The 114770-nt window shown below is 37.9% G+C and overlaps 4 protein-coding genes across 7 annotated transcripts in view; 1 reads left to right on the top strand and 3 right to left on the bottom strand.

Annotated features, from left to right (window-relative positions):
* The first annotated feature begins 1796 nt into the window (after positions 1-1796).
* On the top strand, positions 1797-31094 carry LOC109038852 (sodium/potassium/calcium exchanger 4). Of its 2 annotated transcripts, none has more exons than XM_019054072.2 (11): positions 1797-1958; positions 5745-5914; positions 14822-15028; positions 15681-15868; positions 18608-18755; positions 21834-21956; positions 22775-22834; positions 23915-24127; positions 26327-26428; positions 27625-27845; positions 29800-31094. In XM_019054072.2, the coding sequence occupies exons 2-11, from the start codon at positions 5758-5760 to the stop codon at positions 29896-29898; spliced, it is 1518 nt and encodes a 505-aa protein (XP_018909617.1). In that variant the 5' UTR covers positions 1797-1958; positions 5745-5757; the 3' UTR covers positions 29899-31094. The 2 variants fall into 2 exon arrangements, with proteins under 2 accessions (XP_018909617.1, XP_018909616.1); XM_019054071.2 differs by having other exon boundaries at positions 1799-1958; positions 21852-21956.
* A 7373-nt stretch (positions 31095-38467) lies between these two features.
* Positions 38468-50929, bottom strand: LOC109038850 (solute carrier family 35 member E2A). Its single transcript, XM_019054070.2, has 8 exons — positions 50279-50929; positions 49389-49524; positions 48468-48583; positions 47494-47626; positions 46671-46724; positions 44985-45191; positions 43484-43649; positions 38468-42474 (listed from the first exon to the last, which is right to left on the bottom strand). Exons 1-8 carry the CDS (start codon positions 50562-50564, stop codon positions 42421-42423), a joined length of 1152 nt encoding a protein of 383 aa, XP_018909615.1. The 5' UTR covers positions 50565-50929; the 3' UTR covers positions 38468-42420.
* Positions 50930-52318: 1389 nt separating this feature from the next.
* Positions 52319-105517, bottom strand: LOC109038843 (uncharacterized). Of its 3 annotated transcripts, none has more exons than XM_072301702.1 (20): positions 105325-105517; positions 86625-86801; positions 85253-85378; positions 84559-84759; positions 82956-83210; positions 81949-82335; positions 79194-79560; positions 68796-69054; positions 67642-68210; positions 66419-67088; positions 65405-65704; positions 64153-64395; positions 63673-63754; positions 62386-62584; positions 61224-61361; positions 60343-60613; positions 59185-59411; positions 58668-58891; positions 57277-57622; positions 52319-56593 (listed from the first exon to the last, which is right to left on the bottom strand). In XM_072301702.1, the coding sequence occupies exons 2-20, from the start codon at positions 86781-86783 to the stop codon at positions 56061-56063; spliced, it is 5556 nt and encodes a 1851-aa protein (XP_072157803.1). In that variant the 5' UTR covers positions 86784-86801; positions 105325-105517; the 3' UTR covers positions 52319-56060. The 3 variants fall into 3 exon arrangements, with proteins under 3 accessions (XP_072157803.1, XP_072157787.1, XP_072157794.1); XM_072301686.1 differs by lacking the exon at positions 105325-105517 and adding an exon at positions 97728-98029; XM_072301693.1 differs by lacking the exon at positions 105325-105517 and adding an exon at positions 97728-98026 and having other exon boundaries at positions 79194-79557.
* Positions 105518-110571: 5054 nt separating this feature from the next.
* LOC109038875 (sorbitol dehydrogenase) overlaps positions 110572-114770 on the bottom strand; it is a 29928-nt gene continuing 25729 nt past the window's right edge. Inside the window, exon 8 of the mRNA XM_019054111.2 lies at positions 110572-112449. Coding sequence (XP_018909656.1) covers positions 112257-112449 — 193 coding nt within the window. The 3' untranslated portion in view covers positions 110572-112256. The remainder of the gene's footprint in view (positions 112450-114770) is intronic.

The raw sequence follows: 114770 nt of genomic DNA, 5'->3' as shown, positions 1-114770 counted from the left end.
GTTTTTAAATTTGGGAACATTTTAATTGGCGATTTTCTGTGGACCTCGACCTCTCAACTCTTATAAGAGTCCCGGTCTCCCTAAATTCTTGATGGGGCGCAAGGAAGCGGCCTGCCGCACAGTGGATCGAGTTATTGGGAGAGGTCGGAAAAAATTTGGAAATTTTTATTGCTTATAACTCCTTTTATATAACACTTTGAGGTTCTAAAAATGGTCCCATTGGTTTCCTTGTGAAAATTTCTTCTAGAGGCAGCTTTTAAATTTAAAACGTGACGAATTAAACATCAAAATTTGCAGTTTTAGTCAAAAGTTCCATGTCCAACCTCTCTAATTGACACAATCCATTGTGTGCCGGTTGCAGCGTCTTTCCGTTCATTTTGCTAGCGCCTCTCTTTACCTCTTGAAATGTATGCAGTAATAAATTCTCATTTTTAGATTTATCTTCTTTGTATGAATTGAAGACCTTGCCTCTAAATTATCAATGTTAAAGACGAAAACCAACACGCATATGACTTTTCACGGTACTTCCCTGCTGATAAGGACACCCAATCAAAGTAATTTTTTATACTGCCCACGCATCCGAATGGACTTATTTTCATCTCGAGCTCGGCACGTAAACACGATTCCGAAAAACATGTGCTACCTGCCGAAGTTCACGGAAGCTCGATGTGTCATCCAGTTCAAAGAAAATTGAATTAGATTTACGTTGAGCGAGGGTCATGAGGTCGATCGCCCTCGTGACGTCATTTTGACGTCATCGTTCATTGTAGGGTGTTGCTGGTCGGACTCGCCTAATAGATTACGTTATACGTTGCTAAGCGATAGTTCCAATCTTAACGCACTTACGCACGATCTCGTCGTGCTTATGTCAGGGTGGTGGAATGCGTTCGAATTTCTTTGAAATCATAATTTATCGTGTTTAATGAGTAATTAATTATCGTAATTAATGTATGATTTTTTAATAAAAAAATCGAAATAAACTAACACATCGCCGCTCCTCTGACGTTAGGGCGTATCTCGATTTCCATATGACCCCTGTTTCTCATATAAATCCATGCTTTCTAGAGCTCATGCGGAAATCGCGATACACTCATACGTCAAAGGAGCGACAACATTTGACGCCACGCCAAATGCTGACGCCAAAAAAAAAAAAAAAAAATACGTATCGCTCTGTATGCCCCCTCTTCCTCAAAATTTTCTATGAATGGAGTTATGAGCTTTTAAAGTGTCAACATTTTTTCTAACCTCTCCCATTGGCTCGATCCACTGTGCGCCGCCCTTCATCCCTTCATCACCCTGTAGCGCACCCGTAACGCCAGCTCAGAGCCTCTCTCCCCTAGACTGTCATGTATTCTGCCATGCTAAGGGAGAATGCCGTAAGAACCTTCAGGCGTTGCCAAATCTCCTTTGATGAAGCTCGGATTTCCTGGTAAACTTCTGAGTATTTTCCTTCCAATTTTTTAGATAATTTTGCTCGCACTTCCACCGAAAAGTGCTGCAAATTCCAAGGGAAAATATTCATAACTTTCATAGAAAATGAACATTTTATTGAGGGAAATTTGGCAACTCTCGAATGTTCATACGGCGTTTTTCCTTGGCTCGGCAGTATTTATCAACGGTCCCGTGTGAGACGGCAACGTATGAGGGTTTCGAAGCAGGTTCTTCTCACGTAGAGAGAGCATGAGAGGTATGAGACGCACTTCACGCTTCACGCAAGGCGCACAGCAGGGCAACAAGCGATTCACGAGCCGGCGAGCGGTGAACTTTGGATCCCCAGGTCTACCGCGATGATGATAACGGAGGAAAATTATCATCAAAATAAATATTGTGACCGAGCGATTTGCTCATTTACCAAGTGGTTCCCGTAGTCTCCGTGCGCGCGACCACCCAAGTTACTGTTCCGGCTTCCGTGCTTTTTCGTTTCCTTCCTTTATTTATTTTCCTCAACAATTTTTAAAGTAAGTAGATCACGTTACTTACGTCAAGTAAGTTGGTATATTTCGTAATAGTCAAAGATTTATCAAAGGCTGGGATTTGCTGCGGGGTGTTTGACACTCAGGTGGCTCTGGACATTCGTTTTAGTTCATTGAGTATTTACTATCATATTGTACCTACAGTGCATGTTGTACAGTCCATGTTCACGTTGAAACTAGGAAAAAAGTCGTTCGCAAGTAGGATTTGGGACTCATCGATGTCCTTCTTAGATCATTCCGGTATAAACGAATTAATTTAAACTTATTTACTTTCCTCAAAGTTTGCATGATGTCCAGTATCAAATTTGAAACATTTAATCCCCTAAAATGTCATGCCTAAATTCTAATTAGTTTTTTTGTATCAAAAATGTTAATCTGGTTACATTCTCCAGTAAGTTACAAAAAAGATATCAATAATTGGAACGCAAATGTGATTGACTCAAAATCGACCCACCTTTTAAAAGTCAATGGCAATATTAAGAGTTATCTGCGTGTAAATTTACAGCTGGAACACATTTAAACCATACATTTTGATTTTTAAAATAAGTTTTAAATTTACACTAAATCTCACCAAAATGCTTGGCATATCCATAAAAATTCGCATTTGAGAGGTGAAAAGAACGAGAGGGGAAAAAAGCAAGTAAAATTATCGACGCTAAATCCTTGATTATTACGGAATTTTTACTAAAACAATCAATTTCTATTGAGCATCACTCTTAGTAGGCGGGAACCAAGTGAACTTGTCAAAAACTCAAGTTCAATATAATTTTCAGCCGCCCTAAAAGTAAATTTTCTCTTGCCAAGCCTTGCTTGAAAATATAATGCTAAGGAAATAGCCATTATAACATTTATATGTATATCCAAGTTTCCATGCCGAAGCAAAATGCATAGAACACGTGAAAGCTACACGGAATTCAAGGCGGAAGAAGTTCATCATCGTTTTTCTATTTACCTACATACTCAATCTTAACACTCTGCTATCTTGGATTAGTTGAATTACTGTGGCGTTATCGTAATCCCTTAACATGGATTTGAATACGATTGGCAGGAATGTAGACTCGTATTTAGGGATGATTGAAAGATTTGTGAGACTCGACGTTTCAAATTTCCATTTTGTTTACTTTAACTTAGTATTATTTGTACTTATCTATCTATCTCTGTACATATTCGGAATTGTTTAAGTTATTTTACATAAAGCTTAGCTTGAATTCGTGGAATATTCTTAGTGAAAAATATACTCAGTCGAACCTCGATAACCCGAGACTGAACGGCAGTGATGAAAAATTCAAATTACTGAGGCTAATTTGGAGTGGACACCGGTTCTATGAAAATGTCTGTACAAGAAAAATTAAGCCTCCCAAAAATTAGTTACTTTACTTTGCTGTGACTCTTTCTTTCAATAATACATTCTCTATCTCACGTCCTTGGCCGACACTGCTGGACCCAAACAATGAGACACTCTTCAACCTCGTCAAATTCATACTTCCGTTCTCTTTTCCGGCTAGGTGCTCCGTCACTTTTTGAAAGTTCAAGGCAAGGAACTTCTCTTTAAAAGCGCGCTTAGAGGAATACCGAATATCGAAGTCTTTCGCAACAGTGGCGAGGCGTACATTATACCTCCCAAATGGAAGCTATCGCAAAGATTCGATTATTAAGGTGTTGCTGCGGATACCCTGCTTATCAACCCTTTTCTATTTAGGTTTAAATGGCAGATTAATCGATTTATCGCAAAGCACGCCTCTGTTTCGCAACTTGGTCCCTCGTTTTCGCATCTCCTGATGATGTCACTGTATTCCTCTGCAATAAGCACTTTTTGGGCCACACTTAGAAAATTACATTTACGCATTTTGTCGCATCTATCCATCTGTCACTAAAAAATAGGAACTGATTACTAAGCGTCTTTCAAGATATAAAGTTTTGCGGATTCTCTCATGTTACTAAGGTAACTCTATGAGGCGTGGGAATTCTTCAAGTTTTAGAATTAATTCGCTGATTTTATCGAGTTGATTAATTAAAATGAGCCGGAAATTTCTCCAAGTTAAAGGAACAATTTTTTCGGATTATAGGATTTTCGGCCTTCAGCGGAAGGAAATGACCATATACTTCAAGTTATTGAGGCTTTAATTACAGTTATTGAGCTATCGAGGTTCTACTGTATACCCGAAAAAATGTAAAAACCAGCAATCTAGGACCCATAGGCAAAAATAAGAGCACGAGAATGGCACCTGGTCATGCGAAGAAAAACTAAAAATAAATAAATAAATGAACGTAACAACCAACGTCAATTATTTTAATATTGGCCTAAAATAAAAAATTATCGGAGTCAAATGGAAGGATATAGAAATTTTAGAACGTTTCCATTTCTTCTTCACGCAGATATACAATTTGTTATCACTTTTACCGAGACACAAAGGTTAGAGGTCGGTCTATGTAAGACCACATTTTTCAAGACGCTTTGATTGTGGGCGCTTGAATTTTTTTACTACGTTTTTTCAGCGTTTCCTTAATTATATCTTTCCTAAAATTTAAAAAAAAAAAGGAAAAAAGCTCGCGGGTTTGTGATTAGTTTAAACCAGTTTCTTCTGGAACGAGGGGGAGGTTTCGCAATATTTTAAGACGTAATACTTGTTATCGGTACTTTTTTCTTGCTTTTACTCTTGACGTAATTCTACCTGAACGTTTGTTTTTCATATCATAACAAACAGAGCTTTAGGGAAATCCCAATTGAATTGTAAAGACCATGCAAACAAATAATAGAAACTAATATGGTAATAATTTTATCATTTTAAAGAAGATATGAAAATCTAATAATCTTCCTATGAAAGATTTCCATGCAAGAGTATTAATTAGAAAAGTCACAGAATGAGGGCACGTGGAATGAGCCTCCACTCTCAAAATCTCTGCTCAGGCGACCCCTTTCAGGTCCAATATTGACCCATCCCTTCCCCGCATAGTTGTTGCTAATTCATTACTTTTGCGGGAAATAAAATATTAAAAAGACTTGTTTGAGTATATTGTAAAGTGAGGAATCAACATACATCACAAGTTTTTACCCGAAAGCGCGATTGGGATTGAGTAAGAGTGATTCCATGCCTCAAGCATTTTTGCAGTTTTTTTCACAAATCCATCGTTGTAAGAGTGAAAATTTGGTTTATTAGCCAAACCTGGAAAATCATTAAAATTTTTATAATATAGGCAGATCCAGTGGGAGTCGGAGGGGGACTGCCTTCTTCTCAAAGAAAATGCGAGTGACTTCCTTAATATGTCCTCTACATTCATCTTTGATATAGTTTTTTAACCAACTTGTCAATAAGGATAGCTCAAAATTGCTCTCGAGAAGACTCAGGCTTTTAAAATTTTCCCAGTGAGTCCCTAAGATCCTCTTTTGAAGCCAAAACAGTTTTGGAACTGGTGAGTCTCCCAGACCCAATTCGATAAAGTGTCTTTCTGTGCTCTGTCGGACCCCCCTGATGAGGTACCTTTCTGTACCCCCCATCCCCCCCATAAAAAGTTCCTAGTTCCACGCAAGTGTGTCATTTTAAAATGAACTCCCTGACATTTTTGCAAACATTACTTTGTGGGAGAAAATATCTTTGCTATCAGTGAGGCACCCTAACGCGCAAAGTACCCCACAATGTTGGACCACGAAGCGGTCAGGTTGCGTATCCCCCTGGCTGGACTATAAAAACAGATCCATGAATCGAGTATGTTTATTTCACCACTTTTTTGTTTTCCCCTTAAGCTTAATCCTTTTTTTTCTTTTCTGCGCAGACGGCACAGTGCAATGATAAAATGTTGTTCAACAAGACGCTCTGTGTTGCGTCCGTTTGCTGCCATTCTGGTCATTCCAGCAGTTTATATTCTCTGCAGAAGTGCTTTTTCCTTCGTGACTTCGCGACATCAGCTACAGACATCACATGAATCGGTCGTCTACATCAGAGGTCAGTAAATTGTTTATTTTCCGAAATTCCACAATACCATATAGAAGTGGGCTTTCTCACAACGAAGGAAATCCCCTTCACTGAGGCTTCAACTTTGAAAACTTTTTCTATGAGCTTGATGCGAGTTCGTTTCAGAGAAAACCGGGGATCGTACTTCTCGCAAAATTTTACGTAGGCTTCAGTGTTTAAATCCCAAATGTTAATGACCCAAGCATCTTCAAGGGTAGCCTACAAAATTTCTGATCAAATTCAACAAACATCCCTTACAAAATTTCTCCGTTCCAAAAGCTCCCTCTCAAGGGATCTTAACTCGTGAAGATCGGTGCCGAAGGAATATGAGAGTTCAATTTTTTTTTCTATAAAGAATTATGAATTTAATTTTTTTATTTTTTACATTTATTTTCAAGATATGGTGGAAAATTTCAAACATTTTACAGTCCATTGGTAGCTAGGGAATAGCGAAGAACTAAGCGACGAACTATTTTTATTTAGAGGAAAATTGACGTTATGAAAAGTGATCGTTCGTGGAATGATGAGACTGGAAAACTCAAAATTGAGCTTCACACAGCTGGACGGCTAATAAAAAAAAGTTGACGTAAAAGTTACCTGAACCGAAAAATGTTTATGTTCAATGTAGTCCTAACTTATTTTTTCCATGTAGATGGTCGTAAAGTAATGTCTCTCGTCAAATGTGAGTTGATATCTCACGGAAGCATATGAGTCGATTCACTCTGTTTACATTTGATCATATTCTTAAACTTTGAGCTGAGAGGCTGAGCGCACTGCATTCAAGAAATTATCTAACATTTTACATCATGAATACCTAATAAAAAGAAACCTACAGACCCATTTTGTCAGCTGTTGTCAGAGCATTGACTGTTCTCACAGCCCAATATCGTCATCTTATTTTGTGTCGTAGATAATAATTTGATCGTGCGATCGGATTTGATAACCGTGCTTTGGCGATTTTCATTCATAAAATGTTGCGCTCCTCGATAAAGCGAGCATAGCGTCAGAGCAGCCTCCAAATTAAATGATAACACTCCGGTGTCATAGTATATTTTTTAATCTTCAATGTGTTCATCGCCTTTCCGACCAGGTCGCATACAGAAAACATTCTAGTCACCGCAATGATGTAATATATGAGTCATCAAAAGTTTCGTGTGTGACGGGTGCAAAGCTAGATCACTTGTGCCTCACAAACTTATACAGATCACCCATAACTTCAAGAATCGTAGAGATCTACCGTTACATATTGATGTTCCCAAATCGAATAAGATCAATTCTCACAAAAACTGTTCTTTTCCTATGCATTAACCAGCACGATTTGTTTGTTCGTAACCGATGGAAGATCCCCCAATGATTAGGAGTTCAAGTGTTAGGTAAGCTACTTAAGGTGGGGGGGGGGGGGGGGTCGGTGTTTGAACTTGCGTTACCGAATCTCATACAAGAGGGGAGGAAGTTAAGCTCAGTCAGTCACGCAAGCCTTCCACTCTGAGAAAAAATAATATGTTTCGATTAAAATAATTTTTTCAGCTATTTTCAAACTATCCTCATCATTTTAGGAAGAAAATGAGAGGGGGGGGTGAGGTTGAGCTAGTCTTAAGTCATTTTTTCAACTCTCACAGACTATGATGACATTGAATTGTATCATCTGAAATTTCACATCACCTAATTTTATTTTTGTATCTCAGAGAATTTAAAGTGAATCGCCTCAATTATATCCAACTCTCACCTGAATTTTTCCGTGCGTTTTGGAGAAATAATGGGTGTTGGGGGGGGGGGGGGGGGTCTTCCGATTGTTGCGCATTTTAGTATGGGGGCCCGAGGCTGCGTCAAGTCGCGGTATATTAAGAGGTCACAAATGCGTTATGTACTGCAAGCAAGCACCCTGAAGCATTTTCCTTTTGTGAGGATACGTGAGAATTATTTTCCTTCTCCAAAAAAAAAAATCTCTTAGCTCCGCTTATGTGAGCAACGTGAATTAATTCTCACGGCCACTAAACGCCTCGGAAAATTTTAAAGAAGGGAATCACCCTCGTGGTTTATTTTCGAAGGCTTCGAGCTTTCTTATCGGGAAAGTTCAGCAAAGTTTATCAGGCTCAGGCGTCCTCCCGCTGAGCAGTGACGTCTTCAGCGTAATTGAATATCAAAAATAGCGCATTTATTTTATGTTCATACGAATCCAGTGCGGGCGGGTCAGGTGATCACGCGCCGGCTACCGGTAAACCTACGCAATTGCAAATAAACGAGAAAGTGTTCGCGAAGTTTTTCACCACCCAAATCACCCTAATTAAAAACCTATCTCAATTGCTTATCGAGAGATTAGACTCGGCTTAAAGCGCTGAGATTGCGCTGCGTAACGAGGAAAGTTTGGATGAGATTGACCTCATGTTCGTGAAAGAGCTGTGTTTACGTGCGGACGTCATTCTGCCGCTATAACCTTGATAGTTGAACGATTTGTGGCCTTATTTCGATGAGGGTTACTGCCCAGTATTTCCGATCGATGAGATCCGATTCTAGTGGTTTTTCAAGCCTGATATCGATCAAAAGGTCTCTACTTCCGGAGATAAGGATGACCTGACTGATGGTACGCACCTGACCTGTGCCTTTTTTAATTTTCAAGATAATTCACTGCGTCATTGATGACGAAATTAGCATTGATTTTGTTGAGGTGCTGATATTTTCGGAGCATTAAGGAAAAGAACCTAAATTAAAGTTCAGAATTGGCATCTGAATAAGACAAGCACATGATTTAAAACTTTATTTCCCAATAATATAACTAATTTAAAACAAAATAAAATTAAAAACGAATTTTAAAGTAAGCCAGATGCTCTAACATGTAGGTAATGCATGAGCGTTAAGCAGGTAACGGTGTTTTAAGAATTTTTTTTCCGTACAGTGATCAAAGCCAAACAGGAACCAACTTTATTGAAGCGATATTACTCTTGATTTAGGAAGTAATGTTATTTTAGAAGGGCAATATCTTAAAATTACAAGCGATCAAAACATTTGTTGAAAATTGAAAATTTTACGATTAACATTGGTAAGAGTTTATTTGATCAGTGCAATGGGTGACGCTGGAATTGAGTTGAGGTGTTTGAATGACAAGCAAAACATTCTCAGCTAATATCGCTAGCACCAAACGAATTGCATTGCAACGCCCGGATGCAACTATTCGAGCTCCACGGATGTCCGTGTTACATACGCACGGATATGAAGGCGTTTTGATTCTTCAGGCACTCACCCGTCACCACTCAACACTACGCCTGCGGCACGGCAGCAGGTTCTTCTGCGAGGATTCAAAATGGCAGAGTGGCATCATAGACAACACAAAAATACATTCTACATACTGCATAGGCATCTACTACGCACGATTATTTGCACAAATACGTAGAATTTGAGCATTTTTTTCGTTTCGCAGTTTTGATACAGCTATGTGCTGAGCAAGATTCGTTAATTCGTGCCTAAGAAATATATTCGTGGTATGAACGAAGTATTGAAGACGATCTGTCATTTTCGATCATCGTGATATACAGTCCTCTGCGACGCCATGCTGCGGGTAAAACGGGTGAGTGCCATGAAAGTCAAAACGCCTTAATTTTCGTGCGTATGCAAGGGACATCCGTAGAGCCCGAATAGTTGCATCTAGGAGTTGTAATGGAATTCAGTGGAAGTTGGTGCATGCGTTGGCATACTTTTCACGTTCAACGCGAAAAAAGAGACAAAATAGGTACAGTTTCATGTGTGGGCAAGCTAATATAATCGATCGATCTTGCGATTGATCTTGCAAATTGAGGTCATGTACTTTACGTGTGAGGAGGCGCCAGGTTGCGGCAGGAGTAAAGCTAATATTGAATTCATCAATACTACCCACAGATACGAGATCCAGTAGTACGTGCCGAAAACTTACACAGCCGAAAACTTACGTGATTTCCGAATCAACGTCATTAGCCTTTACAGTAGATAAGAATACTCTGTAACATCTCATCGAACACATGTGCAATACCGGCCGTGGTGAATCAATAATATCACTGTTTGTTGATTTTTGATAAATCATTCCGACCTAGAGGCAGTGCAACATGAGCAAAATCTAATTTAAAATCCTAGTTAGAGATAAGCGTATTGATTTTAGCGTATTCTTAAAATAACTGATTGTTGTGAATAAACACTTTTGCAACTGGTTGAACAATCGAGAAACGCATTTGTTTTGTGATACAATGTTTTGCACCTGCGTTTAAATTGCCATGCCGTTATACGTAAGAACATATGTGAATATTTATAAAAAAAATTTTCAGATACACGTTTAAACATCTTAACGTGCGGAGTAATATCTCATTTTTAGAGGGTAAATTTCGGGGTACTTTAGTAATATTTAAACAATTTCACGGATAACACACGTAGTCGATGTCTCAGAAATTACGTACGTCATGTGATGAAAGACACAGCTAGTGATGATTCGATTCGATTGTGTTTTGCAAAAAAGAACTGATTGAATTTCAGTATTGAGGCTACCAGTGTGCAAATTCTTAAGAATTTGCAAAGGAGGCGCAAGGGCAAAGGCGGCAAAGGAGGGTAACGGTAAGGGCCGTTTTTGGGCCCACTCTATAAATTTTCTCCAACTCTAGTATTTTTTATTCTTTAAAAGTTTAGAGTTCACGGAATGCAGCATGATTTGGACATTTTCGGTCTCTTTCTGAATCTAATACTAAGGCTGGTATTAGATTATAGTATTAGACATCGGTCTGAGGGCCGATTTTGGCGAAAAGTGCGGATCTTTCGGCACTCGACTGCAAACTCGCAACACCTGTATTTTTCGCCAAAACCGATCTTCAGATCCATATCAAAGCCGGTAAGACTTGGACAGAGACCAAAAAGGACAACATCATGATGCATTCCCTAAAATAAAGGTCTTCAATGTGCAAACAATTGTAGGGTTGAGGAAATTCAGAGTGGAGCCAAACATGGCCCTTTTCGATACCCTCTCTTAATCGAAAATAAATATTTGCGATGCACGTGACAATTTTCTCATTCAATGAATAATTTTCTAGGGTAATTGGATATTGTTTACCGTTCCATGTTCTGTCAACAAGATGGAAAAAAATGTTTAATTACAGCAGCATTACCATTGTTGCTTATTACTATCAGTACTGCAATATTATCAGTTAATTTTTGCAAGATTCAATCCAATTGTTGTTAAGTTGCAGCATAACATTTACAACAAAATATCTCTCATGGAGCGGACGTTCAAATTATTAATGTGATGCCCTTTGGATGATTTTTAAGAATGAGCTCTTATCGGAACGTAAGGTTTAAAGGTCACGCGGCACGATTGGTCACGAGAACAGAACGCGTGTCACTTCCGGAAATCCGGACAAACAAATGCGTTATTAAACAGATCTTTCACGAATCTGACTTCACGAATAATTAGACCGACGTTTGAATTACGTAAAAGAGCCAAAAATAGCGCGAAGGAATATCTTGATGTAACGCCCCCGACATAGCTGCGATTCTATGGTAGCGCGCAAGACATATTCTAATAGAGATGCACGCTATGCAATGGAAGACCATTTGGACTACATTTTGCAATTAGGAACTATAAATTCTAGCCCGGTTTAAAAACTACGTATGTGCCATTAGTTTCTCTATGCACACAAGTGTTTTTTCATATGAACCAGAATGTATAGTTCCAAATTGCAAAATGCAGTCCATTTAACCTCATAGCGCATTCCCCTCGCGCATGGCTGAAGTCGAGATGGTTTTGGTGAAATTCTTTTGTATTGCCGTTGGTATGCAATTAAAAAAAATCGCATCAAACGCTTTCCAGGATCAACTGAATGATGTGCGCTATTTTACTCTCGTGATAGATGTACCTGAAACCTTTTCTTAGAGTTTCAAAGTATCCATATGCATAGGAAGCCAAGTGTCTACTGCAGGGGGTTCAACTGACTCCAGGTTATTCTTCAAAACTCTAAATGAAGACAATTCCCTATCGCCAAGTATCCTGGTAAAAGTGAAGCATAATGACCTCGTCATTGAGACATCACAATGATTTATGGAACAAATCTCTAAAATTTCACTCTGATATCAATCTGACCTTTTTTTGACACCATTCTGACCATTCAGACATCATTGTGATGACACTGTGATGGCAGAGTGTTCAACGGATATCACTGTGACGTCACACTGTTTTTTGAAACACATTGTGAATGTCATTATGACATCAGAGTGATGTCACAATGCCCCACTTTTCCTCGGGATACCCGACTTGCTTCTGGGAAGGCTCGACTTCCAAACTTTTCCTGGCGGAGGTCTCCTAGCTCATGGTTGCCTTCTGGCTTTTTCGATTCGGCCACGAAAAGACGCACGACTCACGATGAGCAGGAACGACAATGACAGAGTCGGTGGCATGTGGATCCGTTGGCGGAGGAGGCTGTGCTGCTCAGCTTCAATTGTTTGATTGCTCTCCTGATCAATCTAGACGTGACGACAATGTTAAAAGCCCAGCTTCCTCCGCCTCCAAAACATAGGCTCTAGCTCCGTGCCACTTCCAGCCGTGCCCATCCCACAATCGTCTCCGATAAAACACTCGAAAAAGTCCCAACTTCTTAGCCGTGCACTCCGATGTTCGGAGCTGTCCGTAAAAATGACGTCAGGGGAAGTCAGTGGACCCTCTATGGACACTGGACACTCTGTGAACACTTTGAAACTTCAATTTAAACAACAAAGTTTCCGATCAACATACCATGGAAATAAAATTTTCCAATCATTCAGCTGTTCCTAGAGAACGTCTGACGCGATTTTTAGAATTTGAGTTGAATTCATGCACGGTGATCCAGGGTTAAACGACCAGACTGCAGACGCGCGTTCTATGGGTCAAAATCAGACTTTTTTGTTGAATCAATTTTTTTCCAATAGAGCCCCCAATCGGAGCTATACGCCCCCCCCTCCCGCCCAAAATTTCAGAAAAATTCGTTTTTCCTGAATTTTGGTAACGGTTGTGAATCAAATTTCATGTAAATTTGTATTCCTCTGTACTTTTATGGCCTGAATTCATAAATGATCTAAAAAAAAAAAAATCGAAAACTCAATTTAAAGAAAGGGTTTGAGGGTGTTTCGGGTCCTCCAGTCTGGCCATCTAACCGTGAATCACCCTGTAAAATGAACGCCTACACAATAGAATTTGGACAAAAAAACCTCAAAATCGCATCAGAGGTTCTCTAGGATCAGCTAAATGATGAGAAGATTTTACATTCATGATTGGTCAACTTGAGACCCCCTATTTTTTGCCTGAAATTTCGAAGTGATCATAAGGGTCCACTAATATATTACGATTTTTTACAACCGTCTCTCGAGATTATTCTCATCAAACTTATAAGACTTGAGAACCTCATCCATTTCTGAAGTCCTCATATAGAGACATCGTTTAATCTTGTTAAAATTCCTGTCATGGTCGTGTGCACATCCAACCTTGAAATATTTTCGAACCGTAATATCTACATTACCACTCATCTAAAAAAAAAAGGAGATGACTTCAAAAGTTGACAGCAAAAATGGTGACTCGAGAGTATTTACGTTCTCTATTTACTTCTTGGTTCTCCGTCCAAGTCCAGTTGCACTTTCACTAATTTTTGAAGACCACTCTTAAAGATAAATTTTAGTACCCACTTCAGGTTTGTAGAGTCACTTACTGCGTGCATATGTACATATCGAATAAACGTTATCATTTCCCCCTTCTTTTTCGCTTTCCTGCTTTGTTCCTCATCACTCTCACCTCGTGCTACAAAGAGGTCTCTTACTTACTCACAAAATTGAATGAAGGGATTATAAAAGATTATGGATCCTTGTAACAAATTTTATGATTAAAAAACATGTATTTCAAAAGAAACAAATGTACTATTTCAAGCAAGTATCATGGCCGGATTTACCTACTTGCCGCCGATGGGCCGCCTGCATTTTGCCGCCCTCTTCTCATTCATTTTGAAACATCAATAAACACCATCAAGTGAACGTGCCGGAGGGAGAAGGGTGTATAAGACGCGTTCACTCGTGTTGGACACATTTTTTGCGTAAGCCCTGTCAACACTACCAGCAAAAGTTCAGTTCCGTAAACCTATCTCTGTGGGGACAAAGCCTTTCTTTTGTAAGAAATTAACTAAAAAATTAAGAAAGAACAAACATAAATGTGGTTTAATAATTTTAACTTCCGCCACCGTGCCGCGCTGACCACACTGTATTTGGCGCAATGCGTGAAGTATTCATGTAGTCTTGTAGGCACTGTGCGTTTCACGCCGCGCCGACCGCTGTTGACCGTACTTTGTTTGACGCAATGGGTGAAGTATTCATGCAGTCTCGTAGGCCCTAATATGTGTTACATGCCGACCGCCGCGTCGAGGGCTTCTCCTTTTCATCTCAAGTCCTCGTCATCATTTCTTTTTGCACCGCGCCGCTCCAGGCCAAATTACGTGTTTGGTTTCTCTCTCAAATCAACTAATTAAAGGTGCGCAGTCTTTTGTATCACCGAAATACGACAATATTAGAAATTAATGAACTCTCAGGAAATGAGAGATTTTGTCACCATTTCTTGTTCGTAATTTTTTTCTGAATCCGATTTTTTTGTACCTGCATTTAAAAAAATTGCAAAATTTGCCGCCCCTTAATTTTGCCGCCATGGGCCACGGCCCATGTGGCCACCCCCTTAATCCGGCCCTGGCAAGTATGTAACAAAGTTTCAGAAATACTTGATACCAAAATGTATCCCTCTTCAGTGAAATCTCATGGTAAAAGGTAAACTGTGTTCATAATCAGTGGCTTCGTTGTGTGTAACATTTTATTTGAGAACTTATATGTGTCACCTTAAATGAGCGCGGCTATATAACCTTATTTTTAATTTCGATTTCATTTCAGATGGACAACGACACTTATTGGGGATGGATTACGGCGGGATTGCAAACTGCTCGCCGGCGAAATCGCACCACTTCCCTGAGCTGACACTGCCCGGCGGTGTGATAGTCAATATCCTCGTGGCGGCCCTCGTCACTGGCTACCTTTTTGTAGCACTAGCCTCTATCTGTGATCATTATTTCTTACACAGCATCAAACTTATTTGTAAAAGTAAGTCCAACATTTTAATAACAATCAGTCGCTAAATCATGAACGAATTTTGACTTGCGAATACATTTTTCCAAAAGCAAATGACGCGTAAAATACGATGCGCACATTAAAAACGTGAAAAAACTACTCAGAAACCAAGAAATACGCAGTTGGAAAAGCGCAACTTTTCCGCTTTAAAACCCCCCGGCTAAGCCGAGTGATTTGGCATCAATCAGAAGCGAGCATTGGTTTCTAAGACTTCCTTTAATTTTTTTTTTACTCCTCGTAAATAAAAACAGAGGGAAAGGCGAAACTATCCCTTAAGGGTCAAAGAATCGAATCTTATGCATGTTATCTGTTGTTAAAAAGCAACGATTTCAATTTTAAATACGTTTTATTTGGACAAAAATTAGTGGAAAATGAGAGGAGATATGGCGAATTGACTGCGACAGTACTTCACTGCCATCATTTTCCCGTCATTCCGACGCGTTCAAAATTTCTTCGAGCTTTGGACTTTTTAAAAGCCGGCTTGTCCGGGATTTTGACTCCAAAAATACTCAATAAATCACCACTCAATCTAATCTGTTGGTACTCTCAGAATATCAAATAAAAAACACAAGGTTTTGTGACCCATGTGACATGATGTAATTTGGAGACTTTTTGGTATTTTCAGAATTAGACTTAAGCACGGACGTTGCCGGCGCGACGCTGATGTCGATGGCAACTTCGTCACCGGAGTTGTTCATAAATTTGATCGGCACTTTCCTCACCAAAGGAGACATTGGGGTGAGCACGGTGGTGGGTAGCGGCGTCTGGAACATGCTCGCTGTCCCTTGCTTTTGCAGCCTCTTCACCAGTGCGGTAAGATTTTTTTAACGAATGGGTTCCATTTCAGGATTCAACTTAGATGCTGTTTTGGGCGGCATGGAGTTCTCGGATGCCGCACAGTGGATCCAGTGGCGTGGCGTGAATGATCGATTATCGCGATATCTCGCCATTTGAAGCTATGGTAAAGAATTGATTAATGAGGTGTTCGCTGCGAACACCCTAATGATCGATCTTTTTTCATATGTTTGAGGGGCGTATCGATCGATATATCGCAAAGCACGCCACGCCAGTGAGTGGATCGAGTCAATCAGAGAGGTCGGACATGAATTTTTAATTAAAACTGCAAATTTTGATGTTTAATTCGTCACATTTTAAATTTTAAGGGGGGTTCCTAAAAGAAAATTTCTACCACTTTCAAAACCTCAAAGTTTTGTATAAACGGAGTTGTAGGCGTTTAAAGTTTCCAAATTTTGTCCGACCTCTCCCATTGACTCGATCCACCGTGTGCCGCGGGAATTTGGGATTTGAGAATATTGCCCTATGTGATATGCGTGAGAACACGACGCTGCTTTCTCGAACATGGACTTTTAACTTCGAAAAAGAGCGCTCAAAGTTGAGGAGGAGCCCCTGTGATGGACGGGGTCCCATATACGTTATACGGGATCCCACTAGAAACTAAGTAGCTCTATTTTTGTACCATAGAACCATCGCCAAATCCCACGACACAACTGCTAATAATTGTATATTGACGGCGAAAGCAGGAAACCAAAGTATTTCCAATAATGGACCACTAGACAAGGTACGAATTTCAGCATTCTGATACATGTTTCTTTATCAAAATTGCACGTAGAACACGATACGCATAACGAAAATTACCAAAGTCAACTCCTGACGAAGATATTTAATGATTTTTGATGCGTGAATTCAAACCACCCGCTCATGAAAACTCAATGTTCTACGTGATTCACATCGCGCGCTAAATGTTTATCATGACAGTCTCTGCGATGTAAAAATCCTCAACTTCAATCTTGACTATTTGGCTCAGCTATAGCAAATTACTAATAGTTTGAACAACACATGGTGGAAAATGAACATTGCTCGATTGAGAAGCTTGCTAAAACCGTTGTAGTGCGCAATTTGACTAACGTAGAGCTTTGAGTTTCTTGTGAGCGGGCAGTTCAAATTCCTCGTGACCAATGTGAAATAAAAACGTTAATATCTTCGTTAGGAGTTGGTTTTAGTAATTTTCGTTGTGTAAATCGTGTTCTACGTGAAATTCTGATTAAGAAACATGTATCAGATTGCTTAAATTCGTACCTTGTCTAGTGGTCCATTGCCACGTCGCAAACTTCCTATCGTTCTTTATTTTTCTTTGGAAAACTATTCATTGGAATTTCTTGAAAATGTCCTTCATTTTCCTTCTCGCTCAGAATGATATTCTGTAAAGATTTCAAGCCATGTTGTCGGCTGGTGCCTTTTCGAAAAAATAAAATAGGAGCGAAAATTGTAAGACACTTTGATGGAGATACGTGGTTTCACACTTCAGTTACCGACATCATTCAAATTTCATTTCATATATGTATACTTATGCAGCACTGAATCAAAGCCTGGTCAAATTGCAATGGTGAACGAATTAAAAAAAAGTTCTCAGTCCCCCCCCCCCCCTCAATCAGAATTATGCTCAAACTAAAATCCAACGACTCCTGCAAAAGAGCCTCCCAAAAATGTACAGCAACTACTTTGAAACATCGGGTTCAAGCTGCGTGTCAACAAATGCACCAACAACAATATGAAATTCAACAAATTGATGGCTTTTTGTTTATCAAGTCCCCTTATGCAGATAGACTTATTTTCCTTAGATGCGTTCAGCTGTTCCCTGGTAAAAATTGGCGATAAGAGCTGCGTTTCAAAATACCATAGGAATTCTTATAGCCGGCTAAAGAAGGCTACAGAAAATCATATAGCTGGCTGTAATGCGGAGAAAATCGTACGGCCGGGCTATACGAAGCGATAAAAAATTATGCAGCCGGGCCGGGTTCCTATCGCCGGGCTTTACACTTTCTCGCCTGGCTGTTGCTTCTTCGCCATCGATTATAAAAGGCTATAAGAAATTGTGTAGAAATTCGTGTGCTTTGGAAATCATTAAGTTTGATACGGAACCACCTTAATACTTACAAAACGCGCATTATATTTTCCTTTAATACATATTTTTTTCCATCAACTAAAATGAGAATAATCCATACAGGATGTGCAAACATTTCAAAATCATGAGTTGAACAACGCTGACTCCGCCAGATTAAATATTAGAGCCTAACACAAAGCGGAGCGGCGACGCACTGGCGCCTACAAACCTAACAGGAATACTTCACGCATTGCGCAACGCGTGAAGTATCCCTGTTAGGTTTGTAGGCGCTAATGCGCATTCCGCGCTGGCTGCCCGCCTGCCGCGCCGCAGCATGCCACGGCGCTTGAAGCAACTATTTCACGCCAGAGGTATTGCACAGTATCATACGAAACTGAAGGCGCTCTAATATATTAGTAATGGCAGGCATCCATCAAAAGTACGGAGCTTTCCTCGCAAAATAAATCAAGATACTACGGCCCAAAAAGAGAGCAGTATTCCAAAAACTCACTAAGGCCTAGCATCCGTAATTAGTGACGTTTAGCATACACTTTATCGTCTGGCTGTTACTTAATCGCCATCGGCTATAAAAGGCTATAAGAAATTGTCCTCCACTGTAAATTTAATAACACATTTCTTATGTTTTGCAGCCAGTGAAAGTAGACTACTGGCCACTGACGCGGGATTCTTTGGTCTATGGTGTGTCTGTGTTGCTTTTGGCCTACGCAGTCCGGGACGGAAGGGTGAACCAAAACGAGGCTACCGTCATGGTTGTCCTCTATCTTTCCTATATTGTAGGTGAGTACCTCTCCAGCTCTTGTGTCTCATCGGTGTCTTACTAAATTGCTTACGGAGCCATAGCAATGGTCATTCATTCAAAATCATGGATACAACGCCAGCTGCAACCATGGGTGGCATTTTAGAGGGAGAAGGGCTTGACCCTTCCCCTGAACTCCTTTTGGGCCTGGGTTTTTAGCTTCTATACCTCTCAGATAATAAGTCCGTTTTGCTTGAGGACGTCGAATTTGGACAACTCGATTTTGAATCTAATGCATGATGTTTTTCCAAAAGAATAACGAGATGATATCTTGATATCTTATTTCGTTGGATTCAACATATGATTAAAACTTAATGAGACCAGACACACAAAGTCTCTAAATTACTCTAAAGTTTCATAAAGCTTCTACTTCAAATTGAGAGGAGTGACCTATAATTAATCTCATTTTATTTATTTTTTTAACTGCGTTCATTTTTATTTTTATAAGCGTTTCATTGTATACGTTTATTTAAGAGAGAGAGAGCAGAATTTTAACCGTCAAGTTTTCCAAAAAACAAAAAACAGAACTAATTGAACTAAAATATTTATATTTATCTAAAATTTTCTGTGGTCTTTTTGTTGATCTTTTGGTATCATACGACGTGAGAAATATCACGTTCACTTTGTGCATGTCAATAAAATCTTACTCATTATTTAGTAAAAGTGTTACACTGCCTGTTTAAAAATTCATCGAAAAGGAACATCTCCGATGAATTTCATTGTAATCGGCAGAAAAAAATTATCCTCGCGCGAGCTGATAACTGACTCATGAGCATTGAAAAAATTAAGTCACATTTTTGCTTCAGTGCATCTCAATAGTCTCAATATTTCTTCTCAATTGCTTCTTTTTCCCCCTTCCTCATTACTCGTGTTACATTTCAGCGGATTAAAAATTCAATGGATGGCGTACTGTTAATATTCACCTTGTCTCAATCAGATCAGCCTCGGACACAGAAATCTTTCCATCCGTTATTGTTTACTCGATTGAAGAGGAGACTTTCGTTATTATTTTCCGGATCATGATCTGAACGAATGTATCCATATAGTCGTTCAGTTCGTCTGAAAAGATTTGCAAGCAAAACTAATTTCAAGGCATGATACTGTGACATGACAGTGTATCGGCGTCTCGTCATTTATCATGCCCTATTTATTATAGAGTCTGAACGTCGCTCAAAACAAGCTCTCTATTCGCGTCACAGACCCTTCACCTGAATTTGCTCGATTTTTTTAGTCTCGGGAAGAGAGAGGCATACTTAATTGGCGTCGATTAAGTTTGCAATTACACAGACCAGTTGACTATATTCTGCGTTCCAAATACCCTCTCGTTTTTCCCTTTAAAGAAAGGGGAAAACAAAATTGTCTTTTGTTTTCCTCCATCTCTCCCTCTCTTATTATTTTTCTTTCTTTTCTTTTACTTCCTTTTTTCTCGTTCCTTTCTCTTCATTTCTTCATTGTCTTCTTCTTCCTGCTTTATTCCTTCTTTCTCCTTTCCTCATCTTTCTCTTTTCTTCTCCTGTTGTTCTTCGTCTTCTTTCTCCTTTTTTCTTTCTCTTGTCTCCTTTTTCTTCATCTTTCTCTTTTCCTCTACCTCGTCTCCTTTCATTCTTCTTCATCTCCTTTTTTTCATCTGCATCCTCACCTTTATCTTTTCATATTGTCCTTCTAGCATATGAAATAAAAAAGAGCAGTTGGGTCGAAAACGGCGAAAAGGGCGTACTAATATTAATGCCCGTTTAATGATGATAATAATAAACGTGAAAAAAAAAGAAAAAAGAAAAAAAGCTTTAACCCAAATTCTAACTCAATGTTGATACGACATAAAAGCACACCAATGAAAAATTTGGAGAAGTTACGCGATCTGAAACACTATTCGTGGCTACAACAAATTCGCCGATACAGACCGCGTGGATACTATATTGAGGATGATACCACTATTCGACCACGTGGGAGCTCGTCTTGCCTACGCTAAAAATTGAAGGCGAACCAATTTACCGTTAAAGTAACCTCTTACAGTTCTATAAAAAGCTTTTTATTGAGTGTGTCTCGAGTGCACGTGCCATTTCATGATTTTACTACTATTCGACCACGTGGGAGCTAAAAATCGAAGTCAAGTTGACATGGCATCAGTGTAGTCTCTTCCTGCTCGATGAAAAGCTATATTTTTCTAGTTTTTCCCATGTAAGCGTACCATTTTACGGTGATACCACTAATCCACTCTTTTCTTACTCCTTTCCTCTTTTTTTTCTTCCTCTTTCTTTTATCTTCATATTTTTCTTCTCTTCATCTTCTTCATCTTCATTCTCTTTCTTTCTTGTTGTTCTCATCCTTCATCATCTTCTTCTCTCACTCCCCCTCTCCCCCTCCCGTTTTCTTTCCTCCCCCTCACTTCCTCTTTTAAAAAAAATAAATTAATAAAAATTGAGAAATAAACTAGGAATGAATCACTGCGAACAAGTGCATTGTGACCGTGATATACTGTCAGTTTTGAAAAGAGTTCATGTCATATATGTCAAAAAAAATGATTTTTTTACGGGAATTTACCCCAAATATAGGTGGGTTAACCCAAAAACTCTTGAAGTTGGTTTTCCTAAAAAAAAATCTTTTTTCTAATAGGAAATAAAATTTTGCGTCAGTTTGTTTGCTTTTCTTGAAAATTTAAAAAAAAATCTGACAATGGCCTTTTTTCGGAAATGATCCAATTCAACTTCTCAAAACAAACAGTTAATTTTCACCATGTTGCATTTTCTCGTATTTTTCATTGCTTTCTCTTACTCTCATGAAGAAAACAAGTTCATGTTGAAAACCGAAATCTTTCAGTTTAGATAACCGAGATTTTCGGTGAGGAAAAACCGAAATTCGGTTCTGCTTATACCAAAATTCAATCCCTAAGACCGACAACTTCAATCACCTGAACGAGAAAAGCTTGGTGCTCAATATGAATCAAACATTTTTCCTAGGTGACATCCCTTCTTTCTCATGCTTCTTACTAACCAACAGCTTTTGGAGTGCTTTCATGGCCGATCTTTCTAACAGAGCAGGTTTGCGATCTCTGATTTTAGCAATGCTCTCTATTTCAGTGATGCACTACAATAAAAGGATTCGCTATGCCATTGAATCGTTTTGCCGGCGACTAGCAGGTCGTGATGCTGAAGAAACAACATGGCTGCTCATGCCCTGTCCTGGTAAGAATAATTACATTTTTCTGATACATTTTGAGAAATGAGGAAACGTGTCTACTCGGCGTGTTGGCGACGCATTCAAAGATTTAAATACAAGATGGATCAAAAAAAGTATCGAATTTTTCACACATAGCCAGAAACTGATGCGAGGCTTGTGGTAGTGCCTGTCCTAATGAATGAATACATTAAATTACCAGGGTCTTATCAAAATAAGTATACCAATATTTTTCGGGCTCAGGATTTTTGAGTGGGAGAGTAGAGATACGGAGATATTTTTGGTATGCATAGTAAGTTAAGAACGTACTTGATAATTTTCCCACCAAAATTTCAATAGAACAAACTGAGTTTTGCGAAGATGAACAAAATTCTTCATCCTCCTAGAAAAAATGAAATAAAATAAAATTCACGACGGAATTAATGCGAATTTTACTCTGAAGTTAGATCGTAATTTTTCAGGTCAATTGGTTGCAGTCTAACTGAGCTCATCTGCAATGTCTTTGACCCTCCAAATTATCTTCAGGACCAAAAATCCGAGATTTTTTTCACTCCATCATTTTTTTTTTCTAGCTCTGTGCTACTTGCTACCACTAAGAAGTTAAACATAATTCCTCTTCTATCCAATCCGTCTCTCTTGTGCCTAGTCACGGAAAATAACTAATATCACCCGGCCATAAGTGACAAAGTCGGTACTCATATTCTTTCTTCAAACTTAAGGGCATGATGTTCTGTAACATATGTATGTAAACAAGAAATACCTGACCTACTCGATTTTCTTCAAGCAGTTTCATAATAACTTATACCAACATTTTCCTCTTTTTCAGCAAAATATACAAACAACTTCAACAACGGGGAAGATTTCCTCGATTTGGAAGAAGATGAAGGTATGAATACGCTCACTTAACTTCTATTAATTTGTTTTAATCGTGGCACTCTTCCATTTTAAAAAGTGATGTTATTCATGTCATTTTACCTAAACAATTCCGAATCTTTTGGTTGACTTGGCCTTCGCCAACGTTCTTTAGTAGTTCGATGCAGAACACCAACATCAAGGAACTTACAACTTACAAGGAGGGTGAACGGGGGTAAAAAAATCCGCAAAAATGACTTACGTAATAGTTCAAAGGCCTCTGTAAGACAATGTGTGGGACATTTTTACATTATAGTTAATCTGAAGTTCGCCTTCAATTCTGGCGCATAGGCAACAAAAGGGAGCAAGAATAGTTATCTATTCGAAAAAACACTCATGGTGCGTGGCAAAATTCGTCTAAATGTTTATTGTAACCGTAATATATCCTTTTCAATGAGTCGTTAGATAATTGATTTTCTTGATTATGAACAAAATTATAATGAATCGACACGATAAACTCAACATGGAGTTTGAACCTGAGGTTGAGTTCTATTGTTATGATTGGTAACATTGACAATCGATATGCCGGATATCGCACGACTTAGTCCCTGAATAAATCTATTGTTGCTCATCTTTCATTATGTGTGGGTTTACATATTCCTTTTTATGTTTAAGAAAAATAAACAAAAATAGCCCGAATAATTCAACTAAAAAAAATAGAGGAAAATGAGCAACCAAGGCTAAGGGACGTTTCGGGGTGGTTTTAACCCCCTCCTCAATCAACAAAAAATCAAGGAACCTCCTACAATTAGACCCTCATTCGTGATAACAAAAAAAGAAGAGAAGCTGTCACAGAGGCATAGAATAAATTTATGACAGAGGTCCGTACCTAGGTGCTAAGATCGACGACACTCCCAGATATATTTGCTGTTGTTGAATACATCTGTATTTTTCGTTTCCTTATCAAGGATGGTGTAGAAACCACCCCGAAATGTTCTGTTTGTTTATTCTTACCCTTGGTTGCCCATTTTCTTGTGGTTTTTCTTGTGTTTTTTCTTGTGTGGCCATTCTCTTGTGTCTATTTTTCTCACCCCTTACCTCTTTTTTTGCGCAGGATTAGGGAGACTCTATAAATGGCCAAGTGACTACTCGCTTTGCGAGAACATCGGTTGGCTCTTCACATGGCCCATCCGATTCTTGCTCCACTACACTGTTCCTTCGTGCCACAAACCCGGCACCCACAACCTCTTCGCGCTTACTTTTCTCATGTGCGTTGTTTGGATCGGTATTTGTTCCTACACTATCGCTTGGATGATAACTATCATTGGTGAGTCCATTGCCGGAACAATTTTCATATTGAATATATGTTTTGTCTTACTAGTATCTTTTCGATTGAACCTCATTTTGCAATTCAGAACTACAATCCCTGGCTCACCCGTAAAAACACTTGTGTGTATAGGAAAACCAATAGTATACATTGTTTCTGCATTGACCCAGAAATTGTAGTTCCCAATTGGACGTATTTCTATCAAACGGAACTAAGCGCCATAGGGAGAGGAAGGTAGAGGGGGGGGGGGGGTTGGATTGGCGGCGGAAACGGGCGTCCTGCTCGTTCCGTCCTATACTCGCAATGCTTTTCCATGCGTTAGTCCGTTGACAGAACGCGCTATCCGGGATTCTAAATTCCTCAAAAGGAACTTAAATTGGCGCTTAGTTCCGTTTGACAGAAATACGTCCAATTACAGAATATGGTCCCGTCGGTTTTCTTCTTTTAGGTTTTTCTTTGTACACGGAATAAAAAAAACATAGATTTCACTTTATTTTTTAATGTTCTCATGAAAAACCATCGAGTGGAAAACTATTTTTATCCAGTGATATTGAGTTAAAAATTGAGCTCTCAAGAAGAGTAAGGAAATGATTCGAGATGAAGAAAACGTGGATGAACCTTAGGGTTTCTGGATTCTTGGACCATTGGTTTCAGGCCTCATCTGATAGTGGAGAGGATGAGGTATCCTCGAGAGAAAAGCGGCGTCGATGATCGATGATTGAGCGAGAGCTGTCGGGGATATTCCCCCCAGCAGGTCTCATGTCTCAATTGAGCAACTCGGGTGAAACGGATCGAAATTCCTCGGCTGAAATTGAGTAAAGGTATCTAATTGAGGCGAATTGGGTTGAATAATCGAGGGTGAGAGGTCAAATGGTCTGGACAGAGGCAGGAGCTCTCCTCGCTTGGGCTCCGCTCTTAAAAACGGCCGCGGTCCACAGTGGATCAAGTCAATGGGAAAGGTCGGACAAAATGTGTAACCTTTAGAAAGCTTATAACTCCGTTCATACAAAACTTTGAGGTTTTAAAAGTGGTTCCATTGGTTCTCTCGTGAAATTCTCGTTCAGGAGCATCCCTTAACATTTAAAATGTGACGAATTAAGCATCAAAATTTGCAGTTTTAGTTAAAAATTTCATGTCCGACCTTCCTGATTGACTAGATCCATTGTGCGGCCGGGCGGGTTTTATTAGCACATGGCGCGCGTCGCGCTCCTTTCGTGGCTCCACTCTCGGCTCCGGTCGTCGCTAATTTATGTTTTCTCCCGCCGGAATCGAATTTAAATGCCTAAGAAACGTGGCCACTTGCCTCATTCCCATGTCCACCTCTCCGGGATCAACTGATTGTCAGCTTCGGCTCCCTCGCAGATGTAGTCATCGAAGAAGGAGAGGAAAAAGAGAAGAGCGAGAAAACACGCGAAAAAGGAGGAAAAGAAAAGTAAAAAGAGGATGAGGAGAAAGAGGAAAAGGAAAGAAATATAGCGGTGAAGAAAGACACAGAGAAGAAGGAGAGAAATGAGGGAGAGTGAAAGAAGGGAGGACACTTAGAAGGTGACGATTAAGATGAAGAAGGATGAGGGAGAGTAGCGCCAACCAAAAATTAAAGGAGGGTCAACTAAACTGCCGTGCTAAGGAAAAATGCCGTATGAGCATTCGAGAGTTGCCAAATTTCTCGAGATAAAATGTTTATTTTTGAGGAAACTTATGAATATTTTTTTCTATAATTTTTTCAAGAACTTTAGGTAAAATTCCGAACAAAATTATCTGAAAAATTGGAGGAAAAATATTTACAAATTTTTCCGAAAATTCGTGATATAATAACGGAAATTTGGCAACGCCTGAAGGCTCATACGGCGTTTTTCCTTAGCACGGCAGTAAAGCTCTGGTAAATTTTAAGATTGTTTTAGCTGTAATTCTACTGGAGAATCGCGGTTTTATGCTCAGGAAGGAACAAATCCATGCTGAGGTCATTTCCAGAACCGTGGGGGGGGGGGGGGGGCGCACGCCCCTCCTCCCTTGAGTATCCACCTTTGGTTAAAACGATTATTTTCTCACAAAAACATACTTTTGTCTCGGAGGGATAGAAATTATGACACTTTGGATTGGAGATGATTGCTCACTGTTCTCAATCTATTTGATTTAGGTACGGTCTCGCAAATATTTTTCGGCATTTTTTTTAACTTACGACGAATTCTTTGTTTGCAGGAAACGAGCTGTCCATACCTGACTCGGTGATGGGTTTATCGTTCATCGCAGCCGGTATGAGCATACCGGAAACTGTGTCTTGCGTCATCGTCAGTAAGAAAGGTCAGTTCAAGACAATTTAATCTGGTTCTGAGGACAGACGCCCACGCTTCGTCTTCCCGGCACCTATTTCGTTGCCATTCACTATACTCCCTCGTTGAGGAAAAACGTTGTACGAACATTTGAATGTTGCTAAATTTCCCTGACAAAATTTTTTTCCAGACTATTGTTTGGACTATTTTTCCATGAATTTTTCGGAATATTTTGTTCGCAATTCAATCCAATATTCCTGAAAATTTCGAGGAGAAATATGCTCACGTTTTCACTAAAATAAATATTTTACTGGAGGGAATTTTGCAACTCTCGATTGCTCTTACGACGCTTTTTTTTAGCACGACACTGCACTCTGATGAAGAACGTTGTCGTATAAACATTTGGATATTGCTATACATTTCTTCAGACAGAATAAGGATTTTCTGAAAAACTTGTGAAATTGGTTTCATAAAACGTTTACAGAATTTAATTCTCAGCTTATCGTTAGTCTGGTGTACCGTACTGAGAAATTTGAGAAAGAATTTTCATAATCCCATCTTCCATGGGAAAAAACTCAAATATGAATATTGTTGATAGTTGCGGAGCGTTCTGCGAGTATAGTTCTCGGCAAGATGCCCGAAATTTCAAATAAAACCGGAGTTTTGGCGGTTGGAATTTTTTATCAGAGGCTGCTTTCATGGCTTTTGGATAAATTGTATTGCTATAGTAACTCTCGCCAAAATTAAGAAAAAACAACGATTCCTCAGAATTTCAAAATTCTGAATTTCGATGAGAAAGCTTCTGTAGCTCTGACGAGGGACACTTTGGCCAAAATTCTTTAAACGAGGAAAAATTAATATGTTGACCCACACTGCCGAGCTAATGTGAAACGCCGTATAAGCCTTCAGACGTTGCCACATTTCCCTCGATAAAACCGGATTTACTGAGAAAACACTGAATATTTCTCTTCCAATATTTCAGAAAATTTTGTTCGCACTTTAATCTATAATATCTGAAAATTTCAAAGATAGGTATACATAACACTCTTCAAAAGTAAATATTTCATCGGGGGAGATTTTGCAACGTCGAAAGTCTTATACGGCGTTTTCCCTTAGGACGGCAGCATAATATAGAAGACGTTCCCACAGAGTTCATGAAAATGCACTCGAATCCCTGGGTATACCAAAAAGGTATAACTCTTCATGAGCAATCTTTCTTCTTCACAGGAAATGGAACCATGGCCCTGAGCAATTCCTTCGGGTCAAGTACGTTCGATATATTACTCTGTCTGGGACTGCCATGGTTGATCAAAGCAGTCTATTTCTCGTCCAGTGGCGTTATCACGATTCACTCAAAGGGGCTTCAGTACAGCATTTTTCTTCTCCTTGCACTCCTCGTACTTGTGTACGCCATGTTCGCTGCCAACCGCTTCACAATGGACAAAAAGGTAACAAGCAACTTTTAACTTCATCCATTAGCATGAAAATGTTTTCTCTTCCTGCCTATTGTCTTACCTATACCGGATGATCCAAAAGTCCCGCACCACCATTGGAACCCCAAAGGTGCTTACAACGTTTCAGGATGGTTATTTCATAATTTTTGGGGCTTCCAAAAGTCGGTTCGTTTGATCTAAAAGCACTGGAGAAATGTCAAGTCTGCGCTCGATTTGTTCAAAAGTTACAGGGGCAATGCCTGGTGCAGGACTTTTAGACCAAAAGTCACAACTGCGAAGTTCTCGATTATTTTCACACTTCTGCAGAGTGTTCGCCTAAAAATTTTCGAAATATCCTTCATTTTATCTATTCAATTACTGTCATTGACAACAGTTCACTGAAAGTAAAATCACCTTGTATGGAGGGTTAAGACACACGAACACGATCTCTTAAAAAAGAATGTTAGTGGTCACAAAATTCCTGATTGTGTATGATCCCCCGGGAGTCTGGTAACCAGTAATACACATTTCTATCTGTTTTAATTGTGCAAATGGTCGCGTTTATCTACCGCGTTTAGTCGATATGGAACCCTCTCCAATCACTGCACGCAATTATCGACACGTCCAAGCCGCTCACGTTGCCTATTGAAGATATTGAAGGGGAACTGGTCAGCCTGGATGCAACACAAGGTTGGTAGCGTACATTTAATCCGCTAATGCTACGTCTATGGTGAATGAACATGGCATATTACTGTAAACAAACAATTCCTGTTTCCAAGCCATTTCACGTTGCCCAATGAAAGTAATGAATGGACGGACGTATCCGAATCGGAACATCCTATTGCTCTCTCATTATTTTGCGTTTACTTAAAACAGTTCGCCTTCAATATCCTCATCGGGCAACATGAGCAGCGTGAAAGCAATATTGCGTACAAATATTGTTTCTCGCTCATTCATGATACTTGGAAGTAGCATTAGTGGATCAACATCACACTGTCAACCTGTGTTGCCTTCATTCTCACCAGTTCGCCCGCAATATCTTCAATGAATGAAGGCTCTAATGGCGAGAGTTCAACAAACTACATTTCTCTTAAATCTACTTATGTAAATATTGAAAAATGTTAGGCTGGCATGAGCAGGGCCGGATTTAGGGGGTGGACATATGGGTCGCGGCCCATGGCGGCAAATTTTGAAATTTTTTTAAATGTAAGTTTGAAAAAAAATCGGATTCAGGAAAAAAATTACAAACGAGAAAAGGCGACAAAATCTCTCATTTCCTGAGAGTATGTCGTCTTTCGGTGATACAAGATACAGCACTTTTAATTAGTCGAGTTAAGAGAGAAACCTAACATGCAATTTGGCCTGGAGCGACGCGGCGCAGAGAGCAATGATGACGAGGACTTAAGATGAAAAGGAGAAGCCCTCGGTGCGGCGGCGGTCGGCATGTAACACATATTAGCGCCTACACGACTGCATGAATACTTCACGCATTGCGTCAAATACGGTGCGGTCGCATAGCGCCTACAAGACTGTAGGAATACTTCAAGCATTGCGTCAAACACAGTCCGGTCAGCGCGGCACGGCGGCGGAAGTTAAAATTATGAAACCACATTTATGTTTGTTCTTCCATAATTTTTTCGCTCAGTTCTTATAAATGGAAGGCCTTGACCGCACAGAGATAGGTCTACGGAACTTAAGTTTCGCGCAAAGTTCCTAGAACTTTTGCTAGTAGTGTTGACAGGACTTTCGCAAAAAATGTGTCCGACTCGAGTTAACGCGTCTTATGCACGTTTCCCTCTTCAGCACGTCCACTTCATAGTTTTTATTGATGTTTCAAAACAAATAAGAGGGGGTGGCAAGTAGGTAAATCCGGCCCTGGGTATGAACTGCTGCAATTTAGACCTGTTTTTTAATGCCATTTAAAAACAATGCTTACCCAAAAAAAATTAATGATCTTAATTGTTTTCAGATTGGATGGACATGTTTGGTACTATACATCGTAAGCATTACGCTGTCAATTTTGATTGAGTTGAATGTATTTTTCATCGGAAATTTGCCCTCATGTTGAGTTCGAAGTTGTCACAGCTTCAAGGGAATTTTAAGCAGCACTAGTGCAAAGCACATCGGTTCGCACGCAGTTTGGACTGTGTCCGTGAAAGTAAAATTAAGTATATGCATTATTTATAACCAATTGCTCGTGAAAATTGGTGCGCATGTCCGTTACCAAGCATAGGTAATTATGCCTTTAGCATCAGGCAAATTTAGAAAGAGGTTTGCGTGTATGATCACCAAACTTGCTCTCCTCGCCAAACAATGAGGAGAAAACATCAAGAAAATTATTCTTAAACCTGTTTGTTCGCAATCACTTTTAGGTTGAATCATTGTTTACTTAAATGAGGTGATTAAAAATAGGCGAATCACCTACCGCCCTCTGAAAGATGCAAAGTTAAGAGATACAAAAGAAGAGGAAATAATGAGAGCGAATACTTTAGGGTGCTGACAGAATTTTTCTGACCTAATTTGGCTGGCGCGACATAAATGGCTTTGCTTTGGAAATAACTAATACCCCTGTAATCTTCACGAGGGTGAATAACTGAAGACCTATTATGCAATGGATATTCATGTAGGTAATAGTGTTTAAATATGAAGAGGAAAGAAATTAAAATGTTCAAGACTGTAGTTATTGTTTTCCGAAAGAATAAAAATGCTTCTCCTAATTTATTATAACTCCAACATTATATATGTAGATTTATAAAATTTACCTACTGTACAAACAAGTTTGATTTATTTTTATTTTAATATGTTAATAAATAGTAGAATATATGAAATTCTACTTCTCTAGATATTAACATTTTTTTTAGCTCTACTCATAAATGCTTACGGATTGGTATAGTTTAGTTTATTAGCTACCTACTCCTAAGCATAAAATGATAGCTGCGCACATTGATTGGTATCTGATCATCAAAATGTATTTAAATTTGATTGCATAATAATTGGAGTCAGATATATACGTGTACTAACGTATAATGTGATACTTCGTGACTTATTTATTATTAGTTTGTTTCTGTCTATTATTCATGCCATAATTTTTAAGGGGAAAATATTAAGACTGAGATGCATCGAACTTTACAGAGTTTTCTGTAATCTAACCAGTAACGGCTTCTTAACTAATTGTATATGTGTAAGTAAGTACTTACTTTTCTTATGATTTGTATTATATGCCTTGTCCATTTTTGTTGATAATAAACGTTTCTTGTTAATATTCATGGACTAGAATGCTATTCAAATCATTAAAACTTCTGCATAGTTCTCAATACCGCCGTGCTGATGGAAACGCCGTATGAACCTTCAGGCGTTACCAAATCTCTTCAGGTAAAATACTTATTTTCAAAAAAATGAGTGAATCTTTTTACTCCAAATTTTCGAACACTTTTGAACGCAATTTGATCTATATTATATTTAAATTTCAATTCGGCAACTCTCGAATGTTGCAAAAAATTAAAAATATTTTGCCGTTATCTATCATAAAACAAGGGAAAACCCCGGGATTGAACTTATGCGTCTAGATGCTTTGCCATAGATAATAATTTCAATAATGGATCACACCATTCATTGAGTAATTTACTGAAATTTACTACGTCAATAGACCAGAATAATTGTTGCGCTCGACATAATTCGATTGAAAACTAAGAACGAACCCGTTTTCCCTTTTATACTTCAATCAAATCGATGGCGATCGGTTCTCGTTTTTATTTTGCGTTCGATTCATGTCGATCGAATACATACCCTCTCGTTACTTGCAGACTACCTTCTATACTCTTTTTTTTCAACTGAGCAATTCGCCTTCTGCTGCGTCTGCAGCAATTGATGTTGCGAATATGTTGTGCGTGCTGCTTTTAGCTCATTACATACTTGACTCTCTGAAGGCATTTTAAATACGCAAGTAGCGCCGTCCGTCGAAGAACGAACGAAGTAAGCAGGCCCGCCACATCCCATCTCGGGCCCTGGCAACGGCCCTGGTCCCAGTTTTAAGGTCCGGGCCCCAAGCACGGAGGGGGGGGGGGGGGTCCGAGGGGCATCCCCCAAGAAATTTTAGAATTTATACGACTAATCGGACGCATTTTGAAGCTTCCATAAAGAATTTTTCCATGAATTTCTGCGGAATAATATTGTTTTTATTTTTTTTTATACTTTCAGCACAAAATACTTGCGAATTGTTGCATTCAAAACATCTGGCAAATTTTTATTTTTTTTTGGGGGGGGGGGAGGGAGTGGCATATGATACTATTTTCAGTTCTATGAGGGCCAGGCCCCCTGGACCCCCCCTTCGTTTGTCTATGGCAAGGGAGTTGAGTCATGAGCCATTGAAGTCGAGGATGCCCAGACTGGAGACTCTTAGCATCTGACGACGGAAGAAAATGAAACGCAGTTACTAAAAATATCCCTCTGTACTGAAAATCTTGAAAATAGATAGAAATTTTCCAGGAAGTATACTTCTTTGAAAATTTAAGAAGAGTTCTACAGTGCCCCAGCGTGTTTCTGAAAATCTATTCACCTTTTGCGAAATTTTTAGGGTAAATTTTTCACGTGTTCTTACGAAACAAGGGTTGCATGTGAATTCGTAGTGGTTTTTCACGGGGAACACGGGCCCCGGTACCAGGGACCCAGTATCCCCCTCTTGTGGCGGGCGCGCCTTCATGCACGCTGGGCTTGTCTATTTCCTTTGACATGTTTGCAGTGGTGAATGCGCTTAAGTGCGCTTCAGCTAGAATTGTATTTAGCAAATGGGTTAGGGTGTGCCTTATTTTTGAGTTTTGCGAAAATCAAGTTGGTCAACCCCCAAAAAGTTTCTATGTAGTCTCTAAATGAACCCCCTAAAAGGAAAAAATTTTAAAAAAATTTTAACCCGTGCCTCAAAGGGCCTAAAGGGCCTAAACCCAAAATTCAAAAATTTTGGCAAGCGACACATCAATTCTGAAGGAAAATGGCAAGTTACGGTCCATTTAGGGCAGAAATTTCGTCCGTTTTGCCGTATCTTGAAGCGCAAGGTCACAAACGGCCCAATGACGACGTGAGGCTATGGGCTGGCGGGGCGCGCCGCGGCCGGCCCGCCGCTGAGCGTGCGCGCGCGGCAGGGTTGCGTATCGCCGCTTTACAACGGCGTAGAGGAACGAACGGTGGGGTGGGAGGGGGATATCCAGTGGAAAAGCATCCACATTTTCTATCCATATTGAAAATGCATTATACTTTTTCAATATAGATGAGGAAATATGAGCCATACAAGGAAGTGATGAAAAGAGTGACAAATACATATATAGTTTGTACGGTTAGGAGTGTAAGTGGGGAAAATTTGCCATAACTACAGAACAGCCCTGAAAATCTCCGGGAAATAAAAGCTGCTATTGATGAGAGGTTTGCATGAGAGGTTTAATTAAGGACTAATTAAAAAGATAGGTGCGATGTTGTCGAATCGTAAGCCCTTTACGCGATCAAAAGCGATTAGTGTAAATTTAATTGGAAAAGTTTAAGAAAAATTTGATGAAAGAAAATTGCCCCAAATTCGGGAAGTGCTTAAAGTGTTTTTCTATTATGTGAAGTTTTCGCACATTAATGTCAATGGCGGTGCGTCAAAAACCTCTGATCTTGTAATTCCAATATGGAATGAAAAATGTAGAATCCCTGTGATACATAGTGTCCATGTTTTTAAAAATGTTTACATTTTTATGAGGAGTGGAGGCGCGTATCAAAAAATGCTAGCCGTCGATCGCTGGTTCAAGAGAATTTGGAGACTGATTTTACGGCAAAAATCGACGTGTTATTCGACATTGCTTTATGCAATACTCTAGATATCATGGAAAATGAAGAGGATAAAGCATGTTTAATTCTTCAACGAAAACCTGGATGAGAATGCATAATATCCACAGTGAAGGATACTATCCTTGCAGCAGAGGTGAGGAGAGCAGACAAGAAGAAAGCTCGCGCCCAGGAGAGAGTTTCTCGACAGGAAAAATTCACGCTCGCTAATGAGTCCCGCCAAACGGAAGAAAATAGGTTTTTTCATTTCATATGAAATTACTGAAGGTTTGATACATCAATAAGACTTTGTTTACCCTACTTTTCATTGGTGTATTTGACGCGGCATCAATTAGAAAGTTTTATTCAATCGGTTCAATCTGGCTTCGCCAACTTACAGCTGATGTTGATTGCCTGGCCTCACCCACGGGGCTAAATGACACATTAGCCTCATTTACTCAAATCTTCCCCAGTAGCCGAGTGGTCAAGGGCATTGCCCACGGTTATAAAGAGTGGGGTTCAAACCCCAAATTAAGTCATATTTTTTCGAGCAGAAACTAGTCGCAGGGCCGGCCCCAAACCCGGGTAGGTGAAATTGCTTCACCTAAACCTCGGAGGGTCAGGCCCAAGCTGAAGGTAGGGTCCAGCCCTACCTGCATATCGACGCCGAGCGTAAAAAATCCGTGCCCTCGCATGGATTCGAACCCGCATAGCAGAGATGGTATACCAGCGCGGTACCACCAGGCTACGAGGCCTCGATGAAGAGGACGGCGAATTTACGCCTCTTGAGTGCAATTCCCCCTCTCGGCATATCAATGACACCTGATCATACGGGCGTCAGTCCTCAACTGGCGTTCAGCGAGAAATGACGTTATTCGCTACTCCTGCGCATGCGCGCGCATGCGCAGTAACTAAAACCTCAAAACCCAGTCGGTGGCAGCGTTCGCAACTAGCTCATGGAGGTCTCGTGCCTGTAATCTGTAGGGACGTGAGCTACCTCTCACTGGTCACTGCCCTACCTCTAGTTAGGGCCCCATCCTAAACTCGTTTTTTCCGTGTAATATTACATTTTTGATTATAGCAAGTAACTGTGGCGGGGGGGGGGGGGGGGTTCAGTACCAGAAAATGTAAGTGGGTAAGCCATATTGAACCTCTCGAATTAAACTTTCTAATTGATGTCACGTTAAATGCACTAATGAAAAGGTGGGTGGATGAAACATAGACACTATGTATCACAGGGATTCTACATTTTTCATTCCATATTGGAATTACTGCCATTGACATTCATGTGCGAACACTTCACATAATAGAAAAACACTTTAAGCACTTCCCGAATTTGGGGCAATTTTCTTTCATCAAATTTTTCTTAAACTTTTCCAATTAAATTTACACTAATCGCTTTTGATCGCGTAAAGGGCTTACGATTCGACAACATCGCACCTATCTTTTTAATTAGTCCTTAATTAAACCTCTCATGCAAACCTCTCATCAATAGCAGCTTTTATTTCCCGGAGATGTTCAGGGCTGTTCTGTAGTTATGGCAAATTTTCCCCACTTACACTCCTAACCGTACAAACTATATATGTATTTGTCACTCTTTTCATCACTTCCTTGTATGGCTCATATTTCCTCATCTATATTGAAAAAGTATAATGCATTTTCAATATGGATAGAAAATGTGGATGCTTTTCCACTGGATATCCCCCTCCCACCCCACCGTTCGTTCCTCTACGCCGTTGTAAAGCGGCGATACGCAACCCTGCCGCGCGCGCACGCTCAGCGGCGGGCCGGCCGCGGCGCGCCCCGCCAGCCCATAGCCTCACGTCGTCATTGGGCCGTTTGTGACCTTGCGCTTCAAGATACGGCAAAACGGACGAAATTTCTGCCCTAAATGGACCGTAACTTGCCATTTTCCTTCAGAATTGATGTGTCGCTTGCCAAAATTTTTGAATTTTGGGTTTAGGCCCTTTAGGCCCTTTGAGGCACGGGTTAAAATTTTTTTAAAATTTTTTCCTTTTAGGGGGTTCATTTAGAGACTACATAGAAACTTTTTGGGGGTTGACCAACTTGATTTTCGCAAAACTCAAAAATAAGGCACACCCTAAAATGGGTGGTTTTTATAGGAGGACTATAATTAAACAAGTGGTTAGAAATGGAAACAAAATAATATGAACTATGCAAAACGATTATTCCGATAACGGAACTTGGCTGTTTTGAAAACGCCTTCAAATGCGGCGTGATACCTCACGCATTCCGGAGAGTTCAAATAGTTGTATCATTACGCCGTAAGAATGTGAGGAAGATTTAAATGGAAATAGCCTCCATGCACGCTGAGCTTGCTGATTTCCTTTGACATTTTTGCAGTGGTGAATGCAAAGCTAAAGTGCGCTTCAGCTAGAATTGTATTTACAAATGGGTGGTTTTTCTACGATGATTAAAAATAAAGAAGTGGTTAGAAATGGAAACAAAATAATATGAACTATGCAAAACGATAATCCGGGTATCGGAACTTGGCTGTTTTGAAAACGCCTTCAAATGCGACGTGCTACCTCACGCATTCCGGAGAGTTCAAACAGTTGTATCATTGCGTCGTAAGAATGTGACGGAAGATTTAAATGGAGATAGCCTCCATGCATGCTGGGCTTGTCGATTTCCTCTGAAATTTTTGCAGTGGTGAATGCATAGCTGAAGTGCGCTTCAGCTAGAATTGTATTTACAAAAATGTGTGGTTTTTCTACGATGATTAAAAATAAAGAAGTGGTTAGAAATGGAAACAAAATAATATGAACTACGCAAAACAATTATTCCTCACGCATTCCGGAGAGTTCCTTCAAATAGTTGTATCATTGCGCCTTAGAAATGCAACGGCAGATTACAATTGAAATTGCCTTCATGCACGCTGGCCTTTTCGATTTCCGTTAACATTTTTGCAGTCGTGAATGCGCTTAAGTGCGTTTCAGCTAGAATTGCATTTACAAATGGGTGGTTTAGAAAAACCACCCATAAAGACAATAAAGACATAATCAGATAATGTCAACAAAGTGTCAGTTTCAAATAGAATATTCAAACCCGTTTAGGCTTATTAACCTAAATTTCTTGTCAACTAGTTGGACTATTATGACAATTAAAAAAATTAGACCTATTATTACATGCAATCCGTGGAATCCAGTTAAAATAACGTCAGGCGTCGTAGAAACGGGGATTGAAATAATCGAGTGGTACGGAATATAAGAAAAGAATATGAACTATGCAAAACGATAATCCGGGTATCGGAACTAAGCTGTTTTGAAAACGCCTTCATATGTGGCGTGATACCTCACGCATTCCGGAGAGTTCAAATAGTTGTATCATTGCGCCGTATGAATGTGACGGAAGATTTAAATGGAAATAGCCTTCATGCAGGCTCGCCACATCCCATCTCGGGCCCTGGTACCAGTTTTAAGGTCCGGGCCCCAAGCACGGAGGGGGGGGGGGGATCCGAGGGGCATCCCCCAAGAAATTTTAGAATTTATACGACTAATCGGACGCATTTTGAAGCTTCCATAAAGAATTTTTCCATGAATTTCTGCGGAATAATATTGTTTTTATTTTTTTTTTATACTTTCAGCACAAAATACTTGCGAATTGTTGCATTCAAAACATCTGGCAAATTTTTATTTTTTTTGGGGGGGGGGAGGGGGTGGCATATGATACTATTTTCAGTTCTATGAGGGCCAGGCCCCCTGGACCCCCCCTTCGTTTGTCTATGGCAAGGGAGTTGAGTCATGAGCCATTGAAGTCGAGGATGCCCAGACTGGAGACTCTTAGCATCTGACGACGGAAGAAAATGAAACGCAGTTACTAAAAATATCCCTCTGTACTGAAAATCTTGAAAATAGATAGAAATTTTCCAAGAAGTATACTTCTTTGGAAATTTAAGAAGAATTCTACAGTGCCCCAGCGTGTTTCTGCAAATCCATTCACCTTTTGCGAAATTTTTAGGGTAAATTTTTCACTTGTTCTTACAAAACAAGGTTTGCATGTGAATTTGTAGTGGTTATTCAAGGGTAACACGGGCCCCCTCCGGGGCCCGGGCCCCGGTACCAGGGACCCAGTATCCCCCCCCCCCCTTGTGGCGGGCCTGGAAGTAAGGATTCAGCGATTCATTCAATCTCACTTCTACTTTTCTCCAACCGGGTGCTCTACTTTCGCACATTAAACGCCTTCACAGAGTCAGGTATGTAATGAGCTGAGATCGGCACGTACAACATATTCGTAACAATTGTTGCGGATGCAGCTGAAGGCGAATTGAAAACAACCGTAGAATACACGTTGAAAAACATGTTAGCTCTTAAATGAATATTGTTATCAATAGAGAGTTTTATTTTATGATCTTTTTATGGGGGATTTGCGAAAAACTTTTCAACATAAAATGAAACATGAACTAAGTTTAAATGTAAAATAAAATATACCGTGCTACAAATTTTCAGTCTTGGCAGAATTTTACTCAGGATCCAATCAACTCTGTAGTTCATTTTAAAAAGAAAACCGAGAGCTATAAATTCAGTATCCATAATATAAAGGAAAGTCTTGTTGGTAGGGGGGGGGGGGGGGGGTGATGGTATTTTTTCGTAGTTCGCTTGAGATATTGATGAAAAAACGTCATCCCTCCCTCCCCTCCCCCCCATACCAACAAGACTTTCCTTTGTGTAGTATACTGAATTTTTAACTCTCCTGTGTAGGTCCCAGTACTGTCAGCAAACAGGCAACATATTGAATCAGCCAATTATTTCATCTCTATTCAACTTAATGCTGATCAAAGCTACAGGGAGATAATCTTGAAAAGATAGTAAAAATATGAAGAATATCTTGAAGCAATTTTATTGCTGCTTTATTAGAAAAAAAATCACAAAGGTTTGAGGGTGGTAATGATAAAAATTAAGAAAAGACAAAATTACGCATGTAAAAAGAGGTATTTTTCAATCGAAAAAAGGCTACTTCACAAGAGTAAATGATTCTAGAAAATAATTTTCAAATTTTTTGTCAGATCAGCTGTTTGCCCTGTCGACCACACTTAACATACCACCTAGACTATTCTTGAACACTGATTCTGATGAAACACAAGTAATTAGTAAAACGACTTGTGCTTCCAGTTTTTTGCTTTATTTTCCTTCATTATGAGTGTCACTTAGTTTTCTACAGTTTTCAGAAAGTCTAAGAATTTTATTTCATTAGTCTTAAAATGCTAAGTAAAGATCAGAAATACAAAAACTCTCATCGAAAGTAGGGGAATCAAAGGCCAAAAAAGTCAGGTCAATGCTTCAGCAACAGCATGAAACAAGAATAGGCATGCTTTCATGCAATGACACTTAATTGGGAAAGACCTTAGTTTGATTATTATTCATTAAGTAATCTGACATGAAATCAGAGGAATCAAAAATTGAAATTTTAAACCAATTTTGACTTAAATTTTGGAATGTCATAGCTTCCATCGTAATGGTCCTTCTGATGAGCAGCATCATACTTGAATCATCTTTTTTCTTTCTTTCTTTTAAATCCGAGTACCTCATTGTAAGGCCATGAAAATACGTACAAAAATTTTCTAAGGAATAAAAACAGTAATAATAGATCATTAATACAGAAAAAGTAAGACAATGCAGTTAATTTGAATGAACAATTCAGGAAAAAAGGTTTTAAAATCAGATTGTGATCGAAATTACCAATGGCGAAAGCCTCCCACAAGGAAAAACGTTGCGAGAGGATACCTTTAATTTCTTCTTGTATCTACCCAAAAAGAAAACGCTGGTAGAGGCAACAATTGTCAAAAGCTTCAAAATAGATTTGGCATTATTTATGATACATCAAATGCGTGAAAATGTTTAATAGTTCGTTGTCTTCCATCTTTTTTTAAATGTCTATCCTGGAGGTTAAAATTTCTAAATTAGGATTTCGAGGTAAAGTAAATGTAACATTAACGTTGGGCTCTAGGTTCTTCAACAGCAATCTTCAAAAACCTAGATGTTTCTAATCAATGGCTTTTTGCCTTTTCACTGTTCACAGAAGAATATTTATCATTTCATTTATAAACTTTTATAACAGATCATCAAACAAGGATCCAATTAACTGAAGTATACTGAATCAAAGTTCTACTAAGAGAGTATACTCAAATGCTGTTAATATTACAATGAGGTTGAAATGAATTTCATTTAAAAGTACAAACAAAAATCGACTTGAATAATGAATGCAAGGATCGGACAGAATGCAGAGGTGGAATGAGCCGTCATAAAAAAATGTTCTTCCAACATTGAAGTCTGATTCACTGTGCATAAAGTTAACAGAGGAAAGTAGCGAATGGAACCGCTGAGGGATTGCACAAAAACAAATAGAATCTTAGCTCCTCTCCCACTTGGCCGATTTAAAAAAATGAAGCAAGTAAATGTGAGATTCAAGGTAGAGAAGCTAAGAGGAATGAATACTGTGATATGAAGATCTAATGGAAAAAATTTGAAAAGTCACTAGGAGAAGGAGACTTTTCAGTATTAAATATTCTCTTTTATGGGAGGGGGGGGGGGGGGGGGGCAGCCGACTACTTTATTTCACCTGAAGAGCATTCAAAAGGATTGCTATTTTGAGGGTGATTTAAAAATCTCAATCAAACAGCACCTGCATTAATGAAAAAGATGTAACAGAGCACAAAATAAGAAGAGAAAACAACCATGCACCTTGGTCTTCCCGGAAAAATTTCACTTCACTATCACCAAGAAATTAAGACAAAAAATTGATCCTTAGACCCATTTGTTCTTTTCCCTCATACTAGCACTGCCCTTACGATACAATAAGCTAATTAGATGCTTAGATAATTAGACAAGTTATATATTTACAGTGATGTATCAATAAATGGTAAAATCTGAAAAAAAATTTCTAGAAACTGGATTTTTAATTTTAGCAATCAAGATCTTATTCTTGCTGAGAACCTGATTTCATCAGATATCATTGACAAAAGGCTTCCATTAGCATTAATTTGAATGCAAATGGATATGAAAGGGTTTTAAAAGAAGGCAGTGACCAGTGCTGATTTGGCAAAGATTTTGTGCGTAATGCGTCAGATATGACATGGCTAGATACAATGAAATTTCTGATGTTGAGACAAAAGGTTCACAATGGTGCAAAATAGATATAAATTTCAGTCCACAAAATTCAAATGCGTGGAGCACCTTATCAAGAAAAATCAATATAAATTAGATACAACGGTTCTGATGATTTCAAACTCAATTTTGATTTTATAGAATGTTTGCATTTATAACTGCATTACGCGGTGCAAGTTTTAAAGTCGCCAGCGTATCACATAATTTCTCTGTAGAGATATGGGTCATTCATGGGTGCACACAGAAGACAGCTGAGCTGCACTTTTGAGGCTTTTATGGTCATTGCATCAACTAATTGACAAAGATTTCATATTCTGATTGCGCTCATTATTCAGAAACGGTTGAGTTTTCTGGAGCTAATTAAAATGCTAATGTTCAAGTCTAACAATCAATAAGGGATAGCTACTTTCCATTTTGCAAGAAAATACACATCTTTTGCAACATAATTATGCTTAATATGGAATAGGTCTTCAGACAAGGTCCGAATTGAAGCACTGTGTAACATGTTCTCCTTCAAAATTACAGAGCACGTTGAACGAAATTGCACAGCATGAGTGCTAGTAATCAATTCCTAAAAAAGATTTCAGTGTTCACAGTACCCACTTAACATTGGTTCGATTGAAAAAGTAAAAATGACATCATTTTTAAAATCTAACTTCCAAGTAATCTAGGTTAAAAATACGGGTAGACATCTTGTCCACCAAACTCCTATAACGTGCACTGTTTTCTACATAAGACTTTGAAGAGAAAACATGCAACTTTCTTTTTAATTCAAACTGTGTCTGAAGACCCATTATTATTCATCACTCAAAGGCAACGAGATATTAATGTATAGGAACGATTAAGTAAGTTTTTTAACCCTCTAAAATGATACCTCTATGGTCCTGAATCTTACATCATTTACAAGGATTTAGAAAAAAGAAAAAAAAATTGAGATGAAATGTGCAAACTTCAGAGAAGATTACATTTAAATGCATAGTTAGAGAAATTCATGCATCATGGTTGACTCAAAAAGAAAAACTCTAAAAAGAGAATTTTCAAAATACATGTAAAGTTAGCTCTCCCTAGCTACCAAAGATACCAAATTTTAAGATGCTCCTTTCAACTTCTGACTTAGAGATGGTGAAACACCAAATTATCTACCATAATTGTTCTAAATCAGTTAGATAGTCTCACAAAATTACTACTTAACATTAACTTTTTAATTAGTGATGAGGAGTACCAGAATCTTGGCACTCACCCCATTTTTTGTTCAAGTTTCAGGTGGTTCCCTTCAATTAAATTTAGTCAAGTAAAAAGATGAAGAGATGTCAAGAAGCATCTACAAATTTCAAAAAAAGGATTTCTTAGAGACAAAATTACATAATAAAATCAAAATAAACGTGCTTGAAGAGGAAATAAAAAAAGAAAACAATTAAAATATTGGACAGAGATAAATTGCAAAGTTTCAACTTAATTTGACAGATCAATCAACCAGCAATTAATCGATTGGACATTGGATCACATTAAAAACAGGGGGAAAGAAATTCAAGGACCTTAAAAAAGAGGTTATATCACAAGGAATATTTCAACTAGAAAAAATAAATAAATTACAATTAACAGGTAGAAATTAGAGATGATACAAACTCCAAGTTGATGGATTTCTACACCGGAGAACAGGAGATGAAGGTTTTTTAAATTGTCCTCACTTTATGAGAAAGATCAGGTGGAAAAAGAGGTGAATTCTCCTGAGAACAAAAAATAAAAGATGAGTAAATTATTTCAATAATACAAATGAATCCGACATTCTCAGAAAGACTTCAGCGCTAGAAATGAGAATTCAAAAAACAGTGGAAATTGCTCTACTCAACTTGCTCTAAATCTTGGAGGTCTTGCAATTTAAATTCGGATTGTGGTTGATTCAGAAATTTTCCTACGATTTCAACGGAGAGAGAAGAAAAAGAAGAATTTTATGAAAAAAAACGAAATACAATGAATACCTTCTTACTCATAATTAAATTACTGATAATCATTTACAAAAGCAAAAACTTCCTGAAATCTCAAAAACAGAGACATGTTCTGCCTGAAAGAAAAAATATTTACCTCCTCATTATTGAAAATTTAAGAGGGCTGCAAGAGGGATTCAAATCCGATCAAATCAAGATAAGGGAGTATTACTTGCGTGGCACTTTGGCGCTCAAGTCTTTTTGAGAATGACTGGTCTTTCCAGATGTTTTTGGAAACCGTAAAAATCCGTTTCTTTGGTTGTAATTTTGCAGTAAATTGCATCTGTGTCTAGGCAATATTGAGCCACCAAAAACTCAATTTTCGATTTTTTGCCACTTGGGACTTTTAATGAATGACCCATTCAATTTAAGAATGTCCTTCAAATAATTGTTTGGGAATATTTTCGAGAAAGAGGATCATTTACACTGGAAGCTGGTTCTAGGATGATTTTCTGTCCAAAGGCAACCATAAAAATAGGACGAAGCAGTGAAAAAATGTGACTAAGCCTGGAACAAATAAAGGATAACATGCACTGGCAATCAGTTGTACTGAGTATGGACTGCAGCTTGAAATGCGTCTACCATGATAATTTTGATGTTACAAGTGAGTTTTATTTATCCGCTCTTTATCCTTTGGCTATTTTGCTCTTTATCTGTACCTCAGCCTCCTCTGTACAGCAATGGGACTCTTGATAAAAGATTTAAAGAAGTAAAAACAGTTTGATAGAAATCTACTAATGAGGAAACTTACCGCAGCTAAAAGCCTATATTTCTTGTCTAATTCTTGTGCTTTATTGTAAAGCATAACTCCTATTATCACAATAGCTGTTCCTAGACCACTAAGTAAAGTAATACTGTTTCCAAAAAGTATTACAGACAGCCAAATTAGGAAAGCTCTTTTAACTGTATTAATGACACTGGAACAAACAGAAAAAAAAAACGTGTGTAAAAGATTAGCAACTAAATTTTACACTCAGAGGGAAGTGTTAGAATAATCCAACTTCTACAGATACGATGTGATAAGCTCGCTTTAAAACCTGGGTTTAGTAAACTCAAGCTGTGAACAAAGGAATTTATCTTGCTCCTTAAAAATAAGGAAGCAAAATTTTATTGGATTCAGGATTGGTTTAACAAAAAAAAATTACCAACTTGACTGGGCATCACAGCTACTGACGATTAGTGAAGCGCTAAAAACAAACTTGTCAATACATGCAAGACAGAGATTAATGCAGGGCAGCTAGAGTCCATCATCCTCCCAAAGTCCTTCAAAGAGTTGACACTCCCTCAGTTCATGCATCATCCCCTGTCGCTATCTTTAACTGAGCGTTCCGTTCATCTCTTTCTAGGAGAAATCCAAACCAGCATCCTCTTCTATAGTCCCTCATCTGGCATCCTGTGACTAGACTAGCTGATCAGTCAATATGTCAAAAATGCCAAAAATGGGACCCGTTTGAGATAATATTTTTGGTTGGCTCATATAACGTAGCCAGGCGGAAGAAACTGCGTTTGTTGATTAGCTAAAATCACCTTCAGGCATTGCCTTGCTATGTCAACTCGACTGTCGGCTTTGGATTGGTTGAATACAGATTGGCTCTTAGGAAATGCTTTTTTGGAACTTTTCAATGAACTTCTTTTTTTCACAAATTTTTACATGAGATGAAAATATACTTTAGCCAGACAAATATTCCTAACCACAGCTTCATCATCATATATACAGCAAAGACATGTTGTAGACCACACTTGCATATGCTAAATTAGGTAGATCATTAGTGAAACTGAAAGACAATTAGAAAATCGTTTTAAGTTGACTCTATTGTCAGGGGTAAAGTAGAGTACCTATATAGCGAGAGTATGGACAGATCGCTTCATGGAGGGCTTAGGGCCCAAAAGTGCAGCCACCCTTCTAACCAACTTCTAACGCACAAAATTTCACTGCCAGTCTGCACATTCCAATTCTAACCAAGATGGCTAAGAATGTACATAAATGAGCGTTCTTCCGCAAAAATGAGTAAATTTATGCAACAAGTAAGTCAAATACGTGCTTTATAAACGATGGTTCGTAACAATTGTATTAGTAAAGCGCTCTGGATAATTGAGATTCATAGGTTGGCTGCATTTCTGGGCCCTAACTTTATTCGCGGAGACATCAATGAAGGCCTGATGGATTTTCGGAGTTTCACATCTGTCTATACTCTCGCTATACAGGTACTCTAGGGTAAAGTTGAGTGATTACTACTGACAAATTAACTCACCTATGTGTAACAGGACTAACATAGTCCATCAAAACATAGGCAGTGATGGACTGGAAATGGAAAAAAGCACCATTCAGTAGGAAGAAACAAAACAGCGTAAATGGATGCTTTGATTCTCGAATTTCAGAGTAGTCTAATAGAAACAAGGTTGCAGGAATTTGTACAATGATTGATGCTATGCTTGTGTAGAACTGCAATTCAGCTGGTCTGGAAACATTGAAAAAACAAAACACACTTTTAATATTCTAAAACTTGATAGAATAAGGTGTGATGCACCTGAGGAAAAGGAAACTCAAGGTGAAAAAATAAAAATTGAGATAACTATACTTCTCCATCAAGGGATACATTCTGAATCATTTGCTCCCCCCCCCCCCCCCCAAAAAAAAAGTAAATAAATAAAAAATTGACTTCTCTAGAGCATTTCATAGTTTGAGTGTGCTATTTCAGATTCAACCAGGTTGACAAGGTACGCACTCAGTTTCCTCATCTTGAGATGAAAGATGTCTCATCTTACGTTATTCTCAACCCTACTCTGCCCTGCCACCCTTCCTAATTTAGCCTACTTAGATCCTTACTCCTTCTAATGTGAATAAAAAATGGTCATATTAAATGCTCAGGAATACACAAATACAAGGGGTTCGCTGGCCCAAGAGTATTCCAAAAAGGCAGAGAAAGGCAATGCAGAGCAATTTTTGTACCTCTACTGCACAGAAATTTATGTTAATGTTATATTACAAATAGCTAGGTTTCTATCCGAGCGAATTGCCTAATCTGTTGGCTTTGGGCCTACAAAACTTTATGTTAACCTAAATTAAAGTCTCATCAAAATGTGCTAGAGCCACTAATCCCCCAGTGGTTTTGCAGGGTTTTTTGGGCAGGAGAATCACCAAAATGAAATGTGGAGTTCAACTGGAGTAATGAAAATTTGATGAAGTCTGCATTTCAAAAATTGTAGTTTTGATAAAGAAAAAAAAAACTATTAGAGTTTAAAGCTTTAAATTTTCAGGTTAAAATTCATTTTTACACATGTTTTGGCACAAAAATGAACTAAACTACTCTTAACATATTTTACAGGATTTTAAGGAGTGTTTTGATTGAAAAATTAATTTCCAAATTTCCAATCCAACTTAGGAAAAATCAGTAACCTGAAAAATCCGTCTATTTGCACGTAAGCCACTTTTTCTGTACACAGACATATCTACAGTGAAACTCCCAAAACATGCACCTCAGTTTACAACATCAAAGACTTCCTATCATTCTTCATTTTCTAAATAGAGAACTACTCAATGTCAAAACTTAAAAACTTCAGTGACTTTTCTTCTCTTTTGCAAGGAGAATTCAGAGAGAAGTTCAAGATATGGTGTTAATATGTTCTCTTTTGAAAAAATAAAATAGGAACAGAGATTTTCAAACACTGCAAACAAGGTACGTAGATAGGAAGTTTCACTGACAATATACCTTCGGAACAGGATACTCTGCATTAATCACTATCATATTTTCCTTGAAAAATATAGAATACCTATAAAGCGATTGAGGAAATGTCTTAAACTGTCTATAAAATAGATGGACAAATTTAATCCTCTTGGAAGCAGTAAGGATTATAATAAGGACTTGTTTTGTGAAACAATCTAGAAATTACAAGATACAGTAAGAAATATTTTAAGGTGACCATTAAAAGTAACTTACGTGTACTTGAAATTTTCACCACTGATCAACATTTTAGAATAAACATTCTGTAAACTGAAAAAAAGGTAAGTTAGAAACAAGATTAGAGAGAGAGATAAAAATTAGTCAGACAAGTTCAGAACTAATTCATGGCTCAAAAGCGACTACAGGATAAGAGAGAATGCTCAAAGAGACCATGAGGTGTGTTTAGTGAAACCATATACAAACATTAGTTCAAGAAAGCTTGTTGAATTTAAACCATTGATTTCATTTATTTAAATTCTTTCATAGAAGATATCATTAATAACAGACTACTTGAGTGCCAGAAAGGTGATTTTGAGTTAAAATTAAGTATGTGAAAACTGTGGCAGAAATGACATTAATGCTATCTTTTAGCTGTTAGATGCATTTCTCTTGTGTTAATGGCTTCTTTTGCAGCATGTTGTTTATGGTGTTTAAGAAGAAATGGCATGTCTGACTCAAATTCCGATTTTTTGACACTTAGACTGTTACTGATAATATATCTTCAATTACTGAAATCTTAATTTCTTGTATGATCGTTAAAATTTTCAATTTTTTTACGCTAGGAATATAAAAACTTGTTTCTGTTCTACATGAGCCTTATGCCTACTAAATCTCTTTTACAAATTTGTTGAAGTGCTGCTGCTTCTTCTCTTTTTTTTCTCTTTTTCTTAAGTAGTACTTTTTTTCCTCTCAGTATTTACTAAGATCTCCATACTTAATGTTTTCAATGGGTAATAAAAATGTCTACCTACTGTTAAATAACTATTCTATTTTTGCACTGAAAGACCTGCAAAAATTAAAAATTAAAAAAAAAACTTACCATTCTGTTAAATTTGTGGCCAATGCAGCAAAAAAACCTATCATATTAAAACTTAATTCATTCATGGAACACAAAGCTAGTCCTGTCATGACAGGAATAAGAGAGAGATTAACATACAGCCCGGTGTATTCACCTGAAAAGAGATGATAAAGGGAACAAATTAGGTGAAATAGAAAACAAGTTAAGCTGTAGGATATTATAAGAGATGTCTAACTGTTAAGAATTGGATTTGTCCTCTTCCCACCACAAATACAGGGAATTGTGATGGATGAAATCTACATACCTATTTTTTTTATTAAAATCAAGCCATCCTTAGTAGGAATGACACTTAGTCCTCATAATGCTGCTTTGATGGTACAAGTTCCTGCATTATTTTTAGCAAATTAACCTTCAAGCACCCATGCTAATTATTTTCAAAGAAAAATGAGTAAAAATACAAAATATTTGTTGAGAAAAATTTGAGGAGTGCTTCTAAATAGTTCAACAGCAAATTAGACACTGAGTTACATGATTCATACAACACTGTAAAGTTAGTGTCTTTCTACAGAAAATGGCTTGATTAGGATCCTAAAACGAAAAAAATCCACAAAATTCCAAGAAATATCATTTTTGCTTTTCTTCAATGAAACCAGATTCTGAACGGCAGTATACGTATGGCTGAATAAAATTCTTCATTTCATTTTCTAGATGTATGTAAAACTTGAGATCACTTGAAGAACTTGCCAGCTTAAAAATAAGTTAGAATTAATACATGTGCTTGATTTCACCTTTTTGATTGTTTTTCTAAATTTTTGTGCTGAAAGGACTTAGAAGTTTTTCCTCAGAATACAGCAGAAACTTGGGAGAAAAAGCCTTGCTTGTACCCTTGCTGTCTTTAAGGATTTATTAGAGACCAGATTTGTTAAATGACAAGTTGTCAATAAAGCAGATGATTGTGTGAAAACTGCAGTAATATTTTCAAAAACTCAACGTACCTAAAAGTAATCTTGAGATAACAACGGTAAAGAGAGGAGCAGAACTTTTAACGGTCTCTGTGAAGCTCACAGCAACATAGTTGAGTGAGACTAAACCCAAAATCACCGTCATAAACCTGAAATACAGAAAAATATCAGAGGTAATTAGGTGAAAGGATTCAAAAACAATTCTCCACGAAAGTAAACTCTACTTATGATTTTCAGAGATAAGGGCTGTCATAGATAAGGTGAGTAAGTCATTAGTTAACTGTAATGGCACAGCAATGTGATAATAAACCGAACACCAAAATGATAGAAGTTATTTGATTCAATAAATACGGCTGCAAATTACTTGCTGATGTTACAAATTTCATTGCCCGAGAGGAAAAAACAAAAGTAATATTTTTATATATTTTGATTTACGTTATATTACAATAATGGCTTTGTTTGGTCACATTGAACAAAGATTGTTACAAGGTACCTACATAGGAAACACCGTGATATATGTGCGGCAAAACCTTGCCCTGTTGTGTGAACAGAGGCTGTTAAAATGAGACAGACTCTGTGGATGCAGGAAAAATAGGAGAGAGCTCTCAGTTTTTTATCTTTGGCGGTAGATGAATACCATTTCTCAATGATAAATATTTTTATCTGTTTCAGTCTTTCAGGAGACTAATCATGAATTTGGATCAAAACTAGGGCTGAATTTGAAAAACTGAACTTGAGAGCAGGATTAGAACTTTTCTGTATCCCTGCTAAAATTTGCTGACGTTAATAATATTAAGGTCCTCGACCCAAAGAACAGCAATGCTCATATGAACCTTAATGCTACTAAATGTTGACTTAAGGAGTTATTGCAGACACAGTTCTGCTCATTGTCCATGTAAAAGTTTTTTTTCTCTGATGAATTTAAAATAAAAAGGAACAAGTAGTTTTTCTCACCTGGTGCATCCAACCAAAACCATATGCTTGTAAAATCCTGGGGGTCGGAGCAAGCGTTTCATTGGTTTATACATTCCACAAGGAAAGTACATTTGTACAAACCCAAGCAGAGTGGTCATCAGCATCTGACAAGTTCCTACAGCAAAATGACAAACAAATGGGTTTAGACGACTATGAAAATTTAATTTTTTATTTTTTTGGGGGGTAATTATTTCCCAACTTCAGTACTATCACACTAAGAGTTGAGTGATGCTTAATTGATTAAAAAAACTTGCAAAAGGTAAATAGCAATGCATACTTGAGATAAATAAATCCAAACTGCACATTGAGGAGCTAAAAGACAGTTTGCCTTGGAGATAAAACTGCATTCTAAAGGATACGTTATTTTGTACCCAATGAGATTGGAGGAAGGGTTCAAAATTTAACTGAAACTTCCCTGACATTAACTATAAGATCTGCTTCATTTCCGCATTGGATCCCTATTCCTTCCTTTGGACATTGTGTACAAGAGGACAAATGGCCTGATCGAGGATCCTGGAGTAGCTAGCAGTGAAACAAGTGTTAGTGAGGGATATGAATCTGGCAAAAGTTCCCTACTCCGGTGGATGATAAGTATACTTCTGGCAAGTCCTTCACTTTAGACTGTATATAAGGCAACCTTGCAAATGCCAATTAAATATTTACCTTATATTAAATTACAATGGCTGTAAAGGAGAAATAATTTACCTGACACTCAAGACACGCTGAACGCAGCTTGGATATAAACTTTGTGATCCTTACTGACTAAAAGATAATAGACAAATCATGACGGACGGTCAAGTATAAGAAATTTTTCTTAGATACTCTATTGCTGAAAAAAGGACTTGTGATAACTGTGAAGCGTAACTAACCTAGAATGATGGGTTCACCCCGCAGATAGTGAAGAATGTATTTGTTGAGAAAAAGAGTGCATCCACTGAACACATACCAAAGCACTAGAAAAAAAAGGGCTCGAACATTGAGTAGCCCTTCTTTAGTATCATTTCTGTGCGCTGTTCGAGGCACAGGATCATTGATGGAGATCAAGTTCTTCTTGTAAGACGTATCATCAACTGCTGAAGACACATCATAACTTTTGTATCCATGATGATTAGCCGACAAAGATTCGTTCGGCTCATGGTACATGGTAGCATTCATACCTTCAAGAATTTACTTTTCGTGGTAAGAGAATCGGAAAAATACTCTCCATTGCTTAGAATTTGCAAGAAAAAACAAGGATCATGGTGTAACCCTAGTTAGTTGAATGTAAACAATAACCACTGTTCCTACTTGCTCGAGGCTGAAAGAGGCACTAAATGGAGACTAACACATTTAAAATGCTACCTAAAACAGAGAGGGGAAGCTTTTAAGCTAATGTGATAAAAACACAAGTGCCAACGAGGCATGAAAACACGGAATTATTGATACGCGATTACCCGAAATGTGTTTTGATAACAACGAAACGAGACCGAAAACACGGCTGATTTTTGCATTGTTTTCGCACAATTGCCTTTTTCGGATATTGGCAATCGAATCGAACATCGATATCTCGAATCTGATGCTACTGACCTCTGTCTGAAATTTACGTAAGTTTTCTCCAATAGTATCAGTAGGGAGCGCACCATGAAGGTACGTAATCATTAAAACGCCTTCGAACAGTCAAGTATGCAAATTTCATTGCTTACATGACATGATTACGGTGGCGGGGGAAAGGGACTTTGGATTACATATTGAAGTGCATTCCAATGTAGCTAGGATAGCGCAACTTGCATTCTTAGCAAGAAAATTACTGAAATTAAGCAAAAAATTAAATTAGAGGTACCTATGCTTTGGACATGGTTTGAGTGAAAATGAAATTAAACCAATCAGTTCAAATATGAAAAATTATTGTTTTCAACAAAATTAAAAATATGACCTTCCCAACTTTTTCCTTTCCTGAGAGCATTTTAACGGTGTAAGTCTGCAATCACATAACTCGGTTTGCAACGTAGCAGACTTCCTGTCATACTTTATTTCTTAGACGGAGAACTACTCAACAGCAATTCCTTAAAACTGCCATGATTTTTCTCCTCTGTGCAAAGAAAATTCTGCATAAACTTCAAGGAATGATGTCAATTTGTTCTCCTTTCAAAAAAATAACAGAGGCGGAGATTTTCAGACACCGCAAACGAGATATGTGATTGCGGACTTACGATGTCGATTTTGATTTTTTCATCTAACAGCAAATCCCTGCAGAAATTTAACTTTCAGGCGACAAACCTCGTATAAAAAGAGGTGGCAGGAAATAGTTCAAGGTGGCCACGGCAAAATACATTTACAGTTTTAGAGTAATTGATCTGTTGGACAAATACTTTTATACCCTTAGAAAGCTGAAAATCCAAGCTTTTAGAGGTATATTTGGGACTGCATTAATTTCGGTCTGACGCCCTGTTGATTCAAAGATCTCACAGGCCATCATCATAGAAAAACTCAAAAACAAATTAAATAATTCATTATTTTGTCTTCCTGACATGCCTAATTTGCTGACAGAAGCCCCAAGTAAATGAAGGAGGTAGAATTTTTGTGATTCTCAGAAAAATGAAATTCACTTTTAAAACTAAGGTACACTGAGTCTTGGGGCTTTCAAAAGTTAAAATTATTGAGTGTGCACAACTATGAATAGTTTCTGAGGTCACTTTTTGGTAAAGTTTATATGGAAACAAGTTTCTCTCAAAGTCACCAATATCTCATCTTTTCCTCAAAAATGAGTCCTACCTCATTCATTCACTGAGGGCTTTCATTTTTTTTGGAGGGTAGATGTCTCTGTCGACAAACAGTTATAATGACTGATAATAGTGGCTAAAACAGAGCCATTAGCCTAATAAGGTTTATCAATGAAGCTTAGTATGGATGATCACAATACAAACAACAAATATTTTAGTAGGTTTTAAATTTTATTATTTTTTTCAGATTTTTGATATTTTTTATAATTCAAAACATTTTTTCTTTACAAAAAATAAACAACTGCATTAAAAATTTAACAGAAAAATTACAAATATTTATAAGATTTTACACTGTACATCTTAAAAAAGGCATATCAAGATTCATTGGCTATGAATGATTATATTTGCCGGTAAAAGCATCTCATATTCAAAGTTACTGGGACCAGCAGTTACTCTTTTTGATCTGGTTTATTTCACTGTACAAACAAAAAAATGATTACAGAATCATGCCTTAAAAATAAATTCTCTTGATCATCTAAAATAATTCTATTATTTAATACAAGGATCAATATTTCAAGAGAAAACAAACGAGTTCTATACACTAACATAACAACCCCCCTCCCCAAAAGAAAATTACATTCTCCCTTCTGATTACCTAGAATTTGTCTTGCAATGAAACATGAAATAGATGATGGGAATAAATCAATTCATTGAAGTACAAGAGAGACGATTGGTAAAATTTTACCAGCTATGACACAATTTCAAAATAAAATAATAAATGAGTCAATTTTTCATTTTACATATCTCTCTTAAACCACTGAAAAATATTCAAAATAATAAATAAAATAAAAAAGAGTGATTTGGGAGACAAAATACTATACATAACTAGAGAAATTCACAAAAATATATCACATTGACATTTTATCATGTAAAAATTAAATCACAATTATTATTTCTCCATAAATAGTGATTAGAATCAGCAAGGAAAAACACAAAGAAAGCATAACTTCTTTTGAAATCATTTTAACTAATTCCTAGACCAAAAAGCACACTTTGCAGTAAAAAAAGGAAAAGAAAAAATAAATGAAAGAGAGGGGGGAAAGGAAAAGAAAAACATGTACGACTCAGCAACAGGATAATAATCAATTCTGGGAGGATGATGTTCAAATATTCAGTGCTTGAGGTCTTTACACAATACTGAAGAATGATCCACTTCAAACAATGATTGGAGAAGGTGATGGTTTTCTTCAAACTTCAGTGAATTAGTGCCTAAAGCCTAGATAAGGCCTAAAAATTGTTACATGATTCTTAAAACTGACAGATAATACGATTGCATGGACCTACAAATTTAGGGTCATGTCTATTTTTTGAGATAATTAGGCAGTCCTTTCTAATTTTTTGAATTGAGTTTGGGAAAAATATCAAATAAATTCGATCAAGTCAGGATTTTCCAGAGACTTTGAACTCTCTGCTATAAAAAGGACTTTTTTTAGAGAAAATCATATTTTCCAGAAATTTTTTGGGCGATAGGATAGTTCTGATGTTTATTCCAAACTGATCTCTTGAAAATACACCAGGGTTCTTTTTTTTTTTAGTTCAGAGACAATTTTGACCCAAAATTTGCAGGCTTGTCATTTCAGCATCAGTACATACAATCTAAATCTCTGAAATTGAGACATTTGAGCAAAAATTTACAACCAATGGGATGAGCCTAAGCAAGACAAAAGAACACACTAGTTAAAGGAGCTGCAAGAGTGGATTATATCAATGGCCAAAGTGCGAAACACATAACTCCGTTTGCAATGTTCCGGACTTCAAGTCATACTTTATCTTCTCTTTGGAAAAAAAGTCAACGTAATATCTTGAAAACTTCCTTGGTTTTTAGTCTCTGTTAGCAGAATATTCTGAATGAATTTAAACTATAAAATTGGCTTGCTCCTCTTTGAAAAAATAACATTGGAGCACAGATTTCTGAACATCACAATAGTTTTGCACTTGGACTATCGACATCACTGTCAGACACAATTATGTTATAAATAGAATAAAAACTTAAAAAAAGAAGGAAAAGACAGCTGTAAAACAAAATTGTTTAGGTTAAACATATGTTTTTTTCCCCTTTTTCTTAAATTTTTCTTTCCATCAAACTGATGGAACTCTAGAGTTACGTAATTTTCTCTAACTTCATTTTCTTCACTTTCATACAATTTAAACAAAAAAAAAATAAGTTTAAAAAACGTAACAGATTCGAGAATGGAGCCAACCAGTTTCAGGTGTCACTCCTAAAACTTGAAAAGATTTGATAAAATTGATGTACTGCGCATTTGAGATATTTCAAATGATAAAAACTGAGAAGAATACGCTGTATTTTTAGGATGTCAATTCCTTTCATTTTTATCGTATTAGATACTCTTTCTGAAATCTCCATACATCTGTCAACAGCACCTCCGGGCGCTCAACTTTTTTAAGAATCATTAAAATTGCATAAATGCATTGATTGCTTTGCATTTGATTGAGCAATAAAGTTTTAAAAGAGAACGTTCTGGGCTTTCAGTAAAGAATATAAAATTTAGGAAGAGCGAGGTGAGCTCTTCTTCCAAGCAATCTTTTTTCAGGGTCTCAAAAGCTCAGAATGTACACAAATCTGGACTGAAGACAAACCACAGTATTAATGTTATCGAGCAAGACTTTTTTAGTTCTTCAACTAACTTTGGATTTGACGTCTGACAAACATGAAATTGATAATGAGAAAATATTAAGTTACATTACAGTGTACGTGGTGAGTAAATTGTAGGGATCTTGTACTGCAGTCAGAAATGTATAACAAAATTTGCAGCAGTAACATTACACAATGGATGTCATTGTAAGATAAGAGTGTACTAGCTTCAGTAATATATCCCTCAAAATCTGTTTTACTACTCTACTTTCAAACAACTAAGTTATCAACAAATAAAATTTATGAGATATAAAGTTTTCTTTGCTAAAATTTAGGAGATTTTTATTTTAATCGTACATGCAAATTGAAGATCTTTTGTGGGAGGAAACAAACATTTTTTAGTGAGGTGCAATTAAAAAAAGCTTAACTTTGCAAGTTTTATGGGCTTTACTTCACACCCCACATTTTATGCATTCAAATCCACATTTTCAAAATGTTGGGACCTGTCAATTTCAGGAGAGAATGTATATTACTAAAGTTCCTTCTCTTGAACTTTTTCTTATTTTTCCCCCACCTCTTTCCTGTCAAGAAAAATATATTTTAATGTGAAAAACGAAGCTAATAATTGAGAAAAAATAAGTACACTCACATCTTACAGTGAGTTAATATGCTAGCTCAGTTGACTTTTCAATAGTTTCTTCCTTCGAGTAATGCTCATCAACAAGTAAAATGCAGCAGTATTGAATTGAAAGAAAGTCGATTTTAACTTTGTTTCAGCGTGAAAAATTAAAAATGTTTGTTTTGAATTTTTTAAAACTCATTTAAAAATATTGCATAAGACTAGAGGAAAATTTCATTTTGATTCAACCAGACTAAAATTTTCCACCAAGATGACATCAGAAAATGATGTAGAAATATGCTGGAAATAATCGTTTGACAGAGGCTTGTATCATTATTTGATGTGAAATTCTACCTGGCAGGAGTGCAAAATGTCACTTTGAGTAAATTCTGTCTCAGTGTGGTTTCTAAAATCTTTTTTTTCCTCACATCAAACTATTGACAAGCCAAATGAGCATTGCTATATTAACGCAAAACAAAAAAAAAAAGTTCTTTTCCACTCAATGAGAGTCAAGGGAGTGACCTCTGTTTGAGTCTTTGGCCGTCCAACCTGTGCCTGTGACATTAAATCTTGACACACATGGGTTTAAACCGCCGAGTTTCAAGTTAGCTGGTAAAAATAAATAGTGTTTTTATCACTTGAGATCTTGTGAATTTTAAGGTCCCTTTGCGCTTGTTGAATTACATGATTGAACACAAACCAGAGAGCTCAGTGCCTTTGGTTATCGGAGGGTACTCTGTTAACTTCCTGCCGACTAAGCGCGGCTTCAATTTAACTACAGGTTCAGTTGGTTCGAGGCCAGGTGGGAACGGTTCGTTAGGGTCAATGGTTACACCTGATGCTGGCTCGCCTATTGGTTCAGACTCTTCGGCCATCGGCTCCGGTTCAACTGGTTCCTCTGGGATTGCAGGGGAAAGGACTGGTTTGGAGATGTTTATTTTGATCTTGCCAGAAGATCGAACAGTCTCTTGTGAGGACTCTTTTAATTCAACATTCCCATCTATAGAACTGGTGACACCAGCGTATGTTGTATCAACTTGGGAATCTGCCACCACATTCAAATCTGTATCTTCTTTTTTAATTTCTATGTTAGCAATAACTACTTCTGTTTGTAAATCTGATTCTTCTGTTTCCATTTTCTCCAGTATCTCCTCTTTTGGCTGCTCTGCAGTTGCCTCTGAGTCAACATCTGTTTTCATTTTGGAGGAGTCACCTGAAAGAAGAAAAAGGAAAAGGCGAGTTAATGGAGATCGTAGGGCTGAGATTTTGAATTGCATCAACTGTACCATTATATTTTATTCTAATTTTTTTAATTGATAAATGCTCAAAATAACATTCAATAAACTCTTTTACTGCCACCCATACTAATTCTCGTGCAGCAAGATGTGAGTGCTGTGAACCACAGCTGAGAATTCCCGTTTTTAGCTATGCCTTTGTATTTCCCACTCTGAAATTAAGCATGTAGCACATACATCATGTAAGCAAGGGTAAATATACAACAGCCACAAGTGTGAACAGATCTATAATAAAAAGGAACCTTGTCTTTCAGGAGACAATTTTCCTTTCCTTTTTGCAAATATGAGGAGGAAAACATTTTGGAAATTTTGGCGCAAGTCAGATCCTGAAATTTTAAAAATTGAAGGAAATATTAGTCCTGAGGTTCCGCAACAAAAATTCCTGGTGCATAGTAAAACATAGTTCAAGTTTTAGCATAAAGTTAAGGAAAATTTAATCCCAGAAGAAAAGGTCCTTTTTCACACATCTGGTCACATATAGACAGAGTGCCCCTCGATCACAGTGCACGATTACTGTCCTGCCAATGAAAGAGATAAAGATATAATTCTGGCTCCTGATAATTTGAGCTATTATTTCGCAACAATCTAGAAAAGTACACACCTTCTTCAACTGAAATTTCCATTGGTTCCTCTTTGATGGTAACGACCAGCTCTTCCACAGCACCGGAGTCTGAATTACTCTCTACTTTCACTTCCGTTTCTGACTTCACAGCATCATTACCAGTCATTTCAGAGTCGCTTTCCATCACTTCAGTTTTCACTGATACACTTTCTTTTCCTTTTTCTTCCTCCATTTTCAATTCGTCTTCTTTCTTTATTTCTTCCTCTTTCTTTTTCTCTTCTTCTATCCTCTTTTCTTCTTCCTTTTTCTTTTCTTCTTCTAATTTCTTGGTCTCTAATTCTTCTAACTCTTTACGTGCATTTTCAGCCTCCACCTCTAGTGACAACTGAAAAAAAGAGAGAAAAAAAATTAGAGCTCATAGTAAAAGGAAATTCAACTTCTCTCCTTTCCCCAAAAGCCGATAGCCTTAAAAAACAGCCTACTGCTTGAAACTTAGACAGTTACATGTTACATAAATAATTCCTAGTCTCAGTGTTCCAAACCCTTGTGTGCCATTGAGTCAAATGCTTCTACAAAATCAGCCATGACATCTAAAAAATTAAGACCCTTGCCAAACTCCAGAAAAGAAAAAAAATCCTAGAAAATTGTCACAAATCTGAACCTAATTCATGATTTGTTATCAGTTTGTGCAGAACCAAACTTGTAAAGCAAGCAGGTAATCGCAAAATTCAATTTAGCTCCTAAAAAAACTTCAAAGACCTCTAAAAAATTAGTTTAACGAACTAGATGGCACTTAAAACTCAAGAGGTGAGTTTGAATCATTGCTTAAGTCTTTAATTTAAACTTTATGAGCTTAATAAGCAGTAACCTTGAACCAAGATCAGTGGAAAAATCATATCCAACCACTGAAAATACAAATAAATGTTTAATAAATAATGATAAGTATTGCGATAGACTGATCAACAGGGAGCTGGAACTTTGGAGTCAACTTGCCAACATTTATTCGGATTTTGACAATCTGGTGCAAAGGCGCTCTCATTAAGAAATGACAATTAAGATACCCCCCCCCTCCCTTTCGTGAAACAAATAGTAAAAGTCAAATTGAAAAAGCACAACATAAGAGCAAAAAAAGTTGCGCGTTTTTGTTAGTGGTCCGCAGCCTTTTCCCTTGGCAAAAAAGTGATCAGCGGTCAAAAAAGGTTGAGAACGGCTGGTTGACTTTCTGAAGTATTGCAGTTTATGGCTTCAGATTGTTTTGGCTTTCTATTTTATTTGAGTAAGATATCACTGATATGTACAGCCTAGACAAAACTTAATTTTTACAATCCCTTAAACATTCTTCTCATTTCTTTTCACACTTTTTCCTGTGCTTATATGACCCTGGGTTGATAATTTGCATTTTATTTTAAGAAGTAAAGGCTTGAACTTACCAGCCAATCTTGATGACAAACAGGATGATACAACTTCTTATCGACGCAAATGGCATGCCGAAAATGCCACTCTTCGGCTTCTGCATGGTAGAACAACTCAAAAGGATCATGGCAGTGTACACAGACACCTTCAGCTAAGTCGCTACCAGCAGGCACACTCACCAGTTCTCCTGGAATCTCTCGGCCCTCTTCATCGATCACCTGAGACTCAAACCAACTCTGGGCTGGAAGCAAAGCAAACAAAAATTTCATTTAAAAAATCATTCACATTTTATTTATGCATGAAATATGACCATGGAAAAAGTATAAATTGTTGTTAAGATGGACGACTAAAATTGGAGTCCATGTCATTGAAAGAACTTTACATAAAAACGCATCTTGACACACAATGCAATTCATACTTTAATGAAATACTGATAAAAGGAAGGAAAAAAACTGAATTGTCCACTTCGATTACTTCTTTCAAAAGCAAAAGAGACTGCCGAGAGACTGGTGCAAAGTATGTGAAAATAACTACCTCTTTCTTCTAGGATCTCGATTTCTTCAAATTGAATCCAGTCTGATATATCGTAGTACCACTGTCGACTTTGAACTGTGTGTGCCATATCTTTTTTCCGTCTATTTTGTCGATAATGCCAATCTAAGTGTTGACTGTATTTGTCAGTTAATCCATCTAAGAATCTTAAACCGCATGTGCTGCACTGCTGTCCTGAATACAATTTGGTGATCATTGCTGGTTGCCTCCTGGAAAAAAAACAGACCAAGTTAACAGTGATTTCATATTCATTATTTAGGTATTTGCTGCAGTTTCAGTGCTTTTTTAGATGTAAATTTCGTGTGTATTCTTGTAATGAGAGCATGAGCATGGACGTTTACTTTAAATGAGTATTCTAAAGCAAGAGAAAGTTTGGACAAATGAAGTCTTGGCACAGTGGATTAGGTGGTCCCTGGTTCAATTTTCCACGTGTTTGATAAAATCAAACAAAGGTTGCCTAGGGCTTGTTGAACAGAGACCGCCAAATAAGTATCCATGCTTTTAGACTGCCACAAAGGATCTGCCATCTTGATTCTTGCATTTACGTTACATATAAATGTGTTGTCAGATGATCTGTAGTAGCAGTCTAAAAGTGCGTAAACTTAATTGGCATCAACTCTAACAGAGGATGGGCGCTAAGTACAGGATTATTTAAAAATGTAAAGGAGAGAAAAACAAGCCGCTTATTGATCTGACCAAAATTAATAAGCACCTGATCCTATGTTTGAGAGACCATCACTGTTTTTTTTAAAATCTTCTTTCTTCAAAACAGCTATGCGAAATTAGAAGGTTATGACAAGCTGGTACATACTATGTTTATTCATCCTTTCATCTGTGATGTATTGCGATCTCAAATGAGTCATTCACACTTTAATGCGAAAAGCAGTTTTCAACTGAATTTTAGTGCATGTCAACATAATCACCGACACTATGGCTGAACGACACGTTCCTCGAACCGCAATCAGTTTACAGTCCATGTTTCCCTTTCTCAATTTTTACATGATCGATCAAGAAGTGAACTTTGTTGAGATGATATCAGTAATATTTTCAATTTCATTCAATATGAAATTGCAAATCAAGGATAGAATATAGAATAGAATAGAAAGGAGCGTAATAATAAAAATAAATTGAAGTACTTACACTTTTAATGTTTCAGGTTTCGTGAAATCTACTTGCTTTAATTCTGAATCAACAGCCTTGGGAGTTTCTTCTTTCTTTTCTTCAACAGCCTTACCTAGCATACCTTTAGCAAACAATTTTTGGACCAACTCAGTAACAGAGTAACTTGGTAACTCTCCAAGGAATGATGTAGTTTTACTTGAGGTAGAAGATTCATTGGAGTTTTCATTATCTTGATTAGATTTACTGTGAGATGTGGAATGAGATCCAGAGAATCCATCTGACGCTCCACCTATTAGAAATGAAAAATTATTTAGCTGAATATATATGCAATCAATCATTCATGAGTAAATAAAAGAATGATAGGCAACTCATATAAACTGCTCGATACAATACCTCATTAGACTTCAGTGCATTGTTTTCTTCTGAATTCATTCGTAAATATATTATATTCAACACATACGTTCATTGACCATTTAACAGATCAATTGTAGTTTAGGCAGGCTCAAATTGTGTGACTTGCATACTAATTCTAGAGTCAGCTTATTAACTTCTCTGCAGTTTTTCAGGGTCAAAATTCACCCATAAATCAATTTCCCATGCACATAAATCTTCCTTACCAAGAAGAAATTAAAATGCAAATCATCTTAACAATTATGGGATAATTCTTGCATAAAAAGTGGCATTCACTTTTCACTTTGATGAATTTTGAGAAGACATCTTTACTCATACTGCGTTCCAAAAATCATGATTTGGAAAGTTAATTTTTGTTCAAATAATCATTAAATAGATTACCATCATTTCTTGAGGATTTTGTAGAACTTTCTCTTAGAATGAGGAGTTGTCTTATCAAACAAGATTGATGAATGGATTGTAAAAATGCTAAACGATGCAAAACTTACTATTACTGTGTTTGTCCACTTCATGCCTGGGTCTTCGTTCATTCCTTGACTCAACAGCAAAATGCTTATCCTGCGGGCCTAATTTTGAACGATGGCGTGAAGACATTCGTCTGTGATCAGGTCTATCACCTATATGATCTAAAATGCAAAGAAATTTGTAAATTTTCAATTATAAATCCACAAAAGACACTTTTCTTAAGGCCTGACCAAGTGACTTAATGTACATTTGGTTGTTTTTACATGTAATTTCTCAGCCTGAATGGAACACAAAAAGACGGCAAAATACAATGGCTGTAAACTACTATTGCTTAACACTAATGCTTACTCTAGGATGTCGCCATAACATATATTTCATGCTTACATTGATTGTACAGCCGTGGATAGCATTCCCACCATTTAGCGGCACAAAACACTGGTAACTACTACTGGTTTTAACTCGAGACACACGACTAGATAAAAAACAGTCACTTCGACCAATTTAGCAAGGGGGGCATGGGCATGTTAGGGACAACTTTTGGTCAGATGTTCAGAAAATTCTTCTCTTTAGCGCAAATCAGCTAACTTTTACATAAAATGCTTATCCATCAGAGACTTTCAGGCAAGTGTAAGAATGCACTTGTCAATGTTTATCACAAAGACTGACATATTTGACAAGTTTATCATTTAATTTTAACCGTTATTTATTTACATGTATAGTTTTTTTTGGTTTTTTTTTTTTAGAAAATCAGGGGAAGAAATAATTACCATAGTTTCTGCAACTTACTGCCACGAAAAAAAAAAAAAAAATAAAAAATAAAGAATAATGAAGTGACATGGTGAGGGCTTAGCTACTTGCGGCAAGTCAAATCCGCAGTGCAAGGAGACTACAATCTAGATTCAGGCAAATCTTTTTGCTGACGATCTAGAACATTCTTCACTCTTACTCTTCGTAAATCATTAACTTGGCATCTAGGAGATAGTGCTGATTGGAATTGGTCCTAATGCCAGGCAGCCGATTAACTTCAATCAAATCCTGCAGATTAACCTGAATCAAATTGAACTAGCAAATTGAACTAGCAGCAAGATGCTCTTGACTGCTCAGCAGATTAGCTGAATCAAATTGAATTTTTTAAAATAAAGATTCTTTTCCAAGAGCATAACACTTTAATTGTTATTTAATCACCTGAAGATGGATGAGGTGCTCCATCTTCCTGTCTCAGCGGAGGATGAGATCCAGCAGGAGGAACAGGGGGGCTGACTACGTCCTCCATGCCATACAGTTTTACTTCGCCCGGCACAATTCCTTTTGGTAGTGCTGAAAGCCGGAGGAAGTGTCTGATTCCATGGAAGACAAAAGGTTTCGGTTTACCCCCAAAATCAGTCTGAAAAAAGTAAAATATGAAAAATAAGCAAATAAAACATGTGCAATTTTTGTGATTTTGATATTCTATTAATTATTGGTAAATTTTCTGCGTTGCGTCACACTTATGATGATGTAATTCTTTTCAAGGGTAATATTTCTTCTTAGCTTTGAATAGTGGAGAAAAATAGTAGGAACTTTCTGTTCGAAATAGAACCTGAATTTCTTCTACATTGCCCTAACCTGAGACAATAATTTTAAAAAAATGAAAATTTCTCATTGTTATCTCTTGCCTAATTGAATCAACGTAGGCGAAAACGTCCGATGTCCAAGACAGTGTTTCAGAATTTGAGGGGACAATTTCGTTGTGACTTAAGGACACAAGATGGTTTAAGACGTTAGGAATGTAGAAACAATTTTATAAATAATCCGCTAGGTGTAATTAAACGTTTACAAAAGAGATTGATCCTATTCATCGGTGTCAAAAGAAACCCGACACAATTATGAAACCCTGTATCGGACAACGGACGTTTTTGCATACTTTGATTCAATTGTAGGTAACACAGATTGCAATAAAGTGCAATTACGTTATCAAATTATTGTTAGTGTATCAGAGTGTTGTGTATATTCCCTATGTTCTATTTGAAGGGACACTTCTCAATGAAATTGATTACAATAAAATTGAAAGAAGTCGAAATTCCTCTTAGCATTCCAAATTGCATATCTTTCTAATGAACGTAGCTCATCTCATTAATCGTTTAAAATCTGCATTTATTGACAAAGTGAAGGTAAGAAAAATCGCAATTTCATTTCAATATTTACATTGCACTGCACTACTTGGGTAAGAGAGCTTTCATAGTCACACAGAAACTTATCAAAACTTGCAAAAATGGTTTTTGTGACTAATTTCTGAGGTTCTTGCGAGGTTTTTCCATGGATTATAAATGCATTAAAAAGGAAAATATTTAAAAGCTGTATATTAAGTAGCTGTCGTCACTTATTGTTTATTTTCTGACAGAAAGTAATGATTGGTTCATCTACCATGACTCATTTTTTTAACAATAATGCAGCCTAACTGACCTTGACCAAAAAAAACGAAGACCAACTTACATTGAACACTCGATTGTTGATTTTCACTCTTTTTAAAGCGTTCATAAACTGTAGCACATATGGTACACCATCAATGTCAAACCTACAACAGAGATGCACACATACACAAAAATGAGAGAATACTCAAAAACATAAGTGGAATTTTAGACAGGAGGATCAATATGTAGAGAGGAAGATGATCAAAAAAGATGGTTTTTTGTTACACCATGTTTCAATGCAATTGGTAATCTGTTTTTACAAACATGTTTTGGCAATGCTATAGATAATTACCAACAAAGAAAACGAACAGCTCTAGCTCTACCTCGATAGATTTCAGTGGCGGTTAGGCGTCGCAGAGTGCCCTTGTGCGCTAGAGGAGCAACTAGTACATACATATTTTGGCTTGTTTATAGTTAATTTCTTGCCAAGGAAAATGAGGGAATTATTCAAATTTTGGTATTTTTCTTTGAAAACAAGAGAAAAAATTGAAGCGAGACATACCTCTGTGGTTTGTAGTCTAGATACATTGTTATCAATTGCTCTCCATCGACGACCAAATTTATTTTCCCTGCGACTAGATCAAGCCGCTTTTCTGGTAGGATCGTGACTGGAGGTGGTTCACCTTCTAGCTGGACATGATGCTCTTTCCCATCAATAAAAATTGGCGTAGGTTCAGTATTCCATCCAAGAGAAAATCCTTTACCATCTATATATAATTCTCTAGTTGGAGCACCTAATCTAATTCTATTCGGGCAAAACAATCAAAGCAGACAATGATTAGAATAGGTACTGAAGTATTGAAAATGGATTTTCTAGTCAAAGGAAAGAAATATCTGCCCGGTTGAAGGGAGACACTTCCTGACAGACTGTTGTAATGTTTTCTAAAATTTAACTTTGAAGGTCAATTATACATGTAACGTTTTGAGGTGAGAGTGGAACCCGTCTTAAAATTTAACAATAGATCAGTGCGCATCAAATTTAGCGCTGGATATGGACATGGATGGGTGCATAGGATTGGATGTTCATTGGCACATCTGCATACCCATAAGAAGGATGGACCAACTGGCCTCAATTGAGCAGGAATCTTACAGAAAGAGCTGCCAACCTTCAAAATGCAGGGTGCATAGCTCAGGAGTCCGGGTTTGCCTCAATCTCTGGTAATTCTGCATTACTGCATCTATTAGATATGACTTGAAAGAATTAGCAAGACAAGATTAGTCTAGATGCAAAAAATAACAACATTTTTATTAATTTAATCAACATACCAATGCATTTCGACATGAGCGCCATCATCAGGGTACAACTTACAAAGACAAAGAAATTAACACACAGCAATAAAAATAACATGGTAAAAAAGTTACATAGTTCGGTAGTTCTCAACCGAACTATGTAATTTTTTTACTATTATTTTTATTGCTGCGTTTTGTTAATTGTCTTTGTTTTTGTAAGTTGTACCCTGATGATGGAGCTCATGCCAAAATGCATTGGTATGTAGTTTAAATTAATACAAATTTTGTAATTTCATGCATCTAGACTAATCTTGTCAAGTCATATGCCTCAATCCCTGTCTACGCTGGGTACAGGCGGTTTTGGAATGTCTATAATGGCCACTTGCCACTGCTAAAGACCTTTTGCTGCTTGCCTGCAGCCTATGCAGGGACAGTAGTTGCCATAATAAGATTTCCTCCTCACTCAGAAGCAAAGAAAAAAAATCAGAATCAAGAAAAATGAGGTCCTAATTTTTGTAACTTACTTATGAATTTTTCCATCTAGTTCAAAGTCTACAGCTTCGTCATTCAATTTCAATCGTATGGAATCTTCATCATTGAATAAAACGTTTCTATAACCTTCTTGAAAGCGTATTTCTCTTGGATCATCATTTGAAAGAAACACAACTGCTGTCAGTCCATAAAAGCGTATCTCTCTAGGAACACCGTCAATGTTGATCGTGGTCATTACATCTAATGCACAAATTTCTAGCAATTTGGGGTTTGTAGGTGCAAAATCACAGGATAGTCTTAGAGGTGGGCGCCCAGGTCCAACAAATAAATGACTGGAAACAAAACAAAATACACACCAATTAAATATTTTAGAATCATATTTTATTTTATTAAATTCATTTAATTTATTTTTCAAACAATGTTCTAAAGTTGAAATGTTGTGTGCAGAAATTCTCACCTATTAATAGACATTACGCGAGGTAAATTATCTTTTTATCAAACTGCACATATTTTAGGGAATAAGTCTTTTGAAGGATACTTTTGTATTATTAGGTATACGATTACTTATTTAAATTCCATTAATTCTTCAACTGGAAAGATTTTGGTAACTTAAATGGATCTAGATAGGTAAACCAGTGGGATTCTTGTTTTCTGTTCAGAGATCAATTGTCTTGGCTTTGTCATTTTAGTTACAAATTTCCCCTCCGCTGTTCAGTACACACTTGCGGATAAGTATTAGGTAATATTATCACTAAAAACTCTATTTGATGACGATGGAACTCTCTGAAAGATCAGTTTTAGTTTTTAAGTATTAGAGAATATTAAAGATCAAATGCTGATAAGTATGTTAGAACAAACTTAGACCACCCTTGTACAAACTTACTATTTCTTACTAAGAGAAAAATAAAAATAAATAATAAAAAGCAAAATTTGAGCATCCGTTTTTCGGAACGCGATTCCTGGAATTTAGGTTGTCGTACAAAAACACTTTCTGGAAGCTGGAAAATAATCTGCAAACCGCTTTTACATTCAAAACGAATACATACCTAGGTCTCATACCAGGATGATGGTTGAAATTGAAGTTAGGCCTTGGGAATGGATGCCTCTCCTGATGATCCAGCATCATTCTAGGTCTCTCCTGGTGATTCATCATCCTTGGCCTTTCAGGGTGATCAAGCATCATCCGCGATCTTTCGGGATGATCTACTAGATCATGCCTCAACGGACCTTGAGGATGAACCATTGGACGGACAGGCACTATTGGAGGTTGAAGAAGAGGGGCTGGATAATGTTGAGGCATTGGGAGTGGTTGAGGCGGTTGGGGGAGTGGGGGCAGCAGTGTGGCTGGTGGTTTCGGAGGTTCTGGAAGCACCACTGGAACTTCTGATCCAGGCTCCGTTTCCATTTTAGGAGAGGTATGAGGCTCAAGACATTGTTCCATCTTGACAGATACTGGTTCAGACATCCTAAGTTCTGGCTGATATGGCTCAGGAGCTCTTGACCCTTCATCTAGAGGTTCTGCTTTCATATCTGCCATTGTTTTAGGCCGTCGCTCACCGATTGACGAAATGTCATTAGAATGATTCATGTCTGTGTAATATGAGCTGCGATACGTGTTCATATTTAGGTGTTGATTATCCAAGTAGCTGCGAGTTTCTTTGCCTGCATCTAACTCAGAGCGGTAACTTAGAGGTGACTGGTGCTGAATTATATGATCTGTGGACAATGAAGTAGAGCAGATGAAAAACCCATTTTAGAGAAAGAAAAGACATGACTTAACATCTAAAGTACCACTTCTGCTTTCAGACAGCTGTTCAGTGGACTTTACCCCTGTTGTTGAAAGACAAGTATTGAAAACTTGATCCTTATAAATAAACTTCGAATGCAGAAGGTTGTCTCCAAATTCCTTTACATGGATTTCTGGAACAATTTCTATGAACAGGAATTTTGCATAAAGAAGAGACCTTCGTAGAGTCGGGGCCAAAACATGGATGATTAGAAATTCAATGATTACACTAGAATAATAGGAAAGGCTCGCAATTTCACACACTAACTCATCTTTGGGCATGCAACAACTTCTGTCATAATTTGTTTTCTGGAGGTAAATTTTCCTAGTTAATCAACAAAAAAAAGTAAATAAATGAAAGAGATGGATAAGTTCTGACTGCTTTATGCTGCGTATTGTAGTAATGCATCAGTTACTCCTATCATGGAACTGTGCTTTGACAGTTTTTACTTTCCTTGATTATTGATGGCACTTAGTACTTACCTAGTTTGTTGGGTTCGATAGGGCGTTCCAGCCTGGGATTGAATCTTTTCGTTGGAATTCTATACGGAGACTTGAACTTGTCCGGTTTCACTTCCTTGTACTTAGCCCATGACCGAGAGTTCTCTTTTGTTGACTCCTTGAGAGGTGAGTCCCGCTTCATAGATATTATGGGTGGAGGAGGAGGAGAGGGCGTCTTGGATAGAGGAGGAGATGGTGACTTTTTAGCTCTCCTAGATGAAGCAGATTTTTCAGAGGACTTTTTGGATTCTGCTTTTGATTTAGAACTACTAGGACGGGAAGATTCTTTTGCAGATTCTCGCTTTGGAGATGAGGTACTGCTGGATGACGGTTTACTGGTTTTGGATGTTTCCGGACGCTGAGCAATAGTGACGGGAGCAACAGCCTTGGGAGAAGAAGCTGTTGACATGGTCATTGAACTATCAAACACTGCTGCTGTGGCTAAGTGTTGCGTAGGAGCGGATATAGAAGAGACAAGTAGAGGGACTCCTGTTACAGGAAGCCTTAAATCGACATCCTGGCGGAGATCCACATCCTCATTTCCAAATAACCTGAAAGAAGAGTTTGAAAGGTAAGGGCAAGCATAATGACTTCCTGCGAGGTAAGTTGCAGAGCTGAAAAGATTTCAGGAAGAGGCCTGAATTCATCTGATTAACATTACTAGTACCAAAATTTTAAAGACAAGACTTCGAGGGATGGGAGATCTTCAGGACATATCTTGCATTTTTGATGAGCTTATGTTACTTGCCAGTAAAAACAGCACTTGGCAATTTTATGGAGCAGTGAATGGAAGAGCGATCTGAAGTTCTGAATGAGCTTTGAAACTGGTATTCATTCAATCAATGACATTATAAGCAGAGGTGATACATAAAAAAAAAATCAAAGCTGGGGCTTTGATTCGCCAATGGGTTGGAGACAGCCAAAGAAGTTGCTTGTCCCTCAGTATTACCTTTCTAGAATGACCAAACAGAGAAAGTCAAAGATGACCTGCCACTAAAATACACAAGTTGATGACTTGAGCACTACAATGAAACAATCAAGTTTTTACAACTTCATTGTCCACACAAAAGTCTTGGGCAGCTTCATAGAAGAGACTGCTTGCAGCAAAATGATCAAGGAAATAAATAATTACGTACATGTTGTACATTTCAGCTTTGTTTTTCTTTGTAGGTGGCTCTTCACTTTTGTTGTCGGACACTCTTTTCTTGGGTGAGGTAGGTAGCACTCGCAAATCAACATCTTGAGGAGGTTTTAATATCATCTCGGTCTTCAGGAGTGCGGGGGCCACCACAGGACTGCTCATAGCTTTTTGTATGAGCTCATCCGAGCAACTCTTCTTGAGATCTGTACTGGCACTTTCTTCTGACTCAAGTTTATCTGTTTTTGGACTTCCTTCTGTAATCACAAATCAGAATATGACGAGACATTGCAACTTTGAGGACACACCCTGAAAATATCTTTCGTACGAGCACAAAAAACCCAGTTGAGAGGCTCTAACAATTGTCCACATCATGTTCTTCAACAGCGACATCCGTCGAATCCTTCGTGAGAGTTCAATTGAAAAAAAAAACAGTAAATAAGAAAAAATAAATGTTTTCTGAACTGAAAATTGTTTTAAAAGCAGTTGATGACTAAACGTTGCTACTGCATTCTTACACTAGTCGGAGACGATGCAGCTCAGAAATTGATGGTAACAGAAGGATAAGAATTTCTACTTCCCGCTGACTTCTAAATGCATTTGATTACCTAGGTTCTCCTTTCAACAGAGGCGAAGACAAAAGGACAATGATTATCTGGATCATTAATTAGGATCTACCCGTCCTGTAAAATACAAATTGTTTGGAAAGGAACAAAAATAATTACTTGAATGGTTTCATTTCTGATTCTGTAGGATACTTTATATTAAGCTACCAATGAAATAAAAATACGTCGATATACGCAGAGCTCTACTCAGATTTTTTGTTCAAAGGAGTCCACTCGAGTAATTTTAAGCAAAAGAGACTAGTCTGCAACAGGAGTTTGGAAACAAACTTAGTTGTTCTCTGCTTTGTACAGTTGTCTTTGAACTCTAGCCTTGTGTAAAGCAATAGTTTTAAAAAGTAACATGTTAAAAGTATGCTGTTGAGGTGATGGTGCTAAGCTTAAAGTAGGTTTAATGCTTTGTCTTTTCAAATCTAATACAGATAGAAGATTGGAATTTGAACTTGTCCGACCGACTTGATGTGCGAAAAAGGATGCAACTGTCTGTAATTTGCAGTGCCGTCCTTTGGACTTAAAAATTTCTGAGCCAGAGGGACTCCATTGCATTAAGACATGGGAAATTTTCACTTGACGGTTCACTTCATTACTCAAAGAGGCTTGTAAATTATCTTCTACATTTTCTGTGGATAGTTAAACAAGAATTCCTCAACATTTTCGGGTGGGACATCCCCCCCCCATCCAGCTCTGATCCTACCATTTGAAGAGACATTAGTGAAATGTTAAGTATGTACCCAAATCAATGTCATTTAAATAACAACAACCCCATAAAGAAATGTCTTATCTCGTGCTGTAAATAATCTTTTTTGCTTGATAATGTGATAATGTCTATTGTAAAATACGATTAGAAAAATTGTGCAAGACCACTCCATTTGATTTCATGTTTAACTTCAGTTCGAAGCTGATCGGTGCATGAGTATTGCCGGGAGAGCATTGCATTTTTTGACTGATCGATATCCTTTAATCCAAACCATCCCACCCCGTTCCTTATGACCAGATTATAAAATCCTACTGCCATTATGAAAACTGCAAAAAACTCGTGGAAAACTTGAGTGATTTTTCAGTGGTAAGCAGGATTGTCAATGCACTATAATTTTAATAAATTGAGTTATTCAGTTGAAAAAAAAATGAATTAAACGTTCCATGACAGGAAGGATTATATGATGACTAAAATTAAACGTCATGAAAACTCAGAAGTATTCGGTTATATTCATGACTATCATGTACTGATGAAATCAAAATACAAATATTCATTTAATTATTGGATAAAAAATTGTGGTTATATCAAATGGCAGGAGAATTGAAAACTTATAAGAGAGAAAAATAAAGATTGGAGTGACCATTATTTGTAAGATAAAAAGAGAGATCATATCATTACTGATGCACTGATTGCATTACCTTGAAAGGGTGAGAGGGTAACTTTCATACTGATATTAATTTTTTAATTTTTAGATTATTATTTGTTTTCCCGAATTCTATCCCTCAAGTAGTACGATAATTAACTATTGAAAAAGCAGGGAAAAGTAAGCCATCAATGATAAAAAATGACATTTTATAGGATGTTTTACGCGGTGGAAAATACATTTGTCCAAAAAACTTCAAAGATAAAATTCTAGGGCTAAGTATGGCGTAATTGTTGAAATTCATGTCAACGCGACAAGACATCAAAAATTGATATATTACACGGAGCGGAAAGGGCTAAATCTTGTCTTATTTTGCCGACAAAGCTAGATAAAGTTTCAACAATCAGGCTGCTACAAAGATGCTGGTCTGTCTGATGCACTGTGAGGTAGAAAATCAGACCTCAAAATAAAAGATAATCTAAACCTGCAAAAAGTATAATTCACTATGAGGTTAGGCTTCGCCTGTCATCTAGGAGGGAGAAAAAGTAGCATCTCTGTTGCAATGCAACGACTTAGACCGCTGTTACAATGCAAAAAGGAGGAATATTAATACCTCTTCCGAAAGGGGAATTGAGATATTAAAGTCCTAAGTTACCGTAATCAGGCTGTTTACAGTCACTGCCCTCAGATCAGAAAAGGCAAAAGAGGCAGGCAGTGGAAATGACACCAAGTGGGATAATGTATTGAATTTTAATCAGAATCACTAGGCCATTCTTTTGGAAACAAAGGTTCTTCAAAATTAAAAAATCTCATTTGTTTAAATTGTGGCAATTGGAATGTAGGTGAATTTAAGTGGCTGATTGGGTATACGGAAAACTTTTGAGTTCGGTTAACACCCGAAATAAGTGGATACGAATGAAATAGGTTACGGCAAAATTTCTATCATAAAAAAAAAATGGCGATACTGGAAATTGAAAGATTTAAAAATAAAAACTGAAGGACAAATCTCCTTTTATTTTTATAATGTTGTGTTGTTGGGAAAAACTGGGTACCTCTATTTGGAAGAAAATAATTTGTAAAAATTTGTAAAAACTATACACGCAAGACTTGTAACTTTGCAAAATGAAATAAAATAAAAATTCTAAGGGTAAACAAAAGGTTTCATGATGAGGGGGTTTCAAGAGAGAAATCAAGATAATTTAAAAATTAAATTTGAAAACATTGTCTTGACTTGAACGTTGGATGGAGTACTTGGAAATCTTGGTGTCATTAGTTTCTTTGGTGAAATCAATTTTTAGTAAGCTGTAGAATCAATATTATTTGCTTCCTACAATTATGCCATTTTTGTTTGTATTAGTTAATTTCGGTACAAAATATAAAAAATAAATGATTTTCCTAATAATAAATATGTTACATAAAATAATAGGACAAACTAACAACCTCACTTGAATGTGTGAAGGAATAATACTGGCACCAAAGAAGCAAGATACATAAACCAAAACAGTAGGTGGAGAACACTCAATCGAATAAGAAGTTTTATAAGGTTAGCAGCATCTAATGATAGAACAACATCTTAAAATTTTTTCATATTTATTAGGAATCAACAGTTAGAATTTGTCAAATTTTAGAATCAACAAAGGGAAAAAACAAAGCACGAGAACAATGTTTTCAGATCCAAGGCATGAAGTGATGAGTGTTCCGCCAACACAACAGATCGCTGACAGCTGGAGACGAAGCTAACAATTCTTTGGAGGCACTTATACAACCAGGCAAATGACAGACGTTAGCCACAATCAAAGTATAAAAAAATTCAATGGAAAAAAAAAAAAATTAAATGTTGAAAACACAAGTTTTATACACGATTTTGAGCCATGCGTAATAGTTTCACGTTGCGTATAAGTGAACTATTCTATCAAATTTTGGAAATTCTATTGTATGTGATAAATTGTGCGTTTGAAGTGCTGAGAAAAAATCAACTATTTCAAATTTTTATGAAAAATAGAGATGAGAGCTTTGCCACTATTTCACTGGGCCAAAACATAGACACTATTTCAGAATGAAAGAGGCAAATTTTCGGAGAAATTATGTTGATCTGACGATAGACAGAGTATCTTTTCTTCAACCATTAGTTGCAGTAATTTTTACAATGTATGCTGAAATTTGGTGAATTAAAGGCTACGGTGAGTTCACACCAAATAAGTTGGTACATCTTTCAGGGCAAAGCAAAAATATACCACCTTCATTGAAGCATTGAAAGTCCGTAGGAATAAACATTAAACTAATAGGATGCTCTTATCAAAATGGCAAATCCTCTTTCTTGATCGCGAAGTCTGTCAACCTAATTTCCCTGACTCTTGTGTCTTTATTGTCGCAAAAATTCAAAATTAATTCAAAAAGAAGAGAACAAAAGTCTTGAAAGCCTTTAAGAGAACAAAAGTCTTGAAAGCCCTTATTATTGTATTATACTAACTTCTCCTTTTATCCCCTTCCTCTTTCTTAACAACACAACTTTACTACCTGGTTCAAGCGGTCTTTTGTACCAACAAAACAAAGCCTAAACTGATTTATCTCACTTTGCTGGGCTAAAATTAAATTCGAGACAATGTAGAGCAAAAATTTTATCGGGCACATCGAAAACCAACAGCACTAATGAGAGACCACAGAGGAGTCTTATTATTTTGTAATAAGCTTCCGCAAACAAATCAATATAGAATGATGATGATTTAAGAACCCTGAACCACTATTGGAGTTTTCGGAGCTGAAGAAACTGAATTGTTACCTTGTACATATGTTTGATGAGCCAAGCGACCCAAAAACAGATATGCAGAGCAACAATAGACAGAGTGAGAGCTCCAGTAGTTAGTTCAACTAAAGCTAGCTGAATAGTAGCTAGCTAGCTCTATGACATATGCAAAGTTAGTAGGTCCTAATGAAATTGAACCTGGGGAAGTGAGAGCTAGGACTGTCGGGGGGGGGGGGGGGGGGGATCGTTGAAGCACTCCCAAAAATATAAGATTTTTGACACGGAAGGAATTAGCGAATACACTTGTAAAAGTTTGACAGAAAATTGATGAGATGAAAAGTATAGCAGACAACATATATCATAAAAAGACAGGTAAGTAGTTGACAAATGAGAAATATTTGAGTGCCCAGACACTCTTGAAGACTAACATTGTAGGAAGAGGGTAAATTTGCGGTGCTAGGAGGCTACGACTTCAAAGCACACCCGAAAAATGTGTATCGTGACACATATTTCCATTGCAGGTCCTCACACTTCATTACAAACGAAAAAAAAACAAACACGATAAAAGTGAGATATCCACCGATACCATGAGTCTAGCTCTTGATTTGAAGGGTTTTTAACTGTAGTTTACTTTACGACCCTAGTGTGATTCTGACTGAAGTGATTTCAAACATTTTTGGGTTGAATTGATTAAAATAATATGGATGAAAAGCTACATGTGACGACCACAGACAATTAAAAGAAAGCGAATTGAAAATGACGCATAAAAAAAATTTGAAAACAAGAATTCATTACGTTTTGGTCTAAAGGGACATCACTCCTTTCAGATACAAAAACATTTTGAGAAGTAATGGGAAGCCGCTTACTTCTGTCAAGCAGGATATAAGATTGGCAAATTTTTGAGGAAAGGGAATATTGTGCTATTCCTAGTGAGTCATTTTCATTATCTTAAATACGTGTACCAAAAGTTTACGATGATTTGACACTGACAGAGATTGATCCGTATCAACCTACCAGCTCAGCAGCGATCAGGGAATGAACTTTGACACCCCTCTTCACCATATTTGTGAGAGAATCCTAATATCTGTCGCGTAATCTTGCCTCAAATGACTGCTATGACAGGCACCATTCACAGCTGCCGGAAGTAACTTTTGATTGATTGAATTTACAACCATCAAGTTCAGTACTGTCGACATAAGATAATCATTTCGCTAAAGCCGGAGATCATGCTATTTTTCTTACTTTATCATGAATTTATCCAATACTCATTATTTTCTACCATCTGATAGGATCAAGGAAACAGCCTTCACAGAAGAAAAATCCTGGACTGATGATCCATATCTCTTACTTAAGAGAGGATATTTGAGTTAAATGCCGTACAATTTGTAACTTTTACAATACTTTTAATTAATAAAATATATTTTTATAATTTAAAAGCAGGAATAAAATGCATTGGCAGTAACTGCTGCCTCCCATCCCTGGTATCCAGCAAACCAGGGATGTGAGACATGCTCAGCCATATGCCTTTCTTCAGAGACTTACGAAAACCTTTGTCCCCCAAAGTTTTTTCCATTCCATTAAGTCCTTTACGAACTTATGAGAGGTTTGAAGCCCCTATATTAATCCTAAAGTTCTTTGCTACCTCCTTTTTTCAGGATTTACTTAAATTCATGAATCCGGGACTCAAGTGCAAGAAACTTAATTCATGCTTTGTTCAAGGGGTAAAACTGTGAGCATCATTCTGTCCATTATACTTAAAATACTGAAGTGTTTTAATGCTCTGAGTCTTTCAACAGAAAGAACGTAGCAGTGATAAGGATAAAAATTTAGATTGTAGATATAGCTTAGCTTTAATGGTACTTATATTGCTGCATAGACTGTTTTATTGGTAAAACAAAAAATTGGTCAACAATTGGAAACATATTTTGATTGTAGCAAAGAATTGTTGTTTCTGTTTACTCAATTCTGAATGGTCAATAAAAGATAATATTCGAGGTAGCGACTGAAAACAGTGCTCCATATCAACATAAAAACATTCTCTGGGGCTGGTTTCAATTGTTGCACAACAATTGCTACAACAGGGTGTCTCAAATTTAACGCGTGAAGATAAGCCCAGCCCCCTTGATAAAAAATAATTTCAAACAAAACACCATTGTGCCCTGCAGAGTTGGGAAAAAATTATTCGGTCAATCAGCAATGTCCCATCAATTGTCAATCGGGCGAATGATTTGACGATTGATCTATCTTATCAGGTAGAGAATTCTGAGGACCGAGCGTCCAGTCAGCGTTGCTGCACCAATATCAGTAATTGCCGAATTATTCACGCCCAACTCTGGTGGCTTGTTATCAAAAATTGTTGCAAGTGTTGCTCCTAAAAAAAATATGTCTTTAAAACACCTTAAAAATGATGCGACAGCGTTCTTTGTTGAGCCGACAGGCAAAATACATATGAGGGAGGAGGGGGAGGGGAGGTGAATTAGATATTGGGGTAAAAGACAGTTTTTGGCAATGAATTTCAATAGCAAAATTGTCTTCATTTATTTTCAGCATAGAAAAAATTTGTTCTATATTTTGCTCTTTCCAGAGCAAATTCTTGCCAAGATTTGGTGAAATAGGATTGTATAGACCAGATCAACTCTGTGTTGATACAATTACAAACGTGGGGGAAAAAATCTCCTCAATTTTGCTGAACTTAAGAACAGCTTTGGGATATTGTATCTTTGACGAAGAGCAAGGAGGTGAAAAATGATATGGAGACCATCATTTTTATGGGTGGTTGAGTACAAAGCTGCCCTTTATCACTTCATAAATACAAATTCTTCAACAATATTGGATTTATTATCTTTTCTAATATTCTCTTATGATTGACTTCTTGAGATAGTTCTGGATGTTTCTTAAGTTCACATTAGGAGTCTTGTAGATCTTGTGGATGTACATACTAATTTATTATTATTCTTTTTTTCATCCTACCCCCTTTTTTAAATCATCAAAATTACTGACAGGTTCATAACAACTGTCTACGAAAAAAAAAGTCACTCGCTGTCTTCCTTGATTCCGAGGAATCTTTCCTTCCCTTAACTCTGATATCCATCAGAAATTGAAATGAAGGTTGAAGCCTGCTGAACTCTAAACATGAGATGGATATGCCTTTGGTATCCATCTGGACAAATAGATACGACTGCTCTTCAGAGCTGTATTCATAATTACTTTTTAAATTTGATGGTCAGCTTGAGCTATAAGAATTGAAGAATTACATTGGTTAAGAGGGCCTCAACGTCTAAGGCATGATTACGAATTTGACTCCTTGTGATACATTACAGTGTTGAAATTCCCCCTTACAAAAATAGACGCTCCGAGGGCTTTTGTTCTAAAGTTAGGAGACTAGGTCTAAAGATGTGCCTTATTTTGGCTAATTTCAGGTACATATTTAGGAATACCTGAAAAGCTTAATCCACTCAGAGCATACCAGTCAAAAATTCTGAAAAATTTGGCCTTGCAAGTTCTAAAGTCACCCTTTTTGCCTACCAATAATTTTAAAAACTGATCTTTCTCAGCCATATAGCCTCTTGCTGACTTTAAAGTATCTTTCATCACGAGGCTGAGGAAAAGGAAATATTACTCTCCTGAGTGTTAGATGGGAATTACAACTTACAGATGATTTGTGAGGAATGACTGATACTGATTAGAGAGAAATATCACACAAAAAACTAAGAGACACTGATGAGTTCATGGTATTCATTCAAAATGAACGCAACTGGATTATTTGTGCTGACGCAAGTTCCAGGGCCCAAGTTTCAACTTTACAAGCAAGATTCTCTACTGATGATATTAAAAGAATTATTGAAGAACATGAAAAAAGGACCCGTGCCTTTTAAAATCCACCCTCTTAGCCTTGAGGCTTTTTCATGATTGAACCGATGAAAGAAAGGGTAAAGGTTGAAGGATTACCTTTTCTCGGCTATCTGTAGCAACTATGATTCATTCTACTCATAATACTTTCACGTTAATGAATGCGAATTGTATAAAGTTATATATTTGTAAAAAGTACACAGCCGATAAACAAGGAACTATGAGCTACCAAGTAAGAAAAACTATTCAAAAATAATTCAGAAAAAAAAACAATGTTTCACAAAAAGAAGAGAAAGCACTTGAACAGTGCTCAAAATAGAGAGCAAGACTTCTCCTTTTCGGAGTCAGAAAATGAAGGAATAAAAAAAGTATGCAAAAGGACACTTAAAATACCCAATTAAAAAAGGAAAAAAAAAGATAAATATATAAGTATATACATACATATGAGAAAGTCAGTATGCGTTAAAAAATAAAAATTTAATGAGAGAGTTGTTTTTAGAAAATACATCTGATTGTAAGACATATTTTGAGGGTGTGAGGATTTTGAGGAAAAGGGAAAAATGGGAAAATGGTGAAGGATGGAGAGGGGATATCACAGATAATTTACTTAAAACTAATCAGTCCTTTGATATAATTACAGACCGGCCTGCAGCAAGGTACAGAAATATTGCATCAGAAAATTAGGACAAACTGGAATCCTGTTCTCTGACCGAAGACTTCAACAGCCTTTACTCCCCCATATAATTTTTGGCTTCAAAGTATTCCAAAATTGTGCTTATATTTGGTAAATAAGAATGTAGTTTTGCTCAAAAAAAAATAAATAAATAAAAAATAAAAAAAAACAAAAAAAAAATTAAAAAAAATTTAAAAAAAAAAAAAAAAAAAATTAGGTAAACCATTTAGGTACCTAGAACGCATAGTAGTTGCGTTGAAGCTTGTTAAATTTTACTATACTGAACTAACAGTTTCGGCTTTTGGAGGAAAAAAGCTTTCAGTTTTTCCACTAAAAGATAGGTGAAGTTTCTTCAGGTGAAAAAAAAAAAGGGGGGGGGGGGGAAAGCAGAAAAATTGAGAAATTCTCCTATTCTGAAAAATAAGTGGTAGTGTATTCATAAAAAAAGAAATGGAATTAATACTCACACTAAATATGAGAATTTCTCAAAAAGAAACAGCCCTAATAAATGTTATTAATCATATTCATAGTTACTGTCAAAATATGTGTGCCTTCAGAACTCGATTGCATACACTTTCCCTGTCTTAATGGGTTTCAGTCAAAAAATCAATAGACGAAAATTTGACTGACACCTTGAAATCTAAGATAAAGGAGACCAGGGTTTTGATTTCGTACAGATATGAATCTATTGCATTACTTTGGAGCAGTTCAAAGATGAACTTTGGCTTCACACATTAACCCCATCGGTAAAACGGTATGATGTGGAACCAAAATCAAACTTTTCATGTGTCAGACTACGAATGCTCATTCTTGCACTAAGTTAGCATTGAGTTATGAAGGAAAATTGAGATAAAAATTGAGAGAGAGCAACTACTTGAAAATAACCTAAAAAGCTAATGCTTGAACATTGGCTAACTTGCTGGGTGCGCTTTCAAGTACTCATTTACAGAAATGAGTAGAGAACAACATTTGGACTATTATGAGGACCACAGGTAAGAATAATGAAATAACTGGGATATTTCCATCACATTTAAGAGATATTTTAAGTGTTAATGGACAAGGATAGCATAAGTTAGAGGTTTGGATGAGGTTAGGAAATAGGCCTTACATGCTATATTTTCTAAAAACTTCTCTGTCATACTATTATTCAGAAGATCTGATTGCTTACTAGGACTAGAAGGATGTGTATCAGTTTTACTAGACTTTTTCGATTTCCTACGCTTTTCCTTATCTTTGCTTCGTTCGGTACTTTTCTCAGGTTTCAGTGCATCAGCTTCTTCCTTCGCAGCATCCACTACCCCTTTCCTTGGACTGGAGGGGGCACCATTGTTGATAGCGCAGTTGCTTTCAGCAGGTGAGGATACAGGAGACGAAACCGGAGGAGACGTTCCTCCCGATTTGCTGTCCTTTAACTTCCTCAGACGCGGGTCCCTCACACGTTGAGCAGCGTTTATGAGAAGAGAGCTAGCAGGGCTAATTGCGACACGAGGGGCTTGTGAGGGTGCAGCCACAGACTTTGCTCGGGGCGATTGCTGCTGAAACAGAGATAATTCATTTACCTCTTTAGTATGAGAGACCAAAATAATTCTGATACAGAACTACATAAGGCATTCAATCTTGAGTATCTTCATAGACAGAGTATGGTCATTTGTGCGCCGGTTTTTCATAAGTCATGAAAAGTAGGCTGATTCGGTGCGCATACGGCTGTAAGTAAACAAACATGATGTCGAATCTTTGCAACCGTTGTGTTCTCTCTTGATGGAATTGATGAAATAATTACTAAAATCTGATGAAAAATATAATCATCTAGAGGGAGGAAAAAACTCTAGGACTAATTTTGAAGCACATTAACATTATACTTCGCAGAATACTATAAAGTGGGTTAATCCAGAAACAGTGGGTTGGTAACAAAGCATCTGGAGTAATTTCTCGTGAGAGGGTTGGCTTTAATTTTAGAAGTTTATCCAACAATAGGTATGTATGTTTATGTATGGTTGTAGCCTATAATTTGTAGACCAATTGAAGGTAGAGTACCTATATTGAGAGAGTATGGCCACTGGGGTTACCAACTCTGATTGGCTCAGCCATCTTAGGCTGAATGGAGCCCTTGTGACCCAAAAATGGCGGACGCCATAAATTAATGTAATGCAAAATGACTCAAAATGTAGTTTTCTTGGCTTATCGTAACGAGAAATTTACTCAAATGCACTATTGCGACATCTTTACATATTTTTAAGGCTAATAGTGTGCAATTTTTGAGAAAAAGTATCTTAGATGTAGTAAGGTTGGCAGCAAGTGCGGTTGGTGATAACCGTCAAAAGTTGGCAATGACCCCCCTCCCATCCACAAAAACCAAAACAAAGCACCGCCATTTTTGGGTCCTAAGCCTCTCCATGGGGCCCAGTGGCCATACTGTCTCAATATAGGTACTCTAATTAAAGGAAGGGCACAACTTTGCTGTGCTAAGAAGATAAGGATGGCCATACTCTGTCTATAGGTACTCTAATGCAATCTATAGGCTTCAGCTCACACTGACTGACTGCTTGACTTCTTGTCAGATTGAGAGAGTTTAGTGTGTACCATGGTTGCATAATCTCTTGTTTAGCATCTGGCAATCCTGACTTCCCTTCCTCTCATTATCTTTCTCCTCACATTAAAACTGCAGGGACCCTAGTGTGGCACCTAACAATCCTGCTCTCCTTTAGTTGTAAGCCACTTGAATGAATTTCTCACTAAGTCAAATTTTTTGCCTGAGTCCGTTAATTTCCCATAAGAATTATGATAATAATTCAAGGTTTACTCGAATCCTGACTAAATTAGAGTCTGCTTTACAAACAGATTTTTTACCACAAAGAATTTTTTATACGTATCTTCAACTATTTTGGCCAAATTATTGCAAGTAAAGAAGAAAGCAGTCACAAATACTTTCTTATCTAAGTCTCAGACAGTTCACATTTAATTAGATACAGGATTGCCAGGCACCAACGAACTTTCATGCAAATGGAATCACATGGTCCATGCTGAGGAGATATTTGATTAGTGGAAAATGGACATTAACACGAAGAGTTGATGACACTGGGACAGGGTCAAGGACTGCAATAACACAAGAGAGATAGGAGAAACATAATTCGATTGGACAAGAAATTCAACATATAGTGATGGAACATGGGACATCAGAAGGAAAAAGAATAGGACAGCAAAGATACGTTGGAAAGGGAATCAGAAAAGCAGCAGAAGTGATCCAGTGTTTTCTTGCTCAGGCACCATTCATCATTGGCGGCATGTCCGATGAAGCAAAATCAGTCAAGCCATTCTGAGGCAAGTAATGAATAATACGGGAATATTGTGACATTCTCTTTCCCACTGCCCTAGTTATTATCAGCAATTCGCTGGAACGCACTCGGTCAGATGCAATTTTGGAATCCTAGTTTTCGGTCAGATGCAGTTCTGTTATCCTAATTTTTAGTTAGATGTACCTTTGGAATCTTAATATTCTGAGATACTGCACAAGTAAAAATGTTTTTAGTGAAAGTTAAACTAAGGGGGCGGATGCTAGACTCAAATATGTGCTCATGTCTAACTCAAATTCCGTCCTGCCATGACCCAGATTGGCAGGTGACTGAAACAGTGATCGCATTTTTTCCTATTTTTGGTCTCGGCTAAAATAATAGAAGATCAGTTTAAAGGAAAGAATTAAGGTGACTAGAAATTTACAGAGTAAAAATTTTTTGAGAAAAATTATTTGATGAATGAAAACTGATGGCGATTTCCAACCCAACGATTTTTGGTAATTTAACTTTGATCTGATCGGTCCCTATGGGAGCAAAGACCTTACTTGTTAAACAACAGAATCTTTCTTTTCCTTTTTCAAGATACAATTAACTGAGGTTTTACAGTAGTAATTATAGAAGAAATCCAATTACCTTTGAAAGCGAGGTGGAGTCACAAGAGATTGAGGTAACTTCATCCACATTCATCGTCTCTTGCCTATGACCAGATGAAGCTGCTAATTTGCTAGGAACAGGGACAGCCAAAGATTTAGGACTAGAGCTACTGAGGTCTGTTGCCAGGGAACTTGAGGCATGGGGTGCAACTGCTGTTGATGCAACCACTGGCTTGCTGGATGTGACTGTTGTGAGTGGTGCTGAAGAAACTGGTTGTTTCCTTTTCAACGTTTTGAGCATATCGGTCAGAAGCTTTTTCTTCAGCATAGCTTCTTTGAGAGCATCCATATTTTTGGGAGACTTGGATAGTTCTGAACATTTTAGTATGAGGGCTCCTAACTCTGCTTCGCAAGTGGCAACCAGTTTCTGTAAAATAAAATACAATGTTGACGGTGGTCATTGCAATATGTGTAAAGTGAAAATTAAAGACACCCTTCTCTATTCATGATCTTGAACATCTGTCCCTTTCTTTAAAGCTAGAATAAGTCAAGAAGATTACTTTTGAAAGTCACCGCCTAATGTTTTCCATACCCTCTTTGAATTTTCTTGTGTTTGGGACAATTTAATGTAGGAAGAGAAAAGAAAAAACATTAATGACTTACAAAGAGAGGAAACTGAAAGTCAGGGAGGTTCAAAACCTGACGAAAGTTTAAAGGGACAAAAATTGAGACCTCGACACCTCTCAAATTTTATTCCAAAATATAACAAAATTTTAAAAGAAATCAAACCAATCAAGAGCCGACAGTTGAGTTGATGTAGTAAGGCGGAGATAAAAGCTGAGTACAGGCAATCATAAAACGTCATTTCTCCCGCCATTAGACCATCAAAGCCCGCAAAAAATATTGTTCCACTTTCGGCATTTTCACAACAAGGTTTGTAAAAATCCGAGAAAATTCCAAGAGCCTCAGTTCACTCCTTAATTTCAAAAGATGAATTTGAAAAAATGGGTACCACTGACTCATAAGGAAAATGGATTTAAAACTAACCTCAAGCTGTTCAATGTTTGTGATTCCGACAGGGTAACTGGCAACCTGCTGCTTCGACTTTATCTGCTGCTGCCCTGCTTTGATATTTGAGTCAAGAAACTTATTGAGTTCTTCTAATTCAGCCAGCTTCTTTTTCTGAATTTTCAATTCTTCGGCAGACATGGTTTGTTCTGGGGTTTTGGCGACAGATGGAGTTCCAATTGGAGTTGGAGAAAAAATGGATTTTTTACTAGGTGCAGCACTTGGTGAGGGTGTCTGAAAAAAAGGAGGATCGACAATGCATTAAATAGGTCAACAAACTTCACCGACAATATGAGTTCCTCAGCATTCAGTGAATTTTAGATCTTTAGTACACAAAAAGATAAATGGAAGAAACCAAACAAAAACAAACGAAAGGAAAACAATTGAATACATTGTCTGAAAAAGGGGACATGCGTGTACCTGGCTCATTTGAATCCTCATATTGTCATTAAGTTTCCATTAAGTTACGCATCCATTAAGTTTCATGGCGATATCTTAATTTAAATGAATGGTGTGATGGGTGAAATGGGTTGGATTTCTGTAATTGGATGAGTTTATCAGAAGAAGGGGATATATACTTACCTACACGGTTATGTCTGTATCCTTCATCAAATAAAGAAATCGTGCCAAGAGTCAATGTGATTCATCGAAAATATTGAGGAGTAATTAACTCAGGGTATTTAACTTGAGAATGAATAAAAATTCTGGGAAGGATGAACACACATCATGGATCCACCCATCGTGCAACTTCCTAGACAATCTGTGGCCTCTCAAAATGATATTTTTCTTTCTATTTTAATGACAATATGTCTTAAATAATGTCAGGGAGAATATTTTATGTTAATTTTTGGAGGAATACATATTGTGTTTGATCTCAACCCGAATATTTCATGATTATTAGCTCCTAAAAATTTGTTTGCCGGAGAAAGGGGACAAAACTCGATTACATTTTTTTGCTATCTTCAGGAACACATGTTCACATTGCCGTTTAAAGGTTACGATTAATTCAAACTCTAACATATTCCACTACAGAATTGACCTTAGGTTGTGCAATTTTATCACTTGCATGTCAGTAGAAACAAAGTAGACCTTCAAACTCAATTTACTGAAAACTAGGTTTTTGCCTATGTCCCCTTCTTTCTGTAATGTATTCGATAAGAAAAGGAAGAAATAACTGGGGAATACTCTGTTACCTTAACCTTCATGAGCTTGGAATTGCTAGATAATTTTTTATGAGACTGAAACAGTCAGATTGCTTGACTCAAGCTAGTTAGGTTCTTGCACTGTCATGAGCCTGAGTAACGAAATGGCATCAAGCGAATCCACAATCCCTTTCTTTCTTTTTAATTAAATTGTTGGTGTGAAACGACTGTCTTCGTCATTCAAAATCCAACCCTATTTTAAATACAGAATTGTCTTGCCAACAGGTTTCATGATGTCATATATGGTAAACACCACCCATAGGGATGATAATAGTCCAGGCTACCTTCTATTCTACTTAATTCTAAATAAAGAGAAAGAAACTAAAAATCTACAAGGAGCTGATCCAGCCATTTAAAAATGAAGGTTACATCGTACTTACAGTTGCATTTAAAAATTTTGGATTGAGATGAATGCGATTGTTGCTAGAGGCGATATGCGGAATAGGAGGCGGTGGACCCACAGGCCAGGCTGGATCGATGGTACAAACTTTGGTATCAAGTTCATAAAGAATCATAGGTGGTAACACATTCGTCCAAGTTGAACGTAATTTAAACATCTGAGACCTTGTCTTCTCGTCCACCTGAATTTGATCAAAAAGAGATCATTAATAATGAGTAAAGAAATAAAGCTGCAAAAAAAGGCACCAGAAGAATGGGGCACTAGCCAGCACTGAAAGAAATGTAACATGTTTTCCCATCCAAATCTCACGTAAAAAACGACTCTTATGGCGGGAAGCCTGCAATTAACTTCTGAAGGAGATAGTAACAGATATTTTGAACACAGATCAGATAGCGAGAAAAACGAACTATGCAGCAAATGGTGCGCTTAGGAATATATTTTTCTAATAATTTCAATATTGCAAGTGTACACAATAATAGCTGACTCAGATGATTGTGCCTCTGGTGTAGAACAGACCCACTAGTGCATTTCTGGGCCACTAAACTTCTATCGTACAGCGCATCATTTCCCCCTTCTCATAGCTCAAGATTGGTAGTTATAAAAGCAAAAAGAAAAAGACAAACAAGCAAACAAACAAAAAGAAGAACAAATGAATGCTGAGACAGTTTACAAACCTTTTCAAAAGCTCCGCAAAACATCGAAACAAGATTCCGCAGAAACAGATTTGTGTAATCTTTGCCCACATTTTTCAAAATTGAATCCACTAAATACAGAGCTGGTAACTTCACATCCCCAGAGACCTATAATTATAAACACACTTTATAAAAAGACTGAAACTTTGATCTCATCAAAAAGTGAAATATCTTCAAAAACTGTTGGAATTGGCAAGGTTGAAGGAAAAGACCAATGATCAAACGATACATTACTTAGTTGTTATGATTCCAGAAACGAATGAATTTTTAATTATTATTATTTCGTCCGGTTAAAAACAGGATTGTTGGAACCTTGAAACATACTCATGAAATCTTGGTTTTTTAAAGCCTTAGTTTTGCCGCTTTATGCAGCTTTCAAATTTTTACTTACATAAACTGCTAACTAAATACATGATCAAATTGTTTCATATAATCATTTTGGAGGTGTCATGAAAGTTCCTTTTAGGTCGTTAGGTATTTAAAATAATTGATTCTGCATGGAGATCTGATATTCCAGAAATAAAACGAGTTACCTACTTATGCTGATTTCTACAGCAATTTAAGTCTTCCCTATCCTCAAGAGGAAAAATCACTTGATGACTTAAAAGAATGGTGATAATTTATATTCTCATAGTATAAATGTACGTTCAGAGGAGACAAATAAAACCACTACTTGGAGCCTATGATATCATATAAAAAAAAAAAACATGAACAAATGCAATTCTGCTGCCAAGAGGTGGTTAGTCCCAAAAAAGGTAGGTCCTGATAGCATGGCCTGTAAACACCTCATTCCTTACTTCCTCAGGATTTCATTCCATAAAAATTCCAAAATATTCGTAGTGTGTTTCTAGTGCAGGTGGTACCTATTTTGGAATTTTTTACGAGTAAAACTTCACGGAGATTACAAGGTATCGATAGACTGTAATATCAATACTTCTTAAAGGACAAGCTGATTAACTTCGCAGCACAATTTTATATGTACTTAATTTTTTTTGATGGGACTCATCAATACGAATTAAATGAACAATTTTGTGACCTCAGGAGACTATAAATATCATTATGGAATTTCACTGGAGCAAATTTAGCATACACCAAAATGCATCCTTTTAACATGATCAGAGATACTTCAGAATCAATTTAATCTCATCAGAACTAAACTAGGATTTCTGGAAACAATCGAAGAATTGACACTTTTAACTTGGATGTAATGGACGGACATGCATTTCCCCAAGAAGTGGAAAAAATCGACATTGGTTCTAGTGCTTTTATCTTCTGATGCAACTAAGGATTCATGGGTAACTTTGGAAGCGGAAAGTGTGAGAGGAAATTTTGTAAAATAAAAAGAATAAATTACCGTTTGGATGTGGTTTTCTATAGCTTTGACGATCAAAGGAGCAATAGCAATGTTCTCTTCTGCGAGCATTGTGAGTACATTGATTAGAGGCTTGCTGTTTACCGTCAAGTCCCCTAAGGACGACTCGTATTCAGCTGCCTGCGCTTGTGCGTCTGACATTTTGAGTTCCAATTTTACCTGAAACAAGACGTTAGACAAACTCATGAAGCGACTGTCAGGAAAAGAAGGCCAACGGGCCGATTGTTTTCAAGTCGATAACGGCATTAATAAAGAGTGAAAAAAAGTTAATCAATCGAAACCCAAAGTCGTTGTGGTTGTTAGCGCTCCCGCGGGTGGTTTTTGAAACTAACGATCGAATATTCGATTTTGATTTGTTGGTTATCGATGCGATCTGAGGCTGTTCATCAATCTACGCGGGTTCTTACGCATCGATTTGAGATATCGATGCGGACAAAATCGGTCTGCAGGGCATATCGATGACTGTAGTGCAAATCTACGCATTGTCTCCATTGCGGTGTTCCAGAGTTGCGAATTGCGAGATAGAGAATAAATTTTGGACTTTCCTAATGAATGCACTAATCTTGATCATTAATGCTTTTTCCATGAAAAGCAGATCGCATTTGCTCTGACTGTAGTTTGTAATAGCCTCATTAAATGGTTAAAATTGAATAATGGCAAAACTGTTTCATTCTTGGGTCTTGTAAACTCGCGAGATACAGGTAAATTTCCAGCACTATTCTCCCATCCTGTTGCTGGAGGTATTCTGACTTTTTTTTTTTTTTTTTTTTTTTTTTTTTTGGTGTTAAAATATAGATAGATGAATAATCTTAGACAGGGGTAAACCGCTCAAAAATCGCGGTAAATAAGTGCAGTACAGTACGCAAATAGGTATTCACTACTGAGCATATTACTTGCATATCCGATCTCTTGCATTTTCGAATTTCCCACTGAAACTTATGCTGACCGCGCAACTGGTCATTTTAAACTGCTTTGAATTTTTTTTTTTTTTTTTTGGGGGGGGGGGGGGTTGTTTGGTGATTTTACCTATCGAAAGTCTTTTTGCATATCTGTACATGGGGTGCAACGCACTGATTGTTTGGTTTAAATGCACACTGGAAATGGTTTCAAAACTCTGTAACATGATGAGCACGACAATGAATGGAAGTCCACCATTTTTCGAAATGAAAATGGAGATACAACTAATAATACAGACGCTTATTTCCATATGAGAGAGATGCCAAGTAGACGCATATAATTATTTACTCATGTGCAAAATCTTCAAAACATCGCACCCATACTGCGCACGATGTTCTGCTGATTTAACTTTTTTTAATGTAGCACTACATATTAAGCACTGCAATCAATATGGATCTGCAGAGCTGAGAATATTACTCATTGAGTGCATGAGAATGGTTTGGAGATTACTGGCACACTTAACTCTCAAATGTCAAGGAGAAAAACTTAAAACTACGGACTTTGTTGTCAATCGAAAGGAAAAAAAGAGGAAAAACAAACGGAATGAGAAAGTAAAAAGTAAAAAACAATGAGAGGAGACTAGTAATAAAAGATGTCACCGCATTTACAATTATCTCCACTCCTAATTAATTTTTCTCCTTCAGAAAGCTTCCACTTAAGAGCCATGAATGAAGGAGGTCTTGCAAAAGAAAGTGAGCAAGCACTTTTCACTTAAGTATGACATCCAAATAAGGACACCTATTTAGGGGGAGGGGGAAGGGGAGTGAGCAGGAATTTTAACCGTTTGAAGGGATCGCTCCGATTTTTCCAACGACTAAGTCTGGATGCAACCATTCGTGCTCTTCAACGTTGCCAAATAGTGCAAATTTCCGCAAAATATTTCCACCACGGCATTATATGTAGATGATATAATCCCGCAAATCGCGACCAATAAAATGTCCACTATTTGCGCCTCGCGCTTATTGTTAGTCCTTGGTTTGTCCTTGATGCATACACAAAAAATTGCAAGCACCCTGACTTTCTTAAGCACAACGTATGAGTGTGGTTGTTGCTTCTCAAGGGTTTTCTACGTAGCTCTTACACTCGTGATTACCATGAAATCCTCGAAGTTCGAACGAGTGCTGAAGCAGGTAACGTTGCCAAATAGTGCAAATTTCCGCAAAATATTTCCACCACGGCATTATAGATGTTAATCCCGCAAATCACGACCAATACAGTTTCTACTATTTGCGCCTCGCGCTTAGAATTTCCGTCGGAAACCATGCCGAAGGAAAACCGAAAGCCTGGGAAAAGTAGGGAATTTTTACGTTCAAAATATATGATAAGTCAGGGAATTTTTAAATGCAATAACTTGTCACCCTGCAAAAAGCAATAAGATGATCATGATCAGGGTGCCTACTGCAACAGGATGGCCAAAAATCAGCACTGTTACACTACTTTTTCAGTACATTCCCCGGAAATGCAGTGCCTCCTCAAAGAAAAATTCAGGACTTTTTCAGTACCTTGGTTGGCCGAATTTCGGAAATTGGACATTTTCGCTCGAATTGCGACAAAAATAGTATGGACAAAAAATTTCATTGATGGCTTGATATAAACTGACGGCTCAATCGCAATCTTGAGGGCAAATAATACTCTAAGAATCGACGCGCGGGGAATTGCATACTTTCCAGGCCTCACTAAAATACACACCTGGTATAAAGGAAAAAATTCCGGACCTTCTTGCGGAATTGCCACACAGTGAGTTTCAGTACTTTCGGACCGCCCGTAAATAATCAATACTATTTCCGGACTTTCCCGAAAATCCGGACCAGTAGACACCCTGACTAAGAGTCATGATTCTGATCGTTTTCATCGAATGATCCCGGAAATAACACATCTGGGAAAGCTGCCACGTACAGAAGATGATAAATAATTCGTATAAGGTACGATTTTTACAATTTTCAAGTAAAATAATTGGAAAGATTCAGGAGAGGGTGAAGCGTGTAATTGCCGAAGTTAGGAACGTAATTGTCGCGTGAAGAGTCTCTATTTTATTTACACACCTCCTTTGCATAAAATGATTAAGAGTATCGCAAAACGCATGATGGTATGTAACGCTGGGTGTGTCCGCTACCCCTTCCACCCCCCCCCCCCCCCCGCTACGCTTACTCAATCCGTTACCCTTTCTCACGCAGAGGTATTTCTCCACCGCCAAACTCCACTTCTAGTTTTTCAAATTTTTGTCGATCATTACCAGTTGCAAATAGGGAGACGAACATCGTTTGGATTTTGTATTGTTTTTTTAATATTTTTATCAGAGTAAATGACGAATGATCAGTTAGAGTGTACCTGTGCAAAAAAAATAAAAACCGTCGATTGAAAAATGCTGCTCGAGTTTAAATTATCGCGCTAAACACTACGATCGGCGCTAAACGCATGTTAGCGCCTGCAAGACTGCATAGATACTTCCCGCATTGCGTGTCGATATCAGTGCCTACAAGACTGCATGGATACTTCACGCATTACGTGTGCGGCACTGCCCGCGCCTCTAATCGTCGCGTTTCTTAGGTTCCCGTTTTATGTAGTTCAAATTCAGATTCTAATGTGTAAACAACGTGCACCAGCTTAACCGTTTGCTCAACTTTCAGTATGCGTTTGACTAAAAAACTACTATAACAATGAGCGCACCATCTACCTAAAACGAAACTACATTGAAAACCTGCCATAAACCCTCCTGCATAACATACACAAAGCCGGTTTTATTTCTACAATGCGCTTAATGTACAATAAAAACGACTCTGAATAGGTAATGAAAAACACGCAATTCTTGCTAAAATCCACCATCTGGCCTACATTTAGGCAAATTATCTACGTGACAAGAGTCGTGCTGCCCAAAGTCTGATTATTTACAAAAATTTCAAGGCTTCAACTCGTGAGTAGTACATGAATTCCCAGATTTCAAGGAAGGGGATCCAAAACGGCTTTTATCGCGACACCTTCTTGGTAAGAAAATCGGCGCTTTGCATCGATCCTTGCTGACGTCACACGATGTTAGACTCCTCCCACCTGAGGCGTGACGTAACTGATAGACGGCCATGAATCAAGTCACCCGCGAGATACTCCGTTTGTTTTAAATATAGTTTCGATGAAAATTAGAACGTTTTCCTACAATTCCAAGACTGAACATACATATTCAAACACAGAATAATTTTTCCTATTGGTCTCGGTGAATGCTGCATTTTCTTATCATGAGCGGCATTGGTACTCACTCCGCGTCTTGACAAATAATGAGATCAACGATTAGGGATTCACTTATGGATCGTGTTCGATAGTGGTTCGATGTATCGTTTGGCTCAGAACAATAGAGTATAACCTTAAACCAAAATTTTCGGATATTAATCAAAAAAGCTGAAAATGAGAACGAAATTTCACTACTCTTGGAAAATTAGTACTCATACTAATAAAAAATCCATCACAAAAAACCCCCATTCCATCAGAGTACTCAATTAACTTTTGAGGCTATGTTTATGTTTTGAACCAATCGCTATCGATATCGATAGGATTTCACCCGACTGATGTCTCGAATACAATCTATATTTGGCGGCAGTTATTCGCACATTATGCGTCATGCGTTTTCGAAAGCAGAATGGCGACGCGATACCAGATCATGACACACGGGAAAATTATTGACAGCTTTCATGCGGTATCGCCATTAAAAATCGAACATCAAAGTCGTTTACGTCAAGCGCATGATAAATATAACACTAGGGCATATTTGCGGAGTGACAATAACCATCATCGACATACTGCAGCAAATTTGCCTTCCATCGAAAACGGTCGGCCCAGGGGACTGAACAACTTCCATTGCTGTGTGTCATTTGTTCATCGATATTATAGCTCGAGAGGGACGCAATTTGAGCTACTGATGCCCAATCGATTAACGATCGGTTAATTTGTATCATTACGCAATCTCATTAGCGATGAATTAAATCGTCCTCGATAAATCGATCACTCGATGAATCTTGATAATTAATAAAAAAGAAACGAACTCGCATTTAGAAAAAGAAAAGAAAAAAATAGAAAAGAAAGGTTTTTAGGTGATGTTTTCTGCAAGTAGGCGAGACAGTTTTTCGGTATTTCGCTTATTTACCGCGCATGAGTTTGTTTTCCGAAAATTGTATACAAAAGTATTCCATCATCGAGTTATACGATGGAGAGGTTTCTTGTCATAAAACACAACTGGAGGGCAGAGAGATGATGTTGGATAAGAGGCGTTCGTTACTTTGCTTGTTTTTCATAGACAAACAGGGGCTTATCGTCCCTCCTTTGACGTAAAGGCGTGTCTAGATTTCTGCATGAGCCCCAGAAATCATGGAATTGTGTGTAAAACAGGGCTCACGTGAAAATTGAGATATACCCTTACGCCAGAGGTGGACAACAACTGCAGATATTTACATTTCGCGAAAGTCGAAAGAGCGGGAAGCTCAAAAATACGTTACGTTGAAAGCTGACTCGAAAATCTAGGAGGGATAGTTTGACACTTCGCTGAAAATCGCCGTTGTCTTTATTTATTACTGAATGCGCTGGACAAGGGCTCAATAGAAGGCAGATTCTTAAAAAAATTGCAGGCCTCCACGATTTTCTGCAACGCGCTGGGTCTTCTTGAAAAAGTCAAGCTAACGCGCTAATCAAAATTTATTTAACTTTTGGATGATTTCAGGATGTCAAAATGTATTTAACTATTGGATAATTTCAGGATGATTTCTTCTAACCGATCGATCGAAAAACCTAACGAGAGTCATCACTTTCAGTGGTAGTACTTTTTCGGCTCGCTCTTTCAACCCCCGATTAAAATCTGTTCTCTCGCGGCATAATGTGGACTTCCTGCCGTTTTAAATGGACGTATTTTTGTCAAACGGAACATGCATTATGACGTGAACCCAGTTATGCGTATATTCTTGCTAGGGGGCTACGCCCCCTGGCCGCTACGCGGCCCAACCCCCTGACGGCGCCGCGCCTCAGGGCCGCTTCGCGGCCCTATTTTTACCCTCCTATCGGTGTTAGTTTTATTTAGTTTTCCCCTAAAAAATTACGATATGAGGTATACTTTACTTTTAGAATGGAATAATTTTTGGTTTTGATGAATAAAGAAACAAACATTTTTTTTGAAGTCTAAAGGGCGCGATTTGGAATGACTGCTTGATGAAATATTGCAGTAAAACAACGAATATTGATAATCAGGTAATAATTAAGTGTATCGGGAGACGGGGATCGAACCCACACCATGAACTGAGTGGACGCTTCCGACGTCTTTGACGACTCGGCCACCGCTCGTCTTGAAGTAAGTGTTGCGAATCTTGTGTAGATAAGTGTAGAGCTGATGCGCAGGCTACACAGCTACTGCGCAACCTCCTCGACCACTGCGCATCCTCCCGCGCATAGCGGTAGCAGTCCGGAGCACTCTGAAAATTCACTCACTTTTATAACGTGATTGTAAAAAAACCTGGGTCCTATATCCAAAATCTGAATAGAGCGGGCTCATCTAGGGCCAATTACCCGTCGATTACCGCAAAAAACTTGGAAATCGGCCCGGTAGAACGCTCAAACGAACTATGACAAAAAATATAAATTTACATTGTTTAAATGGGAGAATTCGCAACTTTACCACTTAATATAAAAAAACCTGGGCCATATTTTGAAAATCTGAAAAGAGTTGGCTTATCTAGAGACAATTGCCCGTCGATAGCCGCAAAAATCATAAAAATCGGCTTGGTAGAACGCTGGAACTAAGCGTTACCAGTTTCGCAAAATTAGGAGGCTTCGGAGCTTATAGTATAGAAAGAAAAGATGGGTCTCAGGGTTCATGTCTCAGTGCGCATAGTTCCGTTCAACAGAAATACATCAAAATGATCTGACGTCAATTCTTGCGCTCTCACTGCTTTCTCATAACCCTCGGTTTAATTAGGTAGGTATTTATTTTTCAGGACATTAATTTTTTGTTTCAGCTGGATTGATCAGTCCATTTAAGTTACCGATATTGGTTGAATTTTGAAAAAAAACTGGATCTCAAAAATTTGGGAGTTACTGCTCTCTTCGGTAACACGGGAGAGGAGCCAAGCAATTTTCTTTGGTTTTTTCGTTTTTATTCTGTCTTAAAGCATATGCGTGGACACGAGACGTTATCAAGACTTCTAGGCACGGAAATTCCACTGATTTTTTTCCTACCACGAAAATGTGGTCGAAAAACTAGGGCTGTTATCAAGGCTGGCTTCGAGCTGGCTTTCGTCTATTAGCAGAGTATCACAGTAATTTGATCACAAAATAGGCATCATTAATCACGACACACTGTGGGGCCGATGTCTACTTGAGGTGGCAGAAAATGGATTTTTGTCGAGTTGGTATTTAGAAAAGGGGATTCTTCAAATCAACTCTTAACAATTTTTTGAGATTGGTACAAAACAAAACAAAAAAAAAAAATGTTTTGATGTGGCAGGGTGTATAGTTTTCTTTCATTTTAGGAAACCCTGATTTTTCCTGATTTTTGACTGCTAAATCCCAATTTCATAATTTTTCCAAATCCTGATTTTTTGTGGAGAAAAATTAAGAATTTCGCATATGCGTATGCAAAAGCAGAACTATAGAATTTAGTTCTAAGGATTAAAAACAAGTGCTTTCCTCAAATCCTGATTTTACGACCGATTTTTCCTCAATCCCGATAGAATCGGGAAATCCTGATACTAGACACCCTGTGTTGGTAAACTGTCTTTACCTTTAAGAATATTATACCTACGGAAAATAATCACCCTCCCTGATGCATGCACTATACTTCCACCTAATGTTGCCGTAAGTGAAGTTCAACTCTAATCTTCGACATCGCCTGTAAAGGAGCATCATGTAACCGGATCTGAGAGAGAGGGCCTTGTCTTCAAGGAAATTAGTTTCCTTGTGTTTTGGCAAATGCGAGAAGAAGAGATATCTGGAAGTTCGTGCGCAACTTTGAGCCACAGAACTCAAAAATTAAGGGATATATCAATTCCGAAGTTCTACGACCAAAATTCTAAAATTGTAGAAAAACGTCGTCTGAGGTTTTGAAATAAGTCAAGAAATATTTTATTCCGAAAAGTAAGGTCCCTTTACCCGAAAATGGTTCCTAAAAAACTGTTTTACGCTCTCAGGAGCGAAGTTAAATAATCTTACAAGGGAGCGATACTTCATTTACGATAAAGTTACATGAAAATAGAGTGCGTAAGTACTCAACTTGGTGATCTTGTAACTTGTAAGTAATGATGTGTTAAGGGAAATTTTGACAACAGTCGATTAAAAGTTGCGTTTTATGTCGTACGTACTCAACTCAAAAAAACTGCAGAGGATCTATTGCAAATATCGATATTCAGCGACTTCGACTTCACAAAAATCCATTGTTTGCGGCCCGGGGTTGACACTAGCCCCACAGTGCGACACGCGTTGATATGATCGGTCGCCATTTCCTTGCTGATAAGAAAATGAATATAAGATGCGATTGCCGACTGGGCTGCGCGCTGGATCAGGAAACACTACTGGCTATCCCGCTATCGACCGTTCTTAGCAAGGCAACATTACAACTGTTCGAATGAAAATCTCACTTTAACCAGCATCCGACATTTTGTTTTTAATAACAATTCATTTTATGCTAGAGAAAAGAAAAACAAACTTGAAGAAAATGATGCGCAAAGAGCAAGAATGGTGGTGGCGCTTTCAAGCTTCTACGTAATCGCCCCTCGCCCGCCGGCTTTCCAAAACTTTTCCTTAGATCTTACTGCTGAGGACCTTCCTCTTCTTACCTCGTTAATTTTCGACCTGGGGGCCCTAAAAATTGTGCCTGTTTCCACATTCTTAGGAGCTTTTTGGCAGTTCGTTTAGTGGTTTTAATTTTACAAATGGAACGTCCCTAATTTCTCACCTCGTTTGATGGCTAAAAACCCAGAATGACAACGTTTTTTTTTTTTCACGGCAGCCACTTTCAGGTCGAGTCGTAACGTAAAAATGGACCGCGTTTAACAGAAAGAACCGAGCCAAATCAGCTATTGCCAAATTAAACCGGGTAATTTAATTGTTCACGAGAGATTGTTTGCGCGGGTTCTTCTGAACATTTTAAGGATTTTGCTTCGTACTAGGGAGAACATTCACTGAAATTTGCACGAAAATCCGCACAACCGTTTTCATGTAAAAAATTAAATTGCCCAATTGATTTTGGCAATAGCTGACGTGGTTTGATTCCTCTCTGTTTAACGCGGTCCGAATTGAACTAATAATAAAACAAGAAGAAAAAATCCAACATGAGTATGTTGGAAAAGCGTGCCGAATAACTGAAATGTTGGACAAATACCTCTTATTTTCACGTCTTTGCTTTTTGCATCAATTGGTACTTTTTGCTAAATTTGGGAGAAAATATTGATTCATGAACGTTGAATGTAAATTAATTTTAAAGATTCCGTCCAATTATCTTGATTTTAAGCTGATATGCGGCATTTGCGCACGACCGTGATTTGGGCGAACTGCCGTGCATCGAAATCGCGTTCAGTTAATCTCTTTGGATTTCGAACTGTAACTTCTCTCCTATTCGGCCGATTTGTACAAATGAGGTCTCTTTTTATTTGTACTTCAACGGAAAGTAAAGAAAAACTCGCTAAATAGACGGAAAACAATTTTTGAGAAAATTTGGTGGATCCTGGCATCACGGTGAATGGTTAATCGGTTAATCGCCTCGCCGTCTTTTATTGCCTTGCTCGAAACCGGACACCCAAAGCTATATCGCGAGATAACTGTAGTGGTTTAAGTGGATTTCGGCAGGGGCCATGGTTAGTACATAGTATAATGAGTCACGAGGCTCATCACAGATTGCACTTACAGTGCAAGACGCTCATTGGCTATAGAGTTTTGGCGGGAAAGAAGGTTCTAGAGTTGAGTCCTCCGAGCGTAAGAAAGCTCCTATGAGGTTTCTGTCAAATTGAATAATACGGTTTTGACAGAAAAATGTTCTCAAGGGTTTCCAATTAGCAGTTCATTAGATTTTTTGGTAAAAGACCATCAGGGCTTGACAGTGTAATGGTTCAAAGACAAAGAAACGGGTGCGAGGAAAAAAGTATTTGGACGACCCGTTGAATAGCATTGGTTGATCTGTGTGCTGTACTATGGTACATCCGAGTGATTTTAAAAAGCGAGCCCTACTGGCACGCTTAAAAAATTAAATTTTCAAATAGACTGATCTATGAGAAACAATCAAAAACCAAAATCCCCGGTATTTTTTCGGGGGTGCAAAACTTGCGCGAACGAACGACTGATCCGGTCGCGGTCCGTTGCGATAAAAATGTGACGTCACAGCAATGTGAAAGCTCACTTAAAGATGTAAAGGGAAAGAAGTCTTGTGTAGAAGACGAGGAAAAAGTATACCGAAACACGCAAAATATGGTTGTTGAAGAATAATTTATTAGCTTGGATGCATTTCGGGCTTATTGTTAGCCAAACTTAGCCATCGGGCTGGCCAGAAGTCTTGAGTGTACAATGTGAGGGCAGCCTAAAGTAAAATGTATGCAGGCTGCTTCGAAAAATATGAATGCAATTTTGCCTTTCTACACCACTATCAGGATTTAACCCTAAAATCCCTGATATTTTCGTGATTTCTTTACTAAGTGAAATTCAATGAAAGGTGGGCAGGTTCCCTGTTTCTCCAAATGATGAAAACGCCAAAAAGCGTGAAAGGACCTGATAAAAGTCAACCATCCCTTCTCTTGAGTGATCCACCAGATTCTGACGAAGCAGGGAATCTCTCTTGTCTATATACCAGTTTTGATTCCGACCCTAAAAATCTTTACGAAGACAGGGACTCTCGCGTTTGGGCGTCGCAGAGCCAGGGTGACATAAAACGGAAGAAACTTATGAAAGATTTGTAATGCCAGTAAAATATTCCATGAAATTTTGTTTGTTGAGATTTTATTTTTCAGTAAATTTTACCACCCTGCGCAGAACGCCACGGTGCGCGGTGAGAGCAAATCTCGTGTACCTGCATATTTCCGTGCAGTTTCATTTTGATTGATTTCAAAACTGGAGGTGACCGAGATTTCGAATCGAGCTTAACACTTGAGGCAAGGATTTTCAAAACTTCTCACTTACAATTCCGTCTGAGTTTCGCTCGGCCAATAAAAAGACCGCATTTTTTGGCGCAGCCGCGATGCCACACCGGCAAGCCATGATGCACACCGGTTGCTGCTGGAGTTTACTTCGGAAAACTGAGCAAGTAATAACGGCGAAAAGAATAATTGACAGCACCAAAATCGTTACTGTGGAAGACACTAGGTTCGGATGAATGAAAATGTCACGAGGCAAAGGAGTGAGAGAAGAGTGTGAAGAAGTTCAGAGTAGGGACGAAATTACGTCATCTTGGTTTTAAGTACCGATGCAATGCCGCACAGTGGATCGAGTCAATCAGAGAGATTGGACATGAAATTTTTCACTCTAACTGCAAATTTTAACGTTTACTTCGTCACATTTGAAATTATAAGGGGTGCTTCTAAAAGAAAATTTCATGAGGAAACCGATGAAACCACTTTTAGAACCTCGAAGTTATATATAAACGGAGTTATGAGCTTTTAAAGTTTCCAAATTTTGTCCGACCTCTCCTATTGACTCGATCCACCATGCGCCGTAACACTGATGAGCGCAATCGAACTTTGATCAGATATGACGCCATCAACGAGCGCGAGCATTCTGAGTCTTCGAATTACGAACAACTAGCTGCAGCGGTCGGAGAAATAATCCGGGGGAAGGGGGGAGGGGGGATATCCCGGGTCCAAAGGTTAGCTACGGGAAACCCATGGCTCTTTTAGTGTACGCTGATCAGGGAAACCCAAAGCTTCAGGCGTGCGCATTGATAGTCATGAATCATTGAGCTTTTGGCAAGTTCCATGTTCGTAAAGAAAAGAAAAAAAAAGAAAAAGAATCCTTGACATTTTTGTTTACTATGACCAATAAGATCGAAGAAATAGAGCTCAGAAAGGTAAATATACATCCTGACTGAAACACCCTGCTTCCGCCGTCACCTCCTTAATTAGGGTTGCAAGTTTAATCAATTTACAAAATTCCCTAATATTTTTGGAAAAACTTCCTAACCACTAGCGTTGAAATTCCCTGACTTCTAACAACAACAACAACAACAACAACAACAACAACAAAAAAGCAAGGAATAAAAATAAAAAACAAGAGAAAAGTTAATTTAAAAACAGCGATGCAACATTTGCAGCACTGAAAATGTATGTATGAAATTGAAACTTGCAAATAACCTAATTTACATACTGCCTGGAGATATTGTAAAATAGTCTATGCCTGAGTAAGAAAAATTGAAAGAAAGGTTCATGTGGCTTTCATACTTGGAAAGGCTACATACTTTTCATCCCGTGACTGCAAGACATGTTTTTTTTTCGCGACCCATCCGCGCGGCGCCAGGTAGATGTCAATGGTAGGGAAATGCGACTGAAGGGCGAGTCGAGTTGGGAAATAATCCGTAAGAGTGGCCGTTGATATTATTTGAGTTCATTTACGACAGGCGTAACGAGATAACTATTCGACCACGGGTGTAAGCATATCGCCGCTAGCTGGACTGAAGGCGCGTCACACTGCGAAGATGACACGATTGCTACCCTAGCTTTTGCGGCTAAAATCGCTGCGCTAAAAAAAAGTAGGACTAGTGTCATCAATCTTGACCCTCTGCTCCGGTTTTTACCATGATTAAATGGACTGAGTTAAGCAGAAAGGAACCAACCCACATTTCGGGAAAAATTGAGTTATGAGTGGTTTTGAACTCAACCACTGCTCTACTATCTATCGCCAAAAATTCAAAGTTTTTGTTGGAGCAAATTTTGCAGAAATTGAACTTGAAGTTTAACTTTTACATTGAGTCTTATGCAGGAGCTAAACTTAAAGCCTCTTTTTCTCGGTTCGATCCCGATGTGGCTTGGTTCCTTTCTGTTTAACTCCGTCCAAATGGAAATATGTTCCCTCATTGTAACGATTCAGACACTTGGATGATGTTTAATTTTTTTTTGCACAAAAAGAAAATAGAACAAACTAACATATCGCGTCGAAATCGACGATTTAATTAGAGATAATTCCGAAAAATTCCCTCAGACTCTTCAGAAAAATAGTGTGTGGTTTCTAAAACCCTAAAATACAATAAAACGGGAGAGGTGACGTGTAACGTTGCAATCGGAGATAAATACGCTTTTCTTCGCGTGCAGGCATAGATATTTAAATTCATTCATGGCAGGCGTGACGAGATAACTATTCGACCACGGATGTAGGCATATTGCCGCTAGCCGGATTGAAGGCGCACACTGCGAAGATGACTCCACTGCGTTCCCTCCCCTGGCCCCTGAAGTCGCCGCAAAACTACGACTATGCGTCATAATTCATGACTCTTGGCCCGGTTTTTACGATAATTAAAGGGAAAATATGTATCTTTAATCGCAATTATTCAAAAACTCGGACAAAAAATGGATTAGATTGAAGGCAGGAAAGTGTCGCGTCAAACTATTATTTGGAATCATTTAAGAAAATTCGCATAAACCCCCCAGAAAAACTGTGTGCAGCTTCTAAAAAACATTGATTAAAAATAAAATATTAAAACTGGCTCACAACATTGCAATCACAGATATATACGCTTTCTTTCGCGTACACCCGTCGGCATCTGAATCCATTCATCTCTTAAATAACTTAACTTGAATATGGTTGTTCGGCGATTTTTACGTTTACTTTTCCCTTACGTTTCCCTTTGGGGGCTGGCGGCCGCGTAGCAGCCACAGGCCCCAAGTATGGCGTAAAACGATTGGAGCGCCGCGTCCCGCACAGTTTGAAAACAACATCGCTAGTGGTTCGCCTTCAAATTTGGCGATGCAACCCAAGCCCACACCGAAGTTTATTAAGTTGCATCCGCCGATTGGCTTTATTCTAAATGTTTCTACCGATACCGAGAAGCTATTACTTACTTTAGATGAGTTATCAATTAAGTGCCAGCCACGCAGAGGCATGCTAAGGAAAAAAAACCTCATGAACACTCGAATATTGCCGAATTTCTCCCGAGAAAACACGAATTATTAAGGAAAGTTACGCAAAATTTAAAAAATTTAAATTGACAGTTTTCTGCTGAAATTGCCGTGGAGAATGAGTGTACCACGTTTCATTCAAATTTGAGGGGATAGGGTCAAAACCTTGGCCTGATTTAGCGTAAACGGCCCCTTCTGTGAAAGTTTCAGATGACTTGAATCGAAGCCATGTACTTAGGTATTATGTAAAACGTAAAAACGGTGAAATACGTATCAAATTTTCCCTCTGTTTCGATCGAAGTTATTCCCGTCAAATGACCCTCTCAGTCCATGTGTGGTATGCTTACAGGCGGAGAGGAGAATTTGAACGGAAAACCTCGACAGCTGTTAAGAACAAAGAGGAAATTCGAAAATATAATTTCTGACATTAGAACTCATGACGACATAATTTGTTATATATGTTTGGCTGCCCAAAAATGACCTTGGTTTTTTCATGTCCAGCAGATTACTTGAATTTTCACTGGAAACGCCCAATTAAGTGTAAGAAAGAAAATCCCATTTCTTGAGAACTTGTTAATAATAAAAAAAAAAAAAAAAAAAAAAAATTTCTTCGAGAAAAGCCGCACAAATCAGCGCTAAAAATCCACTTTTTGGCGGACCGACCTGTTGACCAGCGTCATCAATCAAGACCTAGGTAGAAGAAAAGCCGAGCGTTCGGCCGAAAGGCAGGAATGAAGTGCTTATTAGTGGGACTTGGCGACTAAAGCGGAGATTTGCCAGCACTTAGCTTCCTCCCGAGGTTAGAGCCGCGAGGCGCGCGTCATAAAATCACCAGATGAACGCAATATCCTCGTTTCTGTGCATGAGAGAATCTTGAAATTTGACGACGGTTTCACTTTGACGCTACAAATCTTGACGTCACCATAGGAATGAGCTACGTCAGTAATTTTTGTCCATTCTTGCGTTTTTGACGAGTAGAGGACACGTTGCTCACAGAAATTTTCTCGGATTTTTTTTAACGAGATAGAATACTTTGAAGTGAGTTCGAAGTTGCGTTGTGAGAGATGTCATACAGACGCGCATCGCTAAGGAAGCCAAGACGTCGGCTAACAGTATCATTGCCACCGCGTTCGAGTTGTCTCTTTCGGCTAATTGCGAGCGATGCCTATGCCACGAACGTCCATAAAATCCTTGCAGATGTTATCAAGGCACGCTAACACAGCCAGATCAAGGATCATCTTGCTCTGCTATCTTGGCGATACGCGCTTAGATGGAGCTCAAAATACGCAACTTGGAGCTTATTTTCTGTGATTTCATATCGTTCAGAAAATTCCGGAAAACTTCTGTGACCTTACATGGAGAAAATGCAGAAGATAATAATGAGGCAGCCACCTTCAGATCTAGTCGTGACGTAGAAATGGACCGCGTTCAACAGAATGGAACCAAGCCACATCTGCTGTTGCCAGATTTAATTGGGTAATTTAATTCTTTACAAGAGCACGTTTTTGCGGATTCCTTTGAAAATTTGGAGGAATTTGCTTCGTGCTAAGCAGGAAATTCACAGAAATTTGCACAAAAAATCCGCATAACCGTTTCCATGTAATTTAATTATGTTATTAAATTATGTTGCCCAATTAAAGTTGGCAATAGCTAAGGTGGCTTGGTTCCTTTCTGCTTAACACGGTCCAAATGTACGCGGGCCTACTAATCGGTGAGTAATGTGCCTACTGCAAGGAAACGCTGACAAGACCGAACTCCATCGCAGTTTCTATAATTCCTCATTAGACCTGAATTTACTTGTTGTAGCTTCGAAATGAAAACTTCCCTGCGTGCCACCACCTTCTGGGTTTCAGAAGGCCAAAAAATGAGGAAAATGGATACCAAGAGGCACGGGAAAGAAACAGACTATATTTTTTAAATAAACGTTTTAAGTCCTCATCATGCTATTAATTTATTCACTCAGATACCCTGTAAATTGTCACGCCCCTCCCCCCCCCCCCAAAAAAAAAGAAAGGTAATTTGCCCCTCTCTCCTACGATTTTGGTAAAATGCTGCCACTCCTCTATACTTAATTGCCTTGGTTCCTGTAATACTTCGCAAAAAACGCAAGAGTAAAAATTACTGAACAAGCTCATTCTTCATTACGTCAAATCGTGCCTAAAAAATGACTATTACATTGAACATCCTTTTCAGGCTGACTATAATAAATTTTCGACTGTGCTTCTCTGTGGGCAATTGAAAATTAACGGAGTTTTAAAAAGCAATCAGCTCATCTAATAAATGATGTAACGGTCAACTCCTCTAACCTCGAAACAGGAGATCCTGACACTTGCCACATCCTCATTCTACCTCCACCGCAAAAAAAGTTCCACTGAACCCAATAACTTGGTTGATTGAAAAATTCTGATCAAGCCTGACGAAAACAATTTCTACAATGAAAAGTTTGATGCCACATAGTGATGTGAATAAAATATTACTTAAAATGACAAAAATGCACAGACTGTGCCTAATTTACACCCCATAAGATGGATTAGGCATACTTCCAGAGAGTGCCGAAGTCAAAGGTGTTGAACAGGTAAGTACATGTTCATGGTCGTATTCATTGTTACTCCTTTTTTTCGGAAGGTGTTGTAGCATTCATATTGCGACTGAGGGCCAGGTTTGATTAGCTCTGTGATGGTTGCAAAATATGAAGGAAATAACTCCATGATTCTTGCTAACTGAAGGTAGGTCTGAACCTACCCGTGGGTTCATAACATTCCTGATTTTTCCCCCCTGCAATTTGCAAGCATGGTGGAAAATCATATACATCCCTCGCAAGACTCTATTTCTAATGGTAGATTCTTCAATTTTATCCTAAGTTTGGAAAAATCCTACTTTAATGCTGCTATATTAAAGGCCTCCTCAAACATCTCTGCATTATAATAAAGCCATATAAGGCCTTCCTAAGGCAGAAGGTGCATAAGGAGTAAATAATTATGAAAATAAGCCCTAAGGATAAATGAATATTTTTGTAACTTCGTAGCTAGATGCCAATGGTTATTACAGTGTTTGCCTGTTCTTGTTTATTTTTACTGATTGTACTCTTGAACCTATCTTCGACCTGCATTTTAACCAAATCGGCTCACTTGTACCAACTTTGCAAAGTAAATACAAATTTACTTTGTACAACACCCTCCATTTCAATGAATACTAACTTCGTACTAAATATTTAAAAGGAGAGAACGAAGACACCCCAGTTAAATTTTCTGAGGATGATTTCCATGATCGGATTGATTGAAATACAGTCATAGGATGCATAAACTTAAAAAAGTTAAGTACCTATTCTCTCCCCATTATTTTGATCTCACTCATCTATTTCCCTTCCTGATTATTGGATTACACTGAAGCCGAAGTTAATTTATTGATGGAACCTGTAACACATAAGTTACAGATACACATTACCTAAACAGCACCAATCACTCTTCCAAGAGGAAAGCTCAAGGATTGATGATATTGATTCCCAATGCTTCTTTGACAAGCAACTCATGAAAAAAACAAAACTTCAAAACTTATTACCACCGCTCCAAAATCAGTACAGTTAAACCTCTCACAGATTAAAAGGGACAGTTTTTTTGGATCATTGTTGCGTCCTCAGACCACAGAAGATTTATTCAAACGATGGGAGCAAAACCTATATGAAAAACTTCAGTCAGCAGATGTAGGAAGTGTAGAGTAACAAAGGAGGGGGCAGCTTAGGAGAGAGGAAGTACGGGGCATTTCTGAAAGCCTGTTCCCAAAAAATGGGTGGGGCAAAGGGCATTAAAAGAAGTATCTTAGCCTGCCCCCACACGAGGTTATTCTGGGCAAACTATCGCTACCTAATATCTTTGATGATATATAGATAGGACGCATGAGGCAAAGGTGAAAGGGATTTGCGTTATCAGTTACTTGCATCGCGTCATTCCATGGCTCCATCAGGGCAAGGATTCAATAATGCATGGGCACCACCATTATAACTATTCACCACTGATATGGAATAACGTTATAAAAACAAGAAATACAACCTACATATAGCCAATCTCTGGACAATCTGTCCGCTAATAATAATATTCGCTGTGGCCTGAGACAATTAATAGAGATAACAGCCTATCGGCTATAAAGTTGTTCAAAAAGGGCACTCTTGAAAAATTCTCAATTATTGAATACCTTTAGTAGGCATTTAAAACAATATTGCTACATGAAGGATTGACTTGTGCCTGGTACTGCGTTTGGTCGCAATACGGTCTCCAGATAGGCAGACCTTGAAGCGTCAATTGGAATAACCAGTATATAAATCCATAAACTCAAGAAGGTCGTTTTGCTATGGTAAAGTTGAACACATCATACAGCCCATTAGACGGAAATGTGAAGAACTTTAACAGCATGAGCTCTTAGGGAAGATCACATATGCAAGTGCTTTAAATGGTAGCAGACAGAGTCTAATGATGTAACTGCTGCTCTCTGTTTAATGAGCCATGCTATTAACAGTGTAAGTGCTTTCAATAGTTACAGAATATTAGAAAAGACTAAGGTATTAACTGTGGAGAACGTGATATTTTGAAATACAAATGCTGAACGCAGCATGATGGAGAAGAGGATGGTCTGAGAATATGTAACGCGACACGTTCGTGGTCGAAAATCAAGTTACTTACCAAAGGAGAAAATCCGTCAAAGAAACATTTCTTCCGTTTGTAAGATATAGTAGTTGCTGCAGACGACACATTTCACTTAACTTTATTATTTTCACAATTCATGGTGTTAATTCTAACAAGGACACTGACGCTTTTACTTCAGAGACGCAAGAGAAGCAAGATGGCGAATGCAAATGCAAAGAGAAAAGAGGAATTCCTTTCACAGCATCAAACAAAAAGCAAATAATCAGAGCGCCATCTTGGTGGCCATCTTGATGACGTAGTAAAATTTGTCTCTGATATAACCAATGGGAAGGAGCAAAATTGGGACGTTGTCGTGCGTCATAGACTTCACCGATTAGTGCTGATGCCCCCAGCAGCTAGCAATCAGAATGACGTCAGAGTGACCACAGCGTATACAGGGTGCTCCAAAAGTCCCGCTCGTATTTAAGGTGGCTCATATCAAAAACCCCACATTTTTTAAGATTATTTAATTTGACCGTTTAAATTTTTCTTCTTCTTCTTTTTCTTTTTTTTTGTGAACTTTGCTCGAAACTTTCGGGGTTGAGAACGTATTGTTGTAATTTTGATCTCACCGAGATAATGTTGAGGCATTTCAATTAATCTAACATCTTACTCATGGAATTTAAAGAAATTAATTAATTAATTAATGGGGGAAAAAACCCTGAATAAGTTCCCTTGAAATGCATGAATCGATCTAGTGGGACATCCTTAAATGTGGAGCTTGGAGCTCAAGACGCTCAGTGCAGTTTTTGCTATTTCAAGAAATACGTATGTCTAGAGTTTCAAAATTACACTCAGCCTTAAGGCAGAGAGGGAGTTTAAACTCACTTTTTGATGCTTTAAAGTTAGATTTTCGTTAGGTATGAATTTTTCATTTTTTTTGCTAAAGCACTGCTTCCACCACTTGGGCTCTGTAATAGTGCCCCTCGTACCCCTTAGTTACCCCTCGTACAAAGCATTGCCAAAATGCCGCTCTGGTGGTCTCAATGCTCAAATTGTTGGAGCCAAGGACACGGAGGAACCAATCAAAATTGGGAACATAGTTTTCCAGGAAATTCTAAGTTAGGCGCTAAGACCTACATTGAGATGCGATCATTGGTTGATATTTAATTTCAATTGGACTACGTTTTATTACTACAACTATACTGGGTACTATTCCTGGCTCAATAATAAAATTACCTACCTGCAGGCCCGCCGCATCCCATCTCGGGCCCTGGTACCAGTTTTAAGGTCCGGACCCCAAGCACGGGGGGGGGGGGGGGGTCCGAGGGGCATCCCCCGAGAAATTTTAGAATTTATACGACTAATCGGACGCATTTTGAAGCTTCCATAAAGAATTTTTCCATCAATTTCTGCGGAATAATTATGTTTTTTTTTTTTTTCTACTTTCAGCACAAAATACTTGCGAATTGTTGCATTCAAAACATCTGGAAAATTTTTATTTTTTTTTTTTTGGGGGGGGGGGGCATATGATACTATTTTCAGTTCTAAGAGGGCCAGGCCCCCGTGGACTCCCCCTTCGTTTGTCTATGGCTAGGGAGTTGAGCCATGAGCCATTGAAGTCGAGGATGCCCAGACTGGAGACTCTTAGCATCTGACGACGGAAGAAAATGAAACGCAGTTACTAAAAATATCCCTCTGTACTGAAAATCTTGAAAACAGATAGAAATTTTCCAGGAAGTATACTTCTTTGAAAATTTAGGAAGAATTCTACAGTGCCCCAGCGTGTTTCTGAAAATCTATTCACCTTTTGCGAAATTTTTAGGGTAAATTTTTCACTTGTTCTCACAAAACATAAAGGGTTGCATGTGAATTTGTAGTAGTTTTTCACGGGTAACATCGGCCCCCTCCGGAGCCCGGGCCCAGGTACTAGGGACCCAGTATCCCACCCTTGTGGCGGGCCTGCCTTCATGCACGCTGGGCTTGTCGATTTCCTTTGACATTTTTGCAGTGGTGAATGCATAGCTGAAGTGCGCTCCAGCTAGAATTGTATTCAGCAAATGGGTAATTTTTATAGGAGGATTATAAATAAACAAGTGGTTAGAAATGAAAACAAAATACTATGAACTATGCAAAACGATTATTCAGATATCGGAACTTGGCTGTTTTGAAAACGCCTTCAAATGCGGCGTGATACCTCACGCATTCCGGAGAGTTCAAATAGTTGTATCATTACGCCGTAAGAATGTGAGGAAGATTTAAATGGAAATAGCCTCCATGCACGCTGAGCTTGCTGATTTCCTTTGACATTTTTGCAGTGGTGAATGCATAGCTGAAGTGCGCTTCAGCTAGAATTGTATTTACAAATGGGTGGTTTTTCTACGATGATTAAAAATAAAGAAGTGGTTAGAAATGGAAACAAAATAATATGAACCATGCAAAACGATAATCCGGGTATCGGAACTTGGCTGTTTTGAAAACGCCTTCAAATGCGGCGTGATACCTCACGCATTCCGGAGAATTCAAATAGTTGTATCATTGCGCCGTAAGAATGTGACGGAAGATTTAAATGGAAATAGCCTCCATGCACGCTGGGCGTGTCGATTTCGTTCGACATTTTTGCAGTGGTGAATGCACAGCTGAAGTACGCTGTAGCTAGAATTTTTTAAGAATAAATTAAATCTTCGATGGTGGAAAAAACTAGGATAATACTAATTCCGCCTCTGCTACAGTTTGTTTGGTAATGACAAGAGCCTAATATGTTAGTTCCTCGTCGCGAAAAATGTAGTCCTAATCCTCTTCTTGTAATCATTTTATTGCGCTTTCAGTGCTTTTGCTGAATTACATTTCTTCTTACTTTCTCGATTCTCATCAGGTTATTGGGGGGGGGGGGGGGGGGGGGGCACAAGTCTCCGAGGGTTGGGCTGCGGATCGGAGCCCCCTAGGTCTACGAATCATTAGAAGGAAATTAACATAAATTATTACGGCTTGAATTTCCTCACACAGAAAATAAAAATCAAGGATGTTTTCGATTAAATGACATGGCGTGTTTTTCCATTTAAAAAAAAAAAAAAAAATCTGCGGCGTTGTAAACCGAAGAACCCGTTCTCGCAGTTTCACGCGTTGACATGTTTTTCCGGCAGTTTTTGCTACCATGGTTGTTTCTAGTTCTAGACGTTAGGATTATTTCAACAATACCTATATTAGTTAGCCTTAATTATTATTAGAGGCATAAAAGCAAACAGAAAGCGTTATCATGCGAGTCATGCCGCATGTCTTTGCAAATGCGAATTTCAACCGAGATAGATTGAAGACAGTTGACGATAAAATACCTGGAAAGTTCACATATTATGTATGCTTTGTTGCATGCCTAAGAATTGAAGGCAAACCAGGATTCAGTTTTAATCGATTCCCGTGGTGTGTAAATCATTTTATTTCTCTTATTGATGCTAGAAGCAAAGAATGTTTTAGTCGAGCCTCTGGAGAATGAAAAATAAATGTTTCGTTCTTAATCGATACCTTCTCTCATCCCCTTTTGCTTCTCATTTTTCTTTTTCTTTATCAGCGGAAATTTATTGGAAATGCACGTTTATCCCTACGTGTAAGAGCCAGTCAAGTATTATTGGCGATTTGCATGAATTTTTAACCCCCCTCCCCTTAGAGGACATCCATGAGACAACCTTTCATCTCCACTCCCCTTTGCATTACGTGAGACTGGCCTAACACTCTTCTCTCAATTTTTCAGTTATAAAGGAGACAGCAGTCTGAACAGTTGCCAAAAATATGACCTTTTGTTGAAAAATATTCCATTTTTATTTTATTTTATATTCATTTTATTAAATGGGAGAGTTACAAAATACTGCGCTTGACTTCCCTCCCTACTCGTAAGAATTGGTAAGACAAGCGGAGACATCCCACCCCTTTACTTACTCTACGTAATACTTGAACAGCGCCCTTATTTTTGTCGAACACATGACTTTTGGAGCTCCCTAAATCATAGACTCTCCCTCGAATTAATTGAAGGCCAGGCCTCTGTCACATGAATAGATATTAATCGATCGAAAAATAAACGAGAATCGATCGACAAATTATTAATAAACCTGTGTCGTTTCGACCGAAAAATTAAAACGTGAACCGATCGACGTGATTCGATCACCATCTATTCATGATTGATTTTTTTCACATTTTCACATTTCACATTTAGAGCTTGTAATTCATAAAGGGTATGCTGCTAATAGAGAGTGGAAATCAAGGAGGTTTTCATGAAATTACGTCGACTAGTGTTCCACAAAAAAAAATAAAGTATTATAGAAAGTTTATAAGTCACAAACGGAATTCGTGGTTTCGAACTTTGACCATCGAAATGACTCTATAGTATGTAAATGAATTTGTTACATTTTACAGCAGTAAACCGCACATAACCACATTACCGCTTTGTTTCGCCTAGCAGCCTCCCTCCGCCATTTGCAATTTCTTTGAATGTAGGTATAAAAAAAATCGGATTCAGGAAAAAAATTATCACTAAGAAAAGGAGACAAAATCTCTTTTTCCTGAGAGTATAGTAATTTCTAATTTTGTCGTTTTTCGGTAATACAAGAGACAGCATCTTTAATTAGTCGAGTTAAGAGAAAAACTAAACACGCAATTTTGCCTGGAGCTCAGCGCAGAGAGGAATGATGACGAGGGCTTGAGATGAAAAGGACAAGCCCTCGGCGAGGCGGTCAGCATGTAACACATATTAGCGCCTACAAGACTGCATGAATACTTCACCCATTGCGCCAAACACAGCACGGTCACGCGGTCAGGAGCGATTGGCGTGAAACGCATAGCGCCTACAAGACTGCAGGAATACTTCGCGCATTACGCCAAACACGAGAGTTAGTGATGCGATCAGCGCGGCGCGGCGCGGCGCAGAGGCGGAAGTTAAAATTATTAACCACATTTATGTTTGTTCTTTCATAATTTTTTGGTTCATTTCTTATAAATGGAGGATCTTGTCCGCACAGAGATAGGTTTACGGAACTTAACTTTCGCGTCAAGTTCCGTGAAATGTTGCTAGTAGTGTTGACAGGGCTTTCGCAAAAAAATGTATCCAACACGAGTAGGTAAACGCGTCTTATGCACTCCTCCCCCTCCGGCACGTTCACTTGATGGTTTTTCTTGATGTTTCAAAACGAATGAGAAGGGAGCGGCAAAATACAGGCGGCCCATGGGCGGCAAGTAGGTAAATCCGGCCCCGAACAAGACAGGAAGTCAGAATGTCAGCAGAAAGGAGCAAGCAGGTGAGATGAACAACACAAAATGCACTCTTTTCATTTACGTATAATTAAAATCACATGTGCTAACGACTTGCAGACTTATTTAGGTACATTAAATCTTACATACTAGACAGGTAAATCATTTATATACTCTCATTAAAATACACGAATGACAAAATAACAACGTGAATCAAAAAATAAAATATGAAAAATAAAAGAAAAACAAATTTTTGATGGGGTGAATGAGAAACCTGCAAACTCGGGTACCACTACAATATAAGGATCCTTCGAGCAAAAAGTGATATAATGTTGAGAGGCCGTGGACGTGGCCGTGGGCGTGTGTGTGTTGGATATTTGCGTAACTGAACATACTCTTCTTTAAGGGTTTTTTGTTAAGCTGCCTGGGATCATGAATTTTAGTAACATAATACAACATATGTATTATGGCAGATTTTCTAGGGTTCTATAATTTTATCTATTTCAGTGTAAAGTTTTGACTTGTCGGTATTTAATCTCTGGTAAATTTAATTCCCATTAGGTGCTTTTTCCGAAAGAAAAGATGTAGGTATATGTGCCTGAATTTTAATTTCCAAAAAGAATCCTGACACTTAGAGCAGGGCTTTAAAATGTTCACGTAAATCGTGATATTGTATTTCAAAAAGGAAGTAGGATTAGAGTAGAAAAATATTTTCCGAATATTACTTCAATGATTACCATATCGAACTTTACTCCTAAAACTGGAGTGACAGTTATCAAAAAGCGACTCTCTCATTCACCTCATGGCAGAAATAAATATTATCACTGTTACCTCAATATACGAAAAACGCATATAGCACGGCTCCTTAAAATGTAAAATTGAATAAATTAAAGATTGATATGATGTATATATGTGAGACAATACAATATTTCAGTGCCCTTGAAATAGCAAGTATAAAATGCGCTACATTCAAAGAAAAAATAATTATAATTATTAATCCTGAACGTAACTATTCTTACATTACCTAGTAACATTGCACCTGCTGTAATCAAATAAAACTTCTGGATGACCTGATGATACTAAAAAAAGCTATAACAATTTACATAATATTCACAACCATTATTTGTTTATTTATTTGTCTTTCCGATGTGCTTCGCTGTCACTTAAAGACGTTATACGCACGAAAGTTTTTGAGTCTCATGATAGGGCTTATGCGTTCTGTCAAGGCCCCTCCTGTACAGAAGGAGCCGCGAGCAGCCATCTTGAATTTGAATGCAGGAGAAATTGAGGCAAGCAGGCTCATGTAACGTGGCATTATTCACTCGTTGTCTGAACAATACCTATCGTCATGTTCTCATTGAACGACTTCAACGCACGATTCATTATAATAATTGCGCCTCATTCGAAGTCGATTGGACCTGATCGACCGTATTATATCAATGGCTCTTTTGAAAGAATGAAAAAAGCGTAGCTCCAAATATACCTTTGAAAAAACTCCAATCATGTCTTATTCTTCCTGGAAAACAATGAACCGAAATATCCAATTGCAATTATCTATACATTTTTTTTTTGACTGAGTGAAGAACATTCCAAGAAAAAGCACTTCATTGGTTCGTTCCCTTCTAAAAAAATAAAACACGCGTCGCAACTTTACAAAGTCGCAATCGGAGATACCTGCGCATTTTTCGACTTAGAGCATCGATATATTATTCTGAACTGAGCATGAGCACACCTCCTCGATTATGCCGAGTGAATTATCCTTGGTTGAGAATGGCGTTTTCGAGTGTAATCCCTTCTTTGCAGTGGATCATGACCTTGATGGCTCCACCTGCCCCAGTTTTTGCCGTTTCGAACGCCGAGAGGGTGTCTTCCAACACATAATTGTGCGTGATAAGTTGTCTGATGTTCACTTTCCCTGAGGCCACCATCGCCAATGCAGCTGGATAGCTAGAATCACAAAAGAAAACAGAGAGAGCATGAAAGGATTTGTAGATGAATGTGATGAAAAACAATTGATTTCACGCAATAAGACAAACACACTGCTCAAAAAAGAAAATTCCCAAAAAATTTGCTTCCATTAAACTCAGCTCAAATGCTAACCCAACCTAGATTAAGTTTTATTTGGGTTAGGGTTTTTATGCCGGGTTAGGCGAACGCTCCCCCCCCCCCCCCCCTTGAGCCCGAAAAAAGAGAAGGACGAAAAAGAGAGGGAAAAAAGGAGGGTATAAGAGGAGGAAAGAAGAAGGGAGGCCGCTTCTATTTAATGATTATTTACGGCGAAATTGACTCAATCTGCACACTAGATACTTCAAAATTTCGAAAATTTTCTGAGGGAAGCCCCCCGGACCCCCCCTTCTGCTACTTCCCGTTCGTAGTGTCTGGATCCGCCTATGCCACGGCAACGTAGGGCAGACCTCTGGAACGTAAGCATCCGCAACTAAATCGTTATCAGTTGAAAGAGACCCCTATGAATATCGCCGCACCCTGGTAAAAATTGGCAGTAGAATCTATGTTTCAAAATACCATGGACCTACAGCCGACTGTAAAATTTCCAATAGCTTCTATAGCCGGCAACACAATTTCTTATAGCCTTTTATAGCCGATGGCGAGTAAGCAACAGCCTGATGATAAAGTGTATGCTAAACGTTACTAATTACGGATGCTAGGACTTAGTGAGTTTTTGGACTACCGCTCTCTTTTTGGGCTGTAGTATCTTGATTTATTTTGCGAGGAAAGCTCCGTACTTTTGAAGGATGCCTACCATTCCTAATATGTTGGAGCGCCTTCAATTTCGTACAATACTGTGCAATACCTCTGGTGTGAAATAGTTGCTTCAAGCGCCGTGGTATGCTGCGGCGAGGCGCGGCGGGCGGGCAGCCAGCGCGAAACGCGCATTGGCGCCCACAAACCTAACAGGGATACTTCACGCATTGCGCAATGCGTGAAGTAGGTATCCCTGTTAGGTTTGTAGGCGCCAGTGCGCCGCCGCTCCGCTTTGTATTAGGCTCTGACATTTAATCTCGTGAAGTCAGCATTGTTCAACTCATGACTTTGAAATGTTTGCACACTCTGTATGGATTATTCTCATTTTAATTGATGAAAACAAATATGTAGTAAAGGAAAATTTAATGTGCGTTTTGTAAATATTATTGGTGATTCCGTACAAACTTAAGGATTTACAAAGCACACGAATTTCTACGCAATTTCTTATAGCCTTTTATAGCCGATGGCGAAAAAGCAACAGCCAGGCGATAAAATGTAAAGCCCGGCGACAGGAACTATAGCCCGGCTGTTTAATTTTTCATCGCTTCGTGTAGCCCGACCGTATGATTTTTTCCACTTTCTACAGCCAGCTATATGATTTTCTATTGCCTTCTTCAGTTGGCTATAAGAACTCCTATGGTATTTTGAAACGCAGCTCCTATCGCCAATTTTTACCAGGGCATCACGACTCAAAGTGGGTTACTTTAGATTTAAAAATGGAATATACATTGGTTTTTTTTCTTTTTAAAATTACCTAAATCAACTCGTTTAATTGTAATCTCATTCATTTTAATTGCCGCACCTTGACCCCAACTTCGCTTTCAAAGCAGAGAATACTCATAGGTATCAGTCATGTCTGAATGATGTTCTATCCTCCTCTCTCGTACGAATTTTCCTCCTGATCGTGCGGCTGACCTTCCGCTTCAAAAAGGAGGTCAAATTAGCACTCCCATGATTATGGAAGTACTTTAATCGATCATGCTTTAACATCAACTCTAGATTTGAACGAATGATCGAGTAAATGAAAAATAAAGAATCGTCGAAGATATCGATGGCCAAAGTGCGATGCCGATACCACTTATCTCCGTTTGCGACGTTGCAGACTTCCTGTCAAACTTATTATTTTTTCTTAGAGAGACTTTAGTCAGCGTAATTCATTCAAAATGTCCTTGATTTTTCTTCTGTGTTAGTAAAATATTCTTGAAAAATTGCGCCGGGGATACGTGGTTTCGCACTGGGGCCAGCGATAAGAAGTTATTTTATATTTTATCAAAAATTGACTTTTGACACGGATGCCCCTCTTCAAATGGACCATTCAATTTGCAACTACTTGAATTCAAAACTCGTCGCAACTATTTTTTTCTGAAATGTGACTTGGTGTATTTCAGTCAAAATCGAATCATGAAAAAGCCGTTTCACACCATCCACGATTGAATCATCGATTCTGTTTCTCTGGTGTTGTATATGTATGGCCTAAGTGCAAAACCACGTATCTACAATTACAG

Source organism: Bemisia tabaci, chromosome 1, assembly GCF_918797505.1.
Source record: "Bemisia tabaci chromosome 1, PGI_BMITA_v3".
In the NCBI taxonomy this organism is placed as follows: Eukaryota; Metazoa; Arthropoda; class Insecta; order Hemiptera; family Aleyrodidae; genus Bemisia; species Bemisia tabaci.
The sequence above is the reverse complement of the archived record's forward strand: the minus strand, read 5'-3'. Positions and strand labels throughout refer to the sequence as shown.

Excerpts from the sequence above, each read along its gene's own strand:
- LOC109038852 (XM_019054072.2), top strand. The coding sequence starts at position 5,758 with ATGATAAAATGTTGTTCAACAAGACGCTCTGTGTTGCGTCCGTTTGCT. Across the intron at positions 15,029-15,680 it reads CATCAAACTTATTTGTAAAA|AATTAGACTTAAGCACGGAC; the intron begins GTAAGTCCAACA and ends TGGTATTTTCAG. Across the intron at positions 18,756-21,833 it reads CTATCTTTCCTATATTGTAG|CAATGCTCTCTATTTCAGTG; the intron begins GTGAGTACCTCT and ends CTCTGATTTTAG.
- LOC109038850 (XM_019054070.2), bottom strand. The coding sequence starts at position 50,564 with ATGAATGCTACCATGTACCATGAGCCGAACGAATCTTTGTCGGCTAAT. Across the intron at positions 49,525-50,278 it reads GGGTGAACCCATCATTCTAG|GAACTTGTCAGATGCTGATG; the intron begins GTTAGTTACGCT and ends ATTTTGCTGTAG. Across the intron at positions 45,192-46,670 it reads GGTGAAAATTTCAAGTACAC|ACCAGCTGAATTGCAGTTCT; the intron begins GTAAGTTACTTT and ends CAATGTTTCCAG.
- LOC109038843 (XM_072301686.1), bottom strand. The coding sequence starts at position 97,805 with ATGGCTTGCCGGTGTGGCATCGCGGCTGCGCCAAAAAATGCGGTCTTT. Across the intron at positions 85,379-86,624 it reads TAGAAAACCACATCCAAACG|GTCTCTGGGGATGTGAAGTT; the intron begins GTAATTTATTCT and ends TTATAATTATAG. Across the intron at positions 64,396-65,404 it reads CTAGATGGAAAAATTCATAA|AATTAGATTAGGTGCTCCAA; the intron begins GTAAGTTACAAA and ends TTGCCCGAATAG.